Below are 104136 nucleotides of genomic sequence, written 5' to 3' on the forward strand. Positions count from 1 at the left end.
TACTTTCCCTTTCTGTATATATGCACGTCTAAGGTGCACACAAGTGATAAAAAACTGACTCGAGCAAAGCATATCTCTTTATCTCTTTGATAAGCTCTGTGTACTTGTCTCTGACCAATAATGTACGACATGGATGAATAAACAATGAATGAATGAATGAATGAATTTACAGTGCATTAAGTAGAAAGTTCATTAAATATGAAAGAAACTGGTTGCATAAAATATTAATAAATAGATCAAGATATTTATAATATTTAATGTATAATAAATATTATACGTTATACAGGATTAATGTAAAACAATGATTGAAATTAACAATAAAGCATAATTTGGAAAAAAATAAAGCATAATTAAACAAAAAATAAGCATAATGTGGGTTGTTATAATAATACGTTACGTTTAACAGGCGAAGGTTTACCTAACAAACTTCTTTTTGAAATTTCCAATGTAGACTTTACATCACATCCCGGCATATAAATACCGTTAACTTCCTCCAGCTTACAAAACACTCGTTAGGTGAGATTTGGGTAGATTAGGTTACATGATATTATTATATGTTTGGTTTACCATGATATAAGCTAAGTAGCTGCGGCGGAGCTTAACAAAATCCAACCTTCACATATCATTACGGGTATCTTCCTTGCTGACCTAACAGGGTCCCCAGTTAATTCCTGGAGGAATCCTTGGTGAGAATTAGCATGCGGACCCATACATAAATTCATTGCATATATACCTCTTTTTTCAGTAAATCGACTTCGCATATCTTAGACAACCAATTTTGGGGTGTGGACTTGCATGCCACTGTACATATTTACTGTAGAGGGCAGGCCCGTAGCCAGCTCGAAAATTTAGGGGGAGCCCGGTGGAAGTTAGGGGGGGCAGATCCAAAAATATTAGTTCATTCCATATTATAGTTCATTTGCAAACCTACCGTGAAAATTTTAGAGGGGGCGAGTAAAAATTTAAGGGGGCCGGCCCCCCTAGACCCCCCTGGATACGGGCCTGGTAGAGGGCTTCAGTGTATGTACGCTATTGTGCAAAAGACACTAACTAACTTGTGCTAAGTCACCACTAAAAACCACTGATGCTATCTAACCGACACAGCGGAGGAGCGTAGCTAAGGGACCTGAATGCTAGCGAGGGGGTGCGTCCGTAAATAAGCGAGTCGCCGAGGCTGGATATACATAACGAGAATAGCGCAAAATACTGTATATGGCATAAAATTACTTATGCTAGGAGATATGTATTGCACGTTACTAAAGATATTATAGGTGATATTCCGATATATCCTGATATATATGTTTTCATTGCTTAAATATGTGTGTTCCAAAGTAACATAACATATTGATAATGTAAATTTCACAATTTTGTGGATCCCTTAACTCTCGGATACTTCTATAGTTGCGTGTGATGAGTTAGCACATTGGCTTCAGATTCTTCACGCTGTATACTGTAGTTACTAGCTCGTTACGAGCAATTCCATGCATAACAGGTTTGACTTTTATTAATACATTTTTACTTAGATACGCAACCTACAGGTAAGAACACAACATATTCAGATTATTTACAACCAAGGATGCCCATGTTGTGGTTTCCAAAAGAGCGGGGAGCAAATATAATCGAGGTTTCAAACATAGTTTCAAATTTTGCTATAACTAATGTAAAAATTCTATTCGGCTTTCGATATTCCCAAGTACGATTTCGTCTGGGGGGGGGGGGCGAGCGCCCCACCTTGCTCCCCCTGATGGGCGCCCTTGTTTACAACCACTCTATTAAAATATTATTACAAATTTGTTCTGTAAATTTTACACATGCGCAATCCGTATAATAAATCTACATCGAAGTACTTGTATAAATTCAAATGCAATGCGGTGATTTGGATTCCGTCTTAAACCCTAAATTCACGTCTCGTATAGCCTCGGTACTGGAAAGAACGCTGAACTTCAACCAACCGACCAGTCATAGTTCCTATAATACCATCTTGTACTTTTGTCAGTAATGCAGAGCAGCAATGATTTTAGAACCTAACCTACATTTGATGTAAAAGAGCATACATACATAGTAAAAATTTAATGATGTAACTACAAAATCAACCGACATTTTTTTCCAAAATTTTAGTACAATCTGTTAAATTCCAAATGCCTGTAAAAAGTTAGGAAAGAAACGCTTATATTGTAGCTATTCAGACACAACTCTGAACTAAATCAATAGGCCTACATAGTTTCATTCTCATCTGTTTGCATATTATAGATGACTTGTTTTAGACTTCCAGCTATCAACAAGTACCTGAACCACAATTCAGTACTTCTATGACTGTGCAAAAATTGTTTCAATTTCATTCGAGATTCTTGTTCAAGTGTCTTGAACAATATTCCTTTGAACTTGTAATTTTAAAATATTGTGAATGGGCTTGTACATACAAGCTTCCTTGGACCGTGTACAAACAGCAGTAGAAGCTAGACACGAGTGGTCATTCCCCACCAGTCTTTGCAAAATTTTAAGGACCGCAACGGAACGAAAAAGCTGAAACAAATACATTTTTAAATATGTAAATTATCTCTAGTCTTTTATTTTCAGTTAGCTGAAGTTGACTTTTCGAATCACTGTCCTCGGCCTGTTTTTACATTGTATCATATCCGTTGTGGCACCACACTGCACGATATTGCTCTTAACACAATCTCCCCACATCTTGTTAGGCCTGTCTCAGGCTCGTTTCCCATTTAGTTCAATAGCTGATTTGATTTGATTTTAAATTTAAGGTCCCTTTCAGCAGCGAGGCTATATGAGGCGGGACCTACTGATTAACGTGGAATCCGAACCACATGAGCTCCCGCCGGGAATTGAACCCGGGTCTCCCATTTAGTTCAATAGCATCCATTCGGTGAGCTAGTACACCAAAGGTCTTCTTACATGCCCAAACCATCTCAGTTTGCTTTCTTGCAGTTTTTCTACTACTGTTCCTCGGATAATTTCATTCTTAATTTTGTCCTTCCGTGTCACTCCACACATCCACCACAGAATCTTCATCTCCGCAAGCTGCAACTTCTGTGCCCCTCTCTTCTTAATCGACCAACATGCAGCTTCGTCTAATATGACAGCTCTCGCTACCAGAGATGGAGTGGGTCAGTGAGTCAAGTTTTCTGAGTGGGTCGTTTTCTGAGTGGTTTTCATGTGACCCACTGTGACCCACCACCCACCATGACCCACTGCGACCCACCACCCACCATGACTCACGGTGACCCACCGACTCAGTATGATATACCGACCCACTCTGCTCACTGCATTGTAGACAGTATCTTCTGAAGACTAGTAAATTTGTATTCGTTTTACTTTCAAGACCTTCATTTCCCCTTCCTTTTCCATTTGTTTCCGTCTAGTTACCTGAGGTGAGTATATCTAACCAAGTGAAAAGAACTTCAAGCACTTTTGAATATTGATATTTTTAATTATATTAATAGCAATACTACTTGGCTTTCCAGACCTGTAAGTTTTTAGAGGAGCTAACTACTGGAAAAATTACATTTTTGAATCACTGTAATATATAAATTATTATATAAAAAATTGAATGTAACTATGCGTGCCTGATCATCACGGTCAAATTTCAAAGTCAAATGAAATTACTTTTGGTATATAGTTAGGCCTTAATCCAAACTGGGATGTTATGTTGCTTTCATTATAATGCATAATATCCTAAGGGGGTAGTGAGGATCCGAGTTTTTTCGAAAAAAAAAATAGTATCTCGCACGCCGTTAAACTTACAGAGCTAAAATTCAGTGTATTGAAAAGAAACAGAATGTGCCCTAGCATTTTTTTAAATTCTCCTTTATGAAAGGGAGTCACTTTGTATATATGGAAAATTGGTAGTGAGTTGGTTTGTAAAAATGATCGAAAACGATCGATGTTATTTAAAAAAAATAAGAAACAAAAAATACAATGCTTGGCTTCATATACCCATTGCTTTCTACTATAATAATTGCTGAAGCTTATGTTTATTATATGGAGCGCTTACAGCACAGGACAATCAACCCATAAAGGTGTGAGAAAAATAGGCATAAAATTTGTACTGTAAGCTTAATTACACGGAAATTTTAAGTTTGGATTGTACGCGTAATTATATGGAAAATTTTACACCTTTTCCCCTTTACGTTGATTTACTTACCTTGATTTGGAACTTTCAAATTTCATCTTGTTTTCCACTGAAAAGTATCGATAAATAATTATACTATGATAATTTAATTGAAATTCATCATAATTTGGCACATGGCAAACAGCAGTGTGGTAATTGAAGGGGAAGAAGGAGGGAAATTCCCATTCACCTCTGAACACTTTCCAGGAATCTCATTCCCTTTCGCTTTCTAGAGAGGGGAGGGAACTTGGTAATGGCATCAAACCTTCATGTGTAATTACAAAAATTAAATTTATAAACAAATAAGAAATCATCAGTTTATCAGGTTTTAATTGATAATTTATTCACAAGATTCCCTATCGAAGGCGTAGTAGATGAAGTTTCTGTTCTCCATGAGTCGACATTGCCAACTGACATGGCCGATATGGAAAAGACATTGTATGGTGATAGAGAGATGATACTTCTTGCTGAGTATTTCAAAACTGGCCGAGAAAAATCGTTATCAGACTTAAGTCTAACAAGCAGATTGTCGAAGAGGAGTTGCAGAAATCGGGTAGAAGTATTATCAATTTCCACGACAGAGTGCGAACGGGGATTTCCCCTTATGAATTTACGGATAACTGACATTAAAAATATACTAAGGGCTCAAACATTGTCTAACTTGTTGTTAATCTATTTTAATGGCCTACCGCTAGACAAGCTCAAAGTAGACGAGCTAGTTATTTCTTGGCTGAAGGATGGACATCATTCCGCTGCGGATGATTTACCACGAAAAAGTTACCAACAGGAAATAAACCCGATTTCAGATTTGTTTTAAGGTGGAAAATTATGAGTTATGAAAAATGTATACTTGTATTACTAATGGTTTATTTCCGCTATTCAACTTTGTACCTAATTTTTAGTAAGTCTCTTCTTTGCTTTAGGTAAACTACTTTGAATAAATATTCATAATAATTGCAATTATGCTTATTTGTAACTTAAATTTAACATGGTGTTTTAGTGATTACACAAATTACAATTAGGAGCATGCTCTCACATAGGGTAGCCGAGCACCTTTATACACTATGAAAAACTGATTTTTCAAGTCTTTTGTGAGAAAAATACTGTGAACTGAGAAACCGTAACCTTTTCCATATTGTACAGGGGTATTTTCCAGCGAATAGAAGTTTCTTTTGGAATGCGTTCAGAAATTAACACTTGCAAGAATACTTTCTTAGTACAAGTATATTTTAGGCACATACTAATTTCCCCCCACCTCGAACTGTTTCAATTTCTTCACTGACAAACACTTCACCATATTATATCGTCAAGGTCAGATCCAGGTTATTGTAACAGAGTGGTGCTTGAGAGATTGACTAGAAATTCAAACTGCGATTAGTGACAATTTCACAGTCTTGTTTTATTACAAGTGTAAACTCTTTAGTCAATACAGAAGAGGCCGTGGATCGTGTTCAGAGTTGATGACGATGGATTTTGGTGAGTCAGAGTAGGTCACAGTGGATGATAGTGGTTCATGGTGGATGGTGGGTCACAGTGGGTCAGAGTGTGTCACAGTGGGTGGTGGGTCAGGGGGTCGTGGGTCAAGTTTTCATTGACCCACGCCAACTCTGCTCGCTACTGTTTTGTAAACGTTCCCCTTCTGAACTTCTGAAATTACTTCATGTGTTGTACATGATTATTTATGACTGCAATTTATGCTGATTATTTATGATTGACGGCTAGGACTCAAAACAGCATAAACTAAGGTTTTGTGCTAACAATAAAACAAAAAATATCATTTTAGAATAATTTACTTCAAATATATGTATGAATAAATAATAATAATAATTCTTACATCAAATACGTACGAAGCAACATAAGTAAGCTTGTTTCATACTTTCAAAATATTAAAAATCTTGTTTAAACAGTGTTATTTTGAAAGTTAATTCTGGATTTGAACAGTAAAACAGAAAGGAACTCCATATATTCTGAAACTACATATGTATTTCTTCATGTAGACCATCATTATTTTTATTACTTCATATAAAAGTGTAAATAATACTGATAAAAATCAATTATCTTTCATTATTAACTATTATAAATTTAGTTTTCAAAATTGTCGAATTAACACTTCATTATTGAAAAGTAAAAATTTGCTTTAAAAATATTACTATAGGAACTGTTACATTTTATCAAAAGGAAATTATGAGCTCTATCTCTAAAAGATCTATTTATATATTACATTCCGTAGCAAAATGACTATAAGATGGACTAGTGCTCTGTTAATAGTTCTCAGATTAGAACCATATTTACGTAGAAAAATATATCTAAATTTCTATTCTATTAAATCTATAATTTTTATTCGACTTCGCGAACACATTTTCCGATAGAGTGTGAGCTGCGTTTTCGTTAGTGAAAGAAGACTAAAATAAAAGATTGTCATATTATTGAAAAATATTCTTTGAATAATTATGATTTTTTTTTCAATACGCCATACTTTATTCAATTAAGTAAAATCTGTTCGATCCTGCATTTATATTAGCTCTACCTAGTTGTTAAGGAGTGAGTTTATCGTATACCACTAAATTTACAGAGATATTTACAACCAAGCACAGGTATTACACATTTTTGTAGTACAATACACATAAGGACAACTGAAATTATTTTGAAATTACTGTTTCGAAGATTGTACAATACCGGTATTTAATCTTACAAATTAGCATAAATTAATTAGAATACACATGGTTAAGATTTCCTAATTTACATAAGGAATTGTAAACAGATTTTGGCATATATTTAAGGAAATATGTAGCTGGGCACATTTGTTACTTAAAAATTGAACAGCACAATCAACGAACTTTGTTTTAAAATACAAATGCTTATGTAGTAAACACAGTGATTCGTTCCAAACACACACGTATTCGTATTAATATATTTGACAACTTCTTTCGGTACAGAACAAATTTACATATATGAAGTACGTAGAATAGAATGCAAATATATGTTTCAAAAATACACAACTAAGCCTTCCTGACATGGAGTGCATTAAATAAGAAGGTTACGTTATGTTAACTTAGGTCCGGATATCCTTAGTAACTATTTAAGTTTTCTTCATTCTTTCTTTTCAAACATATTCTTAACATTGAGTTATTTGGAATTAGCTCAGAATTATAAGTTTCACAATAGACATTTTTTGCATTTCAAAATAAACACCGTCTTCTCGAATCAGGTGGGTGGGATTATGCTTCAGAGTGATATTTAGAGCTATGTCGGAGGTAGTTCACTACCAGAAAGTCCATCTCATGTTGAATTGATCTAAATAGAACAGCCAAACAAAGAGTGTCTCGGAATAAGGAAGCAATAATTCTTCCAGTACACAAACTCGATGAAAACCATAATGATTATTCCGGTATTCGGTATTCGTATTCGAAAACTCGGTATTCGTCACAGGCATGGCCAAAGTGACTAGCGGCTGGTTAATAATACGATGTGGAAAGCAATGCCACACCACCTCTATTTTCACACAAGGTTTGTCGATAAGTGGACGGCAGTGCACGTCCCCAAACATATATCCCTTTCTTTAAGTAATAAGTAAAATCTTGCTCTGAATGTTATTGAAACATTTGGGTTGCGGGCGGAGCAAGCAAGAAAATATTTAACGAATCTATTTCTTTGCAAACCGACAACAATATTGATTTAATAGGGTGCCGCGTTGTTTACACATTTCCAATACTTTTCTTTCTTCTTGCTCATTCGGCGCTCTCTTGCTATCAGCGCCCGGGGCAACTGCCCCGCTCCCCCTGCTAGCTATGGCTCTACTGAGTTTGTGCTCTCTTATATGAACAACGGCCTGTCACATACATTTCTTTTTTTAAAGTAGATTTCCTATTAAACTTTTTTCTAACATTACAAGCTCTGAAATAATCTTTCATAAGATTCGTGTTATTTTGCTTTCTTCTTCAAAATAATTGAAAATCAAACAAAATTTAAAAACCTGGGAGACACTTTTAATGTCATGTATTGTTTTACGGTTAATTTGTAAAAAATGGAAATTGATCAATTCCTATGATGGGTGGATGTATGTGTTAGCACTTATTATTTAGAAATAAAACTATAGGCTTTGCTTTCTTACATAAATGAATATACAAGAAAGTGAAATGTGCACGTGTGCCGCGAGTAATGTATATTTTTATGTACTCCTATATAGCTTCCGTTCTACCAGATGTACTACCATGAGCAAAATAAATGACGCGTCTCTTTATTTTGAAGTTTTTTGAAAATATCTCCGTTTTCTTTATATGTTCGAAATTTCCGAAGGTTTCCCCAGCAGGAAACGTTAATAACAAGCCCGTTTTAAATATTTGTGTTAGATATTAGCTTAAAATAAATAAATTAGAAGCAAAAAACATTAAATCGACCGAAATTACGAGAATTACCAACTCTGCTAAAGTGGGAAATTTTCAAGAACTCGAGGGAATTCTACAGTTCAACACGAAGCAACGACATCTATGTCATTGAGAGAAATGCGGATTAATTCTACAAACGAAACTTTCAACGAAACATTTCTAATATGTCTTATTACATGCATTATCTGCAAACTTCAAATATATGAATCTATGCCAAGTATTAGCGTTTAGATAGAGCAAATAGTTGAAATTACCTATGGAAAAGGACGAATTGGTAGCACGATCGTAATGAAAAATCATCTTTACCGTATAACATGTTCAGTTTGCGTAAGAAAACAAATAGCTCAGTTAGTTAAAGCAACGAGTCTGTATGCCGAAGGTAGCTGGTTCGAATCCCCACAGAGGTGCAACTGTCATTTCTATTACTGTGGTTATTTTATTTATTTTTTATGTGGGAAAGAATCAAATTGTAACATATGTGTAAAACTCATGACAATACCAAAAAAGAAAAAATGTTGTCGCACTTGCATTAGTGTCTCTAACTTTTGTTTGCAAACAGTTTCGTAATTATTTTCCCCGTGCTCACTGCTCACAATATGCTCGCTGGTGTATAACAAATGCTTTCCAGTAAACGTTAATTCTAATTTGGAGATTTTTATAAAGTTTCACAATGTTTATCATTAAATAATCTTCTATCTACTTGTTTGGACATTTTGATAACAGATTTCCCTATTAAATGTTTAATTTTCCCTAGATGTTTCATTACGGAAAAGTTTTACAATATATTTGTTTTAAATTGAAATTGTTTTGAATTTACCCCATGAGGTAAGTAGCCCGAAGGAGGGGAACTGAAGTAGCTGATATTCTACGTAAAAGCAACCTATTATAGAATGATGACGCTTCTTACCTTCAGCACATAATCTTTACATTAGAGAGTCAGAGAGAAAAATCCTGTTTTTTCCTCTCCTATGACCACCCATCTTAAACCACCTCTACATACCATGGTTCGTCTTACACAATTTCGGTGCTCCAAAGACATTCATATAATAATAATAATAATAATAATAATAATAATAATAATAATCCTGAATATGCCATACAGTGGCGGCGATTGGACGTTAAAAGTGGGGGGGCAAGACATGATCTGAATATTTGTATATCACTGTTAGTTTCCCTGGTTGTTTCCAACACTTTGTTTGACGAAAGGTTGTATAACTAATAGGATACTATCTTTTTCAATTAAAATACCGTATATCGTATTTTTATATTTTATTAAATAAATTGACAAGAGCAACAGAAGTAGGCACTAGCCCTTTGTATTCTTAAACAACAAAGGTGTAAGAAGAGATTTGATTACTTGTTCATGAACATCTTAAAATTCTGGGGGTCGCGGTGGCTCAGTGGTAGATCGTTCACCTCTGGTGCATGGGGTTCCTGGTCCAAACCCTGCTCCCGCCAAGTGGATCTTGTGGCGGACAAACACCTTGTGCGTAGGTTTTCTCGGGTTCTCCCGTTTCCTCCTACTTTCTTCATTCCACCATTTCATTTACAGTATTTATCATCTTCACCGTCTCCTTTAGCCTAGCCGGCATAAGCGTGGGACATAAAACTCAAAACTTTCATTTCATTTCTTTCTCTTAACATTCTGTCTAGAAAATTGTGTAATCAGATTATTTAATAACAAATTTACAAAACAAATGAATAGAAAGGATAATATTAATCATAGTAATGAATAATGAGGTATGCTATGTAGAAGTAATATTGAAACTGGGGATTAATGAACAACTTAATTTTTAATTCCACATATGCTTTTAAATGAATGTTATTACTCTTGGAAAATGAAAGCCAGTAAATACAACAAACATTTGCTACGACATTTAAAGCAATACATGTATTTGCTTGTGCAGCTTCTCGAAACATGTTCGTTGCCATTAGGTGCAGTTTTAACTCACTTGGAATACATCAAAACACAACCACACTTAGAATCATTTCACACTCCAGTTATACAAAATAATTCTAAAACCTAGAATTATGTTGAATTTACTAAATCTAATTGTGTATAAACTCGTACACCCCTAAACACACCACTTCACTCGTATATTACACTACAAAACAATGGAAAAGGTAGAAGTTGTTTCTTATTACGCTCTTTTTAATCAATATTCCTTACTTTAGAAAGAAGAAAAGACATTTTAGGAACTGTCAATTTTTGTGCAATTAAAGAATTCCTTGTGAAATACTTTTTTTTTTTTTTTTTTTTTTTTTTTTTTGCAAATGTTCTCTCAATTAGTTTCAAAGCGGCTGACTAACATATCGAGCCGTTGTAAGAAGGTTGTATAGAAACAAAACCTTCTAAATTCGTTTTTGAATTTTGGCTGGGAACGAAGAAAAAGTTACGCCCTCATGTTTTCAGAATTTCTTAACAACTTTTTTGTTTAGTTGTTGATTTCACTCATTTGTATTATTGATCAGTAAACAAAAAAATGTTCAACAATTCTGAAGCATAAGGGCGTCACTTCTTCGTTTCCTGACAAAATTGAATAATGGATTTATCAGGTTTTGCTTCTATACCACTGAATTGAAAGTATGCTGGAATTATTGTGCTTCAATAGGTTAATTTTGGGGATGTTTTCCGTGGCAATTAAAACGCAATTCCTGTTGCTTTCTTAACTTCACGGGAAAACAACCAATATATACTCACGCAATGACAAATATTATATGGCACCATTTTTTCTATGAGACCGTAATACATACAAAAACATTACATTTCCAAATGAAACTATATACATTAATGGGTTACTTCAAAAAAGTGGGGGGACAAATGCCCCCTTTGCCCCCCCCTAATGCCGCCCATGATACCATACTTACCTAATGTAGTAACCTTAGACATCTTAGTTTAAAATGCTTTCTTTTGTAATAATTTGAGCAACCATGTGGGAGGCGGCACGACGGTTTTTTGCCCCTCTCATTTCCTCCCAACAGACAAGGACAACGTTACTGACAAACAGGGACAACGTTACGTAATTTCTGATAAGCAGGGCAGACAAAATGAATAAGAAAATATATTTATATCACCCTCTCCCCGTTCATGATTGGAATATCACGTAGCATTTTTAATTCTACTGAAGATAACCCTGTGCGGTTAGGGGTAAGTAACTAAAGAGATACCTAATACATAGCTCCCCTTGATTGTAATATTACCGCTTCTTTATTTGTTCGAGGGAGCTCCTACACAACCAAGGGTGACAAAAAGAATAGGAAAAGTGTCTATTGATTCTAGTGGCTGATCCAGCACGGATTCCTGAGTGGGGGGGAAGCGGTGAAGTGAAGGATTCTTTTGTTGATATGAAGCTGTCACAAATTACCACTTAACTAAACTAAACATAATGGTGTGGTTAACCGGAATCCAGTCAGTTCAAATTGATGTAAAAGTTTAATTTTTTACTTCATATTAAAGTTTTGGTTTCAAATGAGAATTTCAGTCCGAGTGGTCAATGATCAAATCTTGGGGGGCTTTTCGGTGTAGAGGCTATGACCCCCTTATGGGAAAAGGCAAAAATATTAAAATTCTTAAAACTTTCGAAGTTTTCGTCTATTTTAAAGGAACTTTTGGCTTCATATTCAAGTGTTTGTTCCAAATGACAATTCCAGTCCGAGTAGACAATGATCAATTCTCGGGGGACTCTGCAATGTAGGAAAAATAATGACGTCTATATCGTGATCCTGTTGGTGACATCACGAGTCATGACGTGAATATAGCACAAAATAAACGATAAACGCTGTCGGCTCTCGTAGCTGAGTGAGCTAGCCCAGCATGCTAGTAAGGAAGATTGGTTTTGGCGTGGGTTCAAATCCTGACTAGGGACGATTATTTTTATTATTTTTAAAAATAGTTTATAACACTTCTTTCGTTTAAAAAAAAGATTTAAAATAATATTCAAAAAGTGATTTAACAATTATTTTTTTTTTATTTTCGTTAAAATAAGTTGTACTATACAGTTCCACAGATCCATAGCGAAGTTAGTAATAAAAATAGTAGTAGTAGAAACGGGTTACAATGCAATTCAGCATTCATTTGTTTCCGTGCGATGTTGCCAAACGTAACTCGCTTACAATGCTTTCTGACTAGGCCTTAGTGTGTTTCGAAAATATGCTTGTGTTCGGGATGAAGTTCCAAGGTTAAGCATTGACTATAAGTTTTTGCTATTAATATACCTTCTAACAATATTGGCAGTGGACAAAAGTTGGACCGTGTTGAAGCTTTTTGCTCCTAATTTAGTTATTTTACTTTATTATTTAACGAATATATTGAAAATATCTTTGTCAGCAAGCACGTATGCAGGAATTTATTTCGGGAGGGGTCCAAAGTTATCTGGGGGTCCGACTTCAATATTAGGATAAATTATAATATTTTTTTAAAAAAATAACCCCCAAAATTAGGTTAAATTTACAGAAAAGTTGGGATTTCAGAGGGGGTCTGGACCCCCTGAACCCACCCCTAAATGCGTCCTTGTTTTTCAGTAATGTTTCCTCATTTTGAAACCCTCAGAAACTTCGAATATATAAAGGAAAACGAGTTATTTTCGATAAAGTATCACTTCAAGGAGACGCGATATTTTTTATTGCACATGGTGGTACCCCAACTTAACAAGGGCAAGAATTCCTTTACTTTGGTTCTCTGCAATTGCGCTGTATCGAAAGGTTAGGTTTGTAATATATACTCCTAAGAACAAACGTGTTTGCCAGAGAACCGTGATACTGAACAGAGCTCCACAGAAATACATGCTGAACATTCGTTATAGCTACCCTTTGGTGTTGTTTGCCCTCAAGGTCAATCGAGTGATGATTCAGTTCAGTCCCTGTTCTTAAGCTGTGTTGGTATTACTTCGAATAGTTTTGACGTGTGTTTTCCAACCACCATATCAACAGACAATCAGGGCAAATCATAGCATACAATACATTTAAGCAAGTATATATGTCGCGAAATTATTTCACACATTATCCAAAGACACTTAATATATGAATCCATACATTTATTTATATAGGTAAAGCAAAGAGTGGAAATTACCTATCGAAAGAATAAATTAACAGCACGATCATAATGAAAAGCATGCCTCGTAATATAACAGACTTCTTTCGCGTAAGAAATCGAAACTCAGTTGGTCAGAGCAACTAGTCTGTACGAATTAGGTTGTTAGTTGGAGCCTAATACGAGTAAGAGTTTTTTTTACTATTGTTTTTCTCTTTTTTTATGTGAGGAAAAATCAAATTGTAACATCGCGATATCAAATGTATTTGGTTAGGTAACTTTGTCTTAGCTAAACTTTAACTGTCGAAATTATTTTACTAACCCATCAGTTACTGAACATTTCAAACACCAGTCGCATAACATGAAGGTTAACCTCACGTCCGCAGCCCTTAGTTATGCGTCCATACTTTCATGGCCGGACCTTGGGCGGGGCAAGAGTCAGAGGGACGCCAAAACGAGCCTCAAAAAGTAAATTTTATAATGTGTTTCCTACTGACTTTTTTGGTTTATATTCTTGTAAAGTAGCGGCAATTACATAATCTTTTTCCATTTCACCATGGAAGAAGAGTTTCATAGCACTAAGGGGACTGTATCGACAAATTGAGAGATGGCATGTAGAATAAAGAGTGGAGGGGGAGTAAGTATTGTTTGTTTCTTTGCTTGAGTTTAGCGTTCCACAGTTATGCCTTAATGGCCAAAGGAGATGTGGATACTGATTATAGTGAAATGCGAACCACGTTTATCGTTCAACAGTAACCCACCGGGAATTGGACCCGGGACCACAGAAGGCAGGCATGCTAGCCACTAGACCAAGCTGGAGGGGGGGCGTTGTTCGTATTGTTTATAGCAGGCCATATTTTTTGTGAAGTTTTCCTAGGTAATGAATGTCTTTCTGAAAAAATGGGTTTAAACTATTAAAAACGCTAGGATAAATGTAAAATATAGGCTAATACTAGGGGGGAGGGCGCCATAAAGTCACTTTGCCCAGGTGAAAATTTGGCCTGGTCCGTCCCTGCGTACTTTCTATATATTTTTTGACTTTGCAGCTTCTGCGGTCCCCACGCCACAGGGTTGTGGGGGCGCCATTTACGCCAATAATAATTATTATTATTGTTATTATTATTATATGAATATCTTTGGAGAGACGAAATTATGTGACACGAATCATTACATGTAGAGCTTTAAGATGAGTGGTCAAAGGGGAGGGAAAAAAAAAAGGATTTTTCTCTCTGACTCTCTAACGTAAAGATTATGTGCTGAAGGTAAGAAGCGTCATCAATCTAAAATTGGTTGCTTTTACGTAGAATATCAGCTACTTCAGTTCTCCTCCTCCGGGCTACTTACCTCGTGGGGTAAATTCAAAACAATTTCAATTCAAGACAAATACACTGTAAAACTTTTCCGTAATGAAACATCTACTGAAAATTAAACATTTAATAGGGAAATCTGGTATCAAAGTGTCCAAACAAGTAGATAGAAGACTATTTAATGATAAACATTGTGAAACTTTATAAAAATCTCCAAATTAGAATTAGCTTTTACTGGGAAACATTCATTATGCACCAGCGAGCATATTGTGAGCAGTGAGCACAGGGAAAATAATTACGTAACTGTTTACAAACAAAACTTAGGGACACTAATGCAAGTGCGACATTTTTTCTTTCTTTTTTTTTTTTTTTTTTTTTTTTTGGTATCGTCATGAGTTTTACACATATGTTACAATTTGATTCTTTCCCACATAAAAAATAAATAAAATAACCACAGTAATAAAAATGACAGTTGCACCTCTGTGGGGATTCGAACCAGCTACCTTCGGCATACAGACTCGTTGCTTTAACTAACTGAGCTATTTGTTTTCTTACGCAAATTGAACATGTTATACGGTAAAGATGATTTTTCATTACGATCGTGCTACCAATTCGTCCTTTTCCATAGGCAATTTCCACTATATGCTCTATCTATACGTTAATACTTAGTATAGATTCATATATTTGGAGTTTGCAGATAATGCACGTAATAAGACATATTAGAAATGTTTCGTTAAAAGTTTCGTTTGTAGAATTAATCCACATTTCTCTCAATGACATAGATGTCGCTGCTTCGTGTTGAACTGCAAAATTCCCTCGCGTTCTTGAAAATTTCCCACTTTAGCAGAGTTGGTAATTCCCGTAATTTCAGTCGATTTAATGTTTTTCGCTTCTAATTTATTTATTTTAAACTAATATCTAACACAAATATTTAAAACGGGCTTGTTATTAACGTTTCCTGCTGGGGAAACCTTCGGAAATTTCGAACATATAAAGAAAACGGAGATATTTTCAAAAAACTTCAAAATAAAGAGACGCGTCATTTATTTTGCTCATGGTAGTACATGTACGAACCGCTTCTGTTAGCGAGAACCAGAATTGCTCAATGGATATTCTTAGGCAGCCTTTATGAACTCATGCCACCAACTCCTATCAGCAGATGGATCTTTATGATGAAGAGGCAATTTTCAAAACAAAGCTTAGAAAATGTGAATCATGACCTTGTATTTGTATACATATTCTTCTAGTCACATTGATATTATTTGAAACAATTTATATTTGAGTTTCAGTCTAAAATTGTACTCCATTGATTTTTTTTAAAAAATAATCACACGGGATAAGAAAATAGTGATACCCTCTGAAAATAACATTTGTTTCTTTTTATTGTTATAGATAGCGTTTCACTGGTAACATCATGACTTAATGAGACATACCGGTAACGTTAGCGCATGGTCATTGTAGTTAACCGGAATATGTATACGAGTCAATTGTATCCCTACATGTTGTCAACATGTGGCGAAGTAAAAGACAAGAGAAAGGCAATATATATATATATATATATATATATATATATATATATATATATATATATATATATATATATATATATATATATATATATATATATATATTGTATCTGTGTGTTTGAGAGTGCCCATGGACGCAAAATAAATGAACTAGGCCGACTTCTAGCTGTATTAAAACTTGTTGTTCATCTTTTCTAGAAAGAAGATCTAATAAGCGTATGAACTTAAAACGATGTCCGAGGTGTAATTTCAAAACTAACTTAATCCACCAATGAGGAATTTCAGGCCTAATCAGGGAAAATCATTTTGTATCAAACTATACACTGAAAATATGGTAATACGTACAAAAATGATAAGTGGAAAATTATTATTTATTTCTAAAGTTTTTTATGCTGACTTGTATAAGGAAACACTTATTATTACCAATTTTTTTTTACAGTTCCGAAAATACATAATTGCCTTCATCAAACACATTATAAAAAACAATCTAAGACTAGCTTATATTCATATAATTTAGAAAATGAGAGGACTTCTAACAATCAACAAGAAGCTTCGTTTGATTTTTAAAGTTCTAAATTTTTAATTAGGACAATCTTATGATCGAACTTGGTTCGATTTGTACCTTATTGAAAAATTTTAGTGTGAAATATGATAATGCCGGTGTTATTTCTAATTAAAAATTAAGGTTTGAAAGGTGAAAATTTGAACATAATTAAAAGTTGTTGAGATCTGTAGCTTATTAAAAAATTTAGAATCGTAAAAATGAAAGGAAGAATGTTATTGGTTGTTAGAACAGACCTCATCTCATTTTCTAAGATACAGGTTATAAGCTGTAGCCTTAGATTATATTATCATAACGTGTCTGATGAAGGCAATGATAAATAGTTCCAAAGCTATACAAGGTGATACAAAAATGTGTCACAAGGAACAGATTCCTTACATAAAACTAAGAGAAAAAGTTCAGATGGATCTGTGCTCAAAATTGGATAGTTTTGGAGTTATACGGTACCGAAAACGTGAAACAAGTGAACTTTAAAAGTTCATAGCTCCACTACTATAGGACATATAGTAGTCGGATCAAGATATCACTGAGGAACCGGTATGTGAACTATCCAAATATCCATGTTTAAAAGATGCTCCACTACTTACACACCAATCTTTAGAGAGATAGGTAGAGAGTTGGGTAAGTACTTCCAAACAGCCTCTATAAAAATGATTGTCCAAGTACCGATAGTTCTGAACATGGATATTTGAATACTTCATACTACAGGGTGCGGCACGTAAAACCGGCCCGTCGTAATATTCTGGTATATTGTGTTTTTGGCAACACTTAAATAATCTACCTTCCTACCAAGAGATGGCGTGTCGAGGTCGGGTCGACTGACGTGACCTGCAGCAGTCACATGCAGCCGCAGCCAGTGAAACTTGTCGAAACCAGTTGAGAAAAAGGCCTCGTTGTGTTAAGCCGGGTGAGTGTCAGTGTGTGATAATGCCGTATTCGATACCCGAGCGTGTTGCCATTGTTGAAGGGTTCATTCTCACTGGATCTTTTGTGAAAACAAAGAATTTGTTTCGGGAGAAATTTCCAGGATGTTCTGTGCCAGCAAAAAGCACCATTCAGGAATTGATTGAAAAATGGCGGCGTACAGGATCGGTTCAAAATGCTTCCAGGAACAGACGACCATCTGTCTGCACACCTGAATTAAAGATACAGGTGGAGGAGATAATGACAAGAAGTCCTCGAAAGTCAACCAGGAGATTGAATCAACAGGTTCATGCGAGTGAGAGAAGTCGCAGACGTGTTTTAAGGGGACTGAAGTTAAAACCGTACCGGATAAGTGTTGTGCAAGAACTGAAGGAGCCTGACCTGCAGAAGAGGGTGTATTTTTGTTCATGGCTGTTGAGCAATGTTGCCAGTGGTTTCTTGAATCCACTAATGCTCATCACGAAACAAATCCACACACAATTGAAGAACTCAAGACCAGGATCCAGGATGTCACCAATAGCATTACAACACAAGAACTGACAAGGGTATATATGAATCTCCTCAATCGTGCTCACATGTGTGTGTTGAAGTGGGCGGAGGACACTTTCAGCACCTGCTGTGAAGGCTGCTGTGAAGGTGAGTAGTCATATTCAATACATTACATTTCATTTATGTGTTGTAGTTAATCATATTCAATACATTACATTTCATTTTATGTGTTCACTTTACGGGCCAGTTTTACGTGCCGCACCCTGTAGTTTCTCAGTGACGTCTTGACCCGATTACGATGTACTATAGTAGTGAAACAATGAACCTTTAAACTTCATTTTCTTTTTCAAGTTTTCGGCATCCTATAACTAGGAAACTATGCCCTTCCAACCTCAAATCCATATTAACATTGTATTCTTTCTTATTTTGATGTGAGAAATCTATTTCCAAAATATTGGGACATTTCTATGTAACACCCTGCAATAACCAGCATTCTTTTCAGATGCTCTTTCTAACAATATTTGCAATGCCTCCTGAACACAAAACAAAGGAATATATATACATCTATATATATAAAAGAGAACGCACAAATCCTTTGTGAACTCATCACGCTAATACGGCTGAACCAATTTCTTTCATTTTTGGGGGGTTATTAGGATTTGGACCCTAGATGGTTTTTATCATATCACTTTAATTTTTAATTACCAGTGTCTTGAGATAATTGACCATTCAAGTGTCCATACGTACAAATCCTTTGTTATTAGTTCATCATAGGTAAAAATAAACGTATTTATATGCAACCCGCATGACCATGTGACTCGGCGGGTTAACATAAATGACAGGCGCTATAATTTTAACATTTACTGCAATTTGAAAGCGAAAAAGTAAAAATTATCTAAGTAACAAAGTTTATTGCGTTCCGGGGTGACCGCAGCGAAGCGGGGTGAACGCTGCTAGTTGATATATAAATTAATAATTATTTAAATAAATAGTGTTTTCCAGGCTTCTTTGTATAACAACCATTCTCTTTAAGAAAAAATTCTCTGAAAGAACTTCCAACTGTACAGCAACTAAAAAAAAGAAAAGTGTTTCTTTTCCAGCTCGGATACCTGGTCACCCTGACTTTTATCTTCGATAATAAACTTATGTAAGTAATTATATAACTTATACTATAATTGAATCGTTGAGTTCGAAAACCGGTCGTCCCCATCGAAACTAATTTGAGAGGAGTGACAAACAAAACTAAATTAGTCAATATGCATCTGACGTATAGGACTGTTTTCATTTTCAGACGGTAGAACTCACATTTGTCTACTTTCCAAAAATTGAAAATAACCTTAAATATCAGATACATATTGATTAATTTAGTTTTGTTTATCACTCCTGTCAAATTAGCTTTGATGGAAATGACCGGTTTTAGACGAACTCAACGATTCAATCATATATATATATATATATATAACATAACTTAATTTTACAATCATACTGTATGAATTTCATTTTTACAATTCCAAATGATCAACTGTCGATGTTTTTAAAGATGATAAAGAACACACAATGTATACATGTTTTACATCGTTCACAAATGTTATAAATAGGTCACAATGTGAACAAGGACATACCCAATGTATGTTTTCTTAGGCGTGTTTCATAAAAGTCACTAGTCTAACATTATAAAGAATATAAAATATAATAATTTATACTTTTCAATACAGAATTAATACAATGTCTTTTGGGTCCAATAATATTAACTTCAAATTTCGATTACTCTTAAGCTTAGGTTAATTGAATTTAAGTGTTACATGCAGCAATTTTAAAAATAAAATTGTTTCTTAGTGTAACGCCTATGACTATTTACAATTTTTTCCTGCACAATAAAACAGTGTAGCACACAACTGCAAATTTCATATTTACAATTTCTACTGAGCTTTCCGTAAATTCTGAAGTGTAGAAATTATTGAAATGTGCATTACATGAAAATCAGAAGATTGGAGTTCGATTTCGTTCACGATCAGTTTATCTTTGTTATTAACCAGTTATTATCGCATGATTAACTAATAACATTAGTAACTTATTCAGTTTTGTGAGCAAATTATATATATTTATGAAATAGACTCAGTGCATCCGGGCTTCCATCTTTCAAATAGTACATTCTGATTACTGACAATAGTATTATAATATACACGAGTACAGCCAGAAGTTGTCTTTAACACACACAGTATTTTAATAAGAAGTATCATGTTCTCTTATGTAATATTGACTTATTTTTGGTGATGTTATAAGCCCAGAAAACAAATCTAATCCTTAAAATTACTATTGTACTTATATTAAAATATATTTCCAAAGCATCTTTGCCTAAAGTTAGTCAATTTTACCAAGATTACTATCGTACTGGTAATATTTCGGGCCAGTCATAAAGTTCCTTCGATAGCTACACCCGTGATCATATATTTGTATGTTGGTAAATAAAAATATTTGCTAAAGGTCAATATATATTTCCAAAACTTGGATCTCTTTCCACCTGAGATCAAAACAGAGGTACACACCTGAATACGAACAAGCAAATGACAAACCCACATAAATAAAATTATTTACAGTTGAAGCAAATGTATTGGCATATACATAATTTCCAAAAATATGAGCATTATTATCAGCTTTTGAGCTCCCGAGTTCTGAGAATAAACAAAGGAAATATTCTTCATTTCCATCGTCGTAGCTGTTATAGTATTATGAAATTGTATTGTTCGAATAGCAGTTGCGAATTCAAGAAATCTTTCTTCTACTTTTTACCTTCAGCCAAATACCACGTTCGGATACCATCTGAAATGTGTTCTTTGTTAACTTCAAAGGTATCTGTGTTTTCTCACATATTTGAAGTTCGTAGTTGGAAATTACAGATACCAAACCCACCTTCATCTCCATCAATGCAAATCGCATGCCTGGAAGAAAACACAAATGAGTGACAAAGTATCATGTAGCAAGGAACATTTTTCAGGACAAACTTCGATTTTGTGGTTTGTTGTCAATGGAACTTCAGGTAGGTCAATACTTGCGTTACAAACTAACATAACGTGATAGTAATCTACATAAATTGTCCACAATAAAGTCGTTTACATTTAGCAATAGCAGACCAGATTTTAGGTACAACTTAGGGTAATTATATTTGTTTTTAAGTGCGTGAGGCTTTGGTTCGATCCAACCACCCTTGAAGTAGGGTTTGTTGTGAAGAATCTCCGAGTGTGTAAGATTTCTCAGGATTCTCCCGTTTCTTCCCACTTTCTTCATTTCACCATTTCGATCATTATCATCATCACCTCGTTTAGCCTCAAAGCAGAATCAAAGAATATTAAACTTTAGAGAGAAAAAGCTTCTATAATGACGCGCGAACCACCAACAAATGAAATAACCTTTTACTCATCGTGTCAACATCCTTAGTGAGCGACAATATTCATAATACATATAATTCGGACAATTCCTGAAAATGTATGTTGAAATTTAATCTAGAGACACGTCAACAATCAAAGGATAATCACCGTGATTTTTAGTCCTTCATTTAAGTTTTGCCATAAAGAAAATAATCAATCACAGGAATACGCGATCTACAGTAGTATTTCGATCTTTACCAGATTGGTCATGCAAGTAGACCTTAAATTGTTTGTTTAGCGTGTGGCTTATCTGAATTTTGGTGCCCTAGGTGTAGGCTATCAAAATTGAGGTGAAATTGTAGCAAAAACTTAAAAAATAAAAATCGCTCATGCTGTTTAGAAGAAGAATTAGGGGGGAAAATCATGGAACGATTAACAAAAATTTACAAAAGTCAAATTACCAATGGATTCATTCAGTCTCTTTTTCGCAACCAGGAAACTCATTGCTAGTAGTAAATATGAAGTGCTGTAATCCTTATAAAATGATCAAGATCTACCTCCATGATATATTTGCTTAAAATAGGGTGAGTTTTGTAGATCTCCTGCTGTTTTTGTTATCTATTTATTAGTTTTAGAAAATCTAATTAATAACGAAAGTAAATTGAAGACACAGAATAGAAACAAAAAGTTATAAAGATCTCGAAACAACTCGGCCTCCGTATCTTGTACTGCAGACAACATGAATACCCCTTTCGTTAAGTTTTATTTTTTGTACCTCTCAATTCATTTGTCAAATTTGGATTTTTAAGTTCGGAGAAACACGAGTCTCATCACAAATATACGTCTTATCACAAATATGATACTACGTTCCAACGTAGTACTACAGCAATGGTCTATGCATTATTCTGTTATTCCCTCCAAGATTCTGTGTTGTATCGCGTTGTGAAAACTCGAGTCAAGTATTTCTGCTTAACTCTTTGACTATAGAAGCGTCAATGCATTCCGATCGTGATACTTCCCTCACATGACGTTTTCGCACGTTCTGCATTTCGTATGCGAATATTCGAATACCCCATTTCAAACGTAGCTGACGCTTTTCATACCCTCCGCTTTCCATCTGCCGCTGGTCGGATAAATGTCGCATACTATAATATCTTTAAGTCTTTTCGCACCAAAACCCACGCTCGGGTTGACCAGAGTCAGCACGCTTTCGTCAATGCGAAATCACCAGCGCTGAGTGCCGAATCAGACCGATACATGCCAAGTTAAGCCGTGTTTGGCCCAGATACGTACCATAAATATCATAACAATACCATGTTGATGTTTCGTTTGTGTTGGATATTCGAAAATCGATTTGTTGCTCCCGTGACAATTTGCTTTTACGAGTAGTTTTCTTTCATTATAAGGATAAAGCACACAGCTAATTTTTTTGCTTGCCAATAACATATGTATATCATCGCTTTATGAATGTCATGACAGTACAGTGAAAATTTTAATATGAGTTTGAGGGGGAGGGAAAGTACAAGATATATATTCAACAATTGCGTCCAAAATGAAATTAAAAATTATTTAGCATTATTTCCGACAGATTTCGAGCACAAAACATTGAGAAGACGCCATCTTAACTTCGGGATAATATTAGGAAGATAAAGCAAAAATGGAGAAGAATCAATGATCACAATAGGAAATCTGGAGACAATAAACGATTGTCCAAATTTTGTGTAGAGATGGATTGCATTTTAAAAGATTTTTCTACTCCCTGACGAAATTTACTGAAGCAAAAAGGTCAGTGCGAAAGGCGATTTTTTTATATCGATGCTGAATCGTATTGGACCAATGAGACACGACCCAAACCATGGCATTCAATGTGAAAATACCTCTTGCGTATTAGTTTGTTGTGTGTTACACTCACATGATATGTGACCCACTTGTTTGACTTTTTGTTATTAATAATAATATAAATCATAAAAATGTAAGCTTATAAATTTCTATAAAGTAATGACTCTGTGTAGTATTGAGCATTGTTCCTGCCAGTGGAGATGTTGACTGGTACAATCTGTGTATAATAATAATAATAATAATAATAATTTTAATCAATTATTAAATGTTTCATGATCTTAAAATTCTATATTTGCGACAAACCGGTTGAGAACCACATCTATAGGCTATTGGTTAGAAAGGTAAACGGTGTCCTCAATTCGGAATTAGCCATGCTTTCCTGACTTTGATGCATACAGGAGACAATGTAGTCACCAGCACACTTTAAACATGTTTATTTTACCATGTATTCCCGCTTCCCCATTTTGCAAACTTGAACCGCTTTTGAATGAGGGTGAAACGAAAAATAAAATTCCAGTCCCACCAGGGCACGAACCTGGATTGTCTCGTACATAACTAGTGCTGACTACTTAACATGCCGTGTCTTGAAGCTTATTGGTTATTACAGATAAATTGTCAGTGGTAAATTCTTATATACTAATTATTCATTTCTTCATTCCCTTTCAATAAAGACAATATTTGGTACGTTTTACAGGATCCAGCTCCCTTTCGTCTGGATTATCGAAACTTCACTGTAATTTTAATACTTCTAAACTATAACTTAACACTTTGGAAATCATGAAAACATTCTTAAACATTTAACAAACAAGCTTCACATTAAAATAATTTAGTAGAAAGATGCAAAAGGAAAACAAATACAAACAGAAAATTCTATTTAGCATTTGTTTAAAAAAAAAAAAAAAACTACCGTAAAATATGAACTAGCTATATCATACCTATGCAATTTCTTGGTCCTACGCTAAATGGAAGATAAGAATATGGCACAATTTTCTCTTTGTTCTTTGCACTAAATCTTTCTGGATCAAACTTTTCGGGATTTGGGAAGTATTTTGGGTCGTGATGCAGTCCATAAATTGGGATGAAAATGAGTGATCCTTCGTCCAAAGTGAGAGAAGTTCCAGGAAATGTGTACCTCTTCACGGAAGTTCTGTCTGTGGCTGGAGCTGGAGGGTATTTCCTCAAGGATTCTGAAAATATATTTGTTTAAGGATTTAAACTGTACTAAAGTGATGAAGAAAGAAAATCTAATATAAGAAATAAATACGCTATTCTGCACTTTAAGTTTTTAAGTTAAAGGAGACGATGCCAAATGAATGATGAATCATGAAAGGGCAATACATAATATTCATGCACAAACTGAGATTCAAACCCGCAACAAGCTTTGTAATCACCACCCTCATGCAATAGACCACTTGACCATGCCAGTTGGCAATAATAATAATAATAAGAAGAAGAAGAAATAAGAAACAATAAAAGAAGCAGGGGCGGATCCAGGGGGTGGCGATCGGCACCCAGAAGAGGAAACTGTCTTATTTTATATATAAATAAAACCCATCCCAGAGTTTGGAGCTCTTAAAAGTAGCTTTAAGTAGCAGTATTACAACCCATCGCCTCCCCCCTCAAAAGTCCGTCCTGGATCCGCCCCTGAAAATAAGAGTACTAATATAAAACACAATGTAGATAAAAGTCAATTAAGTAGAAATAATTCCTTGTCAACGTTCTAAAAACTATCAAGTTCTCCATCTATCTAAAATAACGACAAGCTAAGAACAGCAGTCTTAAAATTACATTTGGCTTAATGTTTCTAGACGTATTGCTTAAAAATGATCAGTTAGATCGCATAAAACTTTCTCATTGTTTAATGCAGTAAGTCTAAAATGAGCGTAAAGAATCTGTCAATCTTTTTAAAATTTTGCATTTCCAGTTCAGAGAAACTAAAATCGTGCTATTTCTTATGCTATGATTGGATGTTTTGTAAACAATATTCACTAATATAAACATTATCTATCATTCCTTGCTTGCGTACTCTGTCGAAATTTTTTTCTTGTGTACGTAAGAATCTCCAAACCCCAATAATCAGTCCAATATTCATAGCTATGTAAATAGAAGTTCAGTTATATCTTAAAGCATAGCAGTCGAATAAAACATTTTTGAGTCAATCCATCTAAAGGACGTCCAAAGATGGGGAAAATGGTTACTCGACCATCTCCGAATGTAGCCTGATGAACCTTGATCAATAACACTATTCACGTTGTCGTATATACACGTGTTCCTGAATGGCAGCCACCTTTGTTGTCGATGGAGTACCATTTTTTGCATTTGCAAGCGTTTACGAAAACTACAGTTGCTCCGGACGTACGTAGCAGGCGAACTCTAAACAAGAACGAATGTTTAGAGGGGTGATTGAGGTACACGGGGAACATATACTCTTGCTTCTCAGTAAATATACAGGGTTGCAAATCAATACATGAAATCACTAGAAAAAGTACAGAAAATTACACTTTTAAAGGGACTGTATTTTGGAATGGCATAAAGTGGGGGTTCATAAGTTTTGTCCTGAATACTATTGCGTGTAAAGAGTTTGCAGAAATATCCACAGCTATAATACTACTGGCATCGTAGATTTATGGGGATCCGAAAGTTGAAGTTTGTGATTTTAATGCCATTTTTGGGGCGTAATGTCTCAGGAGGGCAAAGTGCTAAAAATTGCTGCTGAGGCCACAAAGAAATTCTGTATGTGAATAAACTATTGCAAAAAATCGTGACTGATGTAACATGGAGAAAAAAGTGAGGACATGGTAAAAACACGAAGAAAGCACGCGCTTGACGATGGTCGTAGCCCGGAAAAATTTAAAAGTTTTGATATGTTTGATACTAGATCTCAAAAACTACGCATGGTTCAGCAATTATGCCCGCTTTTGTTAATGTCGAGCAACCACCTCTAAACCACTTCGTATGGATTGACCCTTTTGCACAGATTCGATCTTGTTTGTCAAAGTTTTAGAAATGCTGTTCCAAATTACCGAACCAAATTCTAGTTTTGGTCTTACAAGTAATTTATGTCTATAAATATACATATGTTTTATCTCTTTAAAAATAAAACCTATTATCCTTCTGGCATCTTGTAAAATACAATTTATGTGATAATAAAACTTTAACTGAATGTCAAATATGATACCTAAGGTCTTTAATAATGCTTACATTCTCTATTTATACATCATTGATCTCTATTTACTGACATAATATTGAGTTTTATTGGTGTATGTCACAAATTTAGTTTTCTTATCATTAATTTTTAGAAAATTGTTTCCACACCACGTGTTTACTACTACTACTACTACTACTACTACTACTACTACTAATAATAATAATAATAATAATAATAATAATAATAATAATAATAATAATAATAATAATAATAATAATAATAATAGCTAAGGTAAAATTAAATTTGATAACTAGAACTGCTATTTTCTTTCTAGTTTTAACAAAATTATTACTATGTATATTTGGAAGCTTCCACTAAAATCCTACATTTGGTTACACAGGCCAACTTCAAAAACAGCTTTTTATATTAATTTTAGCTTATACTTGTGTATTTTTACGTGTTCAACTCAAAAGTAACTGTAAAATATACGTAGGACGTATCATTTTTCCACAATTTTCATTTTATCGCTAAATATTGTATGATTTACTATTTGATGGATGCTTATATTGTGGTGTGGATTGCAGTTGTCCAAAACCGGTAAAACCGGTAAAGTATAACAACTTTCTACTTTCAACTACCAAAAGCCGCAGATAACCGTTATCAATTTATATTAAAATTTGTATTTGATAAAGCTAATTTCAAAAATTAAAATTAAACATATTTTTTTCTTATAATTTTAAAGGGCATAAGGCTTGGAGTTACACCAGCAAACTTGAGCGAGAATAGTTTGTATGAGGTTTGCTGGACTTTGTCGTAAATTAAACATAGAGCAAAAGAATTTGTTAAACCTTGATTATTTTCCGTGCTCTTGCAATAACTCCGAAGAAGTATGAATAGACGTACTGCACTAGATTCATTGAGGAAATCATCTTGTTCTTTAAATTTAAAAAGGTACCAGTAAAAAGAAAATGCTACTCACTTTGTGCTTTTTGGTAGGAGATAGAATCAATCAAGATTAAGTGACCTTGTGTCACTTTAAGATCTATACTTGACAGTTTATTTGAGGCATTTCCACTTCCGGTAAACTCACAAAAGAAACAGCTTCATTCTCATAGTTCTCTCTTGTAATCGACGGTCAGCGCATGATTTGCGAAGTTTTTACAGTACACTATGACTGTCTGCTGTTCATGTATCAATGACCTAGGTATTACGTGAACTCCCTCCATTAACTGAGTCTATGTTTTCTCTAGCACAACACTGAGGAAAAGTGATTTAGGGTGAAGTTTGAGTGTATTACTTTCCTTGGAGTGAGTCTTGGCTTTTATTCCCACATTCGGTTGATCCCAGTCTTTCACTTTTCATGGGAGGCACTTCTCATTCTATTTTTCATGATTCCCTTCGATATGTTATCAGATACACTGCTTAGTTCACACATCACATAAAAGCTGAGGAGAGGTTCGGATTTATTGCTAGTGGATATCATTATCCACTGCCTGATTGCAAAAGTAGGATGAGAATGTACACAAACAAGGATTGCAGCTACGAGTTATGATATCTTACATTTATTGTTGAAATAGAAAGAAAAGAACTGGTTACAAAATGAATACATGGAGATTATTTTTAGACACCTCAATATAAGACTGTATCGCTTAGTGAATAAGATAATTTCCTTTGCATCTGATTGTATATTCTTTGGAGCTAATGGTTTACCTACAGCAATATACTTAGATGATGTTTCTTTTTCTGTTGTAGGAAACTGTACCACTGCAAGTTGTGAGTCACGGAGCTACCAAGGTACGTAATACTACATGAATTATCAATAATATAACCTATAGTTTTGATTTCAAAGTGTGAGTTTATGTTGTGATTTGTTGTGCAATATGACAACTTGTGGTTATGTGAGTTTTCCATTTGTATTACGTAAACATCAACAAAGTATCACAGATTCATTAAAAAGGAATTCTTTGGATATTTCGGAATTGGCATCTCAATGGTGTGAAGAGAACTAAAGAACCAAAGCGACAACAACTGCTACTTTTGCTGCACTGATATTAGTGGTTATTATTCCAAAAACAGAAAATAGGTATTTTATATCCAAATTTCCATCTGTCATCCTCTCGATTCCTCATGGTCTAGATACTCCTATACAACTATCAGAATCACTAGAAAGAATTTACTACTATCACCAATACGCAAAGTGATATTGATTTAGCTAATTCAAGTAAAGTAGACCCTAATACATCACAAGCCTGAACTCAATAATCGATCTTAGATTAGTGACCTCGTGAGGGACCTAGATCTATCCAAAGAGAAAGCAGAACTCCTTGAATGTAGATTGAAAGAAAAGAAATTACTGATTAAACGTATGTCTGTTTCTAGAGGCCCAGTAGCAGTATTCCTAAGTTTACACTTTATTTTGAACAATAAGATGAGTTGGTATATTGCTCCAATGTATTTGGATTAGTGCGTGAATTCAAATATGTTTCGGTGCCCACTTGCTATCTAGTATACCCAAACGAAAGTTGTGAGAACTACAACTAAGTCTCGCGTAAATTAAATACTCAAATCGTAAAAGGATTATTTGTGGAAATCCGGAAGTTTTACGCATGCTACTCAGCCATCTTGGTGTTACCTGGTAAGAGGAGGAGTGACTTCCGAAATTTTACATAAAAAAGAAATAGAAAACGTAAATAATAAAAATTAGGAGTGATGGTGCCAAATACATTTAGGTGAGTTGTTGTGAATATAATACAGCTGAATAACTCGCCTAAACGTCTTTTTCTTTTTCATTCAAGAATCTCGTATTTACGCATATTAAATATTACTTATAGATTGCAGAAAAACTTGCAACATACAAAAACTAAAAACATTTTCGGATTCAGCCCACTAAGAAACATAAAATTTAACTGAAATTACAAAAAAGGGGGTTTTCTAAAGTACGATTTAGTAGGTCTGTGTTATTACATATAGGCTATATATGCATATTATAGAGACATGACTATCATAATATTCACAATATCATGAATACATTATGGTTTAGAAGAACTATTCTTTATTACATGCTAATCATTGCACGTATATTTCAAAAAAAAAAAAGAAAAAAAGGAAAGAAAAACTGAACTCTTCATTATAACCTATCAAATAATCCAATTTGTAGGCATATTGATTGACGTGTGTAAGTAAGTATGTAAGTAATTTAACTACTATTACTCAATTTTGTATACATGATTACTGTGTATCTTAATTCTCAGTGTATCACTTGACTTAAGTTTTCTATTTTTCATTTTTACCTTTATTCTTAAACAAAAAGAATAAAGCTGGCCACCCTAACCCTGGTTTAGTAGTTTCTCATCCTCACCTTGCTCTGTTAAGTACAGGGGCCATAACTTAGCTTCAAATAGGAAACATATGCACAAATTGTATATTATATTTAAAGCTATGCTCACCTGATATGACCATGTCAAGATACTGCATCTTGCTAACAGCATCGTATGTTATTTTACCTCGATGTTCTTCTAAGGTTTTATCTACTTCATCCCTTAAGCGTTTTTGAATATGAGGATTAACAGCCAGTTCGTATGTCACAAAACTCATAGCTGTTGAAACTGTTTCAAAACCAGCGATAAAGAATATAACTGTTTGGGCGGCTATGTCATCGTAATCTAAGGCTGAAAAGAAACCAACAGATTTTCACTCACAGAAATTAAAATTTCGTATCTGGTATAGCATGGGCTACATAGAATAAATGTGACATGTTTGTGCAGCGTTTCCTTGCTTTAAGAGTTGACAACGATAATGTGAAGGACTCTGATAAGAAGAATGATTTTTGATTTAACTGGACTGTAATTTATCTTACAACCAGGGACGTGTTTACACATTGATCCAGGGCAACAAATTTTCTAGAACCAGATAATCATCCGACTTAATATATTATTTTTTACTATTTATATATTATTATATGCTATATTATATCTAAATCTATATTATTTGTTGTATAATATTTATTTTTCCACTTCCTTTTAAATATTGATTATTTATGTTACTGTCTAAAATTTTCTTACCTGGATTTATTGACGTTGAGGGAGAGCCAGTTTCTTAATGGTCCAGGGCAGCAAAAATATTAAATTGGCCCTGTTTACAACAACAACAACAAATAATAATAATAATAATAATAATAATAATAATAATAATAATAATAATAATAATAATAATAATAATAATAATAATAATAATACGTTATAAAATTTGTTACAATTAGTGTGTCCAAAAAGCCCCACAACAACGCCCCGCAAAGCAAGAGCCGAGTGTGCTTTCAAGCTTACAATTTATCTACTTGAAGTTAAATTGTAAGCTTGAAAGCTTACGAAGTTTAATATTTTCAAAAGCGAAGTTTGTTAAAGAGAAAAGAAATACAAAATGAAAATTAAGTGTCAATGTAAACTAAACGACTATGTTTAAACAAAATTAAAGCTTTACCTTCAATTTATTGAAAAGTATTCATATTTTATGATTGAACTGATGAAACGAAGTTCTGATGGTTGTGATGCATTAATGTCATTGTATGCTGTTGAACTGTGCGTAGAGATTTATGTCTCGGAAAAATAAATTGTAATCTTTAAAAATCGTGAATCTTTTCCGTTAAATAAAACAATATGATAGTGTTTTTTTTTTTCAACAGGAAAACTAATTTAGAATGGTTATATTTGTGTTGCAATTACCAATATATATATTAATTACAATCTTCTGCATGCATATTTATCGAACACCTCTCGTGAAGGTTAAATTATCTTCGGTTAGCTTAGGTTAGATTCGATCTATTTCAATAAACTAAACTTCCTGACAAGCTTTTAAAAAAATAAATATTGGTAATACTTACTTTGTGAATAAGAGCACTGTTATAACAAACAAAATAACATACATCTTTATCCGTTTGATTCCCGGTGTGAGCTCATGTAGTTCCAACTAACCAACACACATCTTTCTATGGAAAATTACGTAACGTGTGCTGTACACCAACAAAAGAAATCCAATATCGCTAACCGTTACCTGTGTTAAGTTCTGCACCGCAAAAGGAACGTATATGGGACGTTCAGAGCACAAGGGAATTAAGCCCAATAGCCAAAATTGTTAGTATCATAAAATTTATACGATATGTTTAAGTACATAGAAAACGTAACACTACTTTTTACATACTGAGTTACGTAAAATACCTAAATATAAATCTAAAATAAGTATCAGAGATTCTAAAGATGAAATATATCCAACATGACCCAAAAATTGACTTGATTCCCTTCTGCGCTGAGCGCGCCAATGTCCAGAAAAAAGTAATCAAAAAAATTTAGAGGCAATATAATGGCTGGATAGATAGTGCACGTTCAACTGGGTTAGACCTGATCCAGTTCATTGGCTTTCAAAACTACCACGCCAAACTTTCTATACTGGAGTTTGCGTAGCACTAAACTACGTATTAATTTACCTTGTTTCTTTCTCTCTCTTACGCGTATAGTTGCCCCATGATGCCGAGCGCAAACATCGAAAACTAGCTATACATATACTCCCACCGAGGATCGAACCAGAATCAAAAGACTACAAACTATTGATATAAATTTCTAGAAGCTTACCTTCTTCGTTTCCTGTAAGTTTTGTATTGTCATTCTTGTTAAAATTTTCGAAGTCTTCTGAATCATCCTCGGTCAATTGACCTTTTCTTGCGAGCATCAGTAGGTGAATCATATCAGGTCTCACTACGTGATTCGTCTCCCTGTAATTGATTGTCTCTCGAATAAGCGTTCTGAAGAATTCTGTTACCTTCTCTTGGAGGAAGGCAAAGCCAAGGAACTCAGCAATTTTAGGGAAGAACATCATTAGCATAATTTTGATGGATCTACCTCCACCAGTATTTAGAATAGCTTTTCCCATTTTGGGAAATTCCGCTTCTGGATCGGCTAAAGAATTGCACTGCACACCGAAGGCTGTAGATGCAATTACGTCGTTCGTAAATTTGGACAAACAATCCTTCATCTCAATCATTTCTCCACTCTTAGCCGCACCGTCTAAGAACTTTAATAACTGATCTGCACACTCACAGACCAGAGGAAACATTCGTTTCATTTTACCTGACGTAAAAGTTGGACTTAATTTAGACCTCATATCGCGCCATTTATGGCCACTTAAATTAAGTAAAATTTTTCCTAACAATGGATCATTCTTCGTGCTGGCAAATCGCCTTCTGTCTGTAAAATGATCGAAATCTTTCACTAATACAGCCTTCAATATCTCTGGATCACGGATCATCAAGGACGGTGTTCGTCCACTAAATAAACCTCCGAGTTTATGTGGACTAAGTTTATCGTATTTGTCTTTCACCCATTCTCCGAAAGGTATTTGGCGCATTGCCATATCCTTCATGTTACCAAAAAATGGTTCAGGATTTAAATAAGGGATTCCACGTTTCTCCCAAAAGTCAAAAGTCCATATCAAATAAATATAGAGTAAAATAGCTACTCCTACTACTACTGATGATATTTCTAAGACCAATGATTCGAATACGAGAGTCATGATGATGATTGCGCTTTGTCGTTTTCACAGAAGGTATCTCGGCGATAAGTTTGTTTTCTGAAACAATCAAGAAAGACATTCGTAGCTTTAGATACAAATTATAATATTTTTTTTAATTGTACCAAATATATTCTACAGTATGACCAGAAAGTACGTATACCCTTATACGTTACTAGTTGTTAAACAAGAGACTTCCTGGCTGCTGAATTCGACGTGGGTTCTAAGCATCTCCAGCACCACTCGTATGGTCTTTACTTAACCCTGCCTGACGACACCGGATAACTCGTGCGGTATTATCAAGATGCAATTGTTGAGCATTGCTACAGAACCAACGATGAATTTTAATAAGCAGTACGTGATATCTTCGGTACGATCCAACCTGAAGTCTTGGGGGGGGGGAATGTCACAAAAAGACCCTAGAGGAGCATGCAATTAGTATCCAACATGATGAAGCACATACGGACAAATCATTCTAATGAGAGATTTGTAAGGTATACAGATATACGTACTACTTGAACATACTGATGTAGAATTAACATGGACAAACATAAATTTAATACCGTATATAGCTGTAACTAAAAACAAATATATAAGTATATCTAAGCAGTAGAAATTTTTAAGAAATATATGTTACTAATAAAGCATTTGTTCGTTCATAGGTATTTAATAATCTGGTAAGATGAAGATGCCTCATATGCTACTCATCTTATAGTGCCCCCCCCCCCCCTAGAGGAGGAAACTTTCTTATTTTATGTATACAAATAAAACCCATTCCAGAGTTTGAAGCTCTTAAAAGTAGCTCTAAGTAGCAGTATGACAACTCACCGTCCCCTCCAGAAGTCTGTCCTGGATCCGCCCCTTTCATCTTATTACCTTTCTCCAATAGCAGAAAACACAGATTCTAATAAAATTTGGCAACTGTTGAAACGTTGCGTATTGACTGAGGTAAATTATTCCAAGAACGTCTAGTGCTTACTGTGAAGGATTTGGAGTATGATCCCGAGTTATGACTGAATATAGAGAGCCAGAAGTGATCTCGCGATCTTGTTCTTGTATTGTGAAAATACGGTAAATAAAAGAATCTAATTTGCTAGATACGATGGTTCTGACGTATTAATTATTTTGTACAAGAGAGTAGGATCATATCTTCCTTCTACTAAAATTAGCCTGTACTAAATGATGTGAGTGAATATAAATAAATATTCATGCATAGTTTCAGAGCAAAACTAGTTATTTTTTCATAAATTTAACAAGTATCTGTTTCCCATTTACACCATGTTGAAGGATTTTAGTTTGTATGGCGTGATATTTACTAAATAATATTGAAACCGGAAATGGTAGATGGTTCCAGTAAAGAGATTAGAGTGGAAGTGGAATATATTGTTGGGACGCCAGAATAGAACATATTGAACCCCAAAAACCCAAAATTTATTTTGGGGTTCGTTATGTTCTATTCTCTTTCCAGTAATTTTAATTACTTTAAGAGCATACTGCTAAGATATTCAGAAACGTAAGTTTGTAAAGGAAGCAACGCAATTTTGACAAACCTCCGGCATTATTTTTCACACAGTTTATGATCCAAGGAAAGATATGTTTAAATATTTACGTTGTTTTATTACACGCACTCGTATAACTAATGGTGCCACTTTCCTTTGAAAGGGCAAAATCTTCAGATTAGAGGAGAGTGGGAACAGAAATTTCGGAATAGGATAGAGCAATGTCATGAAAAGACAAAGAACATCAAACTAAACCAGAGACTTAGAGATACTGGATTGGATTACATTTAAGTTTACTGTCCTGCTCACCAGTGAGGTTGTATGAGACATGGATCTACAATTTAAGTTAGAATGGGAATCCATGAGCGAACCTCGGTCTCCCACGCACATATCATTCACTCAATCACCAGAAAGCTCTCTTACAGGTATCAACCAGAACTTTATTTTAAAAAGGTGTAACAAGAAGTATACATTAATATTTCTAAAAAGGTTTCTAAGCCATAAAAAATACTACAAACACTTTCTTTCTCTTTTTCTTGATCCCTGCAGACTGTAATTTGAGATACAATCCCAACATTTGTTGTGAAATTACGGATTCTGTGTTAGTGGTTCTGTAACTCTTTTAAATACAATAGATGCAATCCTCATCACATACAACTGCTTGTTCCTGCCATAGTATCAGGCTAGTAGCCAGGGTAGCTTCAGGATTTTGGCATCTTAGTTTATCTAAAATTTCAACACAAACTTACAACGCTATGTAAAAAAAGAAAAATGGGAGGATGAGGAGGGCGCGTCTCTTCAGAAATTTTCCAAAGGTAATTGTCCTCTCCAGAAAATTGTATAGCAAGGATTCTCCCCCCAAATATTTCGGTCAAAATGATGAAATACTGGTCAATTGTCAATTAAAGATTCCTGGAATGAGGAAAGAATTACAATTTCATTGAAGAAAATTCTGCAACAATTACCAGGAAATATAAATGAAAAATAGAACGTCGCGACACTAATAGCTAGCTACATTGAAAACTACCATAAAGCTTGTACACGTTCAATTGTACCAAAAAGAAAGTTTTGAAATATACCTTTATGAAAATAGTCCCTACTCCAGAAACGTTGAATACACCACACGCAGACAAACACACATAAAAAAAGAAAGAAAACAAATCTTACTATTGCTTGTTATGTTTGCTCTTTTAGGACCGAATAAACACAAAGATCATTAAACAAGCAGTAACCATATCGATTCTAGGACCGATAACGAACATAATTGTAGACACAGAAATATACCACGATGAGCTGAAAATCCCAAAAGTAATACCAATCTACAAAGATAGCAACGAAACATACAAAAGTAATTACAATTTTGATACTCCTCATATTTTTAGCAAAATATGTCAGAAAGTAATTTATTTATAGATTTCATAGTAAAATATAAAAATAAGATCTGATAAAGGCAATGAAGAGAATGATGCAAGACGTACATTTATGAATAAATGGGCTTGTGTTTATAACAAGGATTAAAAGGATATAAATAGTTTCGCCTTGATGTTTATGCATCCCGTAACTCTTAAATGTTTTGAAGTTTGCATATTAATGTTACGCGAAACTTACCTTTATGAATGAATGTTACATGGATTCTTATCGTTAAAGTCACCGTAACCCATTAACTTTTTAGCGAATTGTCTCGATTAAGGAACTTGGCTGTGATAATTGTTCTCGCTATCTATTCCAAAAAAATTCGAAAATTTGCTTTCGTTTAAGAGTTTTCGTGTGGACTAACGGACGGACTTTTTTTTTTTGAAAGTAAGTCTACTCAAGTTCAAACTAAAGCCCTTTCAAATTTCGTAATCTGAGAAGCTCTTTAAGAAATGAAATGAAATGAAATCTTTAACGTCCGACGATTATGCAGGCTACGCTAAAACAAGGTGGTAATGAGAAATGAATGAAATGGTGAAATGAACAAAGTGGGAGGAAACGAGAGAACCACGAGAAAACCCACGAACACGATATTTGTTCGCCACACAGCTCACTTAGCGCGAGCTGGGACCGAACAAGGCACCCCACACACACCAAGTGAACTTTCTACCACTGAGCCACCATAACCCTCACAAGATCGTTATGAGTAATTGGATGTGTTTATTGATCGCGTGCAATATCTCATGTACTAAATCATAAAATATTACTTGAAAAGCCACAATGTTACAAGGAGTCGTCTACAATTATGTGGTAAGTTCTGATATAAAGCACTACTTTAAATGAGCATACATTAATTACATTGTTAATAAAACGCAAGGTTCCTCAAGATCCTATTTCAAGACTATTACTACTTTTGTGGGTGAAACAGCACTATTCATGAAATGGACCTGAACTGAAGGCAAACACAATTCAATCAATATAATGAATTAGATAATTATAATATATAGAATCAATATAATGAATCCATTACAGCGGTTTCGGAGCACTAAATTAACTTTAAATTTCTAATAAAGAAAAAAAATAGTGAATAATCAGATGAACATATCACGTCGGAAAAGCATTATTCACAAATTAGAAAAAAAAGAATGTTTCATTGCATTAGATGTTAGTGTTTAAAGTAAAGAAAGTATTTATGGAATAAAATGCAAAACTATATTACAATTGATGCATCCACCGATTTATACGATATTGTTATTTCAACAAAAAGAGAAAATCATAACTATGACTATAGTGTAAAATTTTATGGGTGTCCCGGATTTGTAGTGTGAAAATCTGAGAGGGAACAAGATGGCGACGGACGTCTTTATACCTGGAGTGTCATGCTCTTACAATTGTGCAATTGTAAATTTGTACATAATTTTAAATTTTGGCAAAATTTAGTTTCTTTACAATTTTTATATATTATTACATCTTTTTTATATGTCTTGAGCCTCTAACCCCCAAGTAATTTTACAAATAATGTGAAAACAAATTTACTTAGAACAGGTGAATTCGTCCATGTTCGAACGCGCCATTTTATACAAATTACGTTTTCAAAAACAATTAAAACAAATTTAGTGAAGCAGTCCACTGGGCTATAAGGCTGAGTCTTTCTTTATAAATCTCCCGAATGGGAGATAACTAGAACTAGAACTAGAAAATCTGGGACCATTGATCAGGTTAGTGTATTATTATGTAATTATCAACGATTTATTATTTACTACAGGGTGGTCTAAGTCCAAGTGCCTTGTCACTCCTTTATTGGTTTTACAAATGCATATAAATATGTCGTAATTCTGTACATTAGTTGCAGAGCCCCACTATCAGGGAATGTCTGAATGAAGTTTTCGTGGTAGAATGGGTTGAGGACTATAGAAACTTCCAGCATCTCGATTGGTCTTACAGAAATCCAGACCTGACGTCTTCAGACAATTTTCTATGGGGTAATATCAAGGAACATGTTTTCCAAAAACGATATCAGATAACCCAACAGTTGAAATACCCTGCTAAAGCTGCCTTTACAGCAATCATCAAGACACTCGCTTTGTAAAATGTTACAGAGCATATCTTCGTATCATTTTATGCTACGCAAATGATGATGTTCATACAAATCTTCTATATGTGTCACAGTGATAGTGATCAGCTAAACTCGCTACATGTGTCTGGTATTATTCTAGTATTCTTCTATTGCTCTTACACCTTTTCGTAGAGGGTTACATGATATTTGGACCATCCTATATTTTCAATTTTATGTAACTTTGTATTAGCTACATGGACGTACGTTGAACATTTAAATGTCATGTTATCTCTATATGAGCAACTCAAGCGGACATAATGATATGTTACATCTTATCACTTTCAACTAAAATGAAAAAGAAGATTGACCTTTCCAATGCAACTAAATGCAATGACACATACCAAACAAGCTTCTCCTACCATTTCTAGGAACATTTCTGAAATTAAACTACCCACATACTCTTCTATGGTTCGATCACAACCCATTCCAATTAATAATTCAATTTCCCGGGAAATGGCCCTTATCATTATGTTCACCCGAGCCGCCCATATATATATATATATATATATATATATATATATATATATATATATATATATATATATATATATATATATATATATATCTGCTCCAAAGAAAGGGAAAAAAGGGTAGAAATACAACTGTCAAAATAAGATGACCATATCTCGAAATCCTTTAAGTTTAGAGAAACAAAATCTTTTATTTAGACTTTTCATTTAAAATAATTAAAGCCGTGTCTCAGCGTTTGTTGGTTTTGCCTAGAAGGGTCGGAAAAAGGTGCAAAGAGAAAAGGATTGGAAATGCAATTGCTGTATTAAGATGACCATAACTCAAAGTCTCTTAACCCCTCACCGCATGCTGTGAAATATATGGCACATACCCTCTTTTTACTTTAGCTTTTTTGTGATTTATCAAAGGCATCAAATGACTGCTTTGTCTGCTGTGTGAGACATTAATGTGTATGAATAAGAGATTTTGGTGTCATCTGACATGTTCTTTGTGAGTTGTAAGTGTGTCATATATATGGCACTTACTTATTGTTCGTCGGAATTAAGTGAAAAATCTAAAATTCAAGTTTTAATTCATTTTTCAAGTTCCCATATGAGGATTTCCAATACTGATTACTTTTTTTCGCTAAAAGAAAAAAATCATGCAGAAAGGGGTTACGGTGGATCACTAGGTGTTCTCGGCGCAATACTAAACGCTGATTGAATAATGTGGCGTTGCCAGATAGTGTCGAGTGTTTACTGATGTCATGATAATAAAGGGAGCAATCGTGGAATTCTGTTTGGATACTTACCAGAGAAATTAGTTTTCGACCCTTACCGCAATCTCGCTTCTCGAACTGCAACGCTAAACTCCATGAATTTTCTTGTGACTACTACAGTAAACGTACAAATTTGGCAACGACGCTTTACGGTGTTTTGCGCCAGTTTCGTCTCAAAATCTATTCCTTAAATGTAAATTAATATTTAAATAAAATATGAAACATAACACGAAAAACGGCCAAACAATGCATCTATTTTATGATAAGATTGTTACTTTAAAATACTTTACACATACAAATAAACATTTCATAAAACGGAGCACTTCTAGCAAGATCTTATAGCAAGTGTCATCTTGTGTGTTCATTGTAAAACTTATCAAGTATTTTATTTTATTTGTTACATTTTCGATATCAGGGGACACAACCAAATGAATCATTGTCTTGTGCTGTAGCTGAAACATTATCTTATAGTACAATATTTATAATATGTAATGTTTTATTGCGCAGTAGTTAGGAAATAAGCTTAAATATGTACTGATTTCCGGGTAGTGATCCATTTTAAGATTAAAAACATGTAAATTGGTATTTAGTAGGGATGGCCAATTCCGGAATTTTTACTTTCCGGAATCCGGAAAGTAAAATCGGAAAATTCCGGAATTCGGAAAAATTCCGGATTTCGGAAAAAATCCGGAATTCAGAAAAAATCCGGAAGTCGGGAAAATTCCGGATTTCGGAAAAGATCCGGAATTCGAAAAAATTCCGGATTTCGGAAAAAATCCGGAATTCGGAAAAAATCCGGAATTCAGAAAAATTCCGGAATTCGGAAAAATTCCGGAATTCGGAAAAAATTATTTTTTCTTTTTGTAATCCTAAGAATTTTGTTCAAATGCAAACGAACAAATTTCCTTTTATAATCCTAAGAATGTATGATGCAAGTTAAGCTGAAACTTACATCCTAAAGTATACACTACTCAATCTTCCCATGGTTAATGAGATGTAGTCCAAAAGTACGATGTACTCCTAATATTTAATTTTTGTTTTACTGTGATATTGTCCAGAGGTAAGACATATATCACACTGAGATAAACAACTTGACATAATGAAGATGTTATCATACGTAGTTTTCCAGAAAATCGTGAGAAACGAATTTTTGTGAAGTTAAAATATGCGTCGCTTGTTTGCCAGTGTGATGCAATTGATAACTCTTATGCTGGAATAGTCTTATCATTATTATTATTATTATTATTATTATTATTATTAATAATAATAATAATAATAATAATCGTTTATGTACTGTAAAAGAAAAATATGAACCGTTAAGTAGTAGATTGTATCTGTTGTTTTTTGATATCTTCTAACAGTAATAACAAATTGCTTGTAAATACGCAATGATTATCAAGGACAATGGCATATTAATATAAGGACTACTCTGCAGACTAGCAATAAACAATAAACAATAACAGATAAACAGTAGTCCCAAAAAAAAAAAAGTAACTAACTTGGGCACGTCAGAATGTTCGCGAGAATATAGGGATGCATTGAGACTAGCAAAAAACGTGGTGTTATTATTACTCAAAGGGCCGTACGATGGAGGCTTTAACGTTAATGTTAATGGCACCAATGAGCACTTACTTGCTCTAACGGTTAACCTCATTTTTGAGATGATTCTTAGAAGTGGGCGTGTTGGCATGCAGTTGGAGTACTAACGATTTGCGTCACTATCGAACACTAACGTAGCACTAGCGACGTTTAAAGTCGAAATTGGAGTCTGACATAAGTGGCTTGTCAACTTCACGGACATTATATTTTCCTTGAATGCGAGAATTTTGCGCCCGGGAAATTTTCGCCCTACCACGAAAATAGGAAAAAATGCGCTCGCAATATATTTGCACTGGGATGTTTGCGCCCTACCCCAAAAAGAGGGGAAAATGCGCCGGCTATATATTTGCACTGGGATGTTAGCGCCCTACAATTCAACTTATTATTGTATTGTGTAAAGTAACTTCCATTCGCACTTGAACTAGGCTTGCCTCTCATCGTCTCAGTGAGTTACTCCATCCGTTATAATATTCCGAACAAATGAAAAAAATACAATTTTAGTTCACTAAAGGGCAATCCATACAAATACAATTTTTCATTATACTACAAAATTTACAATAAACGTATAAATGACTGATATATAATTATTTATTAATATAATCAAAGAGTATAATTTAATCTACAAAAGGCTGTTTGGCTCTACCCAGATATCTCTGTTCACAATCCTTGCGAGTGTTTGGCTTTTCAGGACACAAAATATAGAAAAGAAAATGTAAAGTGAATGTAAAATCAGTTCAGTAATATTATCAAGAAAACTATGTACAGTGTGTTTACTTGCTGGAATTACACTTCAAACACACAATTGCGTTGTCGTTCTTTCAGGAAAAATGTCCCGGGGGCACATTTAGTATTCCGGAGGGGGGTCACTGCTGGTACTATTCTATTTATTATTATATTATAGACGTATTATTTTGGTCTCCTCCGAGGGGGCACTCTGAGAGCTTTGAGGAGGCCAGTGTTCCCCCAAAATCATCTCTGGAAGAAGCAGTGATTGCGTTGATCCGTTGTGTTCTTTTGGCTTATATTGAAGTTTATTCTCCTCTTATATAGCCACAATGAAAATAAATCAAAAATGGCATGGTTGTGGGGGGAGGATTGTTTATGCTGTAATGTCAGCCCCTCCGAGGAAATGCGTAAGCTCCAATAGGTTCTTTTATTTCGCAGGGCTCAAACTTCCCGGTGGAGGTACATCGCAGGCGCAATTTTTCCTGTTCTTGAGGTAGGGCGCAAATTTCCTAGACGCAAAATTCTCGACACCGTTCGAATGACCTCGGAAGAAGATATCATTTTCAATACTTTTTTTATATTCTTTTACTCGAGATTTCTTCATAGCTTCTTATTAAAATACTTACTAATATATCCTCATTTTATTGTCCTAACCAATCAATATGGGTATGTTGTCAGTAAAATATTTAGATTGATCGAGCCTCTGGTGTGTAACCACAGTATTTCATATCATGCCCCCATTAGAAATCTTGGCTAAACGAACCAATATATGTTGCCAATAAAATAGTTTAGAATGATTGAGCCCCTGGTAAATAACCACAGTATTTCGTGACAGACCCCCCCCCTTCCTATTACCATATTCTAGCTACGTGCCTGACTCAGCTAATTCTCTACATTCTTTACCAAGCACACATTTTCTAAAGCGGAAAATGCTCTCTAAATACCTAAGCTCATTATTTTCAGCAGATGCACAAACTGGGTAACATTCTATCTACATGAATGTTATATATATGTCGATTACTGGAAACCGCTTCTCGCTATCTATTACCATATTTACTATATAATGATTAACGTTAAAACCGGAAATGGTTGATTTGTACCGCTTCCGGTTTGAATATTACATTCATCAGGGAACTCGATTCTTAACTATTGACTCTGTACATCATGGCCAAAATTGATTGGTAATCCATCAGATAGTTCTTGAGACTGTTTGTTTCACTGACGGACAGAATGAATATATGGCTATAGAGTTTTGATAAACTAAATTCGTTAATGAGTGATGATGGAACAAATATAAGAAAGGGAACCAAGAGTACCACCGGGAAAATTTTCGAACACAAAATTAGCCATCGAAAACCCACATGTCCTGGGTTAGAATACCATAGATGAAAACTCTACCACTGAGTCATCAATCACCCGCTTATTAGTTTTGTTAACTATTATATTAATATAAATTAATGAATGCCTGCTTATGTTAATTATTGAACAATTACATTGTATACTTCGTAAAGTCAAAAATTATAAATTTGTATTTACTGTACATACAGTGAGCGCAGAAAGTGTTCGTACACCTATGCTATTGAAACGAGAATGCCTGCGAAAAAGAAACAGAAAATTTAAGAAGTGTAATAACACACACAATATGAATAATGAAAACTAAGCTTTATGAATATATCAACAAAGAACCACAAAGACAAGTTTAATGGTCAGAAAGTAAATAAATTCCGTAGAAAATGTATAGAGTAGACGAAAAAAGTGATCGTACACCTGACGTACGAATACGAAACAAAGATACCACAACTGGGGTTCACCAGTATTCACCTGAGTATACACCTCTGTATAGCATGACGAGTAACAGAATGAGTTTAGTTGTGAATAGGAGTGAAAAAACTGCACGGTGGGCTGTCGAAATGGGAAGCAACCGAACAGAAACAAATGAGGAGACAAGAAAAGTAATTATTAAAGTGCATAAGAAGGGTAAGTCTTTGAGAAAGATAGCAAACATCAGGGGCAGATACAGAGGGGGGCGATCGGGGCCATCGCCCCCCCCCCCCACACAAGAGGAAACTTTCTTATTTTATATATAAATAAACCCATCCATAACAAGTTTGGAGCTCTTAAAAGTAGCAGTATTACTGCCGACCGCCCCTTCCCCAGAAGTCCGTCCTGGATCCGCCCCTGTATAGAGTAGCCACAATCGAGTATTTTCCGCTGTATGTTTGGAGTCGTTGTCTTGCTGAACAATGAATTGTTTTCAAGAACCATCTTCTGCGCACTAGTATGGAGGTATTCCTTTAATATTTTAATATACACTTTGTGGATCATCACTCCATTGATAAAGTGGAGACGACCCACTCCTGAGGCACTCATACAACCCCAGACGAGCACGGACCCTCCTCCGTGTCTTACTTTAGGGACGAGATTTTGAGGATTCATCTCTGTATTCACCTTGCGCCATACCATACGCCTCCCATTGGACTCGATAAAATTAAATTTACTTTCGTCCGAAAATATGACCCTATTCCAGAAAGAAGCCTGATCCCTTATCTTTATACTCTTTTTCAAACTTTAGTCTCTTTATACGATTTGTCATGTTCACCCAGAACATTTTCCTGGCTATACTCTTTTTCAAACTTTAGTCTCTTTATACGATTTGTCTTGTTCACCCAGAACATTTTCCTGGCTATCCGACCATGATACCCTGCAAATATTCCGCACTGTACTGGCTGATACTTTAACACCGCGTGTTTCCAGATCCGTTGCCAATTGCACAGCACTACTTTTTGGAACCTTTTTTCTTTCCCTAATAATGTAACGTTTAACTTGTTCACTCAACACTCTTGGTCTTCCAGTTCTTTTTTTATTATTTTTTTTATGGTTTCGCACAGTGATAGAAACATTATACATCGCAATTATTGTTTGTACTGAACGAGGCCTGTCTGCAAGGTTTGCCAGGGGCGGATCCAGGACGGACTTCTGGGGGGGGCGGTCGGCGGTAATACTGCTACTTTTAAGAGCTCCAAACTTGTTATGGATGGGTTTATTTATATATAAAATAAGAGTTTCCTCTTGTGGGGGGGCGATCGCCCCCTCTGGATCCGCCCCTGACTCTATAACACCTTGAAACAGCTTCGCACACCTCCCCAATCCCAATCCCCAGACATGAACCCCATAGAACATCTATGATCTCTTCTGGAGACAAGAATCAGAAGGCACAGCTTGTCTACTAAAGAAGGCCTAAGAAAAGCTATTCAAGAAGAATGGGACATAATCAGTCCCGAAGCTACAGAACTACGAACTACTACAGGTGAAATCAATGCCACGAAGACTACAGACAATCATTAACGCACAGGGTAATCCCACAAAATATTAAATAACGTAATATACTTTATAAGCATTAATTCAAGCATAAGTGTACGGTGACTTTTTGCGTTTACAAAAAAGGAATTCTCTCTTTTCTTCTGAACAAAACAGTGATTGTGTTTGTTTGGCCTTTCTCTTGTATATAGAAATAAAATGTATGAATGTGTAGTCTTAATTCTGGTTATATATATATTTTCCACCTCCTGTTCTCATGCTAGCTGTTTTCAATATAAAGTATGCACGGTGTACGAACACTTTCTGCGCTCACTGTAGGTATGTTGACAATAAGCGAATGTTATTAGAATATTTGTTGAGATTTATTTTCCTTCACTGCCTTTCGCCTGGTTAAAAGGTAGTTTGCAGTGCTTTGGAGCAGCTGCAGGTGGGAACGCGATAATGTTTGAGACATACCGGCGATTTTTTTGTGTGTGAAAATAAGACCTTTCTCATAAAGTAGTAAATAACTGCAGTAGCAATTGTCTACGTAAATGATAAAGACATATCCAACTACAAGAAATTAATACAGTATATATAGCCTATTCATTATTGTGTTTCTCTTTTAACAGCTACTAGCTAAGGATGGCCAATTCCAGAATTTTTACTTTCCGGAATCCGGAAAGTAAAATCGGAAAAATTCCGGATCTCGGAAAAATTCCGATTTTTTCTAAATTCCGAATTTTTTCCGAATGTCGGAATTTTTCCGAAATCCGGAATTTTTCCGAATTCCGGATTTTTTCTGAATTCCGGAATTTTTCTGAATGCCGGAATTTTTCCGAAATCCGGAATTTTTCTGAATTCCGGAATTTTTCCGAATTCTGGAATTTTTCTGAATTCCGGAATTTTTCCGAAATCCGAAATTTTTCTGAATTCCGGATTTTTTCCGAATTCCGGAAAGTAAATTTTCCGATTCCGGAAAACAAAATTTCCGGAATCCGGATTCCGGAAAATTTTGGCCATCCCTAGTATTTAGGCGTTTCATTTCAAAGGATGTGTTTCAGCGTTTTTATTTTATGTTTACCTTTGAAAGGAAGAAAAAAGCGGGAATATAAAAAGGGTGGGGTTGCAATTGTTACAATAAGATGGTCATATCTGGAAATCTCTTACAAATAAATACATGTTAGAGATACGAAACTTGGTATATGAAATTCTTATTCAAAAATTGTCACAGCGTTTTCCTAAATTCCGCCACAGTACTTACGGAAATTCCGCTTTTAACAAGACAAGGAGTCAATTCTTAACTTTTCTCAATATAATTACCATATAAAAGTGACTTTGAGGCTGTTAGTCTCATTATCAGGAAAAAGCAAGTTAACTTTTGAAATAAATTATTGAACACAGTAGGCCTATGTAAACTGATATGAGTTTTTATCATTTCACTTTCAATGAAATGCGTATTCTAAATTGTAAAGGGAAAGGGGTTTAAATTTTTCACCAAGATCACGCCATAAACGTATTCTTGCGTATGGAAAAAGGTAGCAAAGGCTGAAATATGAGAAGCGAGGCCGTAACCTAAGCAAATGTGGATTCTAGAGGGCGAAATCCCCAGCTAGCCAAAAGCTAGTAGAATATAAAACGATCTCTGAAAGTGAGAACTATAAAAAAGCAAACAACACGGCTGCTCTGTGAACAATTTATAAGAATTGTGAAATAATCATCTTCATAATCATGTAAATACAGATTAATAAATAAACAAATCAGAAGCAGTGGACTCATTCTACTTCTGGTTTCAATAAAGGGATATTGCAGAAGAAGACATACGTAAGTTTCAATTAGAACGTTGAATTAGCATCAGAAATCATCCTCCCTAATCCTTACCTTAGCTCTCTTATGTGTATTTGAGTCTACTGTGGCATTATTACAAGATGTAGCAGGTAGTTTAATTAAACGTCGTAGTTTCCTTTCCGTCTCAAGGGAAATTAATGGAGGTCTTTAACTTCAAAAAGAAAGAGAGGGAGAAAGAAAAATAGATATATCATTTCGTTAAGATATCGCAAACGAAGAGCGTGAAGAAACTTAATCACGATTTCCTAGAGATAGCAAACATTTTACATCTGCTATGTTACTAAACTAATTAAGAGGTATGTTTTTCTTAATATGATTCATATGGACTTGTTAAAAAATTATATCTATTTATCGACGTATGTACACTCTTCTTACGAAAACTTAAAAATAAACACGTATCCGTTTCTAAAAGGCCGTATTCTTCCAACCATAGTGTAGCAAATTTAGTGTTTTGACTTAAAATAATTAACTTTCAGTCATAACATTATATATAATAGGAAAAAGCGATCCCAAGTTTTGAATGTATTTATAATATACGCGTACAATATGAGGCAAAAGTACCTTGTAAGTTTGGAAAGAAAATTGTAAGTTGATACACGTACATTATGAAACTAATAACAATTAAATGATTAGAAATCACGAGGAAATAACGTTAGATTTTGTTTGTAATGTAAAGCTACCCTAAAACGGTGTCACATGCCCCTTCCTACTAACAATAAATAAATAAATAAATAAACGAATCCAATACGGAGGAGTTCAAGATTGGGACGGTACTATACAGTAATATAGACGCGGAATTTCCTCCATTACCTCTATCCATAATATGGTATCACTCTCTCTGTCCATTTCAAACTTACAAGGTACCGGTACCTTTGCCTCATATTGTACATTGTAAATGAATTATTGAGCTATTTTGTCTAATGTGTTACTTATGGTCTGATATGGAACCATTTCGAGGAAGGGGGTGAGACTGAAAAAACCCTCGGAAGTCGCAAAATAAGGACCACTCTAATATATATATATATATATATATATATATATATATATATATATATATATATATATATATATATATATATCGGGTGTTGCAAAATAAGTGTTACAACTCTGCGAGGTGAGTCCTGCCACTGAGACAAGAAGAAAAGTTCTCTTAAACTTTCGGCTATCGGACATAGTTTCGGATCTACAAGGTGCCGAAAGCGTGAGAAAATGATTTTCGGACGCCAATAGTTCGGATACTATCCAACGTAAAGAGGGCTGGTAAAAAATTCGCTGAAGAAGTCAAATCTGCTGTATTGAATTTTCCATGTTTCACAATCGTACCATGCACGCGCAAGGGATTCCTCAAAGGAACGTAGGGAGTCCCGGATAATCTTCCAAATGAAAATTGGTCTAAACGGATATGAATTGATAGGGTTTCTACCAGGTAACAATAATTCGTTTGTATTAAGTCGATATCTCAAACAAATACAAAATGTCGGACACCTTCATGCCCGTTGTGTGTGGTTGCATAATCGCCAGGTACAGATCCTGGCCAACAGTGACGTCCTGAGTATTAAGTGTAGCGAATTTGTACTCAAATGCTCTAGAAAGACATCTGGAGTGTCGGTAGAGCACAACAGATGAAGCAGGGTGATTCACATGTGGGAAAAAACTTAACGAAAAATGCCCAGAGAAAATGCACTCACACTCAGTAAACGTGAGTTCAAAGCGTCGGAAATGTAAGGAATAGCATCGAGAACATGAAAGCCATTGCCGATTCATCAATAATATTCCATCAAGCCGATGCAATATGATGTACATAGTTGCATATCAATAAGGCCAGGTTGAAATTGCGCAAGGGTGCTCACAAAGAAACTGGGTAAAGGAATGTCAGTAGTGGGATCGATGATTGGTGATTGCTATTGAAATGTGGCCAATGTGTGTGTTGATATCATCATGTAGCCAATGTACAAATGCCAACATGTCCCACTATTGCTGGGACACCGTCCCACGTGCGGAAACTAGGAAAATAACGTTGTATATTCTGCTATTACATCTGGTGTACTTTAAGGTAGAACGTAACTAGAACACGATTGTATCAATGCCCCTCTTTGTTTGGGACATTGTCCCACAGTCGACACATATGAAAAGAAATCTCTTAATCTATGGTTCAAATTCTGATAGACAGTGAAAATAACAAACTTGTATCATGTCCCACGTTTTCTTGTATCATATATCGTACTCGAAATATAGGAAAATACCTCCCGAAATTCGTATCTTACACAAAGTGCACATACCAAGGCAAAGACGAAAATAAACCAATTTGTAACATGTAACGCCACAGCTGGAATACCATACATATGGAAAATAAAACGACATAAGAAATAGGAAGAAACGTCTTAAAGCTCTGATTGTTTACAACTGTGCAGTAGGAGTAACAAAATGAAACCCACAAGCATATCGGGAGGCTGTACAAGAGCGCATGCCAAACAAAGTGGGTACTCCTCAAAGAAATGAATGCAGAGAAAGTGAGGCTTCCTCGAAGCCTCAGGGCTAGAGCGTTCGCTTACTGGGAGCCCACATCCTTAGATTCAAGACCCAAGTAGTTATTTTCCCATTTATCGCACGTGGGACGGTGTCCCAGCAGTAGTGGGACATGTTGACATTTGTTCATTAGCTACATGTCGATATCAACACACACATTGGCCACATTTCAATATCGATCATGCGATCCCACTACTGACATTCCTTGAGTTTACCCAGTTTCTTAGTGAGTCCCCTTGCACAATTTCAATTTGGCCTCTGTTGTTGCATCCTTATTGGTATGCAACCGTGTACATCATATTACATCGGTTTGAGGGAATATTATTGATGAATTGGCAATGGCTTTCATGTTCTTGATGCTATTCCTTACATTTCCGATGCTTTGAACTCACGTTTACTGAGTATGAGTGCATTTTCTCTGGGCATTTTTCGTTAAGTGTTTTCCCACATGTGAATCACCCTGCTTCATCTGTTGTGCTCTACCGACACTCCAGATGTCTTTCTAGAGCATTTGAGTACAAATTCGCTACACTTAATACTCAGAACATCACTGTTGGCCAGGATCTGTACCTGGCGATTATGCAACCACACACAACGGGCATGAAGGTGTCCGACATTTTGCATTTGTTTGAAATATCGACTTAATACAAACGAATTATTGTTACCTGATAGAAACCCTATCAATTCATATCCATTTAGACCAATTTTCATTTGGAAGATTATTCGGGACTCCCTACGTTCCTTTGAGGAATCCCTTGCGCGTGCATGGTACGATTGTGAAACATGCAAAATTCAATACAGCAGATTTGACTTCTTCAGCGAATTTTTTACCCGCCCTCTTTACGTTGGATAATTTCCGAACGATTGGCGTCCGAAAGTCATTTTCCCACGCTTGTAGATCTGAAACTATGTCCGATAGCCGAAAGTTCAAGAGAACTTTTTTTTTTATTTTTTTTTCTCTCAGTGGCAGGAGTCACCTCGCAAAAGTTGTAACTCTTATTTTGCAATACCCGATATATATACCGGGTGATTCAATAAAAACGCACCATGCCTATATCGCAGCTAATACTGTACGTAGAGCCTTCAAACAAAAAATTGCATTACTAAATCGTACGTGTAGAATGCAATAAAAATAGTAGAGAGACCAGTGGCGTCTCGTGAATACCTCCAACGGGGGGGGGGGGTGGCAACTTCAAAATTTGCAATGGAAAGTGGTATAACTGTTGAAATCGTTCGAAAGGATATTAAATGTCGTGCAATTTTTACAGGACAAACTTTGTCATATCCTTTTTGATTTAGCCGCTAGAAGCGTTGTTGCAGACTTGTATCTGACTACCAGTAGCAGGCCTTTATCTCAGCTAATAATGCACATAGAGCCGTCCAACAAACAATTGAACTACCAAATCGTACGTGTAGAATACAATAAAAATAGTATCGACACCAGTGGCGTATCGTGAATATCTCCAACGGGGGTCATCTGCAAAATTTGACATGGAAACAGGGGTTGGTTGTGCCTCCATTGAAACAAGTGCACAATGGGAGAAACGTCGAGAGGAAACACCCTCGCACCATCCCACTTTCACCTAGTAATGCGACCATGTTGCTGCCAACGAGGAAGAAATATATATTCAAGGATGAAAATTAATATAGTGGTCCCAGTATAGTCGTTAACTGCTCTCGGGGTCCGGTGGGGGCACTCGGCTGAAAAAATGTAAAATGGTTTTTCAGACCAGCCATCCTGATGAGATTTCCCTGGGTTTTTCCTCATTCACACTAGGCAAATGCCGAGGTGGTACCTAACACATAGGTCTCAGGCCGCTTTCTTCCTTTCCTTTCCCTGGATAGTGTGCTCGCCGAGGGACGTCATCCGTGAAACGTGACGGACTAAAAAGGCCATAGATGACGAAAATCCAGAAATCTAAATTCTAAATCCTGAAATGAATATGGAAAAGTCTTAAGGTGATGTTCAACAACTTCATAAGGAGGTCAAGGACTGAAGTTGAGAATATAGAATTAGAGAAAGGGAATACCTCTGTCTCTGGAACAGAATATACAAATCGATGGCAATATTAAAGAAGAAATTAACCAGACGTATTAAGTTAAAGTAGGCTGGAGCTCATTTGGAAGGAACAGCTTCATGTTGAAAAGTCAACTGCAAAATGCAAGTTTATCTAAAGCGTAAAATTATCATTGAGTGCATTTTACCTGTTTTGACATATAGTTCGGGGATGTGGATACTAACACAATGAGACATGCACCATCTGCAGACTACACAATAAAGCATGAAGAGATGTATGTGAGAAAACACACGCAAAGATAAGAAAATAATCACATGAATCAAAAATATGACAGGAGTGACGAATATTATCATGAAAATAAAAGCATTGACGTAGCAATGAATTGGACACACAGCAAAAAGAAATAATGATCAATGGACAAAATACTTGACTGGATACCAAGAGACAAGAAACGACTTAAGAAACGTCCTCATGCAAGATAATGCGACGAAATCAAGGAGTGACCTGGAAATAATTTGTCCAAGATAGATGGTTGTGGAGAAGAGTTGGGCAGACTTATTTCATCCAACAGTGGATTGACTATGATTACAAGTAACAATAATTTGCAAGTTTCATACAGCGTTTTCGGAAGCCAAGGGTATTATTATTATTATTATTATTATTATTATTATTATTATTATTATTATTATTATTATTATTATTATTATTATATTCCGAATACGAAGAATATGATATTCTGGAAGATATGTTAATGGAGATACTGGGTGTTACCATACACTCAGTAACAAAGTAGTCCATTTTGGCAAGTGAAACATTCCGACTCCCAAATTCTTCAAAACCTTTAATGTTCACTACTGACCTTAGTGTTCTCTTCTGAGACATGGAAGATATTTATAGTGGAGGTTTGTCCACCTAGTATTACTGTCATTCCAACCACCAATATTCTTAACAAAACTGCGTCGTGCATTTCATGGAAAACGCTCGAACAGACATGTTTCAAATGTAGGTCATTTCACGTTGCTCGACATGTCACAGTCATTATTGCTCGATTTAGCTGAGAGATGCTTCAGCATACGTCATAAGTCCAAACCTGACTCTTTCAGACTATCATCCTATTGTTGAAACCCTGATACAATCTTCGTAACAAAAATTTCCACGAACAACAGATAATTTAAAACTAGAGCCACTCTGGGTAAAAATAGAGCGTCTAAGTTCCTCTTTGAAAAAGAATTAACACACACAGTTTTAAAATATATAGGTTTAGTATAAAGCTTTTGATAGGAAAAAATATAGTGCATATATATATATATATATATATATATATATATATATATATATATATATATAGATAGATAGATATAGATAGATATAGATATAGATATAGATAGATAGAGAGAGAGAGAGAGAGAGAGAGTATATACAGTGGTGCTATTCAGCCGGGTCGCTATAGAATCGGTTGTTAAAATATTTCGAGTTCGCAGAACCGTTTGTTATATTCAGACATAAACCAAACACACATGACTTTACCAACAGTGAAAGAAAGAAGTGAAAACACCTCTGTACTTTTCCCGCTCGCTTGTATTGTTGTGAAAACAAACAACTTTTAATTGTTTCAATTCAATGGGCAGACAGAAATTTGAATGGGCTGATAGAAATTTGAATATGAATTCCGGGATCTAGTACGGGATACTGGAATTTGTGAGTGTAATGAATGTGATACTTATCTAAGTGGTCGGGGGCCGCGGTGGCTCAGTGGTAGAGCGTTCACCTCTGGTGCTTGGGGTTCCGGGTTTGATCCCAGTTCCCGCCAAGTGAACTTTGTGGTAGACAAACACCGTGTGCGTGGGTTTCCTCGGGGTTCCCCGTTTCCTCCCACTTTCTTCATTCCACCATTTCATTCATTACTCATCATCACCGTCTCCTTTAGCCTAACCGTCATAATCGTGGGACGTAAAACTCAAAGATTTCATTTCATTTTTTATCTAAGGGATCGTCCACATATTACATAACGCGACAAAGGAGGAGAGGGGGTTTGACCTTGCGTTACGAAGTATGACACTAGGGGGAAGGGGGTTAACGTCTTCGTTAGTAGCGTGTTTTTTTAATGTAATCTTTATTTTTATTCTCAGGTTTATATGCAATATTTTAAACAAATAATTTTATTCAGTTCTTTTTATTTTTATAAATAAATATTTATGTTGGTTTGGAAAATTGAGAACATACAGCCAATATAAATTGAATCATGCTGAAGGGATTTGAAGACGCTACTAGACACCAGCATGATTGGTGACGAACCCTGCGTGTATTACAATACAATAAAGCTCTGTTTTGTGGCTATCGCCGCAATGCATTTACGGTACACGCTTTTCGGGAGTTAGTTGTTAGCGATCGTAACTACTGCTTGAAAAGCCCTCGCGTTCCCACTCGTATCGCTATTTCTGAGAATAGCTTTAAAAATCCTCATTTAAATCATCACCAACTCTATTCTTCCAAGGGGTTTCACATGTAAAACAGAAGAAACTCTTTTCCGTGAAATAATGTTTTCCGTGACAGAACGATCCACCAAAATAAGATATTAAGAGACCAGTCACTACGAAATTAAAATACCGCTAATTTTACAGTAATTATGTGATTTCTTCAAATAGATAAAAGATAATCAAGATGTGGAACAAGAGCGCGCTAAACAGTATTATTTTGCATGAGGTACCGTTATCACGAGTCATCTAGTAGCTCTCCATTTATAAACGCGAAAACAAATGCCGATTTTCTAAATGGCTGGAAATCGAAAGTAGATAAGTGAGTCGTGATAACGGTATCTCACGTAAAATAATATTGTCTAGCGAGCTCTTGTTCCACTTTTCGATTATCTTTTATCTATTTGAAGATATCACACAATTACTATAAAATTAGCGGTATTTTAATTTCGTAGTGATGATGCCTCTTAAAAACCGAATTCGTCGGATATTCATCTCATACTGAATCTTTTATCTTCAGATTTGAATTTTCCAAGAGAAATTGAGTTTATTCGCATTCTGGCTCTAATTTAGTACAAGAATAATTTGAAAAGGGGTAAACTGAAGTCCAAATAGATGTCCGAAAGCTTGTTCACAAACGAGATGTCCCTGCTCCTTCAAGTTTGCAGCCACATCGAATCTGTGATCTATGGGGAAGAAAACTTCTTTGTATTGTCGACACTGGGAAATTTCAAATACAGAAAGCATGGAAAAGAGAGGTCAATGACAATTCTCTAGATCTTGTTTCACCTACATCTTCCTGCAGCACTTCCTTCTTGCCTATCATCGGTGACCTAAAAGGTTAGGTACGATCTCCTTGGGAAAACATCAGTATGGAATTTCGAAGAATTACGACTGGTTAATTAAAGAACGTTATGGGATTAAAATATTATTACGGTATTAACATTTTCTAATACTTTGATTTGTGGCGAAAAAACACTACAAAATTCTCAAAACACAAGCATTTCGTAATGAAAAGTTCTGCCATTAAAATTATTTTTTTTATTGTGATAACCCCCAAAATAAGGAAAAATTGATGAAAAAACAAAAATCAGAAAGGGTTACGTAACAAAGGGGGAAAGGGTTCAGCCTTGCATTACGAAGTGTGACAAGGGAGAGGGAGGGGATTAAATTGATCAAAACAGCGTTACGTAATATGTGAAGGCCCCTAATGCCTATTACGTGAACTACTTATCAGCTAAACGTTTTTGACTGACTTCAATGTCTTCATTAATTCTCCAGATATGTACCTTCGGAGCAATGTGAACAAAATAAAATGGTCTTTCCATCGATATCTCGATCGATTGCTTGTCATGACCAACATTACCATTCCTCAAAATATGTCACTTTCCTGGTGGAACACCTTATCTATCTATCTATATCTATATCTATATCTATATATCTATATCTATATCTATATCTATATCTATATCTATATCTATATCTATATCTATCTATCTATCTATATATATATATATATATATATATATATATATATATATATATATATATATATATATATATATGCCGGATTTAGGGGGGGGGCACCTTATAAATATGCACTATCTAAAATCAGAAGCTAGCAGTGAAAATAGCAACACTCTCTGAAATTTTCTGACTTATTTTTTCCGTGAAGGTTGAAGGAAAAGGATTCACGATGCAAAATAATATAACATTTGCCAAGTACGGAAGAAAACAGAAGCCAAGAAGAGAGAAAAACATTTTTTTTTCCTACAATCACTTGCGATCCTCTTTAAAATACTTCAACTCCCACCCCCACCCCTGTTCTGTGTATCAGCGTTGTCAGAGGTAAAGAATATTGTCGCATGTCGTTTTGAAGAGCGTCAATGTGATTGGTGCACCCCCTTAGAAAATCCTGGATCCGACCCTATATATATATATTCATTTCTCCTCGTGTTTCGTCATATGCAATAAATTGCCCAAATTTAATCTATCATTTTGGCTCTCCTACCCACATAAAGCCTCTTTCACCAGGTAAGTTTGCGGTGGACAACATCGTGTCCGTTGATTTGCTGTATGTACTGCGTTTCCTCCCGCTTTATCACTCTACCAATTCTTCCATCACCATTCACTTGCCTTAATTATCGTCTCCCTTAGCCTAAAAGACCATAATTGTTGGACGTTAAACTGAAAGATTTCATTTTATCAAGCATATTTCAATATATATATATATATATATATATATATATATATATATATATATATATATATATATATATAAATGTTATTCTTACTACAAGACAAAGAAATTAAAATGTTTCAGAATACGTATGCACATTGTAAATGTATCATAAGATACTCTTCAGTGCATTTTTATTAGTGCATATTTTACGCATTAAAAGTGCTTTTGGGCTCTTCCCTGGTATGTTAGGTCCCTGGTTCGATCCCAGTTCCCGCCAGCTAGGCTTTGTGTTGAAGGAGCACCTTGTGAGTGGATTTTCTCGAGATCTTCACTTTCTTCAATCCACCATTTCATTCAGTATCATCATCACCGTCTCCCTTAGACGGAGGACGTTAAACTAAACAGAACTACACAAATAAATTATATTACTGAGGCAAAAACTCAAAAGATGAAAGGGATCACCAAAGCGTACTACTTGACACATATTGGTGTGTCAGATCACATTCTGAAACATTTTATATTCTTTCTGTAAGATTTTTCAGGAACATATAACAGAATTTAGAAGAGTACTTTAGATAGGCCTACATTTAACCTGTTTTACGCGAATTATTATTGTATTGCAGGACACTAAATTTATCACTTGAAAGAAAAAAAGCGTGATAGTTTCAAGAAACTTAAATAGAAATACAAGCTAAATTCAATGAAATAAATAAATAAAATAATGTTTTATTCCAGCACTCGATGTCATCAAAAATTAGAAAACTTGTTTCTGTTTTGTCATATTTGATAGGCAAAAATTCTTTCCTCTTTCAGAGATCTGAATTCTATTTTGAGATAAGAGACGGAAACTCAAATCAATAACTGGTTGATTGCGTCACAACTCATCAGATGAATCTCGACACAGCCTCCTGACAGCTTGATTCCATATGTTTACAAACAGAAGAAGTTAACATTGCGCTTGTCTGCTGCCACTACTAAAATAAATGTTCAAATTATTCAAGAATACGTTGCTTACAGCACCATCTTGTGAGAGCGTAGTAATTTACCTAGTCTCTTCGTATAATTTCTCTTTGTATTGTTATGTCATGAGAGCAGCAAAAGAAACGCGAAGCGCGATGTTTATATCACGGCCCGAGAAGCAACAAGTTTCCTCCAGCATCAAAACATTACGTCACACCCAGCAGTGATCGTTGCCGGAAGAAATTCATCTCCTATGCAGCGTTTGATCTATCGTAATTGCAAAAGCAATTTAGAATAAAAAAATATTCCCCGTTTTGAAGGCAGAAATTAGTATGTGGAAGACAAGATATTAACTCACCTGATATGGTTGGAAGTGCAGGTAGAGTCTAAACCTAACTACGCTCTCTCTCTGCTATTCTAGTGGACGGCCTTCAATTGAAATGGAATGGGCGGCGAACATGTTCCGTCATGCGTATTCTCACTACCACGGCTCTTCATGAGTACACACATGCGCGTTATTTCTTCTAACGATTGGAAAGGGGGAAAATCTACTACATCAGACATCTCACACGTGCTTTTGTCTTGAATTTTTTTTAACGCTGACGTTAAAAAGAATGATGAAATGATGTTTCACAATTTGGACACAGGGATTCTATCAGGGAAAAAAAAGTTTGCGTATACTACAAAGTTCAAATTTTGTCCAGAGGTCATTAACCCTTTGTAAACTTTATCAGATTGACATTTTAAAAAGCCACAGGTTTTCATTAGCTGTAATAATAATAATAATAATAATAATAATAATAATAATAATAATAATAATAATAATAATAATAATAATAATAGTGCACTGCTTGATGCCTAGCACACATGTTCACAATTTCAGCCGTGGTTTTGATTTCAATTCCTAGTGAGGACTCAAGATTTCTTAGCTCCGTTTGTTCATGTGACTTTGTGCTTGTAAAACGTAACAGGCCCATATTATGTATGCAGGAAGCTAGAAATAATGTTGGAATTGATGTGCTAACCTTCCATCTTTTACTTAATTTAGTTCTACCTGGTCAGCCTAACTACCATGGGTAGATCTGTCAATCTGGCACTATGATCATAGGAAGCATTCTGGCAACAAATTTGTAAAATGAAACTCCCGTAGATCACGATCCTGATCTAACCTCTTGAGCTTGTGGTATATATGTACTTACAAGCAGTGTTTCTTCCAGACATGCTTTTGGGCGGCACGCTTTTCCCCCTCCCCCCGGAGCTGTGAGAGTGCCTCCCGGAGAAGACCAAAATAATACGTCTATATATATAATATAATAATAAGTAGAATAGTACCGTGTGAAAATAGTATGTGCCTTTCAGAATATTATGTGTTCCCTCCGGAACTTTTTTTCTGAAAGAAACACTGCTTACAAGAACATACTGAAGTGCTTCCTGAGGATCTGGAGCCCTGTTCCGATATTCTTGACTTGGGTATAGAACTTTTTTTTTCTTTTTTTTATCAGTACAGAATATGTATCCAATTTACTGCCAGGCATTCCTAAAGATCCGGCGAAAGTACTTGATTTAATTAGTTCGCACTTGATTAACAAATGGAAGTGATATGACGTAAGGTAGTAATGAGCTTATTTTACAATCTACTTAATTTTAACGTTTTTCTTTAAACATTTTACATCTTATACATATCTGTAGGAATGGTTTATACCTTGAATGACGATTAATAACGTCTTTAAGTGCATTGCAAATGCGCTTTTCGACACTCGTTTTGCTTATAAAATAATGTGCTATCGTTGACATATGAAAACACATACTCTCTCTCTCTCTCTCTCTCTTTCTCTCTCTCTCTCTTTCTCTCTCTCTCTCTCTCTCTCTATCTCTCTCCAAGTTATATTAACTATAAAAATTGTTCATAAATCTTTTTTATCTTCATACTAATAAATGTACGTCAATGGAACTTGTCAAATACATAGCCAAAAACATGTAGGCCCGAAATTTTCTTTTATGGATTATTCCTAGATGTATCCAGGAAGTTATGCAGAGGCCGAAATAAATGATATTTTGTCGGTATCAGGTCCAAACCATACAGTGGATACGTTGAAACTTCTCAGCCCAGTTATCTCAATTTCTAACGGGTAGTTAAAGATGTATGTTTGGCATTATCAACGTGGTATACACAACACCCTTTCTGTTGACCAGTTCTGGTAGTTTCTTTTGAATTGCTAGGTGTGCTCGGGCTAATCGTCTTCAGTACAGATCAGAGGTTTCGTCCTCTTGATGCACGAAGCTCTTCCAGTCCTACCAAATGCACAGCATAACCTTCCTGGACTTCCTGGACGCCTTTCTATACTACTACAGACTGTGGAACTTCTACTAGTTTCTTCTTCCCACATTCTTGTCGTAGCTTACCGTATTCTCGTTTCATTCATCATGATCAACCACTTCAGAAATGGGTCGAGTTTGTCACATTTCAGTAGACATTCGCAGACAGAAATACGACCAAGACAGAGATACGCAGACAGAAATACGATCCTAACGTCGGGCTTCTTTTTGTAGCCAGCTTCGTTTAACACTGTTTTGTGATAAATGTTAGGTCTTGGCAATGTCATGACTGCTTACACGTCGGTACTGTTTTACTTTTGCCAGAATCTCATCCATGTTTCCCAGTGGCAGATCCAGAAATTGTCCTTAAGGGGGGCTAGAACAAAATAATTTAGAGAAACAGCGGAACTAATTTTTGCTGCTCAAATTTGATGGTAATATAAAATACACTTGCATATAGTTAAAAATAGGTTACTTCATGGAGCGAAAGAAGTGGTGTTACCTTATATTCTACCCCATCTATTTAAAAGGTTTATTTTATTAACTAGGAAGAGTCAACAGAAATCGAACTAATCGTTATCTGACTACCCAACAAAGAATAGGGAAAGGATTATCTTCAAATGTCTTTTGCATGGGAGTTTTGGATAGGGATGGTACCGAGCCGAGACCGAGACGGACTTTTATATACCGAGACGAGAACAAGACCGAGACGGACTTTTAAATACCTAGACGAGACCAAGACCGAGACAGACCTCTATAAATCGAGACGAGACCGAGACGAGACTTAGGCCAGTCTCGAAAGTCTCGGTCTCGTCTCGAATATTGATATTGATAGATACTAAAATTGCCTTCACTCAAAATTTGTTTCGTTGCTGTGTTAGATAATATGAGAACGGTTGACTGATGTACAGTGGCGTATTTAGGGTGGTTATCAGGCTCAAACCCCTCCCGAAATAAATTTGTGATAATTTTTTGCATTACACGTACAACGCATTTGTTTCTTACTCGTTCCTCAAGCCTCTCCCGAAACACTGCTAATGCAAATAGAATTCTCTCTCTTTCGGTCGCGGTGCCACCCAGGTCCGCCCTGCATGGGTTCCCGGGGCCCAACTTTAATTTTAAATGGAAGCAAGGGGTGAGTGGTACCTCGTTCGATAGATCTTGAAAACTGAAAAGCGTTGTTGCAAAAGATCTTTCATATTGGGCACTGTATTCAAAATGGCCGCCAAGACATGTTGCCTCTATCAGATACAGTAAAACGTGCAGTACCAGTAATATGAAAACGGTTGAACATAAATGAACCGAACAAAAACTCAAGTAGAAAATGTCATGTGGCACATCGATTGATATTGTCGCGGAGACTCCCAGGGCCACCCTTCATGGGGCCCCAGGGCGCAACTTCAAAATTGAAAATGGAAACATGGGGTGAGTGATACCTCGTTCGACATATCTTTAAAAACTAAAGAGAGCTGTTGCAAAAGATTGTTCATATGGGTCACCGTTTTTAAAATGACCACCAAGACATGGTACCTGCATCAGGCAAAACGTCCAGTATCACTAATATGAAAACACCAGAACAAATATTCGAATAGGAAATCACAGAGGGTATTCATTATTCTATAGCTCGGGAATGTTGCAACAGTCGAAAAGATGATTAGAGTGAAAGTGCCATAATGGAAAGGAAGAAATCTAACTCCTTGAAAATTATCGCTCCAACCTCATTCTGTAAGTGAGTGAAGCAGGAAGGATAGGTGAAATTGCAAATGAGAGCCTTAGTTTTTGCAAATTGTATCTACGAAACAAAGTTATTTGAAATGTGTTTTTATAAGAGATAACTGTCTCTGTAGTGGGATAAAGTATGTAAAATTCTTGTTAAATGGTACCTTCCATTTTGATTGCAGGCAATGGTTTGATGCAAAAATGAATCAACTGAAATGTGAAACCAATTTGTCGAACAATGCAATTTTAGAACAATGTTTACAAACGTTGGTTTTTGTCCAACAGTCGTCTGCATGATATTGGTTCGCTTCTATGTCTTCTTGCATGTGATAGAATATGAGTTTCACTGAGATGTCCACTGTTACATTCTGAATAACTTTCAATGGTAATTTCAGTTGTGATCATTAGTAACGAAACGGTACATACTGATGCAGATATTGCACGCAATGCGTTAAATTATCAGGGGCGAAAGGGGCGGGTAAAATGTTGTTAAACTTGAATTTCACCTTATTTTTATAAGACTTTACTTCGTAAACGCACTCATATATCACGTCTCATCATGCAAATGCTTCCAAAAGACTTAAATGCTTATAACGCCATTTACAACAATTGTTATTTCAAATCGTTTCAGACATATCAAACACATTGGTAGTGATTGTTATACTGTTTAAAATTACGTATTTGTATTAAATTTTTATAATGATCATTGTTTTCCTTTGCTTCTATAACATTACAACAATAGTTTTTGGTGGTTTTAATTACAACAAGTCGCAGTTACATTATTTTAAGCAGTGTTGCCCACTTAAATAAATTGCTAAATATTATTCTAAATATGTGCAAATAACGTAGATAAACTGCAAAATATTTTAAAATTTGTTTCATAGTGCAAGAATGCTTTCAAGAGACGACGTTTTTCATAGTCTTTGGACTACTTATAATGTTAATGTTTAAGTCTTCGTTCCAGCAATACATATAAATGGAAATTGTAACTGAAATTAAATGTAACTTATAACGTTTCAGTAACACTAGTTGTTCCCCTAAGCCTTAGGCCTGATGTACACGAAACCATGCTTAATTAAAAGTTCTAAATACACCCTAGTTACATTTCACTTGTTTTAGTTTGACCACCGACCACCCAAAGCTCAATCCATACCATATAACTATATGCAATTATTCAAGGACTTACAGTTAGTAATACACATTGTTCACTTTTGTTTTGTTTTGTTTTAGTTTAACGTCCAACAGTTATGCTACGGCGGCTAAAGGAGGCGTGGAGCTAATGGTTATAATGGAATCCGAACCACTTCGGTCGTTCAACTTTACCCCTACCGGAAATCGAACTCGGGACCATGCGAACCGAAATCAAGAGTGCTAGCCGCTAGATCAAATGGGGGTGTTCACATTGTGTTGATTTAAATCATTCAGTCAGTGTTGCCAGATCCGAAGATTAAAAAGTAGCGTGTCTGTACTCCGAAAGTAGCGAATTCGAACTATCTGTAGCCCAAATATATAGAAATGAATACTGATGGTGCTAATGAAATAATTTAATATGAGCTGGAAAGTGCGCTGGACGTATTGCAAGAAGAAATTATGATCGACGGACGAAAACAATTCTAGACTGGATACCACGAGACATAAGCAGCCTGGGAAACCTCAGCATACAAGAAGGTGTGACGAAATCAAGAGCCACTGAGGAGTAACCTGGAAAATAATTGTCTAAGTTAGATAGTTGTGGAGGAGATTTGGAAAGACCTTCATTCAGCAATGGATTGATAATGGTTTATTATGATGATGGTGATGATTTTATTATATCTGGACCTCGGAGGTGAACGAAACCAAGTCATAATTTCGTAATTTTACAGAAGCGAAAAACCGATTCCTCAACTAAGACTAAATATATAACTTTTACTAGGTAAGGTAGGGTAAAAATGGATCCAAAATTTAATGAAAATCATAGAGCGAAAAAAATATTTTTGACTATTCAATCCATCATGTTGCAGCAAAACTACGAAAATTAATACAAAAGAAAACTAGAAAGTTAAGAATCACTTGTTTTGGCGAGTGAAAAAAAAAAGAGATACAGATAACTCGAATTACCTATATACTTATATAATATGTATGTCCATGTTTCGTAAGTAATTTTTAATCAATATAAAATTTCAACGTAATGAACGCAAGATTAGTTTTCTCGAATAAAGATTGCATGCACCGTTGAGAGCTCAGGAATAAGATTAATCTATATTACGGCACTGGATATGTGCTTACGTAATGCATTACGACCTTATGAACTTGTATAAGAAACAGAATGCACTTAAAATGAGACGCGAACTATGCGAAACATCGCACTTTGAATCTAACTTGTTTTGTGATCCAACTCGAGACCTCACATAGCAAAGATGAGTGTAGTAGCTCCCACCACAAGGCTCAGGACGTTCGTGTTATAAAGTGTCAATTAAACACGGAGATGTGAAACGGTAATAAAGCATTTCATCAATTTCAAACAAAATACGTATATTGTAGTAATAATTTACCCTATTTGTTAAGATAATGAACGTTATGTTCTGTTTTTAAAAGGACAGTCAAAGCAGAATGTATTGAATAATAAATTAGAAATTGTAAAGTTTCAATTTCGGTACGAATAGATACATTCGTGCTGCTATGTGTTGCGTTATCCGTTAGGAGGTATTGAACAATTCTGGTTCAAAGGACGGAAATAAACTACTGTATAGTACTGGACTTAATTTAATAGAGTTAAATTGGATAGGCAGTTCTGAGGCTATATGAGACAAAGTCTATTGCTGAAAGTGAAATATGGGTTCTATTAGGGCTTAGGGTGATATACCCATTGATTATTGAACCTGGAATACGCGCATGGAAAGCATTAGCACTAGCAAATTAGCTACGAAGAGGTACACCATACCATAATTCTAAGTCAAAATGAAAAAAAAAGCGGAAGCAACAGACTGGACGAGAATAATACTTTCACTATTTTAATTTCACACTATTTATTTCGAGACTTTCGAGACGAGACCGAGATTTTGTACTCGAGACCGAGACCGAGATCGAGGAAAGCATCTGTTGACCGAGACGAGACCGAGACGGTGATTTTTTACTCGAGACGAGACCGAGACCGTTATTTATCAACCGAGACGAGACCGAGACCGTATAAAGTCTCGTCTCGTCTCGGTACCATCCCTAGTTTTGGATATTTTTTAATGAATTTTCAGTTAGTTTTTCCTTATGTACCAATCAAAATAATAATAATAATAATAATAATAATTGTTAAGTCTTATATTATGTAGTAATATTTTTAAGAACTGGAAACACTGTTTTTACGAAATTTAGATTTCATTTGTTATTCAAGATGGAAAGTGTTTAAGAGAGAAGGTGCATAAGGCACGAGGCACGAACATTTCTTCCAGAATTGTAAAGTTAAGTTTGTTATTTAAGTGCAATGAACACAGTGAAGTTATTATATGTACTTTGTGGTTTATTTTAAGTGTTAGTTGAAAACCAGCGATTAGTAAGGTACAATAAAAACTAAAAACAAGTATTGGAAGTTTCCATTGTTAGAAGACAGTCCATTACCAGTAAAGTAAATGGCGCACATTTAAGAACATAAGCATAAACAGTTTTTTTTTTTTTTTTTGGTCCTCCAGTGCCGAATGGAGGAAGTGTTGTGCCAAGAAAAAGAATAAGTGAATCATTCAAACATTCATATTGACTATGTGTGTGTAAAGACAGTGAGTGTTACGAATCAGAAGCAAAATTGACCTAGTGGACTTATCACGTACGCGCCTACGCATTCAGCTGTGCATTGCAATCTGAAGAAAAACAAAGGCGCAATGTAGCAGTCACGTAGCTAAGTATATTTTTTTGTTTCTTTTTTACTTGTGTAAAGATCTGTTGTTATAAGGACTTTAGGTAGAATTATCACAAGCAATGGATTCAAATACAAATACTCTTATAAAGGCAAGAGGCCTAGCTAAAGCTTCCCTTACAAGAATGAAAACATTTGTTGAACAATTTGGAGCAGACGGCGATGTAATGCAAATTAAAGTTAGGTGTGCACGTTTACCCAATATATTCAAAGAATATGATGAAGTGCAAAAACAGCTTGAATTAAAGGACGAAAACGATGAATACACACAGGATAGAGACTTGTTTGAAGCCACTTACTACGATACTCTTGCAAAAATGACGTCAATTGTTGAAACAGCTGAGAAGGCTAGTAGTAGCAATAGAAGTTCGTCAGATAATTCAACCGCGAATACAGGGTGTCTAAAATTACCAGTCATAAAGCTACCAACATTTAAAGGTCAAGTTACAGATTTCAGACATTTTCATGATACTTTCAGTAGTTTGGTTGTAAACAATCAGAGTTTAGATGATATTCAAAGATTTCATTATTTGTTGTCCTCATTATCAGGTGAAGCAAGCAAATTAGTTGAGAATATACCCGTGACAGGTGAAAATTTCAAACTTGCTTGGGAAATGATATGCAAAAGGTATAATAATCCAAAGCTAATAGCAACTGCTCATGTAAAGGCATTGTTTTCATTACCAACTGTCAGTAAAGATTCAGTGGCGGACTTAAGGACATTATTAAATCAAACTATAAGTAACGTAAATGCACTTAAGGCGTTACAGTTAGATACTCCTTTGGAGGATATATTGTTATCGCACCTAGTTTTGGAAAAGCTAGATGAACAAACACGTAAAGACTTTGAAAATCAAACAAATAGGGAACAGTTTGCTAGTTTAGAAGAACTTCATGTATTTTTAGAAAATAAATGCCAGGCCTTAGAATTGGTAAAATCTACGCAATCAAAGTCGCATTTCAGTAAATCCAATGTTGTCAAGGAAGTAAAAAATGCTAGTCAATCTTATGTAAGTACTAATGTTTTGTGTTCGTTCTGTCAACAAAGTCATGCGTTGCAAAAGTGTAATGAGTTTCAGAAATTAAGTGTATCCAAAAGATTAAGTTTTGCGAAACAGAACAAGCTTTGTTTTAATTGCTTGAAAGTTGTCAACCATGTAGCGAAAGATTGTTCGCTAAATGCATGCAAAATATGTAATCTCAAGCATCACACGTTATTGCATAGTGATTTTAAGAAATCAAAGCCTAATCATGCTGTAAGTGTTGAAAATGATTCTGTTACGGAACCTGTAGGTGAAAAGTCAATGTCTCGAGGACAGGAAGTTGTTAATACTAGTACTTATTGCTCTGTAAAGCCTAAAAGTAATGTGCGTGTTTTACTTTCAACTGCAGTTGTTCAAGTTAAAGATTGCAATGGTAAATTACATATGGTTAAGGCTTTGCTTGATAGTTGTTCCCAATCTCATTTTGCAACAGAATCTCTCATTCAAAGGTTAAAATTAAAGAAATATCCTATGAATGTTCCTGTACAAGGTATTAATAATGTAAGTTGCAACGTTAAATACGGAAGTAAGTTACAAGTATTCTCTGCTGTAAGTGATTTTAGTGTAGATGTTGAGTGTTTTGTATTGCCAAAAATAGCGGGAAATTTACCTGATGCTGATATTGACATTAAAGAATGGAACTTTCCACCGAATTTACAGTTAGCGGATCCTAATTTCAACAAGTCTGGTAAGATTGATTTGTTGTTAGGTGCTGGAATTTTCTTTAGTCTACTCAAAGCAGGACAACAGGTGCGTCCAGGAGCATTTCCAGTTCTCCAAAATACAGAGTTAGGATGGATAGTTTCAGGACAATATCAGATGCCAAAGCACAACAACTTCACGCCAGAACATCGAACATTCTTTTTGCACAACAACGATGATTTAAGCCATCAGCTGCAGAAGTTTTGGAAAATAGAAGATATTCAAGAAACTCCTTTATCCAAAGAAGAAAGGGAGTGCGAAGAACATTTTATCGCAAACACTAGAAGACATTCAACAGGACGCTTTATAGTGAGACTGCCATTCAAACAAGAAGTGACCCAGTTAGGTGATTCTTATAAGACAGCTGTTCAGCGTTTACAACAACTAGAAAAAAGGTTAAATAGATGCCCCAAGCTACGCACAGATTATGTGGCATTCCTTGAAGAGTATGAAGCTTTGGAACATATGAAGGAAGTGGAAGGCAGCTCTAATATTACTCAAGGATATTACTTGCCTCATCATCCAGTTATTAAGGAAGCTAGTACTACTACGAAGACTAGAGTAGTATTTGATGCATCCGCATGCTCAACTAGTGGCATTTCACTGAACGATGTTCTCAAAGTTGGTCCAACTGTGCAAGACGATTTGCAGTCAATTATATTAAGATTTCGCACCTACCCTATAGCTTTTACTGCAGATATAGAGAAGATGTATCGACAGATTTTGATTGATGAGCGTGACTGTAAATTCCAGAAGATCTTGTGGAGAAGATCAGAAGAAGAACCCATTAAGGTATATGAATTAAAAACTGTCACATACGGAACAGCCTCAGCGCCTTTCCTTGCTACTCGCTGTCTCCAGCAATTAAGTGCAGAAGAAGCTTGTGAATATCCGAAGGCAGCACAAGTTCTGAAGAATGACTTCTATATTGACGATTGTATTTCAGGAGCTGAAAGTGTGGAGGAAGCTTTAAAGATAAAGGACGAATTAATACAAATGCTACAAAGGGGTGGTTTTTTGCTAAGAAAGTGGTGTTCCAACAGTACTGAGTTATTGGAATCCATCTCTGAAGAATTGAGAGAAACACAACTTCCATTACGCTTAGACGATAAGGGTCAAATCAAAACATTAGGATTACTTTGGCATCCAGCAACTGATCAACTTCAAGTGATGAATGGATTCACTCTAAATCAAAGGTCGAATAATAATTTAACAAAACGCAAGATGTTGGGTATTATTGCTTCAATCTTTGATCCGTTGGGAATTGTTAGTCCAATAACAATCGTATGTAAGATAATTCTTCAAGATCTGTGGCAAGCAGGATTGGAGTGGGATGAAACACTTCCTAAAGAACTACAGCAAAGATGCAAGACAGTACTTGAATTCATTCCTTCATTATCAGATATCAGTGTAGACAGAATGGTTCTTCAGTTGGGTACCTTGATAGACATTCAAGTTCACGCTTTCTCAGACGCTTCAGAAAAGGCTTATGGGACATGTGTGTATTTAAGATCCGTCAGCAAGGATGGTCAAGTTACTTCGAAGTTATTATGTGCTAAGTCCAAAGTGGCGCCCATAAAGAAGATTTCCCTGCCTCGCTTAGAGTTATGTGCGGCAGTGTTATCAGCAAAACTTGTCAAAAAGGTAACTAAGGCATTAAAACAACGAATATCCCAGGTGTATATGTGGACAGATTCTATGGTGGTCTTAGCATGGTTAAGAGCAAGTCCAAATAGATGGAAAACATTTGTTGGCAATCGAGTTGCTGAGGTACAAGAAGTGGGAGGGGAATGGAGACACGTCGCTTCAAGTGAAAATCCTGCAGATATTATATCAAGGGGAACAAGTCCTGACAAGTTAATACATAATAATTTGTGGTGGAACGGTCCTCAGTGGTTACAGTGTTCTTCACTTGATTGGCCTAAGACGGAGCCTGCCCCACTCAGAGAGATTCCTGAACAGAAGAAATTAAAATCAAGTTACTTAGTGACAACTCAAGATAATAGTATGATCGAAAAATTCTCTACTTTGAACAAACTTCAGAGAGTCTTGGCTTATTGCATGCGGTTTTTCAAGAATGCTAAAGTAGAAGCATCGAGAAGAAATGTAGACGCTCTTACTTTGGAAGAAATTGAAGAAGTTTTAATCAGACTAATACGAGAAGTTCAAACCTCAGTTTATGCTAAGGAAATGGCTGATCTTAAAGAAAGTGGAAGAGTTAGCAATAAGAGCAAACTCTTGTCTCTCAATCCTTTCATATGTGAGCAACAATTACTAAGAGTTGGTGGAAGATTAAAGATGTCTGAACTTGAATTTGACGCTAAACATCAAATTATTCTACCACCAGATCATCACCTAACAAGTCTAATTATAGAACATGAACACAGGCGATTGCTACATTCTGGATGTCAGTTAATGCTAGCATCACTAAGGCAAAGGTATTGGATACCTAATGGTAAAAATGCCATCAAGAAAGTTATTAGAAGGTGTATTACATGTCAAAGATTAAAGGCGTCTGGACCAGAACAATTAATGGGACAACTACCAAAACATAGAGTAGAACTAACAAGACCTTTCACAAATTCTGGAATTGACTTTGCCGGTCCTATTTACATTAAAACTGGTACCAGAAGGTCAAAAACAAAGGTGAAGTGCTACATTGCAGTGTTTGTGTGTTTAGCAACAAAGGCTATCCATCTCGAAGTTGTGAGTGATCTTACTAGTCAGGCATTTTTAGCTGCTTTGAGAAGATTCATATCTCGTCGAGGTAAATGCAAGCATATCTATAGCGACAATGGAACTACGTTCATTGGTGCCAACAAGGAACTTCAAGAAGTCGAAAAGTTGTTGCATACAGCTGACCATCAAGAAAGGATTAAGACTTTTGCAACTACTGAAGGAATCCAATGGCATTTTATTCCGCCATATTCGCCCAACTTCGGTGGTCTTTGGGAGGCTGCAGTTAAGTCCTTTAAATACCACTTAAGAAGAGTCATGGGAATGTCATATCTCACGTTTGAAGAGTTAACAACATTAACCACACAAATAGAAGCTTGCTTAAATTCGAGACCTCTTGTAGCATTATCCAATGATCCTAATGATCCAGTAGCATTAACTCCTGGTCATTTTCTTATTGGTCAACCATTGACAGCGCTACCAGAACGAGACTTACATCACGAGAAGATTAGTTCAATTCAAAGATGGCAAAGGATCCAACAACAATTTCAACAGTTTTGGAGAAGATGGTATATGGAATATTTGTCACAACTACAAGGAAGAAATAAGTGGAAGAGAAGCTGTGCAAACATACAGCCAGGTCAATTGGTGGTTCTCAAAGAAGATAAGCTACCTCCTCTATCGTGGAAATTGGGAGTCATCACTGAAGTGCATTCTGGACCTGACGGTTTGGTTCGAGTGGCTACTGTTAGAACTTCCAATGGTTTATATAAACGCTCAATTAGAGGACTTTGTGTTTTACCAAATAATGATGAATCGTAATGTCATTCATGTTAAAGTATATTTATTTCCTGTAATAGTCTATTTTATTTGTTGTTATGTAAAGTTTGTTTCCTTTTCTTTTTTTAAAAAAAAAGGTCACTAGCCCTTTTTTGGCGGGCGGCATGTTAAGTCTTATATTATGTAGTAATATTTTTAAGAACTGGAAACACTGTTTTTACGAAATTTAGATTTCATTTGTTATTCAAGATGGAAAGTGTTTAAGAGAGAAGGTGCATAAGGCACGAGGCACGAACATTTCTTCCAGAATTGTAAAGTTAAGTTTGTTATTTAAGTGCAATGAACACAGTGAAGTTATTATATGTACTTTGTGGTTTATTTTAAGTGTTAGTTGAAAACCAGCGATTAGTAAGGTACAATAAAAACTAAAAACAAGTATTGGAAGTTTCCATTGTTAGAAGACAGTCCATTACCAGTAAAGTAAATGGCGCACATTTAAGAACATAAGCATAAACATAATAATAATAATAATAATAATAATAATAATAATAATTATTATTATTATTATTATTATTATTATTATTATTATTATTATTATTATTATTATTATTATTATTATTATTATTATTATTGCCAGCAGGATAAAATTCTCATCTCGTCCTGAAAAAGATGAGAAGTATGTTTTTTAATTCAAAAAGAGTCCACGTTAATCAGTAGGTCCACGTCTCATATAGCCTCGCTGCTCAAAGTGACGCTAAACTAAAATCAACTCAACTTAATTCGAAAAGAGACAAGAAATTTCAAGAGTTTGGTGGACAACAATAGCTCACACTGTCACACAAGACTTAGATCTTTAACGAAGTTCTAGTGTTATCCAATTTACAGTATAAAAACTACAAATAGATGAACTGATTGTACAAATAAAATGAAGAAAATTTATCAATGTTTAAAGATACGCAAGTCATTATGTAATATATATACTAAACATATATAATAAACATGATTACTCAAAAGTTGGTATACCACATCTTGATGGATTCTTAGAGGCAAGGAGGGATTCTGATAACTTCTAAATGAAATTAAGGAAGGATCAGGGCATACATTTTGTACATAAATTTACAAAACGAGAAAAGAAAGAATTCTTGGAGAATCGAGACGCGACCAGAAAGAATTCTTTGAAAATCGAGGCGAACAAGAATTCTTGGAGAACCGAGACGAAACGAGGCGAAAGAGAGTTCTTTGAAACTGGAGACGAAACAAGAAGAAAAAGAATTCATTGAGAATCGAGACGAAAGGAGACGAGAAAGAATAATTTGAGAATCGAGACGAGACGAGAAAGAATTCTTTGAGAATCGAGACGAGACGAGAAGAAAAAGAATTCATTGAGAATCGAGGCGAAAGCAGAAGAGAAAGGTTTCTTTGAGAATCGAGACGAAACGAGAAGTAAAAGAATTCATTGAGAATCGAGACGAAACGAGACAACTATATCTTTACCATAACCTTTGAACCAAAAGAATCACTATTTTGCGAATTCAATTCGCAATTGTCCTTCATAGCAGGCCAACTTGTACGGAAAAGTACAACAAAATCGTAGAAGAAAAATAATTAAGGCGGAAATTGATCAACTCCACTGTAGCCGAGTTCTCATAAGCCTATGTTGAGAAAGGAGGAAGGGGACCTTAATCATTTAGTTGCTGACTAAATGTTAGGAATAACTCACGATAAGGGAAAATAACATTTCTTCCATCTTCTGCCAATTTACCTTCCTGAGACAGAATTATAGCCTAGTGGAACGTAAATGGAAGAAGACCGTAGCGGGAAAAGTGGGGCCCTGGCCTGTCTTCCCAGTAGAAGATTAACATGGGTCATTGGATCCGGAAGTATATGTGGTATCTCAACACGTAAACTTCAAGTAGGTATGGGTTTCGAGTAATGTGTTGACTCCGCCAAATCTACCGGGGAGGAGCTTAAACTCGGAAATGAACATGGCTGCTTGTTAGTCAATCTACATCTGTCATTGGCAATGTACAGAGTTCCTTAACTGTAACTTGTGGTAGGCAGGATTTTGAGCCCTTTTGCCTCTACTGGGAAAGACATTGTAGATAGGGTTTAATTTGAATAGGTAACTTACACGTGCTGTTGGGTCCAGAAGAGATACATAGTTGTATGTGTACATAGTACTGCAGCATGTAAACTTAAGGAAGATGGGCTACTAAGAAATGGTTTGAGCTTGCTCACCTTATTGAGGAGGGGTTAATTCTCTCAAATGACTATGTTTGCTTCAGTAGACAGCCTATATTGGTTACTAGTTCCGCTAATGTATCATATACTTTAACTGGAATTTTAGGTTTGGTTCCTTTCGTCCCTACTGGAAAAGAAGCCTGTGACCATGCCATGGGATTTGTTACCTTAGTGCTTTGGCACCAAAGGGGGTTTGAATAGTGATTGGTAAATTCCCGGGAAGATATTTTTTGGGAATATTCCCGGGAAGATTCCCAAAATGGGAATTTATCCGGGAATTTATGTACAATCAGAAAGAAAATTGCATTCTATTACTATATTATGATTTCAAAGTTGAATTAATTTTTATATCACAGCATATTATTACTGTTGTCCACAGAGGATTCTTTAAAATCTATATATTCTGAACGGTGCTATGTTACTTTATTCACACTTTTTTATATTTAGAGATTACGCATAAATGTATATTTATATACAATATATTTTATCAATTAAATATGTGTGAAAAAATTATATAGTAACAGTTTAAATTTAAATGTAAGTGGATTTGCTCAACTTGACTCTATTACTGATATTATAAACACATTAAATTTATAAATGTTATAAACCAATTAGATTGGGTTAATGCTAGAAGATACATGTCTCACCAATTTATCAACATTTGCGCATATATATTTATGTTGACAAAATTTGCAAGATACTTACTTATCTTTATATTTTAGCACATAACATTGCCATACACGACCTTTCATTCTACCTATTTCTCGAAATTCCATACGTTAATTCATATACAAAAGAAGTCCGAGTACCTCTTCAGAAATTCGAGTCAGAGAGAGGAGACAGACCGACGTCTAGCATTGGGGGCCAGCTTCTGTACCTACTTTTCTTGCGATATTCTATTCAGATGCGGTTATTTTATGGTTTCATACGTTAAATTACGTTACCAACTTTAAATTCAGACAGCATTGCAGAGCGAGCGTTAGCGAATAAAGGCGGGGTAGAGCCCCGCATGGCACGTTGTTTTCTATCTTCGTTACCAACAATTCACTTTCTGTTCTCACATAAATCACTTCCACTGACCTTTCCGTTTTGTATAAATCCCCTACTGCCCTAAAAAAAAAAAAAAAAAGGTGTTCGATACTTTTTTGACTACTTGAGCATCACTATCAACTCATTTCTTCCGTAAATCATCCTACTTTTTGCTAGTTTTGGCCCCCCAATACTAAACATTTACTTTATTTTCAGTGCAAATGGAAATGGAACTTAAAAAATTATATTATTAGTTATGTAATGTACCGTCAAATAATTTTAAATTTTTTAACCTTCAAATTCTTTAAAACCTAGAAGTAAATCCATAATATATTAAAATAAAGTAATTAGTCATATGGTTCTTATAATATGGAAGATAAAGTAAATAAATGGAAATAAATTCTTTCCCGGGAATTTATAGGCCAGGGAAAAAAAACCGGGAATATTCCCATTTTTAAATTCCTTCCCACCGGGAATATTCCCACTGCCCATCACTAGGTTTGAACTTTCCTTAGCGCTCGAGCTCTAACACCACAGACGTTGGTAGACTTCTACAGTGTTTCTTCCAGGATTCTTCTGGGGTTTTGCCCTCCAGAGTTGACTAAACGCTCCCAAGAGCTAAGAAAAAAATTAAATAGCTGTTATCAATATACCAAAATAATGTCCCAGCGGAGCCCCCACACAAATTAATTTTGCCCCTTCCTTGGACAAAATTTTCTGCTGCCCGCTAGCTATGGGACTTCCATCCACCAGTAGGTATAACTGGGAGATACAAAGGACCTTAAGGACTTGTATAGAAAACTTAGATCCGTCGCGCTTTTAATGGAAGAAACCCATTTCCTCCGTAGAAGATTTTAAGCGTTACATGAGCAGCTCTGAAGGAAAACAATTACCGCCAGTCGTTGCAATCACGGGGCTGGAATAAAGTAGTTGATGCCGACCTTCCCACCACGGGGAAACAGACCATATGTCTCGAGACATGTATGAAACCTGTAATCGAAAGGACGTCCCGTCGGCATGTGTTTATTTTATTTACCCTTTTGTTCCTTTGTTTAATCATTTCCATTTGGTTTTCGTTCTACAATATTGAAAAAATAAAATACTACAAAAATATACAAAACACTGTAAAAAAAATAGAGAAATGAACATTTTAAACAAAAATAAGTAATATTCGAGGTATGTTCTGTGTGATCTCTACCTATGTATTATAGATGAGTGTGGAAATAAAATATGTGTATGGATAATCAAGGCATTCAATTGAAGCACGATCTAATGCTTGTTCTTCCATCCAGTTTCTCAGCTTAGTTAACATCCTATTCATTGAGCCAAAAATATTTCCTACCGCAGACATGGAGACGGGAGCTCATAAATCTATTTTCAAGAAGTGATTTCAAGCGTTCATTATCAACTGATTCAATACCATCAAATTGACATATTCTGTAAATAAAATCTGTAAGACATAATCCGCGTTAATAGCCTCTACACCTAAGTCATGGTCATTACAAACTGACACAGATCTATAATTTGCTGTTGTGATGACTTCCAGAATCCACTCGTATTTTTCGTATACAATATAACCACACAGAGTAAATCTTCGGATTCTTTAAAGAATCCAGTCCTTTAACGAGTGTAAAACTACAAATCCCGCAGTTCAAATATACACTCAACTGTAACTTACCTCTAATTACAAAATTGTTAAATGAAGTGTGTTTCAAACAGTATCGGAGGAAGGGGCGACAATCTCCACCAATGTAAATGGAGTGGAATTTTAGGTTTTTCGATGGTATATTACTATAGGGGAACGTGGGGCATAACGGGGTAGGGGGGCATAACGGGGTATCGGCATTTTTTGAACTGTAATTAACTGAAATCTAGCGATAAGTACCTAAACAAAATTCTCAAGGACGAAGGGCTGTTGCGCTTGAGCAGCGTTCTTATCAGTTGAAAAGGAACAGTGCTGTGTGTCAGTTCTTTGTTTTCGCTCTATGGCATATAACGATTGGGATTTTACTTCGGTCAAGGTAAGGCAAGTTATTTATTACACACTTTTAAACTATTGATATGTTGAAAGAATATTTCTTCTGTGTTTGTTGTGTGTTTTTGAGGTCTACGGATTGTAAGTTATAACAGAGATACTCGTTGATTTAACACTACAACTCATCTGGGGCAAAACGGTATTGCAATCACCCCATATTGCCCCATTACCCCATTATGCCCCGTAAGAGTATCGATTGTGTAGTTTACTATCCAGCTCGAAACATTTCTTGTTAATCTGGGATTGCATTTGCGCAGTTTTGTTTAAGTTCTTCATGCTGAATTTTCAAAATTTGGTTATGTTGATTTGATACAAGGAAATATTAAGATTTAACTGACAATAATTCGATGTAATCTGCATAAACTTTGTAGTACAATTCCCAATGATCACATTCTTTCTTTTTCTTAATAATGCCTAATTCAGAATGTACCTTTTGAAGTAATTATCAACATTTTTTTTAAAAAAAAAGAGTACTCATCTTTTGTTATATTTGATTATTGAGTCTAATAAATATTTCATAAAATTCAAGTTGTGTTGTATAATAGTAATCATATATTGTTGTTTTATGATAAGTCTATATTAGATCTGGATATTATAGATGTAATAGTGTACGGGGCAGTATGGGGTAGGGGCATAATGGGGTTGACTGAATCCAATGTTCCATTATGCCCCACGTAGGGGGCATAATGGGGAAAAGTCTGTCAGAAGAGAGAAAGAGGAAGAGATAACATGCATCACTCGAATAGAATTGGAATCCAAGACAACATTAGTCTACTAATAGTCACTTTGCCGATTGCGCCAATAACGGGGGCAGGTAGAAAAATAATTTTACACATGATTTCGACAAATACAACTTTGCATTAACTTATTAGATGAAAAAAGTTGTTTGACTAGTTTGGCTGCAAGAAGAAATTATTGGAGAGGTGAAGGAACCGAACTGTTCATCACTACTTTTGATAATACCCGAAACTTCGATAATAGTCGAAATGTCGATAATACCCGAAACCTCGATAATACTCGAAATGTTGATAATACCCGAAACTTCGATAATACTCGAAATGTCGATAATACCCGAAACTTCGATAATACTCGAAATTTCGATAATACCCGAAACTTCGATAATACTCGAAATTTCGATAATACCCGAAACTTCGATAATTTCAAATACTCGAACGGTTTCGAGTAACCAATGACAACTCGATAAATTTTCACTCCCGAAGTTCGATAGGTCTTCAGCCTTATCGAACACCCCTAGTTCAAGTCCAGCGAGAGGCACTAGCGCATTGAGAGTGGAACAAAATTGATAATTTCACATTCATGTGTAGTTTTCATATCTAAAGATAGATAAATAAATAAATAAAATAAAAATAAAAATTCTGGATATTCAATACATGTTTAAATTTTGTGCCAAATGCCTCTGGTTTTGGATGAGTAGCTCCTAAGAACCATTACATAATTTATTGAAATAATTATAGTTCCATTTTCTCGAGAAAGTTTGAGAAAATGAAGATGTTTTTTCAAAATTCCATGTTATTTCTTAATAGACTGATAGAACTAATCAATTAAGTGTTGGTTCGGAAATTTCTCTTCCGCAGACTATGATACTTCAATTCTGAAGTTGCATATAGAAATTGTCATGCGCGTTCCACTATGCACCTAAAGCTTCTTTGGAGATCAGCTTACAAATGGTTGAGTCTGGAGAAAGTATAATCTTATAAAGTCCATCCTATATTTTGGATAGTGAATTTCTATTTTAAAAAGGGCATGGTTGATGATAATTAGTGGGAGATTGTCAAAGAAATGTGAATGTATGGAAAAGCCTCGATGCACAGTATTTTGTAAGAACTTATAGGTGGGTATTGTCAAGAAACAAGATCATAATTTTTTTGTGTGTCTAATGTTGAAAGCTTAAGAAGAGTCAACATTTTATTTCAGTGTCGGATATACCACTAGGTCCGGGCCTAGGGACGCAGCGTTCTCATAGGTGCATATTGAACAAAAATTTAATAAGAAAGACGAAAAAGATGGCAAACCTTGGATAACAAGAGCAATGAAAAAAAAAAAAAAAAAACAAAGAAATTTTCTAGTGCTGTTTATAATTCACTTTTATATTGTTTCATTTACTTTTATGATTTTATTGTGAATAAACAAAATTAATATTAAAAAGGTGGTTTAATTTTGTGTAATTAAAATAATTATTTTGTATTGCAATAAAAATATAAACTTTGCCTATCAAAATACTTAATCTATTCCTTTTACTGATATTTTTAGTATATGGATATCCACAATATTATGGACGAAATTACAAAATTAATATCCTTTATTATTCTTTATTATTACACTAGTGCATATTCCTTATTGTAAAAATAAAACTAATCACTCTCAGTAACTTTATTTTTAAATTTGCAACAATTAAAATCTTAATTTCAAAATGAAGAGTCATTAAAATTTATATAAAAATGTTGCAACAAAATAATATATGTATACATAATGTAACTTTATTCTTAAAATTTTCTATTGTGTTAAGATTTTGTGTGTGGGAGTGAAGGACCGCAAACACCTATAGGCCTAGAGATGGCAAAATATTAAATCCAGCATTGGTTCTTCCACTGATCAAAATAGCATGACTTATTTTATAGACCGCATCGTTGTGAGAAGCATCAAATGCAGTGGTTTGTCCCTGAAATTTGATAATTTCATCTAAAAGTCTTTGGCGAGCAATCTGCTTGTCTACCTTTGGTGCACGGCTCGAAGTTCGATTTCCGGTGGGATAATATTGAACGTATTGCTGTGTTGATATTCCACTTTAAAATATAGGTTCGCGTTTCATTTATCCTTGGTGCTGGAAGGTGACACTAAACTTCAACAAATGTAAAACAAACAAAATTGTTTTATACTTTGAATTTTGTACTCGGATGAACATGGACAATACTGGGCCAGGAAGAGATAAGTAATTTATACATATTTTAATAAGAAGCGATGAATACTTCAATATAATCGATATACTTAACATTTCCGTAAGTCTAGCTGAAGAATGCACATTTTTACTTCAGTATAAAGATTGAAAAATAAATGCGTTTTGAGTACTTCATGAGTAGATAATTCTGCGTAGATGCCCATTATTTTTTTTTTCAGTTTTTGAACTTGTGTTAAAGGAATTATTCTATACATTGTGGCCCAAAAGTAGACATGGGTGACCCCAAAGTATGACATTTTAGTTTATTAAAATAACTAGCTGAATATACCTATGGGTCAGATAAAATATCCATGTAAACAAACTGAACGAAAAAAATATCGGTCATTTTCAACTACTTTTACATATCCCTTTAAACGCCCCTGAGATCCCTTGGTACGAATTAAAAAAAAAGACTCCTTTGGCCCCCAGCCGATGAGGGCTATATTTGAAAATCAACGCCTATAGGAGTATCACCATTCATCTCAGCGACCGCGAAAACTATGGATTTGACACTAATACCCATCATTTTGGATTATTTTACATGTCTCGATGGTACTTCTATTATGGCCCCACGTTCCTTAGCTGATGGGGCTAAATTTCAAAGTTAACGCAACTTTGAGTTTAACCATTGAGCTCAGCATCCCGAAAACTATGGACTTGACACTAACATCGGGCAGTTTGGATTACTTTTACATGTCTTGGTATCCTCCCCGGTGACCCCCGGCCCGCAGCCGAATGGGGTGAATGCGATCGGAGTATCACCATTGATCTCGGCGACCCTGAAAATTATGAATTCGACACTAATATCGGTCTTTTGCTAGTACTTTTACATGTCCCGGTAAACGCCTCTCCTTGAGACCCCCTAGTTCGAATTAAAAAAAAAAAAACGCTTCGTCTTGGTCTGGAGACTAAACAAAGGTACCCGTGACCAAAATTTGGTAACTTTCGGTTCACTTATCTGGTCCCCGGGCCGCACACAGGTAGACGGACAAATACAAACTCTTTATTTATATTAGAGGCTTTCTATTTGAACTGTGCCCCTGCTGGCGCTACTGTCGATATGTGATTTCCCGTTCCTTTCTCGAGAGAGGGGGGACAAGTTGCTGCGGCCGACACCTTTCAATTGTTGGATACGGAGGCGTTGCCACAATTAATTATTTCATGAACCTCGCAGTGGTTTGTCTTATTAACCACTCTAAGTAGCCTACGATCTTCACTCGACCAGATCAAGCGACTGAATGACAAATCGGCAACACAGCTGACGTCATTCACTTCTTTTCCCTAAGCAAAGGGTGGGTTTCATCCGCCAGAGGATGGCGGGGGTGGGGCGGAAGTATAGTTCGCATAGTTTCCGAGGGCACAGGTGGAATAGACAGGCTGTAGTTTTTCTTTTTTTGCTTCTGTCTGTTCCAAGCTTAAGGTATAAGTGAAAAGATTAAAATAATAATGATAAAGAAACTGTAAGTCACTGCTTGTATGGATAACATTAAGTAAATTATATAAAATACCATGAGCCGGTCAGTACAGGACTATATATATATATATCTACTTTTGGGTCACCCTGTATATAGATTTTATCCAGGATTACACACAGTTCTTAATATATATAATCCTGGATTGAATCTCTTTCTCTTTTCATGTCTTATGTCTTCTTATATAGATATTTGAAGGATTATTATTGTATAATAATTCAAATCATTAAAATAAAAATGTCAGATTAGTCTCTCAAACAAAAATACAAATTTGAATTGAGAGAGATATCAGTCATTAATACAGCTTTGAATTTAAAGCCAAGCCATCGTATCTTACAACAATTATCTCATTTATAGTATTGATGTGTATTACCTTGTTTATTTGTTTTTTCATTCTTGCTTTCTAGGAATCAGAGTAGTGCACATTGGACAATGTAAGTCACAAGCAAAGGAGGGTGACAGCGATTGATAAAAGTATTCAACTTATGAAAAATTTTGTGGATGCTAAAACTGTGTTACTATGAATGTCTGAAGACGGGAGTTAGTATCAAGATTGGGAATATAAGATCTTTGGAACTGAAAACGGTTTATCAATTAGAGCTCGCTGTTTTTAAAGAATTGATTACGTTTTGTCCATATAGTTCTCGTTGGTGATGGATTGTTGTGAGAGCAATGCATGTAGTAGTCAATAATCCAAGAGGAATCTTTTGAAGGAGCTAGACGCAAAGGAACAGAATGTCTGTTACGTAGTATTTGCGATTTGAAGAAGAAGGAAGAGTTTTGACAAATATGTAGAGAGTTTTAAGGGTAAGACGTGTTGCAGAAAGTCTGGTACGGTGGTATAATCCGCGGCAAAAACACTGCAACATGAACATATAAGTTTATTGTGAAATGAAGAAGTCTTTTGCTCCAAAATAAGTGTGCACGGGAGGAGGCCGAGGTTTATCCTGGCTTGATTCGTTCCACTTAGACGTTATGTTCATTCCCTGTGCTGTTAGACGTAGTTTCAGAATAAACTTACATCCTCATGTTGCAGGTTTTTTGCCGCGGATTGTACAAGCGTCTGGTGTATGTAATTCCCAGTATTAACGTACGAATAAAATGATATATACCTACATATTGATCAGAAAAGGAATGATTGAATCAGGGTTGCCACACTCGAGACTAGCGATGATGCCAAACACGGGTCTGAATTATGCCAAATATTTGTAAATTATGCCAGATTTTCAAATTATCTTTCCTAACTAATTTTAAAGACCCGCCCGTACTTATCTTCATTATTTCAATGAAGTGTTTCACCTGTATTCATGTACAAAGCTAATATGACGCTGTCAGGAATGATAATGAAATAAATTGGTAAATGGCACATTATAGAGAAGGAAGGTCGAATTTATTTTTTTATGAATGGATAACATTTTAAGAAATATATACACAACATGCCGCTTCCGACACAGGCCTGAAGCATTTTTTTAGTGTATTACTAGCTGCCCCTGACGTTTATATCCCTCCCCTCTCAAGTTGTAAATTGAAAGGGACAGAAACAGTGAAGCCATATCTAGCATCTTGGTGCTAGTTCTAGCATAATTCTCATGCATTTAGCATCTAGCATCTTGACTTTAGCATCTTGGCCAAATCTAGCATAATTTCATTCTTCCCTCTGATGAACAGAAAAAGTACTAAGATTTAGATGGTTCAAGGACCGTCGGGAATTATTCTTCTTAGTTGAAGCGATAGTTGGAACGATCAGACCAGTCAGTATTTCCGCGGTGGTAATTTATTGTTGAATTCCGAGAATGTTCAAAAATAGCAAAACGTGACACTACAAATCATATTTACTTACCCATAGTTTTATTACTGTCAACTGAAACCTGAATGTTTGGTTATCTGGGATGTTTCTGTCCCTTTCAATTTGCAACTTGAGAGGGGAGGGATATAAACGTCAGGGGGCAGTTAGTAATACACTAAAAAAATGCTTGAGGCCTGTGTCGGAAGCGGCATGTTGTGTATATATTTCTTAAAATGTTATCCATTCATAAAAAAATAAATTCGACCTTCCTTCTCTATAATGTGCCATTTACCAATTTATTTCATTATCATTTCTGACAGCGTCATATTAGCTTTGTACATGAATACAGGTGAAACACTTCATTGAAATAATGAAGATAAGTACGGGCGGGTCTTTAAAATTAGTTAGGAAAGATAATTTGAAAATCTGGCATAATTTACAAAAATTTGGCATAATTCAGACCCGTGTTTGGCATCATCGCTAGTCTCGAGTGTGGCAACCCTGGACAGAAACATCCCAGATAACCAAACATTCAGGTTTCAGTTGACAGTAATAAAACTATGGGTAAGTAAATATGATTTGTAGTGTCACGTTTTGCTATTTTTGAACATTCTCGGAATTCAACAATAAATTACCACCGCGGAAATACTGACTGGTCTGATCGTTCCAACTATCGCTTCAACTAAGAAGAATAATTCCCGACGGTCCTTGAACCATCTAAATCTTAGTACTTTTTCTGTTCATCAGAGGGAAGAATGAAATTATGCTAGATTTGGCCAAGATGCTAAAGTCAAGATGCTAGATGCTAAATGCATGAGAATTATGCTAGAACTAGCACCAAGATGCTAGATATGGCTTCACTGGATTGAATATATTTATAATCAGTACCGTATTTTAAGTCTGTAAATTGCCTATAGATTATCACTCAAATGAAATTAAAACCGATAGTTACTTTTTAAAAGAAAAGCCCACGTTTTAAAACAAATAGACAAGTTGCACTCCACCAAAATTTTCCACAATTCAAAACCATGAACATAAATCAAAATGGCTGCTTAAACAGAGTATGACATATAGTCGTCACAGGCAGGTAAGAGAAAGCTCAAGTGGCGACCTCTATTAACATTAGGATTAGGATTAGTGGATTAGCATTAGAACTGTTTATTATTAGAATTAGCCCGATGCATAGAATGAAGGACAGAGACGTTTACTGTTTAATATTAGGATTTTTTTTTTAAATTTTGGAAATTATTTTATTATAGAGTGAACAGATAAAAATTAAATGCAATACATAGCCTAACAAGTACAAATGTATCAAGGCTGGCTATGATGTTTAAAATTAATGTTGATATTCAATGACATCCCTGCTGGTTGGTTGGCATGAATCTCAGATGTTGGATTTGGAGGAGACTGGACTGTCATCTCGCGTGAATTCGATGGAAAAATTTTTTCTGAAGTTTTTAGCTTTATGCTGTAACAGAAAATATGAAAAGTTTGTCTCAGCATCATTTTATTTATGGGAAGCCAATTATAAACGAATTGTTAAGCATTTTTGAGTTTCATACCTCTCAGTTTTGTCCTTTTTAGGTTAAAGAATGACAATAATAACTGGATTCGATCCTAAGGCAGACACTTTTCCAATTACCAATGTTATGCCACTTGTACATGACAGTCTGGAGAGGACCCAATTAATTGAATATTTTGTAATGATAAGTTGTTTGGGGAGATCATGTTAAATGAAATAGGAGTTTCGCTTAATGATACATCTATAAGTCTTATACAGGAAGCTATAAATGTAGTAAAGTTGACTGTTTTGTATTGTGCTTCCTCGGGCTTCTATTCTTACCTTCAATGAGACACTTAGTCAACTGAGCCCGAGCTGAATAACTGGACGCGAATCCCGAACTTATAAGCACTGAGATCACGAGTTCGGACATCTTTGGTGTATCAATACGCCGTCAATCTCGGTGGATACAAAAGCTTTACAACTGTACCACATGATGTCGTTTCTATCGATACTAAACGTGAATGGACTCTCTTCGGTGGTCTAGTGATTAGCGCGTGTGCCTTTGGTACACCTGGTCCCGAGCTCATTTGCCGGCAGGAGAGCAGAAAAAAATTAACTTCATAATCATTCGCTTTCATTAATAATCTCTTTTAGCCTTAAAACATAACCGTGGCACATTAATCTGAAAAATATTGCTTCATTTCATTTCAATTGAATTCAATAAATGTAACTGGCCCAGAGTCACAATTCCCGTTTTAATTGAATACGGCGCTGGTAATCACAGTTGAGTTCTAAATTGTAACAAACCTTCAAATCAGCTATCTTGCTGCATAATCCAAGAATTAGCAGTGACACTTACACACCACGTGATGAAATTTGGTTTGCAAAGCACGATATTTTCTCAATAACTAAAATTAAAATCGAAAGTGGTCGTAAATTTTTACCACTTCTGGTTTCAGTAGACAGATTAAAATAGAGACTCTCTCCATCAACATATTCGACGCCTCCTGGCCAAAATTGGTGGTAATCTATCAAATAGTTCTTAGGGTCTTTTGTCTCCACGACAGACGGACACTCGGATAGACAGAGTAAATATACCGTGTAAAGTAATTATATATATATATATATATATATATATATATATATATATATATATATATATATATATATATATATATATATATATATATATATATATATATATATATATATATATATATATATAATTTGGGAGCTTTGCTGTAGCAGAGTATTTTAAACCAACTGCTTTAACCTTGTACAGGTCTGTGGGGGCAAAACGTTTCCTTCACTACATTGCTAAGGAGAGAAGTTTTAAAATGAACACTCTGCATATATGTAATACATATTATATACAACTATGATAACCTCGAATACATCGTTTCTTTCGAACACTCCGATAATCCCGAACCTTTCTATATGTTCAAGCGACTCGACAAATGCGAACATATTGATATATTTCTGTATTTGCTGCTTTCAAACAATTCGAGATTCTCGAACAGTTCGAGTGTCTCGAAGTTGTCTAATGTTTCTTACATTTCAAGTGTCTCGAACACTTCGAGAGTCTCGAACATTTCGGGAGTCTCGATCATTTCGAGAGTCTCGAAAGTTCGATAATTCGATAGAATTAAAATTCTTTATCGATGAAACTTTTGAAATTTTATCGAATTGTTATCGATTACTCGATTATAGGAACAGCCCTAACTTGAACTAGATGACTCCAACTTGTGTGTGAAGTAAAACATATCCTTAATGACGCAGGCAAGTTTTCAAACTGGTATTGGGAGGTTAGTAGATCAGAATATATAGAAACCCATTTAATAAATTTGTAAAACTATTTATTTTGTATCAAAATATCTGGAGAAATTTCTTCAAATGTTCTCTTTGTATTTATGTAAGTTTTCACATAAGTGACTTAAGTCAAAAAGTGAAGAAGTGGATTAATGTCTTTATTCATTTCTATACTGAGTACTTGTTTAAAAAATATTTTTGTAGATAGTAAATTTTAAGACTATAAAGTACGGAGTTATGGTTTGGGTGGTCAACGTAACAAAAATATGAATTGTTCATAAGATGTTGAACTTAAAATTTCTGAAGATATCGGCTACTACAAAGTAGTGTTTCTCCATTAAACTTTTACTTGGAATAATTTGCAGGGTTTTTTTTTCGTTATGTATTTTTTGTCTCCTTCGTAAGGTGAAGTCGATCTGAGACCTTGAGCTGCCACTCTTATATGGAATAAGGTGTTCTTCTTTCTTCTTGTAGAATGTATTCAGGGTAGCCAGATCGTATGCTTTCGCCACTTGTAGCATGTTTTCGCCATCCTTATTTCTGTTTTTGAATCCATATCCTCATGTATTCTTTTATATCCTGATCTTGATCGTCCAAAATGCCCATTTACATCTCCTGCTAGGACAAGCTTTTCGTGTAATGAACAATTCTGCAGAGTACTATGAAGTTCCATCCAAAATTCTTGCTTTTTCTCTTCACCATACCTAACTTCCGTAGGTGCTGATTATTATAATTAAGGCTTTTCGTTTTCCTACCATGAGCTTGATTATAATAATTCTGTCGCTTACGCTCTTCACATCTACCAATTCATTTTAAAATGATAAAATTTCTTGCCATGTTTTTCACTTAAATTTGAAATTTTGAGTCTAACAAAGTAGCCCATTTAATTAAGAATACTTCTGGTCTTTGTAATTTTTAGAAATTATTCTAGGAGTGTAAATAATACATTCTGCAACATTAATCGTATATTACATACATTATATTGTATTTTATTCTAAAATTTCTAACACACACACTGTTGCTGTATTTCCTTACAGTATTTTGTATGGGATTGAGGGGAAGGCGCGGTGGCTCACTGATGGAACACTCATCTGTGGTTCGAACAGTCTCTGGTTCGATCTCAGAATTTGTGAGTTTGTGATGGACAGTTCAGTTCTAGAGTTGTACAAGAGGAAATCCACATCGGTAGTGGCGGCGAAACCAGCTTCCACCTCCTTTGTGTCGGTTCCGGAGCCTCCATTGATCTTTCACTTTGAAAGCATTCTTTAAATTCAGGTGTCAGGCACAATTATTATAAGAAAAATAAATCGAATTTCTGTTTCGCAATCATAATCCACTATGCCTTATGTACAGACTTATTGAACTTAACTTTAAATACTGGTGCCATATTAGCATGCTAGTGAGTTCGAACGTGCCGGAATGATCGGTCCCCGGGAAACAGGTTTGTCATGCCCTGACATTTGGCTTGTACAGGATATGCTGATACTACAGTGATGCGTTGTGTGTAAAAAATTGATAGAAGAGGATCGTATGCTGCGATGAGCAGGTACTACACCACGCACTTTGACCACAGTACGGGATGACCAGCATTTTGTTTATCCACTCTCCGTACAGTATCTTCCACAGTGTTGGCTCGATGCTGAAGCACTGTAACGGGTGTGGACTTAATGTGGTCGACGCGGTCTGCTGCGAGTTGTACTGGATCCAGCACGCTTGACATTGCGTGGGCGAATCTCAACAGATGTGTCGCGCAACTCCGTGGGGTTTGCCATGAAGGTTTAGAATCAAAAACATAAATAATATGCAATACGGAAGACCTAAAAGTCTAGACTGTATACAAATATTTTATGTTTACCATTAAAACTTTAATAATGATGACGTTGCTACGTACCCCTATTTCTTTCTAGAGTATCTTTTATTTCACGGAGTCATTGATATATAGAGTGTGCAAATATGTATTTCTAAATTTAATTTGTGCGATATACAAGAATTAGTACCATGTACTAAGAGCCAATACGTACAAAATATAACATGTAAAACATTAGAGTAACATAGATTTGTATCTGCTGTGGAACTATTGGATCCACAAGATATTACTATTTATAGAAAGTTCTGGACTGACTCTATGTTAGTGCTTTCAAACGGGTCGGGTCAGGTCAACTCGGGTCGGATCAGTCGGGTCATCTCGGATCGGGTTGTCGGGTCAGGCTACTCGGGTCGGGTCAGTCGGGTCAGCTCGGGTCGGGTCAATCGGGTCAGCTCGGGTCGGGTCATTCGGGTCGGGTTGTCGGGTCGGGTCAATCGGGTCAGCTCGGGTCGGGTTATCGGGTCGGGTCAGTCGGGTCAGCTCGGGTCGGGTTGTCGGGTCGGGTCAGTCGGGTCAATTCACATTGGTTAACTGAGTTTAGGTTGAGCTTAAACTCGGCTGGAGTCGAAAGCTGCTGTTTTTCACTAGCTGCCTAATTAAAAATAGCAATTTTCAATTATTTTATAGAAACCATAAATCTATTTTGAACACTTGCAGCTAGTGTTTTTATGGTAAATGCTTATTTTTGTACTTGTGTGTATTTTAATTTTTAAATGTGGAAGATTGATTTTACCAATCGACTGTAATATTAATATCTACGCCAATATGGAGTCTGGATTTAGAACAAAACTAGAAGTTGTTTAAGCAAGGCCAAAAGAAAGATTGGATATGGACGACCAAGCCCAAGCAGGGCTGCGGTGGCTCAGTGGTAGAGAATTCATCTCTGGTGCATGGTGTCCATGGTTCGATCCCAGCTTGTGCTAAGTAGGCTTTGTGGTGGAGAAACGCCGTTTAGTTGGTTTTCTCGGGGTTCTCCTGTTTCCTCCCACTTTCTTCATTCCACCATTTCATTCATTTCTCATGGTCACTATATTCCTTAGCCTCGGTGCAGAATCGAGGGACCTTAAACCGAATATTTCATTTTATTTCACCAAGCCCAAGGACATCGATACAAGAACAAGATAAAGATTGGATATGCAAGACGAATTGCATAGTAATTTTGCTCTTGGCCTTGTTTTGGTGATCACCAAGTAGCGATGAGCGTATTTTCTTGCCTTCCGTATAATATGAAAGACCATAATCAAAATCACACTTGGTCTTCATTTGTACCGATGAGGCGAGCATTCTTGGCTCTTGTATAGCATGAAAGACCACCAAGACTACGAAATGTAGGTCCTAAGACCTGACTGCAAGACAAAGAATAAGACGCAGTATTGATGACCAAGACCCAGGGAGCGAATTGTTTGAATTCCATTTGTTGGGCTGAAAGTGATGAAATAAAATTAGTACTTTATAATTAAATATCATGTACTGTATTTTTAAATTTTAAATTACAAAATTCATATTATGTATCTTGTTACGTGCAACTATATATACTGTAAAATACGTTTTAATTACCGAGAAAGAAAAATCAAAGTGGCACGGGTCCCGGAATCATAAGACCCTATTTTGGAATGAAAGTTGAAGGGTTGGAAAAAAATCACAGGTGTTCTCCTGTTTCCTCAAACCTTATTGTAGTTAAACGATTTCCTTTTGTCTCCGCCAAGAGACTCTTGCTACTGCCTCCCGAGAAGACCCCCTGCCGTCCAAGCAGGTGAGAACACTAACCTTGAAGAAAAATTTCGGCACATAGAACTAAAGCAAGAAAAAAAAAATAAATTTCCCCCACGTCGGACATTGGTATGTTATAAAAAGAAATAACCAAACCTCAAAAGTGCCAAATATTCATTAAAATGCATATACAAATCCCCCGCTTGATCTAGCTAGTGGTTAACGTGTACAGTGGCGTTGGAAGTATTTTTCAGCCTGGGGGGGGGGTGCAAACTGCTGTCTAGAAAATAGACACGGGAATGTAACATAGGTAAGATAATACGAATATATGTTTGTAGTGTAACAATAATTTGATTTGATTGGTTAATAATAATAATAATAATAATAATAATAATAATAATAATAATAATAATAATAATAATAATAATAATAATAATAATAATAATAATAATAATAATATAATGAAGCTGTAAACAGTTTCGTGAGAGTGAAATTTCCATCTATTAGAGGCATCTTAGTTTACATCTTTAGATTAATTAATCCCGTGTCAGTTTTGTGCTGGATTTTGGTCTGGTGCAGAAATTTTCAACCACTGAAATCAAAATTAAAAACATATAAAATTGTAAAATTTGTACTGCTCACAATGACTGTTTGTAAGTAAATTTTACTATTTTATATACTGGTACATATTTTTAACTGTATTGGACATGGTCGCACGGACACTATTAAAGAATCTTAAAGCTACTTAAATCACTTGGAAATGAGGAAATTAAAATTATATTTTTAAAAATCCAGTTCTGGTGTTGCAGTACACTGTAATATTACAAATTGCTATTTAGAACTACAAACTTTGTAGCACCTTGTAGTAGAAAGTAACTTACTTCAGTATATCCAGTTTGTTATTACATTAACCTCTCTTCCTAATTTCATTATATTCACTTCACTTCACACTAATAAAGTACGACACATTTAATAAGAAATATTTGAAGTTTATGTTGAATTTTAAGTGCTATTTTGTAATTTAAATAATTGGTTATAATACGCATAATATTTTTACTTACGTAATTCTACATGTATTTCTTTTCAAAATTGACCAATAGTATCTTTTCTTTCGCTTGTCTTTGATATGAATTCTCTTGCAATGGTGTTTAAATCTGGTTGCCACACATATGCAACAACAGCAGATGAGCCAATCTTTCCTGCGTCATGGACGTCCTCAAATATGTCTTTAGACTACGCAAACAGTAACATTATTTCAGATTTGGCTTGGGTGGGGGCAAGACCCCTTGATATATGTAAAAATTTCGCGTTTTTCACTGACTTACTACTATTCTATATAAATAATTCTGATAAAATCTACATAAATCTCACTCAGGGGGGCAAATGCCCCTCCCTGCCTCCCCTAAATGACGCCCCTGTACGCAAATAGCTGAATGATCTTTCGCAAATGCTCAAGAAGCTGGCATAGTGAGAACGAAAGTCCCTAGACGAACAACTTGGTCGAGAAGACTGCGAACAGTTGGGGTTTCAGCACTAATAGTTTTTAATATTCTGATGGTCATCAGCGACTCAGTCGTCATCAAAGTAGATGGAAGCAGCCTGAGCTGAGCTCATAATCTATCCAGGTTAAAATCCGACAAGTGAACTCCCAATTCCTACTTCAAATATTCTCTTGAGAGAGGCCCACCAGCACGTATAGCTCCTCCAGAAAGTATCTTCTAGAGTTTTATGAGTGGTTTGAGGCCTGGCTGATTGAAACGATACTGCACTTCATTCAACAAAGAGTCAATGATTTCGAAGTACGTTTTTCGAAGATCTGATACAGGTTCTAGGATAGCTGCTATAGAAGGATTATCAGTCTCCTCCAACCTAATTGGTGTTCTCTTTGATCTTGATGAAGTGGGCAATTTTAAGTGTAGTATGTCTGCATTTTCCTTTGCTTCCTTATAGATGTTTTCAAATGCACTGTCCGCTCGTAGGTTTCTCAGAGTGTTGCTGCTCTTTTAGCTCCAGAAACAGAAGCTTCAGAATTTTGAAGCACTTTCGCCAGTTGTCTGCAAGGTACAAAAGCACGTATACTGACTATCAGAAAAAATATCATTCCGAATTTGTTCATTCTTTTTAAATGTCCTTTAAAATTACTTTTTGATCATCGTTTGGACCACTTGTATTACTGATGATTCTTTTCGAACGTGATTTGAATTCGTTTGTAGTAGATTGAAATCTGATTAGAGATTTTCGCCTAACAAACCAGAGAGTAGGACAAACAGGCAATAAATGTTTTGGATTACTTTTGTTGATAGTTTTACAGGGTTCAAGAACAATGTCGGCGTGCGTATATTGTCTATCGTTTTGCAGAATCCAGGTTGATGTTTCAAACGTCTTTCACTATAGCCCGCACGTCACACAAAGGTTCGCATTTTCGTGCTACTTCTTGCAATGGAAGATCTAATGCATGATTACTGCAATGAATGTATACAGCTTTCGGATGTTGAGTCGAAGTTATCTTCTGCACACCACTCACTCGTCCTGACATGATAGCTGCACCATCATGACACTGTTCGCGTATATTTTCTGCATTCAGGTTAGGTTTCGTTAGAATATCTTGGATCGTGAATTCTGTTTCCGATTTTGTGCCATGTGGGGTGATCATTTCCATAAATATTTTGTTGGGTTTCATGAGTCAGAGTCAATACAGCGCACACAGATACAACTGTTCTTTCTTTGAAATATCAGTCGTGGAGTCGGCTATGATTGCATAAAATGGAGACGCTTGAACTTCTGCTACCAAGTCTCTCGATATTGCATGTCCCATAATGTTTAAAATGCTTTCAATCAGCACTAAGCCAGTTATCCTGTCGATTAATCCATTGGTTGAGAACAGGCACATCCATTTTTCTTTCATCCAGGAGTGACATCAAATTACCCGTACTATGCAAATGTCCACTGATTGCTTGACACTGCGAGCTAAATATCTAACACTACTAGTTATTATAAGCAGTGACTGTCTTTCTTATTCTTGTTTACAAACTTGGTCTGAAAGGAGAGCTGAAGTAGAGGTTCTGTTTCTGCACTCATATCTGAACCCTTTCACTACCACTGGGATATATGTGTCCCACGATACATTCTCAGAGAACCCCTGTAATTTACCACATTTTATTGCTATGAATCGATGTTCCACTGGTAAAGAGAAGCCCGCTAATGGTTCACAGAATTCTTATTAATATTATCCAATAGACAGTAGTGCAAGTGAACGTGAACAATGAAAGTGATAATGGAACAGATGAAAGTGAGGAACAATGTACTAGTGATAAAGCAGTGGTTGCATGTACTGTAATTTGGAAAAGGATTCCGAAATGTTAAATATTTGTAATCATAAATACGACCCAATTGTTTTTCTGACAATATACATTTCATAATTGAAAATACAAGATGATCATTCATATCAATACCACTGGGACATAAAGGTACTACGTAAAAATATCAGAGGGATACATAATGTCCCAGCCTTCCCACATCGAAAAACGAAACGGTGAAAAATGTTTTTTTTATATATATTTATACGTTTGAAAACAACTTAAAATAGCCATATATTAATGTTTCTCACTACGAAAAAAATGGTAGTGAAAGAATTAAACGAACGGAACGACAATAGAGTTCGCATTTTTCATATGCTCTGAATTATTAATCCTACCTTATACATTTTTCCTCCTCACTATAAATCTTACTGCACTCTGCATATTGTTTGTAAGAACATTAATTTAACTTTATGGAAAATGTATTTAGTTCCTAAATGTCCTGTTACTCATTTAAACTGTTATATTTTTCAAACTTTAAAATCTCGCTCGACGACTCGTTTCATATTGCAGACTTACGATTACTTAAACAAAAATTTTAAAAGAATTTACGGTGTTTTGAGAATGTACACCAATGGAAATAAAGAGAATTTTCAATTCTTTTTCCTAACTCTTTCTGTCTAACATGGGGGCAGAAAAAGCGCCCGGTCTCTTGTTTCAAAGAGAAAGATGAATCTGGAATAGATAATTTTTTTCACATTCCTATAAAAAGCAAAATTTAGTTCATATAATCAATGTTGTGTGATGTTTCTACAGTCTGAAAGTGAGGGGGCAAAAAGGGTATCTTGACCTCTTTGAAAATTTCAGGAGGGGCAACTGCCCCCCTTGCCCTCCGGTTCCGGCGCCCCTGAACGTGTAAGACTTCGGTACACGTGATCCGGGTTTAATTCCCAATGGGAGTGCATTTTGGCGTTCACCCAGTGTGGTGACCATAGTGCTCTCAAACGGATCGGGTTGTCCCGACCCGACCCGTGACCCGACCCGACCCGACTCGGATCGGGTCAGCTCGGGTCGGGTTATTCGGGTCTGGTTGTCGGGTCGGGTCAAGCGGGTCAGCTCGGGTCGGGTTGTCGGGTCAGGTCAATCAGGTCGGATCACAGTTCGGGTCAGGTCAATCAGGTCGGATCACGGTTCGGGTCAGTCGGGTCGGGTCGGGTTGAAGACCGACCCGACCCGACCCGACCCGTTGAGACCACTATTCTATGTGACTAGACGCACATCCAGAAAGTTTTCTTGAGGAGAGTCCAAGGTTTGGGGAGGAGTCCAATAGTACAAGTCACTACATCTATGTAGTGTTGAACCTCTGCTCTTTTACACCTGAAAAGACAATAAGTAATTGGAAAGTACTGTCACTTACATATATATACAGGGTGGTAGGTAACTCCACCGACAAACTTTGGGAGGCGATTCCTTATACGAAATGAAAGAAAAAAGTTCTAATAAACATGGGCCGAAAAATGCCTCCTTTCAGAGTTATGATCCATTGAAAATTCGCAAAATCATTTTTCAAAACTCCCTAACTTAGAAACTATAGGACCTATCCCAAGAGGTGTAAGGAATTACACAGGAACTGGTATACGCTCTATCTAAATATCGATGTTTCAGAATTCACCGGTACCAGCGAAACGAACGCACCACTAGTACTTAACGGAGTATTCCTATACTTCAACTTCCTTTTTACAGTTCCTTGCACCGATAACGGAGAATGGTAAAACATGAATATTTAGATAGAGGACATACTAGTTCCTGTGTAATTCCTTAAACAGCTCGGGATAGGTCCTATAGTTTCTAAGTTAGGGACTTATGAAAAATGATTTTGCGAATTTTCTATGGATCATAACTCTGAAAGGAGGCAGTTTTAGGCCCATGTTTATTAGAACTTTTTTCTTTCATTTCGTATAAGGAATCGCCTCTCAAAGTTTGTCGATGGAGTTACCTACCGCCACGCCGGCGTCTCCTCGCCCAAAAAAGGGAAGAATGAGCAAATCCAAAGTGAAAATGATGCTCATTGTCTTTTTTGACATCAAAGGCATTGTCCACCATGAATTTGTTCCTCCTAGACAAACCGTCAACGCCAAGTTTTACGTGAAAGTGCTCAAGAGACTCAAACGAAGGGTCAATCGGGTCCGACCAGACATCGGAGCCGACTAAAAGCTGCACCACGACAACGTCCCGGCTCACACCGCCTTTCTTGTGAACAGCTACCTGACCAAGGCCGGCATCCCAACGCTCCCGCAGCCGCCCTACAGCACAGATGTGGCCCCCCGGACTTCTTTTTGTTTCCTCGCCTGAAACGCCCGATGAAAGGCAAGCATTTTGAGACGACAGAGGGGATCCAAGCAGCTTGCACCGCGGCTCTCAAGGCTATTCCGGAGAATGACTTCCGTGACGCCTTCAATGCTTGGAAATTGCGCTGACAGCGCTGCATCGACGCAGAAGGAGCCTATTTTGAAAGTTTTTAAAGAATTGTAACGATTGGCTCAATAATTTTTTTAAATCGACTCAGTCCTATTACTTTCCGGACAAACCCGGTAGATATAGATATAGATATAGATATAGATATAGATATAGATATAGATATAGATATAGATATAGATATAGATATAGATATAGATATAGATATGGTGTATATAGATAGATAGATAATAGACACTAAATTGCTTTTATAAGAAAAGAAAGAGTACAAAAAGTACTTACGCTACATCGATCAAGAAAGTGTACAAATGTATGTCGAGTTTTATCAAGTTATTTTATACGTGACTAAGAAGATTGTAAGAACTAATATTCCATTAAAGAAAACTAGAAAGAAAAGAAAACATTAGCTAAAAACAAACAAAAAAATACGTACCAATTGATATGAAAATCAGTAACCAATATGAAGTCATGATCTCACGTAACTGAAAGTATAAATATCACCGTGGACAGTCTGGATTCAACTATAATGCATGTTAAGGTATTTTTCTCATTTTTTGTTTACTATTTGAACAATTACATGATGCTGCAGCACATAGGATGTTCTGAAATGCACAAAAAGGGGAAAAAGAAAGGTACATGTATGTATAGCCTACCTTCCGGATGGTGTTGTTTGAAGTATTACATACGGTACTACGAAACTAGAAATGTGAAATGATGCGAATGTGATTTTAAATAAGTGAGCAAGTGGATAAAATATTTTCACGCTCTAATAAATCCCAGAGCTCCATTATATACTGTAAGCACACTCTCAGTTCCAGAATTCATTCACAGATGACAAGCAAATGCTGCAGATTTAATATTTTAATTTTAATGTTATTGAGAATCCGGGTGAACTTTTATTTATTTAGTTCAGTTAAGTTTAGTTTTGATCGACAGTAGGAGAGAAGAAAGTTTGGTGATCATTAATATATATATATATATATATATATATATATATATATATATATATATATATAGTGTGAAACCTCTACTAACGGACACCTCTATAAAGCGGACACCTCCCACCATGTAAGTAAAGACAAATGAAGAAAAAAGATGCTCCATTAGCATGCAAAGTACGTAAAAGCCACCCAAAGTTTGTAATCCCCAAACACTGTAATAGGAAAAAACATATTGGCAAACCTCTCTAAAGCGAACACTCTCTAGTACGGACACGGAGAGTCTTTCTTGTCTTTTATAGGCATTATTTACCTCCGTATTAAGGACACTTTCTCTAGAAACAAGTTAGAAAGTGCAGTAAAAATACACCTTTAGTAATTCCAGGGGTGCCCACAAGGGGGGGCTATGACGCAAACTGCGTCATTGAAATATTTAGGGGGGGGGTTAAAAATCTATATAAATATGTTTGAGGGAGTATAAAAATTAATCGAAAAGATTTTTTTTCATGGAAGAACACCTACGGATAGACAATTGAGGGGGGGTGCGTCATGGACATGAGGGGGGGTGGGCACCACTGGTAATTCATACGTATGTCACCAAGGAAGAACATGTAGGTGTGACATGCCTCCTCAACTGTCTGTTCAGCAACCCAGAGGAAGGGTCTCTGTTTCACAATACTCTTATATCCTTTGCTTGCATGCCACCCCCACCCAACGTGCTTCAGAAACAAAAGTGATTGACAGTTGCCACTGTTTGGAATGACATTCTATTGTCCCGCTGGAATCTCTAACCAAACAGAAGAAAGTTTGGTATTTTTGACCACGGGTACGCATATTGTCTTTTTTTTTTTTTTTTTTTTTAAAGTCATTGCTGGACTGCAATTAACTCACAAATTAAAGCAACACACCGAAAACGTAGTAAGTAGCGATAAGTGTAAAGTGCAGAGAACTATAACATCTTATTCCCATGTTGTGCCTCGAATTGGATGGCACAAGATAATGCAGGTACAGTAACATTTTGGTAATATTCATAAATACGTGATTCATGCAAAAATATTGTTTTCTAATTGCATTATTAACTATTGCATTACCTTGTTTATTAATTTACGTAAGAAAATATTGAAACCTCTCTAAGGCGGACACCTCTCTATAGCGGACAATTTTTGATTCCCCACGGCTGTCCGCTTTAGAGAGGTTTCAGTGAATTTTCAGTGTCTGTTCGTCCTGATGTACACTCGACTAAAGGCCAACTTTCGATCTTAAAGTTTTCATACCATTATCTAGAGAGAGTGTGTATTGAAGAGTGAAAGAAAAAAAAAAAGAAAGAAAGGAAAAAGTGATTTTTCCCGAAAACGGTTGGAACGATTTTGTTGTTTCCGTAAATCAATATTTTATTAACATATCTATATGACTATAGCTCTTGGAGTTGTTTTCTTTGATTGAATTCTTTTAAATAATTGATTTATTTAAAGGACAAGGATTGATTTATTCTTGGAAATGAGTTATTTCGAACTGTTTTTCTTTTTTCAAAAATAACTCAAGTGATTTTATTCATATTTCATAAATAAAAGTTATGACTAATAACCCTAATATAAGGGCATAAGACATTTCTTATGAAAAATCTAAAAGGAGTAGTTTATGTTTAGTGATGAGTTTTCTTAGGTCAAAATTTTCCCAAAATGTTTTATAGTCTTATTCGTAGTTTTCAGATGATTGATTTAAGTACAATGAGATTCTTCCGAGGAAAGTACAAATGTAGCTTACAAGCAACGTACAGAACAAGGCAGGATCAGATCCAACTCAAACTTCGCCCAGGGATACATAATAGAAAAGAAGAAAAAATGCCAAATTGGAGCTGCACCAATCCAGAAACACCAGAGATATGCTCCGCAACATAACGCACCACGCGACAATATGATATAAGGTAAACATCGCTCGATACCCATTTATGTCGAAAACGGGAAGGATGGGCAGCACCAGGATGATATCAAGATATTTGATATGCTATAACACTGACTTGGCGGACATCTTGAAAGCCGCGATCTTGGATATAGCGTAAGGTATTGAAATGAGAAGCGGGGTGTATGATATATCAATATAAGGTAAAACGCAAAAGGAAAATCACTGATGTAACCGAAAAAAAACCTGTGTAATGGCGTGGTTCCACTCAATAAGGTGAACCATCCGGACTTGAAAGGATTTCTTGAAAATATTATACAGGAACGTCAGTTCCCGATTAGAGTACTTTAAGAAAAAAACTATCTTGAACCTGTTTATCAAGAAATCATACGAAGAATCAAGGAGAAAGTGTCAGATTTGCGATGTGGGAATCATGCTGGATGAAACTACAAATTCAATGGATCGATATATTTTGAGCATTCTGGTCTTTTTCCTCGCAGGCGAAAATGTTAAGCCCATGTTGTTCAAGATGTATGAGCTGCAGAAAGCCAATGCCAGCACAGTCATGCAGTCATTCATGGACTTTTGTCAAAACCTCTGGCCCAGTGGTACCCAGTTCGAGAAAGTTGTCATTACGGACCAGGCTCCATACATGTTTTCAGCAGTTAACCAGTTGAAGACATTGTTTCCCATGCCCTTCATAGGGTTTGTTAATCTATTAAAAATGAATACGACATAGTGAATCAGTTCATCGCTGGCCTGAAGAAAATTCTTCTGAAAGCTCCGAGTCGCACCGTTGTCTACAGAGAAATCACAGACCTACCCCTCCCAAAATTCCGGGTCATTACTCGCTGGGGAACATGGATTGAGTGTTTTCGTATGTGAGAATTTTGACAAGATCAAGGAATTTGTGCTTTCTTTGGATCCAACTGACGCAGATGCTATCTCCAAGACAAAAACTTCTGCTACCGGAGAAGATACAAGATTTACAGACAGAACTATTTTGTGTCCATGCTTACAAGTATATTCCAGTAGCCATTAACAGTTTGGAAGAAGAAGGCCTCGAGAAGGAAATACAGTGGAAAATATTTACATCGGTGAGGGAACAGTTAGATGGTTTTGCGAGAGACAAGCTTGAGGCTAGTCTTCACAAGAATCCGGATGTTGTGGAGTTTGCTACATCTACAGAGTTACCATTCCGAGTGAACAAGTAGTTTGCCCCCCTTGTGTCTGTGGATGTGGAAAGAAGTTTTAGCATCTATAAAGACTTCTTATCTCCCGATAGGAACAAACTTACTCTTAAGAACATAGAGATGCTTAATGTATTGAGGTACAATAGCTTCATGTTCTTTTCTTCCTCTGATCAATAATTAACAGTGGTGTTGAAAAACATGTGAATTTATTTCAGTTATCTTAAGTAGGAAAAAGAGAACTTTTTTGTCGTTCATTTTTTTAGGGCTATCTTACGTTTGTTAGTTGTGATAAAGCAGTATTATGGATAGAGTTAGAATGTAAAGAGGTTTTTAATTTACACTATTGCTTTACAAATACGAACATGTTTTTACTTTTTTAAACTTTCAATTTCTTAATAAATAATGAGTTATGGGCTATAAAGAGAAAGAGAACCTTTTTGTCCCCTTTTTTGGCTTATTTTTAGCACCTGTTCCCTCCATTTTTCCCAGGAAAATTGCACCTAAAAATCCTAACCCTAACTATAACAAATCTTCACAATGATACAATCCTGACTACGGTAGTTTGTTCGGCATTCTGTAAAGTTATGTTTCAAAACCTGCTTATTTACAAAAAAATTCTGTCATGTTTGAAGACATATCAAAACTTCATGCTTTGTTGGCATACGAAAAATGATCTGTAAATAATTTCCCAGTATCTGAGCTTAAGAGATTAATTCTCATTAAATGATGTTCTTTCCATCACATAGATGCTCTTCTGTGAAAAGTAACTCTTCATACAACTTCTTAAAAATTTATAATATATATCATAAACTTTGATTTCGTTGCCTAATTGTTTCCGTTTTTGTTTTTGTTTTTTTTCTGATCTTCTCAAAATTGTGTCCCACTTTCCTGTCATGTTCAGCAATTGTGTAATGAAGGGACCACGTTATAAGCGTACTGACAAGGATCTCTGTAATGAAAATATAGATGAAAATATTTTACAATTACTTATCCTACTTTCGGGTGCAGAATAATGCCCGTACAATAGTACATAGACATAGTGACTTGTAGTATTGGAGATCTCCCAAGAAAAATTTCTGGGTGCATACTTGCACATACAACTTTTAAAGTTAAGAGTAACAAGTAATTTTCAGCCTATAGTAATAGTAGTTAATGCTATTGATGTTATTTACTTTTAGAGATGTTACTTTTTACGCTCCGTGTTTAGTTTTGCTACTTTTTTGGGGGGGGGAGGGGTCTTCAATTCAAGAAATTGACTCAGTCGCTAGAACCATGATATCAAATGTCAACAGCCAATGTTCTTGAATATAGGTGCCATTTTCTTCTTCTTCTTCTTTTCATATGAAAGCTTACCAAGTTTTGAAAAGATTTGTCTACAGTCTACAATTATCCTCTTCGTTAATCATTGGTATTCTTACAAAAAAAGCTTCCTTTAAAAAAATCATTTATTTCGCGAGAATTAATGCAGGAAGTACGGTAACGCTCTGTAATCAGCTTACGCTAAAAAGCGGTTCCATAGCAACTCGTACACGAACAGACAGATAGGGCGGGTTGCTTTAGCAACAGCGTCGAAAAGGATGCCACAATAATGTTCTTGGTAGCAGGTTCAATGTGAAAAGTTCTTGGAAATGTTTACAACCACACGGCGAGTTCTTGTTGTGTTCATAATAAGATGTCTGGTATTTTCCGATCGACTGTAGTATGGGACGGGGTTATTTCCTTGTACACTTTGATGAAGGAGTGTTTTATTTCCTTGACTCCTTCTATTATATTAACTTTTCCTTTAAGCATTACTTATGGCTGAATTACACTATACAAAGTTGCATGCAGTACAGGGTCTTCGAGAAAGAATGATGGGGATTCGCAGGGCTGCTGTGCAGAAGTGATGCTACCTGGATGGTTAAGTGATACCATCATTTTGTTCAGTGATGCCAACCTGAAATGTTATAAAATTCCATCTCGAGAGATAGATAACAAACTTTACTAAACTTTAAAACCATGAACAATGAAATTAGTGAATAGACCATCACTAGCTTTCTTCAATATATGGGTGCATTATCCACAAATTCCGAACGTCTATGTTTATTAAAGAGCTTATGACACGTATTTTTCTTAATTGAAAGTGCTAATTGAAAATGGTGAAGAAAATAAGTGTATTTTACTGTGAGTTTAATATTTCCATCACGCTTTTGTCCATTCAACTTCCACTGAATCAACGTAATAAAAGTAGATAAAATTCGCTCTTCAGTCATTTTTTATGGAACGTTTTGAAAGTTGGTCGTTTCTTGTTTTATCTTCTGTTACTTCTATTCTTTAGAAAATAGGAAACTGAAAAAAAATTAACGTTCTTTGGCGCTTTTTCTGGAGATTCACAAGTCACTGCATGAATCACTTTAACATGTATTTTATAGTAACAAAATTTAACAATTACCATTTATTGAAGTCTCATTTATCTATTCACCCATGAAATCTATCTATATCTATATCTAGGCCTATATATATATAAGATCACTATGTTTGTGACTCTAAATCCCCTGAACCGACCTACCGATCTTGATCAAATTTGTAACATGGATCAGGTTAGAGGCTGGGCTGGTTTTAGGCTATTCACTTTGATGGTAGAACTGGGGGGAGAGGGTATAAAAATAAATAAAACTTAATAACTCCTGAACCACTCGACCGGTCTTGATCAAATTTTGAACATAGATGAGGTTCGGACCTGGGATCGTTTTTATGATTTAAATTTGACGGAACAACGTAGGGAAGGAGAGGGAGGGGAGATATATAAAAATCAATTTATATAAGACTGAAAGTGACTATATTTCTAACTTAATAACTCTTGAACTATCCGACCGATCTCAATCAAATTTTCAAGAATAATGAGGTTCGGACCTGGAAACATTTTAGTAATTTCATTTTAGCGGTAGATCCAAGGGTAGGGGAGGGAACGTATAAATAAAAACTAATGAAACCTAATAATTTTTGAACCACTCAACCAATCTGATCCATATATGAGGGTCGGACCTTAGGTCTCTTCTATCGTTTCACTTTGACGAGCCAACCTAGGGGAGGGGGCAGATATATGTAGAAAGAATTAAAATTAAAATGACTGCCTTTGTAACTTCATCACTCCTGAATCACCAGACCGATCTCAATCAAATTTTCAACATACATTTAGGGACAGGGATTACTTTAGGCTATTCACTTTGACGATGCAACGTAGGAGAGGGGGAGGGGGAGAGAAATTTAAAAATGATCAAAAATGACCGCTATTAGTGTTGAATCCATAGTTTTCGGGGTCAATGAGAGAAACAATGACACTTCTGATGCTGTTTCAATCCAAGTTCAGCCCTGATAGTTGGGGAGGGGGATAAACATTTAAAAATGATCGAAAATGACTAATATTAGTGTAGAATCCATAGCTTTAGGAGTAGCTAAGAGTAACAGTGACAATTCTCATGCCGTGTGCCGCAGCACGGAGCAAGGGAGCTGTATACATGTATAATAATAATAATAATAATAATAATAATAATAATAATAATAATAATAATAATAATAATAATCGAAAATGATCAATATTAGTGTCTAATCCATAGTTTTCGGGACCATTCAGATAAACAGTGTCATTTCCGATCCGGTTTAAATCCAAAATCCGCTCCGCCACTTGGGGGAGGGGAAAATATATATATATATATATATGATCGAAAATGGTCACTATCAGTGTCGAATTTATAGTTTTCTGGGTCGCTTAGATGAACAGTGATACTTTCGATTCCATTTAAATTCAAATTCAATCCCGCAACTCGTGGGAGGGGGAAATATATATATACAGAGCTGTGTGTTTAAATTTTCATTTCAACCCAGCGAAGCGGGTAATATATGCTAATAGATATATTAAAAATCCTATTTTTACCTACCAATTTTTACGAAAATTTCCTTTATCGCATTTTGAAAAATCATTGCCAAAAATCTCATAATATGGGATTTTTCCCATGACTTTGCGTCACTGCTTTTCCATAATTCACAGACAGTTCATTCAATGCAAAACCAAATGCAGCGCTACCAGTTCAAAATACTGTGACAGAGTAAGGAAAACGTGTTGAAGTGCGTTTGTATATCAGAATGTCTCTATGTGTGCACTATTCACACCACGATGCACATGCAAGATGTTTACTGTAGACATTTCCCTGTTATTCCACAAGAATGTAACACACTGTGTATGTACTCGAATCCAAGAACCACCTTTTCTACCAAAATTTCAGATATAAAATGGGGGTGCGTCTTGGAATCGCATACAAAACCGCACACAAAGTGTTAGTGAAAATTTTTGTTCAGACAGTGAAAGTGTTTAAGCACGATGTCCTCTGTTCACACTGTAAGTGAGATTGCAAGATAGTACATTTGTTCTCTCTTTAATCTTGACATTGAAATGTTTAGTTTGAACAAATAAGCCCGTACTGTCAAATTCAGACTTGCTTCATTGAATATCCAGAATGAGTCTTAGGATTGAATACAAGAAATTGGCACAATTTTTTATGTTTAGAAATGGGACTGCGTCTTAGATTCATGGGCGACTAAGATTGTACGGTACTTCATTATCGGTGTGATGTATATTCATGCAAGGAATACTGCTCAGATACCTGTTGCATAATAATAATAACCTGTAATTATGTAAAGTCATGGAACCAGAAACATACAGAAAATACCTTGTATATAACCCATTAGTACGATTTAATGGAATGAACTCGATGAATGTAAACATTTTATGCAAACAAACAGTATTCCTTATTCATTTACACATACGGTATTACAATTTACACAAACTCAACAATCAAACTAAATATTTTATTTCTCAACTCTTCCTTTTATATTTATTTATTTATTTTACTATTATTCCAAAGTTGTATCTGTTCGGATATCTGCGTTGCTTGGGGCGATGTAATGTGGTTTTGTCCTCCCCCTCTTCTAATAGTAATGACGAACCAAGACTATTGGCGTGAATTCATCTTCCATGTACCAATAAAAGTTGGCTTCAATGATTATTTACCGTCGTTATTCTAATTTACACGTATTCACACTTTTACTCGTCGTGTTTTTCACTGGTGAGTCGTTCGGAAACTTCTTAAAATTCCCTGGTTTCTGTCTTCGAATAAGGAATTGGTGTGCATGCACCTTTCTACACTTGTTTTGCAAATGCAAAGAGCTACCTACAATATACACCGAGAAATTTTTGCTGTTAAAGTTTTGGAAAGTGACAGGGATTGTTTAATATCCATATCAATTGATTCTTACTGTACTTTTTGTGTGTGTCAACAGTATTGTGTCTGTCAGCAGTGTCATGATACATTTACTCTTGAGAAGTCCCTTTTCCATTAACCTCCTTCCCATCAAATCCTTTGCGATGTGCACAGTTTTGTGATATCGATCTATTGTGATACTCGTTACAAAATTTTGTGATACCGCCTACTCTCCCACTTCTTCTGGACAAGGGTAACTGCAGCAAACAATCTCCGACTTCCACATGCTTGGAATAATTTGTAACGTAGTCACAATTAAGTTGAGAGTAATGCCCTCCTATACAAACAGGATGAAGCTAAATTCGGTATAGAGTATACATGGGTATACATGTTTCTTCACCAAAAATCAGTTCCGCAGGTAGCAAGTCTGTT

At 35.6% G+C, this 104136-nt stretch overlaps 2 protein-coding genes across 2 annotated transcripts; one reads left to right on the plus strand and one right to left on the minus strand.

The window, feature by feature from the left end:
* Positions 1 to 16470: 16470 nt before the first annotated feature.
* LOC145668788 (cytochrome P450 9e2-like) lies at positions 16471 to 57620 on the minus strand. The gene is made up of 5 exons (XM_081736952.1): positions 57500 to 57620; positions 32322 to 33315; positions 30147 to 30368; positions 24488 to 24739; positions 16471 to 21287 (listed from the first exon to the last, which is right to left on the minus strand). Exons 2-5 carry the CDS (start codon positions 33256 to 33258, stop codon positions 21112 to 21114), a joined length of 1587 nt encoding a protein of 528 aa, XP_081593078.1. The 5' UTR covers positions 33259 to 33315; positions 57500 to 57620; the 3' UTR covers positions 16471 to 21111.
* Positions 57621 to 65118: 7498 nt separating this feature from the next.
* LOC145667863 (uncharacterized) lies at positions 65119 to 70299 on the plus strand. The gene is made up of 2 exons (XM_081735296.1): positions 65119 to 65422; positions 65606 to 70299. Exons 1-2 carry the CDS (start codon positions 65119 to 65121, stop codon positions 70297 to 70299), a joined length of 4998 nt encoding a protein of 1665 aa, XP_081591422.1.
* Positions 70300 to 104136: the final 33837 nt, after the last annotated feature.

Source organism: Thermobia domestica, chromosome 13, assembly GCF_964235325.1.
Source record: "Thermobia domestica chromosome 13, izTheDome1.hap1.1, whole genome shotgun sequence".
Lineage (NCBI taxonomy): Eukaryota > Metazoa > Arthropoda > Insecta > Zygentoma > Lepismatidae > Thermobia > Thermobia domestica.

Coding starts and splice junctions, on each gene's coding strand:
- LOC145668788 (XM_081736952.1), bottom strand. CDS start 33,258: ATGACTCTCGTATTCGAATCATTGGTCTTAGAAATATCATCAGTAGTA. Junction 24,740..30,146: donor TCTTGACATGGTCATATCAG/GTGAGCATAGCT, acceptor ATATATTTTCAG/AATCCTTGAGGAAATACCCT. Junction 21,288..24,487: donor AGGACCAAGAAATTGCATAG/GTATGATATAGC, acceptor GTTTTCTTCCAG/GCATGCGATTTGCATTGATG.
- LOC145667863 (XM_081735296.1), top strand. CDS start 65,119: ATGGATTCAAATACAAATACTCTTATAAAGGCAAGAGGCCTAGCTAAA. Junction 65,423..65,605: donor GGCTAGTAGTAGCAATAGAA/GTTCGTCAGATA, acceptor CCTCATTATCAG/GTGAAGCAAGCAAATTAGTT.